Here is a 143,399-nt window from a genome sequence, read left to right as displayed (position 1 = left end):
ATAGAGAGTGAATGTTCTAGGTTTTATGGCTTGCTTTGGGGCAGAGAGGTTCTAGTGTCTATGACCCACCTTGGAAAAGAGGAATTGCTTCCGGGGAGAAAGACAGGCAGAGTAGGGAGACAGGAGAATTGGGGAAAGTCAGAAAGACCTTGCTTCTGGCTGGGCATGGTGGCTCACACCTGTAATCCCAGCACTTTGGGAGGCCAAGGCGGGCTGATCACCTGAGGTTGGGAGTTCAAGACCAGCCTGGCCAACATGGAGAAACCCTGTCTCTACTAAAAACACAAAAATTAGCCAGGTGTGGTGGCAGGTTCCTGTAATCCCAGCCACTCAGGAGACTGAGGCTGGAGAATCACCTGAACCCAGGAGGCAGAGGTTGCAGTGAGCTGAGATCGCACCACTGCACTCTAGCGTGGGCGACGAGAGCAAAACTCCACCTCAAAAAAAAAAAAAAAAAGAAAGAAAGTCCTTGCTTCTGAGGCCTTCCAATATCCTTTAGTTCAATGTACTCAAAATGCCAAAGCTGGGCACAGTGGCTCACACCTGTAATCCCAACACTTTGGGAGTCCAAGGTGGAAGGATTGCTTGAGGCCAGGAGTTCTAGACTATCCTGGGACTAGTGAGACCCCATCTCTACAAAAATTTAAAAATTAGCTGAGCATGGTGGCACATGCCTATAGTACCAGCTACTCAGATGTCTGGGATGGGAGGATCCCTTGGGCCCAAGAGTTCAAGGCTGCAGTCAGCCATTATTACACAAACACATTCCAGCCTGGACAACAGATCGAGACCCTATCTCTAAAAAGGAAAGAGGGCCAAGCGAGGTGGCTCACGTCTATAATCCCAGCACTTTGCAGCCCTTTGGGAGGCCAAGGCGGGTGGATCACTTGAGGTCAGGGTTCGAGACCAGCCTGGCCAACGTAGTGAAACCCCATCTCTACTAAAAATACAAAAATTAGCCGGGCGTGGTGGAGAGCGCCTGTAATCCCAGCTACTTGGGAGGCTGAGGCACGAGAATTGCTTGAACCTGGGAGACAGAGGTTGCAGTGAGCCAGGGGCATGCCACTGCACTCCAGCCTGGGCAATAGAGCGAGACTCAGTCAAAAAAAAAAAGAAAGAAAGAAAGAGAGAGAGAGAGAAAGAGAAAGAGAGAAAGAAAGAAGAAAGAAAGAGAGTGAGTTGTATGTGTGGGAGAGAAAAGAAAGAAAGAAAAAGAAAAGAAAGAAAGAAAGAAAGAAAGAAAGAAAGAAAGAGAAAGAAAGAAAGAAAGAAAGAAAGAAAGAAAGGAAAGAAAGAAAGAGAAAGAAAGGAAAGAAAGAAAGAAAGAAAGAAAGAAAGAAAGAAAGAAAGAAAGAAAGAAAGAAGAAAGGAAGGAAGGAAGGAAAGAAAGAAAGGAAAAGAAAAAAAGAAAAGAAAGAAAAGAAAAACAAAAGACAATACTCAGCATGCTGGCCAGGCACAGTGGCTCATGTCTGTAAGCCTAGCACTTTGGGAGGCTGAAGAGGGTAGATCACCTGAGGTCAGGAGTTTGAGACCAGCCTGGCCAACATGGTGAAACCCGGTCTCTACTAGAAATACAAAAATTATCCGGGCGTGGTGGTGGGCACCTGTAATCCCAGCTGTTTGGGAGGTTGAGGCAGAGAATCACTTGAACCCAGGAGGCGGAGGTGACAGTGAGCCGAGATTGTGCCATTGCACTTCAGCTGGGACAACAGAGCAAGACTCTGTCTCAAAACAACAACAACAAAAAAACATTACTCAGCATGCCTTTACTTTGGGGTATCATGTTCTGAGCCCCAATAGCCAATTCCCATGAAGAAGTAAGTTTTTCCTTTTCTTTCCTTCCTTCCTTTCTTTTCTTTTCTTCTTTCTTTCCTTCTTTCCTTCTTTCTTTTAAAGAAAGATTAGAGAAGGAATTTGAGGGCCAAGTACCCTGTGTTGCCAGGATAATACTAGGACCAAAAACTCCACCATAGACTTTGACACCTCTGGGAAGTGAAGAAAGGTGATGAAGGAGAATAAAATGGAAAGATGATAAAAATGTTGTTAAAAGTTTCCACTAAAAAAAAACACTCACTCAGGGAGGGGCTTCTTCCTCAGGAAGTTTTAGCTACATTATCCCCAATAATATCCACCCAGAATATTTCTCTGATTTTAGAATTATTGTTATTATTATAACCATGAAAACATTTAACAGGCTTTTTAAATTCGGCTTTATATTAGAATTTTCTGGATGATAGCAACATTTTATCTAGATGCTGATACAATATCTAGCCTTCTGACCCTACCTGAGTGGGTAAGGCCCTCACCTCTTTAGAGAGAGTATTGCAATCACATCCACACACACACGTGCACACATACACATAGGCATATACATAATGTCCTAATGATTTGGTGACATCGAGCATGATTTATAAATCTCTAATGGTATAATCACACACCACCAAGAGACTTTCGTGATTAGAAAAGTCATAGAGATTGACTTTTCTGTCTTCAGTCCTTAAAGTCTTAACAGTTCAGGGAAAATAAAAATCTTTAAATCTTTTACTTTTTTTTTTTTTTTAGACAAGGTCTCACCCCATCGCCCAGGCTGGAGTGCAGTGATGCAATCATGGCTCAGGGCAGCCTCAACTTCCCAGCCTCAAGCAATCCTCCCATATCAGCCTCCCAAGTAGCTGGGACTGCAGGCACATGCCACCATGCCTGGCTAATTTTTTAAAAATTTTTGTAAAGACGGAGTTTCACTATGTTGCCCACACTGATCTCAAACCCCTGAACTCAAGCAATACTCCCAAAGTGCTGGGATTACAGGCATGAGCCACCATGCCGGGCCTAAAAAACTTAAAAATTAGATTAAAAAAAACAAAATGCAGCTGTGAATTAATTATTTAGACAGGCGGCCCAAACTAGAAACTGATATTTTAAATGTTATTAAGAGGCATACCCTCCCTTTACTAAAGCAGGATAAAAATAAGTAGATTGATAAAGAGAACAAATTTTTCCCAGAATTAGTCTTGAACTCTTTTATTCTACAAGTTCATAAGCTAAAAATCTGTTCAAATCAAGAGAGTTGTCTTTAATTAATGGACTGCTGTCACCACCCTGTAATATAAAGTGCTAAAGTTTATTTCTGCACTTTGAGCAGACAGCAACTAGCTGATGGCAACAATTAAAAAGAAAACAATTTACTGACTAATTAGTAGCTTCAATGTACCCTGGCCTCTGTTAAAAATAAAATCTTTTCAACTACGGTGATGGCTGTTATAACACATTTCTATTATTCATAATGCCTCAACCATTACTCTTTTTTTTTTTTTTTTTTTTTTTTTTCTGAGACGGAGTTTTGCTCTGTCCCCCAGGCTGGAGTACAGTGGCTCGATCTCAGCTCACTGCAACCTCCGCCTCCCGAGTTCAAGCAATTCTGCCTCAGCCTCCCAAGTAGCTGGGATTATAGGCACATGCCACCATGCCCGGCTAATTTTTGTATTTTTAGTAGAGACAAGGTTTCACTATGTTGGCCAGGCTGGTCTCGAACTCCTGACCTCGTGATCCACCTCCCAAAGTGCTGGGATTACAGGTGTGAGCCACCATGCCCAGCCACCATTACTCTTATTTATCCCCTCCTGGTATCTTCTTCCTAGAGTTCTGAAGGAAAAACACTCCCCATCAAAACAGAGTTTGAAACAGGTAATGGTGTCAAGGACCCTAATTTCCTAGCATGATTCCTATGCTTCACTTATTTCCACTATTCTTATTGTTATTTTAACAAAAACTTTTTTGTTTTACTTATATTTAAATCTATCGGATATTGTTTTCACTAGAAGACTGACAAAATTTGGGGCAAGATCTCAATATAAATGCAATGCATGAGTAAATAATCCTGTGAAAAGAATTCTCATTGGTTCTCAAAATGGGGTCCCTGGAACTTATGAGAGGCACAGACACATTCAAAGGCCTGTAAGCCACCTGTGAAAAATTTTTGTTTGGGTTTTCATTAATAGGATGACCTACAATTAACACATGCCTCATGAGTAACCATTTAGAGTTGTATATTGCCAAATCTGCACTTACAACATGGCTGACACCTATTCTTTAAATCCAATATTTCTTTTTTAAAAAAAGATTTTTACAGCCTGGCCAACATGATAAAAACCCTGTCTCTAATAAAAATACAAAAATTAGCCAGGCGTGGTGGCACATGCCTGTAATCTCAGCTGCTCGGGAGGCTGAGGCAGGAGAATCGCCTGAACCTGGGAGGTAGAGGTTGCAATGAGCCGAGATTGCAGCATTGCACTCCATCCTGGGCAAAAGAGTGAAACTCTGTCTCAAAAAGAAAAAAAAAAGATTTTTAGAGATAGGGTCTCACTCTGTTGAGTGAGTGGTGTGATCATAACTCACTGCAGCATTGAACCCCTGGGTTTAAGTAATCCTCCCATCTCTGCCTCCCAAAGCACTGAGATTAATTACATGGATGAGCCACTGTGCCTAGCCTAATATTTATTAAGTTAGAGTATATAAACAACATCTCTGGGATCTGAGAATTCTCTTGTTTGAGCATCCTAGGAGAACGGTGATATGGTTCTGAATCTGATGAACTTGAAGCTAGAGGAAGTGTTTTTTGAAACCAGGAAAAGCCTAGCTTATGAGATTACTATAAAAGACCTTAAAAAAGCAGGTGATTCACTTACCTACATGTGTTGAATGAATCAAGGAAAATATTTCTTTTCTTACTACGGACTGAAGTCTCAGCCTCTTAAATTTTCCTGTTGATCTGCCTTTTTGTGATGATAGATGTCAACTTGACTGGATTAAAGAATACCTAGAGAACTGATAAAGCATTACATCTGAATGTATCTGTGAGGATGTTCCTAGATGTGAAATTGTATACCATTTCATGGACTATAGCCAGTGGTTTGGCTGGATGGTCAGGGACATGAAAGGAACATGATTAGAGAACTGGTGACAAAGCAATTTGGGAAGGAGTTACTGGCTAGACCTCTCTGAGTGGGCAAAAGACATGAAGATATTTGTGTCCCATGTGAATGCTCACCGAAGGGTCACTTCAGCACAGGAAAACTTTGGTAATCAAGTGGGTAGGATGACCTGTTCTGTGGATACCAATTGGCTTCTTACCCTAGTCACCCCTGTCAATGGCCAATGGGCTCACGAACAAAGTGGCCATGGTGGGAGGGATGAACAAGGCGGATTGGGTTCAGCATCATGGACTTTCACCCACCAAGATGGGCCTGGCTACAGCCACTGCTGAGTGTCCAATATGCCAGCAGCAGAGACCAGCACTGAGCCCTTGATATGGCATCATTCCCCAGAGTAGTCAACAAGTTACCTGGAACACTTCCATCACGGAAGGGGCAGCATTTTATCTTTACTGGAATAGACGCTCTGGATATGGCTGTGACTTCTTTGCACACGGTGCTTCTGCCAAAACTACCATCCATGTACTTACAGAATGCATTATCAGGCCGGGCGCAGTGGCTCACACCTATAATCCCAGCACTTTGGGAGGCTGAGGTGGGCAGATCACTTGAGGTTAAGGGTTTGAGACCAGCCTGGCCAACATGATGAAACCCCATCTCTACTAAAAATACAAAAATTAGCCAAGAGTGGCGGTGTGCACCTGTAATCCCAGCTACTCAGGAGGCTGAGGCAGGAGAATCGCTTGAACCCAGGTGGCAGAGGTTGCAGTGAGCCAAGATTGCACTACTGCACTCCAGTCTGGGTGACAAGAGTGAAACTCCATCTCAAAAACAAAAAAATACAGAATGCCTTATCCACCATCATAGTATTCCACACAGCAGTGCTTCTGACCAAGGAACTCACTCCACAGCCAAAGAAGTGCATCAGCGGGCTCATGTTCCTGGAATTCACTGGTCTTACCATCTTCCCTAACATCCTGAAGCATATGGCTTGACAGAATGATGAAATGGCCTTTTGAAGTCAGTTACGGTGCCAGCTAGGTGACAATACTTTGAAAGGCTGGGGCAAGGTTCTCCAGAAGGCTGTATGTGCTCTGAATCAGCATTCAATATATGGTACTATTAATCCCATTGCCAGGATTTATGAGTCCAGGAAATCAAGGGGGATATGGGAATGGCACCAGTCACCATCACCCCTAGTGACCAACTAGCAAAATCCTTGCTTCCTGTTTGTGCAATTTTGTGCTCTGCTGGCCTAGAAGTCTCAGTTCCAGAGGGAGGAATGTTGCTACCAAGATTCACAAGAATGACTTCATTGAACTGAAAGTTAAGACTGCCACCCAGCCACTTTGGTTTCCTCATGCTTCTGAGTCAATAGGCTAAGAAGGGAGTTACAGTGTTGACTGGGATGACTGATCCAGACTACTAAGGGGAAATTCGACTATTATTCCACAATGGTGGTAAGGAAGCGTGTGTCTGGAATATAGGAGATCCCTCAGGGCCTCTACTAATATTACCATGCCCTGTGATTAAGGTCAATGGGAAATTACAATAACCCAATCCAGGCAGGATTATGACTGGCCAAGACCCTTCAGAAATAAAAGTTTGGGTCACCCTAACAGGTAAAGAACCACAACCAAGTGAGGTGCTTGCTGAAGGCAAAAGGAATACAGAATGTGTACTGGAAGAAGGTGGTTATAAATACCAACTATAACCACACGACCAGTTACAGAACTGAGGACTGTAATTGTCATGATTATTTCCTCACTATTTTCTTAAAAATATTTTTGTAGGCATTGTGGTTTACACCTGTAATCTCAGCACTTTGGGATGCCAAGGCAAGAGGATGGCTTGAGCCCAGGAGTTCAAGACTAACGTGGGCAACGTAGTGAGACTTTATCTCTACAAATGATTTAAAAATTAGCTGGGTGTGGTGGTGCATGTGTGTAGTCCCAACTATTCAGGAGGCTGAGGTGGGAGGACTGATTGAGCCCAGGAGATCGAGGCTACAGTGAGCTGTGATTTTGCCACTGCACTCCAGCCTGGGCAACAAAGTGAGATCCTATCTCAAAATAAAAAATAAATAAACTTAAAAAAAATATATGTTTTTGTGTATATATACATATTAAGCAAATGACTTGTTTTTGTTCCTCTCTTATTCTTTTATCATATAACATAAAATATATTGACTTTGTGTCAGTATTTAAGTATTGCTAATTACGTCATAGTATTTAAGTTATAGGATATCAGGAAAAGAGTAAACATCACCCAGGGACTTTATTTCCTTTTCTAGGGAAGAGATTCACGCACTTTTGATTGTACACAAGACAGTTTTATCATGTTAATCAGAATTATTACCTTGTTATTGTCTTTATTGGAAATTAAGTATGTTTTAAGGAGATACATGTGGGTGCCAAGCTGACAAGGGGTGGACTTTTTTGTTTTTTATTTTTTGAGACGGAGTCTCGCTCTGTCGCCCAGCCTGGAGTACAATGGTGCAATCTCGGCTCACTGCAACCTCTGCCTCCAAGGTTCAAGCGATTCTCCTGCCTCAGCCTTCTGAGTAGCTGGGATTACACGCATGTGCCACCACACCATGCGAATTTTGTGTTTTTAGTAGAGATGAAGTTTCACCATTTTGGCCAGGCTGGTCTTGAACTCCTGACCTCAAGCAATCCACCCACCTCGACCTCCCAAAGTGCTGGGATTACAAGCGTGAGCCACCATGGCTGGCTGGGGATTGACTTCTGACGGTTAATTTTAGATGTCAACTTGACTGGATTAAGAAACAGCCAGATAACTGGTAAAGCATTACTTCCAGGCATGTCTGTGAGGGAATGGGTGTGTGAGTTGGTGGACTGAGTGGGAAAGATCCACCCTCAGTAGAAGCAGTTGGCTGGGGGCCCACATAGCACAAAAAAGAAGAGAAGCAGGGTTTTCTTTTTCCCCTCCTGAAGCGGGGACACTTTCCTCCTCCTGCCCTTAGAAATAAGAACTCCAGACTTGGACTTGCAGCTTCAGACTTACACCAGCAACCCTGCATATGCTCAGGTCTTTGGCCTCAAACTGAGAATTACACATCAGCTTTCCTGGTTCTGAGGCTGTCAGACTTGGACTGAGCCACACTACCAGCATCCCAGGATCTCCAGCTTACAACTGCCTGTTGTGGGACTTCTCAGCCTCCATAATCACATGAACCAAGTCCTCTAATAAATGCCCTCTATCTGTCTATATTCTGTTGGTTCTGCTCTCTGGAGAGTACTAACACACTTTATAAAAGTGCTCCTGAGGGGCAGTTCCTTTTTCTTTTCTTTTTTTTTTTTTTTTTTTTTTAGGCAGAGTCTTACTCTGTTGCCCAGGCTGGAGTGCAGAGTGCGGTGATGCAATCTTGGCTCATTGCAACTTCTGCCTCCTGGGTTCAAGTTATTCTCAGGCCTCAACCTCCTGAGTAGCTGGAACCACAGGTGCACACCACCACACCCAGCTAATTTTGTATTTTCAGTAGAGACAGGGTTTCATCATGTTGCCCAGGCTGTTCTCAAACTCCTGGCCTCAGGTGATCCTTCTGCCTCAGCCTCTCAAAGTGCTGGGATTATAGACATGAGCCACCAGCCTGGGACAGTTTCTTTTCTTTTCTTTTTTCTTTTTTTTTTTTTTTTTTTGAGACAGTCTCGCTCTGTCGCCAGTCTGGAGTGCAGTGGTGAGACCTCGGCTCACTGCAACCTCCACCTCCCGGGTTCAAGTGATTCTCCTGCCTCAGCCTCCCAAGTAGCTGGGATTACAGGCACACGCCACCACACCCAGCTAATTTTTGTATTTTTAGAAGAGACGGGGTTTCACCATGTTGGCCAGGATGGTCTCAATCTTTTGACCTCGTGATCCACCCGCCTCAGCCTCCCAAAGTGCTGGGATTACAGGCATGAGCCACCGTGCCCAGCTGGGGCAGTTTCTTACTAGCTCCTCTTCTACCTAGATAATACCAAGAGACCTGGAAAATACTGTGATCCAGTCTCCCCGCATTCCTACAGCCAAGGCCATGCAAATGTATAAATCTCTTGCAGAAATCCTGCAAGATTGCCTAGGAATGAGCTATCCTGATGAGACAGGTTCCTTCTGTAGGAGCCCTGTGTTGTTACAGTGAGACAGAACGTCAAAAACAGGGGCCCAGCACTACCTAAGTGTGATTATCTCCCTTTGATATACACGAAGTGCCTTTCTTTTTTTTCAGACGGAGTTTTGCTCTTGTTGCCCAGGCTCTAGTGCAATGGCACAATCTCGGCTCACTGCAACATCCACCTCCCGGATTCAAGCAATTCTCCTGCCTCAGCCTCCTAAGTAGCTGGGATTATAGGTACCTACCACCATGCCCGGCTAATTTTTGTATTTTTAGTGGAGATCAGGTTTCACCATGTTGGTCAGGCTGGTCTCAAACTCCTGACATGAGGTGATCTGCCTGCCTCAGCCTCCCAAAGTGCTGGGATTACAGGCATGAGCCACCATGCCCGGCCATGGCTCTTAATTTTAAGATCAAAACCATGATTTCATCAAAAATCTTGTGGCCAGTTCATAATAATCAAATTCACAGGAGACTGAGTTATAAGTCAGAATGCCATGTACAGTGCTGTATGTATTTTTCTAGTAACTAGAACATCTTTGAAATATAATGCCTCCTCCTTCACTGTGTCAGAGGGATGGAAGTCCAAACTCATCATCAGAAGAAATGAGAGTGAGACAGCAGTATACTGTTGAGGGCTCTTTTATCCAGGCCAGGAAAAGCCTGAAATGAGGCCGCTGTTGTGTGGCTAAAGGATGAGTGACCAACATGCAGTGCCTCTGTTGGCCAGGTGACCTGCACACAGTCCAGGTGGGGCTCTCTGGTGTCTCCCTTTGTTCCCAATTCACCTGGACTCCCTGTCTTCCTTCCTTAAACAGATTACAATAACCAGTGAGATTACAACTTACTTTCATATTAGTCATATTTTTAGTCATTTATCTGGGAAATCTACTCGTCAGCTTCATGGGTGTTCCTCACATCTCTTCAGGACCACATGTACCAGTTTTTTTGTGATGGGATTTATTGCTACAAATGACATTATGCATAGTTTCATTCATCCCCTTGGTTCAGAATAAGTAATTGAGGGGGAAAATGATAGGCAATAAATAAATATATATATTGTTCTCATTCTCAAAGAATATTCTTATTTTCAAATTCTGACAATCTGGGGATGTCTTACTCCATACTTTATATAATTACTTTATTAGTAATCTCCTAATGAAAAAGTCTATTTATTCCATAGGCAAATGTGGAAGGCATAATATATTATATATATCCCAGATATGATGATGAATATTAGGAGGTTAATGAATAAAATGATCCCGTGCCTGGTGAAGAAAGGCCTATAAATACAGAGTAACCTAGAACGAATCCACTTTTGCGCCTTTCAAACTATTTTCCACTCTGCTGTTAGAGCTGTCATTTCTAAAGCAAGCATCACTGTATTGTGATTTACTCAGTCTTATAGTCATGTGTAAGTTATCAACAATCCAGCATAGGTTGGGTTATGCCAAGCCCAGTCTCATCCCTCCTTACTGCTCTCCTGGTCGAGGATAAAGACTCTAGGACAAAATCTCTGATCTTCGGCAAGTAATTCTTTTTTTTCTTTTTTTTTTTCCAACTGGGTCTCGCTGTGTCACACAGGCTGGAGTGCAGTAGCAAGATCATGGCTCACCGCAGCCTCAACCTCCTGGCCTCAAGCAATCCTCCTGCCTCAGCCTCCTGAATAGCTGGGACTACAGGTGTGTGCCACTATGCCTGGCTATTTTTAAAATAATTTGTAGGCCGGGCATGGTGGCTCATGCCTGTAATCCCAACACTTTGGGAGGCTGAGGTGGGCAGATCACCTGAGATCAGGAGTTCGAGACCACCCTGGCCAATGATGGCCAACATGATGAAACTCAATCTCAACTAAACATACAAAAATAGGCTGGGTATGGTGGCTCATGCTTGTAATCCCAGCACTTTGGGAGGCCAAGGCAGTCAGATCACTTGAGGTCAGGAGTTTGTGACCAGCCTGGCCAACATGGTGAAACCTCATCTGTACTAAAAACTACAAAAATTAGCCAGGTGTGGTGGCGGGCACCTGTAATCTCAGCTACGTGGGAGGCTGAGGCAGGAGAGTCACTTGAACCCGGGAGGTGGAGGTTGCAGTGAGCCGAGATTGCAACACTGCACTCCAGCCTGGGCAACAGAGGGAAGCTCCGCCTCAAAAAAAAACAAAACGAAACAAAAATTAGCTGGGTACAGTGACAGGCACCTGTAATCCCAGCTACTTGGGGGGCTGAGGCAGGAGAATTGCTTGAACCTGGGAGGAGGAGGGTAGAGTGAACAGAGATGGCGCCACTGCACGGCAGCCTGGGCAACAGAGTGAGACTCTGTCTCAAAAAGGAAATAAAATAAAATAAATAAATGAATAAATAAATAATTTGCAGAGACAGGGTCTTACTATGTTGTCCAGACTAAAGCAATTCTTGAGTAAGCTCACACCATCTTCCCAAGGGAAGGTCTACTTTGCTGTACCACACTCACCAGGTGTAAATAAAGTCAAGAAACATCTTTCAACACAGAAGTAAATGAGTCCCAGGGCACAGTAATCATTTAACTATACACAATTATTTAAACTTTAAAAATGGCACTGCCCACGACTTATGTCTAAAACATCTACAATCTTTTCTTTCAGTTTCCTCCTAAAAATGAAGGATAAGTGCTTGCTTTACATTTGTGCAATTAAAGGGTCCATTCACATGATTTCCCACAACAAAGAAACGGTTCACAGTTGACTCAAAATGAGATTCCAAAATATATTTTAGTTTTCTCTTTCAGCTCAGGCAACCCTTTCCCCAAGTTTTGATCATCACTGCAGAAGTCTTATTTGTAGTAAGAGGTCATAAGGTAGAGAGCTGCAAATAGTGCTGCCCTAAATTGGAAAGTGGTCTATTTGTCAACAATGTGCTTAAGATTGGAACTGGCCTGCTAACGCCATTTTAGGCCTGAGCCTGCCTGTACCCAGGCGCTCATTAAAACAGCATGTTGCTCCACACCACCCCATATTGTCTGTCCACACGCTCTCAGGGTTCAAACCCATACAAGAATATTATATCTGGTGCCAAAACCCGGGAGGGGCTCAAGTCTGCATCCCCTGTGGACCTACCCCTCCACCCCAGAAAGCAGGCCACAGTAGCCAGACAAAGGAAGCTCCTCAGCCTCCAGTTGCCTCTCTGTGCACGCACATCCGTCACTGAACTTGCCTACTGGTAAATTTCCCAGGGAGCCTGGTTTGGTTTACAGGGGAAAACCTGCACGGCTTCTCTTGGTTTCTCCGGTATGAAAATCCAACATTGTTCCAAGAAGGCTCCCACGTGTGCCAGGCATTTGCTGATCATCTGGTCTTAGGGGGACACCTCTAAGCCATTTGATCCTGTTCCGGAATGAAAAAGGCAGCAGTGATGATTGCTCCTTTTATTGTCTCCCTCTGGCCGTCCGGGACGGTCTACTTTTCCCTGTTCTCCCGGGCCTACCCTCAGTTATGGGAAACTCCTGGTCCTACATTCCAAAAAACAGTCCTCTAGGCTGCCTCTCCAAATGGCCCACAATGGAACATTTGCGTTTACAGTTTTAACTGACTTAAGCAATTATTGCCAACGTCTGGAGAAATGGGGAGAAATTCCTATGTCCAGGCCTTTTGCATTCAGATCACAACCCGACCTCTGCAATTCTTGCTTACCTGTACAAATCCTTCTCCTCCATTCTCGCCGCCCTGATCGCCCTTCTCCTCCCGACCCTACCTCTTTTTCCCTCTTTCAATCCAGCTGACTGCTGTCCACCCCTCCCAGCCCCTACCCCTTCCTCTCAATCATCTTCTTTAACCCCCCAAGCCTCCTTGTTATCTTCTCAGCCGCCATCTTCCCAGCTGCCATTTTCCCAGCCAACCTCTTCCCAGTGGCCATCTTCCCAGCCACCATCTTCCCAGTCAGCTGTATCCACTTCTTTTCCTACACCATCCCCTCCTCAGGGCAATTCTAGTATTGTCTGTACCCATTCTCCTCCTCTACTGCCCTCTCCTGAGGCTTGTAAACCCATTCCACCACCTTATGCCCCTATCTATCCTCTACTGCCTGTTAACTCCCCTTCCCCCTCCAAACCCTCAGCAGGAACCACTTCCAGGTTCTTCCTTCTCTCCCGCCCATACTGGCTCAGGCGCCATCTTTGGCCCATGCCCCATTCTTACTTCAGCACCTGTGCTAGAGTGCTCCCTTCAGGAAGTAGCAGGAACTGAAGGTATTGTTAGAGTTCATGTTCCCTTCTCCCTCACTGATCTCTCTCAAATTAACAAAAGACCCGGTTCATTTTGAGAAGACCCGACCTCTTATATTCGGGAGTTTCAGTACCTTATGCAGTCTTATGAACTAACCTGGCATGACCTCTACATTATCCTCTCTTCCACCCTCAACCCAGAAGGCTGGGACCATATCTGGACCCTAGCTCAGGTATACGCTGATACAATTCATCACCAAGCTCCTGCCCAGCCTACTGGTGCAAAGGGGGTCCCCAACCAGGACCCCCACTGGGATTATCAAAACAGGGGCCTCTGGATGTCACCATCAAGACCACATGAATGTGTGTCTCCTTGCAGGACTCAAAAAGGATGCCCATAAAGCAGTAAACTATGAAAAACTTTCAGAAATCACCCAAGGTCCTGACGAAAACCCAGCCCTTTTTCTCTCTCATTTAACTGAAACCATGAGAAAATATACCAACCTAGACCCAGCCAGCCCAGAAGGAACCACTATTTTAAACCTTCAGTTCATCTCCCAATCGACCGCCAATATTTGGTGCAAGTTCAGAAGCTTGATGACAGCCCTCAAACCCCACAATGAGACCTTCTTAATTTAGCCTTCAAAGTCTTTAACAATCATGATGAGGAAAGTAAAAGGCAAAAACAGGCAGAGTTTCAAATGCTTGCCTCTGCCATTAGAGGCCCAGCAGGCCCACGGGGCCACAGCTCCACACAGAAGCCTTCTAGCAATCCACCTCCACTTGGCACCTATTTCAAGTGCGGCAATGAAGGCCACTTGTCCAAACAATGCCCAAACCCAAGTAAGACCACCAAGCCGTGCCCCCTCTGCAGAGGATCCCACTGGAAGTTGGACTGTGAGCAGCCCCCGCAGGGACCGCCCCCATCCTTTCCTGAGCTGGCCAGAACCTCCTACCCGGATCTCATCGGCCTAGCCACTGAAGACTTACAGTGCCCTGGAATGGATGCCCCAGCAACTACCATCGCTGCATCCAAGCCAAGGGTAACCCTGATGGTGGCAGGTAGGCCAGTATGTTTTTTAAATTAATACTGGGCAACCTACTATTCTGCTTTACCTAATTTTTCACGACCCATCCAGTCCTCCCAAGTCTCTGTTGTGGGAATTGATGGAGAAGTCTCCAAACCCCGAACCCCCCACTTCATTTTTCTGCTCCCTAAACATCTTTTCCTTCACTCACTCTTTCTTAGTCCTGCCCTCATGCCCATCTCCGCTCCTAGGCAGAGATATCCTTTCAAAACTTCACACTACTCTCCACTTCCACGTTCCCCACTGTACCCAACACAACAACCCAGACCCCTCTGGGGCTTCTAACTTTCTTCTACTCCTCCAACCTCCCACCTTAAAACATGCAACATTTTCTTATCCCCCATCCGTAGTTAACTCCACTTTTTGGGATACTTCCACACCCTCAGTCGCAGAACACCACACCCCCATCCACATTACCCTTAAACAGCCCACCCATTTCCTGTCACAGAAGCAGTATCCCATCCCCCAAGCAGCTCTCATAGGCCTAAAGCCTATCATTTCTCACCTCCTCACCAGTCATCTACTCTGCCCAACAAACTCCCCTTTTAACACACCAATTCTACCTGTTAAAAAGCCAGATGGAACTTAATCACTTAGTCCAGGACCTCAGGCTCATTAACCAAGCTGTACTCCCAGTATGTCCAGTAGTTCCTAACCCATGTACTTCACTTTCCGCAGTTCCCTCCAATACCACCCATTTTTCTGTCCTAAACTTAAAGGATGCTTTTTTCACAATTCCTTTACACCCTGATTCCCAAAAGCTCTTTGCCTTTACATGGGAAAACCCCGATACCCACATTTCATGTCCGCTCACCTGGTGCGTACTACCTCAAGGTTTCAGAGACAGCGCCCACCTTTTCAGACAGACCCTTGCTTGTGACCTCTGTACCTTATCCCTAAAACCATCCACTCTCCTTCAATGTGTTAATGATCTGCTCCTGTGTAGCCCCTCCCAAAGAGACTGCAACGCCCATACTATCTCTCTCTTTTAAACTTCTTGGCAGAACAGGGGTATCAGGTCTCCTCTAAGAAAGCACAAATATGCACCCCCTCATTCACTATCTAGGCCTAGCCCTTACCCCACTAACCCGAGGGCTCACAACCGACCGCATATCCCTCCTCCAGTCCCTCCCGCCTCCACAAACTAAGCAAGAAATTCTCTCTTTTCTAGGACTAGCAGGATATTTTAGGCTCTGGGTTCCCTCCTTTGCTCTACTTGCCAAACCACTATGCCAAGCTGCTAAAGGCCGTCTCCATGGGCCTTCAAACCCTGCACAGCCTATTATCCAACCTTTCCATCTACTCCAAAAGTCTCTCATCTCAGCCCCTCTCCTCACTCTCCCAGACCTCACCAAACCTTTCTCCCTCTATACCGACGAACGGCATGGAGTTGCATTAGGTGTTCTAACCCAGTCTAAGGGACCCACCCTCCAGGTTGTTGCCTACCTCTCTAAACAGCTTAAAGCCACAGTTCTCGGATGGCCTGCCTGTCTCTGAGCATTGGTGGCAGCTGCTCTCCTCAGCCTTGAAAGTCTAAAATTTTCTGTCCATGCCAACCTAACAGTTTATTCAACCCATAACATCAAAGACATGCTAGCTCACAACAGTGTACTAAGTCTCTTCTCTGCCCCACGGCTCCTCCAACTGTATGCTCTATTCATTGAAACTCCCCACATCACCATGCTAACCAGCTCCCATCTAAACCCAGCCACACTCTCTCCCTATCCTTGTTCTCTCCTCTTTACTCCTCAGAAGAAAAGGAGGACTTCCAGGCCCAAAACCTTCAAAAGCAAGGACCATGGTATGTCAAGGAATGGCGCTTCGTTCTTCCTCACTCTCAAACCCTTCCTCACCTCCAAAGCCTCCACAACTCTTTCCATGTTAGTTACAAACCTCTCCTGCAACTTCTCCGCCCTATTCTCACTTGTCCTCACCTTTCCAGCCGTGTTTGAGAAATTACCCAGTCCTGCTCTATCTGCCACTCAGTGTCACCCCAGGGCTCCCTCCTGCCTCGGCCTTTTCCTACCCACCAAGCCCAGGGCCAGGTACCTGGGCAAGACTGGCAAGTAGAATTCACTCACATGCCACCCGATAAACGGCTCTGCTATCTTCTAGTCTTTGTCTGTACTTTCTCCGGGTGGGTAGAAGCATTCCCAACAACTTCACAAACTTCAGAAAGTGCAACTATTGTCACACAAACTCTTATCATGCATATAATTCCCAGTTTCGGACTCCCAATATCCATCCAGTCCGATAACGGACCCGCCTTCATCAGCCAAATTACCCAAGGCGTCTCTACATCCCTAGGTATAAAATGGGTTCTCCACACACCCTACAGGCCTCAATCTTCAGGCAAAGTTTAAAAAGTTAACTCTGTCCTTAAAGCCCAACTCACCAAGCTGGCTGTAGACATCCACCAGTCATGAACAAAAAAATCTCCCTTTTGCCCTCATGAGACTCTTCACAACACCAAAGACACCCTCTTTTTATAGTCCCTTTGAAATCATGTATGACCAAACTTTTGTTTTGGGGCCTCCACCCTTACCAGACTCTGAGCCACTCAGGAATTACCTCCCTTCCTTAATCCAGACACGGTCTTCCATTTGTGAAGCAGCAAATGAGGCCATGCCTCTCCCTGTCAACACCACCTTGTCCTCTCCACATAACTGTCTTGCAGGCACAGACGTGTTTCCAGACAATCCAGACAATGCTCCTGCTACAACGACATGGTGGATACCAACCCATCTGTCAAGAATACCCAAAAAATTGAGGTTTTCTTTTTCCAAGGTGCCCGCGCCACCCCCTACGTCATGCCTGAAGTAGTTATTGAGAAAGTCATTCCTTTTACCTTTGCTATAACCAAATAGACAACAATGTAAGATTCTCCCCAGGGCCTGAAAGCTTAAGGGGATGAGTGACTCCTCCCTGTTCAGGCCCAGTCCCAAGGCGCAAGGCCACTTGCGTCAGCAGTGTGTGTCAGCAAGATAGCAGAAGCAAGAAGAGAGCCAGCCGGAAGACACGTACCCCTGAAGATCAAGAAAGAGGCCATCTGGGTACAACGTAGCAGTTACGTCAGACTAGGACACTTCCTGTTTATAAAATCTTTGCCTCATCTTCACTTGGGGCTGACACCATTTTAGGCCTCAGCCTGCCTGCACCCAAGTGCTCATTAAAACAGCATGTTGCTCCAAAAAACAAAAAGATTGAAACTGGCCCAATAGTCTCATAGACTATTCTTTTTGATAAACACAGAAATTGACCCTTCTGGTCTCAATTTGAAAGTTATATTTATTTTATCAGAGTTCCTTCCTCAGGAAAGGACCTTCAGACCTCTCAAAATATAAGTATCAAAGAACTGAAAGTCACCAGATCACAGCACCAGGTGACTGCTTCCTTGCCCCTCCCCAGTTCTTGTTTTCTTACACATTGTTACACTTCATCCCTGATACATAAACCCGGCATTTTAGTAGTCAGGGAGATGGACTTGAGACTGAGCTCACATCTCCTTGGCTGCAGCATCCGACTAAAGCTTTCTTCCTTGGTAATACAATACAGTGATTGGCTTTCCATGCAGCAAGCAGCAGGACCTAGACCAAACCCCTGGTGTTTCAGTAACAAGATCTCTGTCCCAAGGCTACAGGTTCACTCACAGTGAACTCAGGTGAAGATGCAGACCTTAGAGTCAGATAACAGTGAGTTTGAGTTGAAGGAAAGCATTAAGCCTCAGTTTCTTCCTAAATAGAAAAAGTACAGCATCTCTTAGGACCTTAGTGAGACAAAATTATGTAATACAATGAATGCAAAAGTGTCTGGTCTGAAGTGAGCATGGCCTTCAGCAAGTAACTTCTGTGAGCCTAAATTTTTTAATCTATGACTTTAATATAGTAGAATAGTAGTTTGTTATGAAATGAATAGTGTACAAACACACAATACTTCTCCACTTCCTGCCCCTGCACCTGCCCCCAGCCCCAGCCAGCCAATCACAACTTTTACATTACAAAAAAGTCTATTTCAATTTCCTGACACATTTCTGTGAAGAGTAACTCACCACAATAATGAGCAAAGATTAATTTAAAGCATAAATAGAGCTTAGGCAACATAGGAAGACTCTGTCTCTACAAAAAAAAAAAATTTTTATTAGCCAGGTGTGGTGGCACATGCCTGTGGTCTCAGCCACTTGGGAAGCTGAGATGGGAGGATCACTGGATCCTAGTAGGTTGAGGCTATGGAGAGTCATGATTGTGCCACTGCACTCCTGCCTGGGTGACAGAGCAAGACCCTGTCTCAAACGCACACACAAAAACACACACATGTAAATAGGCTGGGTGCAGTGGATCACACCTGTAATCCCAGCACAGCACTTTGGGAGGCCAAGGTGAGAGGACTGCTTGAGCCTAGGAGTTCAAAGTTGCAGTGAGCCATGATTGTGCCACTGCACTCCAGCCAAGGCGACAAAGCGAGACTCCATCTCAGAAATAAATAAAATGAAATAGGGATGAAAAATATATGAGTGAAGAAAACAATGACCATCTTAAGAAAAAAAACCTGAAAAGTCCAAATGCATGAGATAATATTGTAGCATATATGCAACCTTCAAAATATGCCCAGTGGTTTCTTTCTCTGATGAATAAAGAAAATAAGTTTGGGGAAAGAGTCCCATTTTTGGAAATTGGGCCACTTGTACCATAGTTTATTCTTCTTAAAAAATTATGACTTGGGAGGAGCCAAGATGGCCGAATAGGAATAGCTCCGGTCTACAGCTCCCAGCGTGAGTGACGCAGAAGACGGGTGATTTCTGCATTTCCATCTGAGGTACCGTGTTCATCTCACTAGGCAGTGCCAGACAGTGGGCGCAGGTCAGTGGGTGAGTGCACCGTGCGCCAGCCAAAGCAGGGGCGAGGCATTGCCTCACTCGGGAAGCGCAAGGGGTCAGGGAGTTCCCTTTGCAGGGGTGACAGATGGCACCTGGAAAATCGGGCCACTCCCACCCGAATACTGTGCTTTTCCGACGGGCTTAGGAAACGGTGCCCCGGGAGAATATAGCCCGCACCTGGCTCGGAGGGTCCTACGCCCACGGAGTCTCGCTGATTGCTAGCACAGCAGTCTGAGATCAAACAGCAAGTCGGCAGCGAGGCTGGGGGAGGGGCGCCCGCCATTGCCCAGGCTCGCTTAGGTAAACAAAGCAGCCTGGAAGCTGAAACTGGGTGGAGCCCACCACAGCTCAAGGAGGCCTGCCTGCCTCTGTAGGCTCCACCTCTGGGGGCAGGGCACAGACAAACAAAAAGACAGCAGTAACCTCTGCAGACTTAAATGTCCCTGTCTGACAGCTTTGAGGAGAGCAGTGGTTCTCCCAGCATGCAACTGGAGATCTGAGAACGGGCTGACTGCCTCCTCAAGTGGGTCCCTGACCCCTGACCCCCGAGCAGCCTAACTGGGAGGCACCCCCCAGCAGGGGCAGACTGACACCTCACACGGCCGGCCAGATACTCCAACAGACCTGCAGCTGAGGGTCCTGTCTGTTAGAAGGAAAACTAACAGAAAGGACATCCACACCAAAAACCCATCTGTACATCACCATCATCAAAGACCAAAAGTAGATAAAACCACAAAGATGGGGAAAAAACAGAGCAGAAAAACTGGAAACTCTAAAAAGCAGAGTACCTCTCCTCCTCCAAAGGAACGCAGTTCCTCACCAGCAACGGAACAAAGCTGGACGGAGAATGACTTTGACGAGCTGACAGAAGAAGGCTTCAGACGATCAAATTACTCCAAGCTACAGGAGGATATTCAAACCAAAGGCAAAGAAGTTGAAAACTTTGAAAAAAATTTAGAAGAATGTATAACTAGAATAACCAATACAGAGAAGTGCTTAAAGGAGCTGATGGAGCTGCAAACCAAGGCTTGAGAACTACATGAAGAATGCAGAAGCCTCAGGAGCTGATGCGATCAAATGGAAGAAAGGGTATCAGCCCTGGAAGATGAAATGAATGAAATGAAGTGAGAAGGGAAGTTTAGAGAAAAAAGAATAAAAAGAAATGAGCAAAGCCTCCAAGAAATGTGGGACTATGTGAAAAGACCAAATCTCCGTCTGATTGGTGTACCTGAAAGTGACGGGGAGAATGGAACCAAGTTGGAAAACACTCTGCAGGATATTATCCAGGAGAACTTCCCCAATCTAGCAAGGCAGGCCAACATTCAGATTCAGGAAATACAGAGAACGCCACAAAGATACTCCTCGAGAAGAGCAACTCCAAGACACATAATTGTAAGATTCACCAAAGTTGAAATGAAGGAAAAAATGTTAAGGGCAGCCAGAGAGAAAGGGCGGGTTACCATCAAAGGGAAGCCCATCAGACTAACAGCGGATCTCTCGGCAGAAACCCTACAAGCCAGAAGAGAGTGGGGGCCAATATTCAACATTCTTAAAGAAAAGAATTTTCAACCCAGAATTTCATATCCTGCCAAACTAAGCTTCATAAGTGAAGGAGAAATAAAATACTTTACAGACAAGCAAATGCTGAGAGATTTTGTCACCACCAGGCCTGCCCTAAAAGACCTCCTGAAGGAAGCGCTAAACATGGAAAGGCACAACCGGTACCAGCCACTGCAAAATCATACCGAAATGTAAAGACCATCGAGACTACGAAGAGACTGCATCAACTAACGAGCAAAATAACCAGCTAACATCATAATGACAGGATCAGATTCACACATAACAATATTAACTTTAAATGTAAATGGACTAAATGCTCCAATTAAAAGACACAGACTGGCAAATTGGATAAAGACTCAAGACCCATCAGTGTGCTGTATTCAGGAAACCCATCTCACGTGCAGAGACACACATAGGCTCAAAATAAAAGGATGGAGGAAGATCTACCAAGCAAATGGAAAACAAAAAAAGGCAGGGGTTGCAATCCTAGTCTCTGATAAAACAGACTTTAAACCAACAAAGATCAAAAGAGACAAAGAAGGCCATTACATAATGGTAAAGGGATTAATTCAACAAGAAGAGCTAACTATCCTAAATATATATGCACCCAATACAGGAGCACCCAGATTCATAAAGCAAGTCCTGAGTGACCTACAAAGAGACTTAGACTCCCACACATTAATAATGGGAGACTTTAACACTCCACTGTCAACATTAGACAGATCAACGAAACAGAAAGTCAACAAGGATACCCAGGAATTGAACTCAGCTCTGCACCAAGCGGACCTAATAGACATCTACAGAACTCTCCACCCCAAATCAACAGAATATACATTTTTTTCAGCACCACACCACACCTATTCCAAAATTGACCATATACTTGGAAGTAAAGCTCTCCTCAATAAATGTAAAAGAACAGAAATTATAACAAACTATCTCTCAGATCACAGTGCAATCAAGCTAGAACTCAGGATTAAGAATCTCACTCAAAACCGCTCAACTACATGGAAACTGAACAACCTGCTCCTGAATGACTACTGGGTACATAACGAAATGAAGGCAGAAATAAAGATGTTCTTTGAAACCAATGAGAACCAAGACACAACATACCAGAATCTCTGGGATGCATTCAAAGCAGTGTGTAGAGGGAAATTTATAGCACTAAATGCCCACAAGAGAAAGCAGGAAAGATCCAAAATTGACACCCTAACATCACGATTAAAAGAACTAGAAAAGCAAGAGCAAACACATTCAAAAGCTAGCAGACGGCAAGAAATAACTAAAATCAGAGCAGAACTGAAGGAAATAGAGACACAAAAAACCCTTCAAAAAATTAATGAATCCAGGAGCTGGTTTTTTGAAAGGATCAACAAAATTGATAGACTGCTAGCAAGATTCATAGAGAAAAAAAGAGAGAAGAATCAAATAGATGCAATAAAAAATGATAAAGGGGATATCACCACCGATCCCACAGAAATACAAACTACCATCGGAGAATATTACAAACACCTCTACGCAAATAAACTAGAAAATCTAGAAGAAATGGATAAATTCCTCAACACATACACCCTCCCAAGACTAAACCAGGAAGAAGTTGAATCTCTGAATAGACCAATAACAGGAGCTGAAATTGTGGCAATAATCAATAGCTTACCAACCAAAAAAAGTCCAGGACCAGATGGGTTCACAGCCGAATTCTACCAGAGGTACAAGGAGGAGCTGGTACCATTCCTTCTGAAACTATTCCAATCAATAGAAAAAGAGGGAATCCTCCCTAACTCATTTTATGAGGCCAGCATCATCCTGATACCAAAGCCTGGCAGAGACACAACAAAAAAAGAGAATTTTAGACCAATATCCTTGACGAACATTGATGCAAAAATCCTCAATAAAATACTGGCAAACAGAATCCAGCAGCACATCAAAAAGCTTATCCACCATGATCAAGTGGGCTTCATCCCTGGGATGCAAGGCTGGTTCAATATACACAAATCAATAAATGTAATCCAGCATATAAACAGAACCAAAGACAAAAACCACATGATTATCTCAATAGATGCAGAAAAGGCCTTTGACAAAATTCAACAACTCTTCATGCTAAAAACTCTCAATAAATTAGGTATTGATGGGACGTATCTCAAAATAATAAGAGCTATTTATGACAAACCCACAGCCAATATCATACTGAATGGGCAAAAACTGGAAGCATTCCCTTTGAAAACTGGCACAAGACAGGGATGCCCTCTCTCGCCACTTCTATTCAACATAGTGTTGGAAGTTCTGGCCAGGGCAATTAGGCAAGAGAAGGAAATCAAGGGTATTCAATTAGGAAAAAGAGGAAGTCAAATTGTCCCTGTTTGCAGATGACATGATAGTATATCTAGAAAACCCCATTGTCTCAGCCCAAAATCTCCTTAAGCTGATAAGCAACTTCAGCAAAGTCTCAGGATACAAAATCAATGTACAAAAATCACAAGCATTCTTATACATCAATAACAGACAAACAGAGAGCCAAATCATGAGTGAACTCCCATTTACAATTGCTTCAAAGAGAATAAAATACCTAGGAATCCAACTTACAAGGGATGTGAAGGACCTCTTCAAGGAGAACTACAAACCACTGCTCAAGGAAATAAAAGAGGATACAAACAAATGGAAGAACATTCCATGCTCATGGGTAGGAAGAATCAATATCATGAAAATGGCCATCCTTCCCAAGGTAATTTACAGATTCAATGCCATCCCCATCAAGTTACCAATGACTTTCTTCACAGAATTGGAAAAAACTACTTTAAAGTTCATATGCAACCAAAAAAGAGCCCGCATCGCCAAGTCAATCCTAAGCCAAATGAACAACGCTGGAGGCATCACGCTACCTGACTTCAAACTATACTACAAGGCTACAGTAACCAACACAGCATGGTACTGGTACCAAAACAGAGATATAGATCAATGGAACAGAACAGAGCCGTCAGAAATAATGCCACGTATCTACAACTATCTGATCTTTGACAAACCTGACAAAAACAAGAAATGGGGAAAGGATTCCCTATTTAATAAATGGTGCTGGGAAAACTGGCTAGCCATATGTAGAAAGCTGAAACTGGATCCCTTCCTTACACCTTATACAAAAATCAATTCAAGATGGATTAAAGACTTAAATGTTAGACCTAAAACCATAAAAACCCTAGAAGAAAACCTAGGCAATACCATTCAGGACATAGGCATGGACAAGGACTTCATGTCTAAAACACCAAAAGCAATGGCAACAAAAGCCAAAATTGAGAAATGGGATCTAATTAAACTAAAGAGCTTCTGCACAGCAAAGGAAACTACCATCAGAGTGGACAGGCAACCTACAAAATGGGAGAAAATTTTCGCAACCTACTCATATGACAAAGGGCTAATATCCAGAATCCACAATGAACTCCAACAAATTTACAAGGAAAAAACAAACAACCCCATCAAAAAGTGGGCGAAGGACATGAACAGACACTTCTCAAAAGAAGACATTTATGCAGCCAAAAAACACATGAAAAAATGCTCACCATCACTGGCCATCAGAGAAATGCAAATCAAAACCACAATGAGATACCATCTCACACCAGTTAGAATGGCAATCATTAAAAAGTCAGGAAACAACAGGTGCTGGAGAGGATGTGGAGAAATAGGAACACTTTTACACTGTTGGTGGGACTGTAAACTAGTTCAACCCTTGTGGAAGTCAGTGTGGCGATTCTTCAGGGATCTAGAACTAGAAATTCCATTTGACCCAGCCATCCCATTACTGGGTATATACCCAAAGGACTATAAATCATGCTGCTATAAAGACACATGCACACGTATGTTTATTGCGGCATTATTCACAATAGCAAAGACTTGGAACCGACCCAAATGTCCAACAATGATAGACTGGATTAAGAAAATGTGGCACATATACACCATGGAATACTATGCAGCCATAAAAAATGATGAGTTCATGTCCTTTGTAGGGACATGGATGAAATTGGAAATCATCATTCTCAGTAAACTATCGCAAGAACAAAAAACCAAACACTGCATATTCTCACTCATAGGTGGGAATTGAACAATGAGAACACATGGACACAGGAAGGGGAACATCACACTTCGGGGACTGTTGTGGGGTGGGGGTAGGGGGAGGGATAGCATTGGGAGATATACCTAATGCTAGATGACGAGTTGGTGGGTGCAGCGCACCAGCATGGCACATGTATACATATGTAACTTACCTGCATGTTGCGCACATGTACCATAGAGCCTAAAGTATTATAATAATAATAATAATAATAAAAAGAAAAAAAAATTATGACTTAACTTTTATGTTAAATATTTGTTTGAAGAAAGCTGAGGCAAGTTTTATTAAAGAAAAATTTTGTTTGATGGCTGGGCGCGGTGGCTCATGCCTGTAATCCCAGCACTTTGGGAGCCGAGGAGGGCAGATCACTTGAGGTCAGGAGTTCAAAACTAGCCTGGCCAACATGGTGAAACCCCATCTCTATTAAAAATACAAAACTTAGCTGGGCATGGTGGCAGGCGCCTATAATCCTAGCTACTTGGGAGGCTGAGGCAGGAGAGAGAATCGCTTGAACCCAGGAGGCAGAGGTTGCAGTGATCCAAGATCACATGCCACTGCACTCCAGCCTGGATGACAGAGAGACACTCTGTCTCAAAAAAAAAAAAAAGAAAAAGAAAAATTGTGCTTGTTTTACTTTTCACCAGTCTGCTCTGGCATGCTACTAATGATATCAGAATGGGGTCAATGATAGCCAGTGTGTGCAGTATTTTCCCCACCCTGTTCCCAATTCCAAATTATTGCCACTGTGGTGATGGACACCAGTTTTGGCCAGTGTGGCATTGTACTTTATTTTATATTTCCTCAAAGCTGGGCAGTTGTTGGTGAGGTCAACCGATTTTGCTTTGCCTTGTCTGATCATATTCAGAGTCTGCTTGCATCCCAGCATGTACTATCCACCTTTCACAATGAGTTGGAACCTGGAGTTTATCAACTCCAGTGACTTTTTCATCTTCACTGTAGCCAGCATCTTCCTGCCTTAGATATGCGATGCCCCCCAGTCAAGAGCAGCCACCAAGATAGCCAGGGAGCAAGAAAGGAAGGAGTTCTCACATTGCAAAGTTCTTCACAGCCTACATTAAATATTTTTTAAAATCATAGTCTCCAGTTCTGCCTTTTGTGTACATTCCCCATTTTTGCAGGCTTTAATGACTTCCCACTAAAATTTAACAGGTTTATAATGGGGTTCTATAGACATATATATTACTGGTATACTAAAACCTAATTTTCCAAGTACTATTTATACTACTTCCCAATCCCACTATTCAGCTACTTATACAAAATCCTCATTCATATATTCTAGTACTTTCTTTTAGTTGGGATGTAAATGTGTTAATTAATTTATTTAAAATGGCATCAAATGCCATTACCTTGTTAAAGAGTGCCAAAGATTTAAGCAAAATATTCAATGGAGCTGGGTACAGTGGCTCACACCTGTAATCCCAGCATGTTGGGAGTCTGAGGCAGGTGGATCATTTGAGACCAGGAGTTCGAGACCAGCCTGGCCAACATGGAAATACCCCATCTCTACTAAAAACACAAAAATTAGCCGGGCATAGTGGCACATGCCTGTAATCCCAGCTACTCTGGAGGTTGAGGCACGAGAATCATTTGAGCTTGGGAGGCAGAGGTTGCAGTGAGCCAAGATAGTGCCACTGCACTCCAGCCTGGGTGAAAGAGCAAGACTCTGTCAAAAAAAAAAAAGAGACAGAAAGGGAGAGAGAGAGACAGAGAAAGAAGAAAGAAAAAGAAAGAAAAGAAAAAAAGAAAGAAAGAGAGAAAGAAAGAAAGAAAGAAAGAAAGAAAGAAAGAAAGAAAGAAAGAAAGAAAGAAAGAGAAAGAAAGAAAGAAAGAAAGAAAGAAAGAAAAAGAAAGAAAGAAAGAAAGAAAGAAAGAAAGAAAGAAAGAAAGAAAGAAAGAAAGAAAGAAAGAAAGAAAGAGAAAGAAAGAAAGAAAGAAAAATGTTCAATGGGTTCTGAGGCAATTGGTCTAAGAGAGTTGTGGAGGGCAAGACCACACCCTCTGTAATGGTGCAGTTCTTCCCTTGGAGGTGTGGCAGTCATCCTGAGGGGAGATGGATTCTAGAACAGAAAATAATGTGGGGCAGTGCACCTTTCATTAGAAGGAGGAAGGAAAACCTTTCCTTTATCTTGTCTTCTGCCATTCGGCTTAGACTCTGAGAGTAGAGAATCTTAACGCTACACACAGTAGTAGTGGGACTGAGACTTGGGCTATGGTAGTGTTGGTTTGGGGCCAGTCAGAGAAAGTTCCATAAAAGACCCTGAGTAAGGGCCTGGCCCTTATAGTTTTTTGTTTTGTTGTGTTTTTAACTTTAATTTTAGGCCGGGCGCAGTGGCTCATGCCTGTAATCTCAGCACTTTGGGAGGCCAAGGTGGGTGGATCACCAGGTCAGGAGTTCAAGACCAGCCTGGCCAACATAGTGAAACCCGTCTCTACTAAAAATACAAAAAAAAAAATAGCCAGGCATGGTGGCAGGTGCCTGTAGTCCTAGCAACTTGGGAGGCTGCGGCAGGAGAATCGCTTGAACCAGGGAGGTGAAGGTTCGCAGTGTGCCAAGATTGCACCACTGCACTCCAGCCTGGGCAACACAGCAAGACTCTATCTAAAAAATAAATAAATAAATAAAATAAAAATATTTAATTTTAAGTTCAGGGATACGTATGCAGGTTTGTTACATAGGTAAGTTTGTGTCATGGGGGTTTGGTGTACAGATTATTTCATCACCCAGGTATTAAGCCTAGTACCCATTAGTTATTTCTCCTGATCCTCTCCCTCCTCCCACCCTCCACCCTCCTGTAGACCCCAGTGTCTGTTGTTCCCCTCTTTGTGTTCATGTGTTCTCATCATTTAACTACTACTTGTAAGTGAAAACATGCATATTCAGTTTTCTGTTCCTGGATTAGTTTGCTAAGGATAATTGTTACAGGTAGTTAGGCATGAGCAGGGGCAGGAGAAGACTCCCCAACCCACATCGGTTCCAGGGAGAGGCCATTTCCTGATGGTCCACACCTTTTGCACTAAAGTGTTAATTGAATGCAGACACCAGGGAAAAGCAACTTCCCAGGCATGCACTTTAAGAGACAAAATGGTGGAGTATGACCCTCCAAGAAAACACCACCGAAAAAGGGGAGAAAGCCTCAGATGGGCATGTGTACAACTTCCTAAACACGTGCACCCAAAGATAAGGAGGGCGCTGTGCATGTGGGCAGCCCATCCTAAGGGAAGAGTCATGGGAAAGCCAGCCTATAAAGTTCCAGGATCAAGGTTAAACACCACACTTGATCTCAGTGCCTGCTTGGGTCTTTTACAAGCCTACTCTCCTTTTCTTTCTTTCCTGTTCTAAAGCCTTTTAAATAAACTTCCACTTCTGCTCTGAAATTTATTTCAGTCTCCTTGTCTGCTTTATGCCTCTCAGTTGAATTCTTTCTTCTGAGGAGGCAAGAATTGAGGTTGCTGCAGACCCATACAGATTTGCCACCAGTAACTCAGATACCTTCCACCAGTAACATAATGGCCTCCAGCTCCATCCATATTCTTGCAAAGGACATGCTCTCATCAATGGAAGACTAGATAAAGAAAATGTGGTACATATACTCAATGGAATACTATGCAGCCCTTGTAGTTTTGCATTACTCTTAGCTTTCCGTATCTGTAAAGCATTCAGTAAAGCTACATCAATTGTCAGGCCATGAGCCATCCAGCTTCTTTCTCTTTGGAGACCATATGTCCCAAATTATCATCACAGTCTCATGGATTAAGAACAGCAGATGGCTGGGCACAGTGGCCCATGCCTGTAAACCCAGAACTTTGGGAGGCCAAGGTAGGAGGATCACTTGAAGCCAGGAGTTCCAGACCAGCCTGGGCAACACACCAAGACCTCATGTCTACAAAAAAAAAATTTTTTAATTAGCTGACTGGTGGTGGATGTCTATAGTCCTAGCCACTCAGGAGACTGAAAAATACATAAATGGCCAGGTACGGTGGCTCACGCCTGTAACCCTAGCAGTTTGGGAGGCTGAGGCAGGTGGGTCATCTGAGCTCAGGAGTTCGCGGCCAGCCTGGGCAACACAGTGAAACCTCGTCTCTGCTGAAAAATACAAAAAATTAGCTGGGTGTGGCAGCATGTGCCTGTAATCCTGGCTACTGGGGAGGCTGAGAGAGGAGAATCCCTTGAACCCGGGAGGCAGGGGTTGCAGTGAGCCAAGGTCGCACCATTGCACTCCAGCCTGGGCGGCAGAGCACGTCTCCATCTCAAAAACAAACAAACAAAAAACAAACAAACAAACCAAAAAAACCATAAACATTTAGGCTGGGTGCGGTGGCTCACGCCTGTAATTCCAGCACTTTGGGAGGCCCAGGCTGGCAGATTACTTGATGTCAAGAGTTAAGACCAGCCTGGCCAACATGGCAAAACCCTGACTCTCCTAAAAATACAAAAATGAGCTGGGTGTGGGGGTGCATGCCTTTAATCCTGGCTACTCGGGAGGCTGAGGTACGATAATTGCTTGGACCTGGAAGGTATAGGTTGCAGTGAGCCGAGATTGTGCCAGTGCATTTCAGCCTGGGTGACAGAGCAAGACTCTATCTCAAAAAAATAAAAATAAACATTTAAACAAGATATTTTAGTTTTCTCTTGCTTCATTAAAAAAAAAAAAACACACACTCTAAAATTTAGTAGCTTAAAATAACAATGATCTGTTATTTCTCATGATTCTGCAGGTTGACTGAATTTAACTGGGTGGTTCTTCCACTCCACTTGTTGTATTTGAAGTCACTCATGAGGCTATGTTCAGCCCGAAGCACACCTGGGGCCAAACCATTCCAGAGAAGCTCATCCTCTAGAGTGTCTCTCCACATGGCTCTCATCATTCAGTGGTCTGGCCTGAGCTTTTGTACAGCACAGTGGCTGACTTCAAAGATGTTGAAGGTGGAAGCTTCCAGAACACTTAAAGCCTAAGTGTGGAAGTGGCAGAGTCACACAGGATGCATTGTATTGATTAAAGGAAGTCACAAGGCCACCTCAGTTAAAAGGAAGGGAAAATAGACTACTTGATAGGAGAAGCAGCATGAGTGCATAGGGTAGGAGAAATTGTTGATGGCCATGTTTGCAGACAAACTACCACACACAGTAATATGTAAGATCATTATATGTATTTCCTCTCTGTCTCTTTAAACAGCTATCAAAGAGTTTGTCCTTATTTTATTTTGTTTTTTAACTTTTTAGCATGAACCCACAGGACATAGAGAGTCCATTTTCCTTCTTTTTTCCTTCTTTCTCTCTCTCTCTCTTTTTCTTTCTTTCTTTTCTTTTTCTTTCTTTCTTTCCCTCTCTTCTTTCTTTCTCTGTCTCCTCTCCTCTTTTCTTTTCCTTCTTTTTCTCCAAGAGACAAGTTTTTGCTCCATTGCCCAGGCTGTAGTACAGTGGCATAGTCATAGCTCACTGTAGCCTCTTAACTCCTATGCTCAAGCAGTCCTCCTGCTCCGGCCTCCCGAAGTGGTAGGATTAAGGTGTAAGCCACTGCACCTAGCCTAATTGTCATATCTAAATGCGGTAACTTTTCCACAACTTTGTGAAGGTAGCAGTTTATTTTGAAATAAAATTTACATAGCCAAGATCCTCTCTCAGTTGTGTTTGCAGCTGCTCAGCCATCTCTTTCTGGTATCAGTGCCCCTCTAGCTTGCTGAGCTCCAGGCAAAAGGCAGGGGGCTGGTAAGGAACAAGTTTTCTATACCATAGTTCTTTCTAAGCTGATTGCCTGCAAATCAACCAGGGAGTGAAGAAATCTTATCACTACAGGCCTGGCACTCTGGCATTCCTTGAAACCAGACATTGTTAGAAGTTCACTAAACTTTTATTTTTCAAATGTCTCATCCAGCATCTGGTGTGAGAAATTGTGTAGGACTTTAACATTGATCTTAGAGTTTCCAGAGTATAGCTTTTGGTGCTTGAAGGAGGCAAGTGAAGCCTATCTGACTGCCCTATTTGAAGTTACTAACTAGTATGTGATCCTAGTGTAATAATTATGAAAAAAGACATCCAGCCATTCCCCATTATATCTACAAAAACAGCTTAAAATCCACTATGATCAGGTACATCTCATTCTCAAACAAAACAAAACATGTTTGTCTTCCCTGTTATTATTTATTCTGACCATTAGATATTTGTTGGGGGCAGGGAGAGAAGTCAAAAGGTATCTAAATATATTATTGTTACATTAGACTGGGTGGCTTAAAAAACAGAAATGTACTTTCTCACAGTTCTGGAAGCTCTAAGTTCAAAATCAAGATGTCAGCAGGCTTGGTTCTACGAATAAGACCTCAAAAGCACAGACAACAGAAGCAAAAATAAATGAATGGGATTATATCAAACTAAAAATCTTCTGCACAGCAGAGGAAACAATCAACAGAGTGAAAAGACAACCTACAGGATCAGAGAAAATATTTGCAGACTACTCATCCCACAGGGGATTAATATCCAGAAGATACAAAGAACTCAAACATCTCAATAGCAAAAAACAAAACAAGAAAACGTCTGATTATGAAGTAGGCAAATGATCTTAACAGAAAGTTAAATACCGCATATTCTCCCTCACATGTGGAAGCTAAAAAAAGTTGATCTAATAGAAGTAAATTGTGGAACCAGAGGATATTAGAGACTGGGAAGGGGAGGATAGGGAGAGATTTGTTAAAGGATACAAAATTACAGCTAGATAGGAGGAGTAAGTTCTAGTGCTCTGCAGCATTGCAGGTTGCTTATAATTAACAATAATGCATTGTATAGTTTCAAATAGCTAGAAAAGAGGATATTGAATGTTGCTCTGTGTGTGTGTGTGTTTGTGTGTGTGTGTGTGTTTTAAGATGGAGTTTTGCTCTGTCACTTAGGCTGGAGTGCAGTGGTGCAATCTTGGCTCACTGCAACCTTCACCTCCCCAGTTCAAGCAATTTTAGTGCCTCAGCCTCCCAAGTAGCTGGGATTACAGGTGTGCACCACCATGCCCAGCTAATTTTTGTATTTTCTTTTTTTTTTTTTTTTTGGGATGGAGTCTCGCTCTGTCACCAGTCTGGAGTGTCGTGGTGCAATCTTGGCTCACTGCAACCTCCGCCTCCTGGGTTCAAGCTATTCTCCTGCCTCAGCCTCCCGAGTAGCCGGGACTACAGGCGTGCACCACCACACCCAGCTAATTTTTTGTATTTTTAGTAGAGATGGGGTTTCGCCATGTTGGCCAGGCTGGTCTCGAACTCCTGGCCGCAAGTGATCTGCCCACCTCGGCCTCCCAAAATACTGGGACTACAGACGTGAACCACCACGCCCAGCAATTTTTGTATTTTCAGTAGAGATAGGGTTTCACCATGTTGGCCAGGCTGGTCTCAAACTCCTGACCTCAGGTGATCCCCCGGCCTCCACCTCCCAAAGTACTGGGATTACAGGCGTGAGCCACTACGCCTGGCAGGATATTTGATAGAGCAGGAGCACCGTCATCTCGGACAACCATCACCACTTTAAGTTCCAGCTCCCTTTCTAGCCTCATGCATTTCAAGGAAATCACTTCTCTTCTAACTACAATCAGCCAGAAAGAGCAGACAGTAAAACACAGATAAGACTGCTTGGGCACAGAGGGAGGTGAGGAGAAAGTCTCTTGGGTAACTGCCAAACTTCACCCTCATACAATGGGCCCCAGTAAAACAGTGGGCCTTAATAAGCACTTTTCTTTCCCTTCAGGTACACTAAGAGAGAGAAGCTAAAAGCAGACTTGGTGGATATGCCTGCAGCTGCAAAAAGATGTATGGGAACAGACACGCAACTGTCCCTCCCAGATAAGCACAATAAAGAGACACAGAAGCAGTCCAAGCCTCTCATAAACTCTCCTATCCTGAATCTTTAAAAACTCTTAGTCTGTAAGAGAGTATGGCTCTGACCTAACTCAGCCAACCGCCCTTCTCAGGTTTATTTAAAATAAATCTGTGCCTGTTGACTGAAAAGCCATCCTTTGTGTTTCTCTCATCTTTCTTTAATTCTTACAATATTAAATGTTGTCAACACAAAGAAATGATAAATCTTTGAAATTACCAATATGCTAATTACCCTGATCTGATCACTATGCATTGTTTGTATTAAAATATCATGTAAGGCCGGGTGCGATGGCAGGCCCCTGTAGTCCCTGCTACTCGGGAGGCTGAGGCAGGAGAATGGCGTGAACCCGGGGGGTGGAGCTTGCAGTGAGCCGAGATTGCGCCACTGCCCTCCGGCCTGGGCGAAAGTGCTAGACTCCATCTCAAAAAGAAAAAAAAAAAAAATTATGTAGCCCATGAATGTATACAATTATTATTTTTTTAAATGAAAAAAACATGTAAATGTAATATTGACAGCAAGTAATTGGATTAGTTTTGTAGCATTTTTAGCTTCTATCCATTCAGTATTCTTTTTTTTAGACAGAGTCTGACTCTGTCACCCAGTCTGGAGTGCAGTGGAGCGATCTTGGCTCACAGCAACCTCTGCCTCCTGGGCTCAAGCAATTCTCCTGCCTCATCCTCCCTAGTAGCTGGGATTACAGGAGTGTGCCACCATACCCGGCTAATTTTTGTATTTTTAGTAGAGATGGGGTTTCACTGTGTTGGCCAGGCTGGTCTCGAACTCCTGACCTCAACTATCTTCCCACCTCAGCCTCCCAAAGTGCTGGGATTACAGGCGTGAGCCACCACATCCAGCCCATTCAGTATCTTTTTATAATTAAATTTAATTTTTTAAAGTATGTTTATATATATATTTATATATGTATGTTTATACATATTTTATATATATGTTTATATATAAAACATAAATATATACTAACATATATAAAAATATATAAACATGTTTTTATATTTTTTTAAATATACATAATTTTTATATATATTTGTATATATAAATATATATATAAATTATAATTTTTAAATATTTATATATAAAAATATATATAAACACATATAAAAATATATATATAAACATATGTTTTATATATATATATATAAACATATGTTTTATATATATATATATATATATATTTTTTTTTTTTTAGACAGAGTCTCACCCTGTTGCCCAGGCTGGAATGCAGTGGTGCAATCTCAGCTCACTGCAACCTCTGCCTCCCAGGCTTAAGCGATTCTCGTGCCTCAGCCTCTGGAGTAGCTGGGATTACAGGCGCCTGACACCATGCCTGGCTAATTTTTGTATTTTTAATAGAGATGGGGTTTCACCATGTTAGCAAGGCTGGTCTCCAACTCCTGGCCTCAGCCTCCCAAAGTGCTAGGATTACAGGCCTGGGCCACCGGCCATTTCCACAATGTTTTGTTTTTTTTTTTTTTTTGAGATTGAGTCTTGCTCTGTCGCCCAGGCTGAGTGCAGTGGCGCGATCTCAGCTCACTGCGACCTCCACCTGCCCGGTTCAAGTGATTCTCTTGCCTCAGCCTCCCGAGTAGCTGGGACTACAGGCGCCCGCCACCACACCCAGCTAATTTTTTGTATTTTTAGTAGAGACAGGGTTTCACCATGTTAGCCAGGATGGTCTCAATCTCCTGACCTTGTGATCCGCCCACCTTGGCCTCTCAAAATGCTGGGATTACAGGCGTAAGCCACCATGGCGGGCATTTTTTTTCTTTCTTTCTTTCTTTTTTTTTTTTTTTTTTTGAGACATAGTCTTGCTCTGTCGCCCAGGCTAGAGGGCAGTGGCATGATCTCGGCTCACTGCAACCTCTGCTTCCTGGGTTCAAGTGGCTCTCCTGCCTCAGCCTCCCAAGTAGCTGGGATTACAGATGCCTGCCACCACTCTCAGCTAATTTTTTGTATTTTTAGTAGAGACGGGGTTTCGCCACGTTGGCCAGGCTGGTATCGAACTCCGGACCTCAGGTGATCCACTCGCCTTGGCCTCCCAAAGGGCTGAGATTACAGGCGTGAGCCACCGCACCTGGCTGTTTCCACTCTTCTAAGATAAATTCTGGGCCGGGTGTGCTGGCTTACACCTGTAATCCCAACATTTTGGGAGGCTAAAGTGGGAGGATTGCTGGAGCCCAGGAGTTGGAGATCAGCCTGGGAAACATGGCGAAATCCTATTGCTACAAAAATTAGCCTGGTGTGGTGTTGCATGCTTGTAGTCCCAACTACTCAGGAGGCTGAAGGGGCAGAAACACCTGAACCCAGGGAGGTTGAGGCTGCAGCGAGCCATAGTGGTGCCACTGCACCACAGCCTGGACAATAGAGAGAAACCTTGTTTCAAAACCAAAAAGACAAATTCTAAAATCCTATGCTGCAACAGCCAGCATGGTCTGACCCTTCTCACTAGCCAGCTTTTACCTCCTGCCTCTCTCCCTCCCTCCCACAGTCCAGGTTTTAGAATCTTCTAATTGCCTCAGGGTGTTCACACATGTTTGTTCCTTTAACTGGGAACACTCTTCCCCACTTCTTTTCCTTTTCCCAAGTATCCAGATCATTGAGAAGACTTTCTCTGATCCCAGCAATAGGGGAGTGGGTATCTCAGTTACCCTTGCTTCTAGTTTTCTATTTTTCCTACTACGTATTTATTGGAATCGTAATTATGTCATCATATGAGAGATGATGTATGTAATTTTCCTTTCCCCCACTGGATTATAAATTCCATTAGGGCAGGCACTATCTCTATTTTGTTATTCAATGTACCTCCAGCAACTAGCAGTGCCTGATGTAAAGCAGGCAGTCAATAGCTGTGAATTCATGAACATAAAGAAAGCGGAAAGCAAGATTTTTGCCCTTTAAGAGAGTAGAATCTTCCTGGGGAAAGAAAAAAAAATCCAGGAAACACTTAGCTGTGCCCAACTATGCCCAGCAGTTCAATAATTAAGAACCAAAATGCCAGGTACAGTGGCTCACAACTGTAATACCTAATCCCAACACTTTGGCAGGCCAAGGCGGGAGGATCACTTGAACCCAGGAGACTGAGGCTGTAGTGAGAAGCTGGGCAACAGAGCACAACCTAGTCTCAAAAAAAAAAAGACATGGCCAGGAAAGAAATCATAAATCCAGGGTAAGTTTTTTTAATACAGATTAAGGTGATGCCTTTTCCAATGATTAAGTCTCTAAAGATTTAGTCGTCCTTCTCTTCCTGATTCAGAGAGGGAGATACACTTACAAATAGAGATTTCCTTTATAGCTTTAAATTTCTCTTACAAAAGGGTAACTTTCAGAACTTCTCCTATGTCTGTCGTTTCTCAAAATAACCAGCTCAAAATAATCCTTATGACAAAGAGGCATATTTGGGATAGCACATTCTGGATTCTACAGTCCTATTTTGGGGTGGTGTGTCCTGAACCCCATTAATAAGTTTAAATTATAAAAATTAATAATAAAGGATAATATGTATTTTTAAAAGTGAAAATAGATTTTTACTTTTAAATGATTTTCACTCACTCCTGTAATCCCTGCACTTTGGGAGGCCAAGGCAGGAGGATTACCTGAGCTCAGGAGTTTGAGACCAGCCTGGCCAATATGGCGAAACCCCGTCTCTACTAAAAATACAAAAATTAGCTGGGAATGGTGGTCACCTGTAGTCTCTGCTACTTGGGGGCTGAGGCAGGAGAATCACTTGAACCCGGGAAGTAGAGGCTGGAGTGAGCCGAGATAGTGCCACTGCACTCCAGCCTGGGCAACAGAGTGAGAATCTCTCAAAAAAATAAATAAATATAATGTAATATAATATAATAATCAAAATATACACAAACACCTATATACATTAATACACATATGAATAGATAAAAACCTGAAAGAATATAAGCCAAACCATTCACTGTAATATCTTTGGATGGAAGGATTATGGGAACTTTCTCTTATTTCATTATATAAATATATAACATACCTTTTGTCTGTTTGTGACAGCACGTTGCCCTGTTGCCCAGGCTGAAGTGCAGTAGTGCCATCATAACTCACTGTAACATTGAATTCCTGGGCTCAAATAATCCTCCCGCCTCAGCCTCTCTAGTAGTTGGGATTACAGGTGTGAGCCACCTCACCCGGAGGCAGGTGCATTTTTTGTTTAACCCAAGCCAGTCACTTATTCATTATTTAAACTAGCGTAAATTATTCACTGAAGCTATAGAAATTAATTTTCTACCAGAAACAACCTTATACCTAGAGTTGTCCATACAAGCTCAGATCAAACTAATGCCTCTTGGAATTCTCTGTCAGAATGCCGTCTCAGGATCAGCTGAAATAACACTGCTGAAACTTTTACTTTGCTCTTGGAATTTATCTTAAGGAGGACTCTGTTGGAATTCAAATTAGCTTCTTAACCCTGTCTGCAATAATTCTTAAAGCATAAGTTAGCACTACTATTTCTGCAGTTACTTTATCTCCTTTGCCAGAGTTCTATTGTTTTTATATTTGTGGATGTGCAAGGGTATTTTTTTTAAAAAACCAATGATTCTTATCCAAGATACATCATTTAAGTCATTTTTACTAAATCACCATGGATTTTCAAAGTAGCCTATTTTAACACATTATAACAGATTAGGCCCTATTAACTATTTTTACATAATAATAATCTCTGAATCCCAATCGAAGGCCTTTTCCTTCAGAACTACTATCACAGTGTCCCCTGCAGGTCACCAGGTAGAGGTGCATCCGGAGGGGGCAAACTTCTTAACGGTGTTTGCGTAATTTTCCTTACACCTCTTTAACAGATGGAATGAAATAATAACAAGTTGGAATGTTATCACATCAATACATCTTCAAATTTCCCTGGAACCTCAGATAAATTTATTTCTGTGTCTATAATCTTAGAGTTACATCAAGTTTTATCAGAGATTTTTAAAACTCATTACTTTTTTAATACACAAAAATATTACAAAGAAAACAAAATGTGTTTATAATAGTATTTCCCAGATAACATAGCCTTAACAAATAATACTTATCTAGGTGCAGTGGCTCACTCCTGTAATCCCAGCCTTTTGGGAGACCGAGGCGGGAGGATTGCTTGAGCTCAAGAGTTCGAGACCAGCCTGGGCTACAGAGTGAGACCTCCCCATCTCAACAAACCATCAAAAAATTAGCCAGGGATGGTGGCGTGCACCTGTAATCCCAGCTACTCACGGGCTGAGGTGGGAGAATCGCTTGACCCTGGGAGGTGGAGGCTGCAGTAAGCCATGATACACAGCTGTACACCAGCCTGGGCAACAGGATTGAGACCCTGTCTCAAAAAAAAAAAAAATTAAAATAATACTTGTTCACCATTAGAAATAAATCATGTCTATAATTAAAAAATGAAATTCATCATATTATATTTTGAGTATGTTTGTATTTGAAGTTTTTTTAAATTGGCAGATATTTGAAAATGTAATCTTTATGGCTCTGAAAGCCCTTCATAGGTGATATGAAAAAGCAAGCACTCTGTTTCACTTTGGATGCTCTGAAAAGCAGACACAAAGACAGGAGTCCATGTGCAAGAGAGAGACCTATTGGGGAAATGTCTGTGAAAGATGAAGGGAAGACAGCAGGAGTAAGCAAGGAGAGGCTGCAGAAAACCATGTTAATCTGACACCTGGGAAAGGAGGAAGGGAAGGATAGGAGTCTCAGACTTCAGTGCAAGCTAACATAATCTTAGCCAGGCTGATGAAGAGTCCTTGAGCCAAAGTCCCATTACAGGAATCCTGCATCTTGTAAGAATGGGCCTGTGTTAATACCCCACCATGGTCACTGATACTGTGGCAGGGAAGATTAGAGGGCAGCAATGTTCACAGGAGCTGAAGGGGGAGGCTTTCAGCCAACCATGGCTCCCCCAGCAGGTTCAACCAGAGGGGAGCATGTCCATGGCCATCACATTCTCCATTCATTTTGAATAAATTGTATAATTAATAATATGCTATGAAGATAAGATATATTTCCCCTTATGATACTCATTTATTTGTAAGCATATTTGTTTAAAAGTTGATCTGTTGTGGGTGAAATGATTACTTAAAAATCATATTCTTATCCTTTTCATGCGAAAAAAATCAATATCTAAAAATTCAAATAGAAAAGTAAAAGATACAGTTTTTTCCTGAAATTATTTGAGGTTCCATTAACCCTCCTATTTAAAATAGAATACCAAAAATTTAACAGAGATGATTATCGGATCCCAATTTAAGCAAGCAAGCACATCCTTCTGAAGCAATCAATCCTATCACTAAAATGATTCTAATACAGCAGCTAAAATGTTTCTCTTATTTTCATAGTTATTCTTCTAATTTTTTTTTTAAGAGACAAGGTCTCATTCTGTGTCCCAGGCTGAGGTGGCACAATCAAAGCTCACTGCAGCGTCAAGCTCCTGGACTCAAGCAATCCTCCCGCCTCAGCCTCCCCAGTAGCTGGGACTACAGGTGTGCACTACCACACTTGACTGATTTTTTTTTTTTTTTTTTTTTTGAAACTGGGTCTGGCCCAGGCTGGAGTACAGTGGCATGATCTCAGCTCACTGCAACCTCTGCCTCCTGGGCTCAAGCGATCCTCCCACCTCAGCCTCCTAAGTTGCTGGGATTACAGGTGTGAGCCACCGTGCCTGGCCAACTAACTTTTTTAATTTTTTTTTTTTTTTTTTGAGACAGAGTCTCACTCTGTTGCCCAGGCTGGAGGGCAGTGGCACAATCTTGCCTCACTGCAACTTTGGCCTCCTGGGTTCAAGCAGCTCTGCCGCAGCTTCCCAAGTAGCTGGGATTACAGGCACATGCCACCATACCTCGCTAACTTTGTATTTTTAGTAGAGACAGGGTTTTACCATGTTGGCCAGGCTGGTCTCGAACTCCCGACCTCAGGTGATCCACCTGCCTTGGCCTCTCAAAGTGCTGGGATTACTGGCGTGAGTTGGGATTACAGGCACGAGCCACCGCACCTGGACTAATTTTTTGTTTGTTTGTTTATTTCTTTTTGTTTTAAGATGAAGTCTTGCTCTGTCACCCAGGCTAGAGTGCAGTGGCGTGATCTCAGCTCACTGCAACCTCCGCCTCCTGGGTTCAAGTGATTCTCCTGCCTCAGCCTCCCAAGTAGCTGGGATTACAGGTGCCCACCACCATGGTAGGCTAATTTTTGTATTTTTAGTAGAGACAGGGTTTCATCTTATCAGCAGGCTGGTCTCCAACTCCTGACCTCGTGATCCACCCGTCTTGGCCTCCCAAAGTGCTGGGATTACAGGCATGAGCCACCGCACCTGGCCTAATTTTTTAAAGTTTTTGAAGAGATAGAGTCTTGCTATGTTGCCCAGGCTGGTCTCAAACTCCTGACCTCAAGCCATACTCTCTGTTCAGACTCCCAAAACACTGGAATTACAAGCATGAGTGACTGTGCCCAATCTTTTGTTTGTTTGTTTTTGAGATAGATTCTCACTCTGTTGCCCAGGCTGGAGTGCAGTGGAAGGATCTCGGCTCACTGCAACCTCCACCTCCCGGGTTCAAGTGATTCTCCTGCCTCAGCCTTCCAAATAGCTGGGATTACAGGCGCATGCCACCAGGCCTGGCTAATTTTTGTATTTTTAGTAGAGATCGGGTTTTGTCATGTTGGTCAGGCTGGTCTCAAACTCCTATTTCAGGTGATCTGCCCACCTCAGCCTCCGAAAGTGCTGGGATTATAGGTATGAGCCACTGTTCCCAGCCAGGTATTTCTTTATAGCAGTGCAAGAAGGGATGAATATACTCTCCCATGAGTCATTCTTTAGCATACAAAAACCAGTAAATTCCTCAGGTTTTAGAAGCTCCCACAGCCAGGAACTCAAGACAAAGACTAAATATTTATTTTCTTTTTTACTATACTACAGACAAATCCTTGATCTTTGACCACTGATTCCTTATAGCAAAGAATCATAAGAGTTAAAAGATAGTTGCACATTTCTAAAACCCCATTCAATCACTAATAACCTGTCCAGTCCATCAGCCTATCATATGAAAATGCCAGACCAGGTGTGGTGGCTCACGCCTGTAATCCCAGCACTTTGGGAGGCTGAGGTGGGTGGATCACGAAGTCAGGAGATCAAGACCATCCTGGCTAACACGGTGAAACCCTGTCTCTACTAAAAATACAAAAAATTAGCCGGGCGTGGTGGTGGATGCCTGTAGTCCCAGCTACTCAGGAGGCTGCGGCAGGAGAATGGCGTGAACCCAGGATGTGGAGCTTGCAGTGAGCCAAGATCATGCCACTGCACTCCAGCCTGGGAGACAAAGCAAGACTCCGTCTCAAAAAAAAAAAAAAAAAAAAAAAGAAAAGAAAAAGAAAATGCCTCCCAGGGTGTGGCCACTCAGGCTTCCATTTGATCTTTTCAGGTTTCAAAAGCAGAGTTCTTAGCAATATATATCTTCATTATTTCAGGCGTCTGATATAATTAAGATAAGAGACAATATCATCCCTTGCTTTGAGTTTCTTTGGAGGTCTTAATGAATATTGGATTTCCCTCATTATATAACCCATTTATTTATTCCTTTACTCTCATCTACTATTTCTCCTTATCTCCACTCATACCCAAGCTTTTTTGGCTTCGGAAGGAGTATTTGGTTCAGCTACTGTGCTGCTCTGGGTTGCAGGCAGTAAAACTAGTGATGTGGTTCAGGACACACTACTCCAAAATATAGCAACTGAGCATTTGAGAAAATAGCAGAGCAAAGAGGTCATTTTCACCTTCCCCTCACTCCTTTTGCCCTGAAGCAGGCCATAAACCATAGAAAGAATACTCTGGCCATCTCCCCTTAAGGCAGGCCATAAAACCTAGTGTCCTTCCCTGAAGTAGGTCATAAGACTGTCATTTGAGAGGTACCCTCCCCTTAGATAGAGAAAAGGAACATCCTTACCTCTGAAGACACCAGGACACAGAGAAGAACCTGAACAAACAGCCCATTCTAAGTTCCCCCGGTTTGTTACCATTACATCATACTCCCTTTGTGTAATTATACTCCTGCACGACCGTCCACTCTTTATCAACCCTACGACAATTGTCTTCCACCCCTTCATCGAAATTTCATTATCTACTGACTGTGGGAAGAAGACTGAAAGTCAAACACAAATCTAGAGCCCAGAGGAACTTTGTACGAAGTTATTGACTTCTGTTTGGGCTCATCCAACTTCCACAAAGAATTCTGTGCAAACAATCCCTCAAGCTCATCCAAAGAATCAATTGTGATCCTCAAAATTACTTACATTCCTCCATCTCCCTCTCCCTTATGAAAAAGTGTACATAAGCATCTGAACCTCACTGGATTATTGGGTAATCACTCTACTGTGATTTTCTCCAGGGCACATTAATAAATTTCTATGCCAGCCGGGAGCGCCTGTAATCCCAGCATTTTGGGAGGCCGAAGGGGGCAGATCACCCGAGGTCAGGAGTTCAAGACCAGCCTGGCCAACATGGTGAAACCTTGTCTCTAATAAAAATACAAAAAAAATAATAATAATACGCCGGGCTTGGTGGCACGTGCCTGTAATCCCAGCTACTCAGGAGGCTGAGGCAGAAGAATCGCTTGAACCCAGGAGATGGAGGCTGCAGTGAACTGAGATGGTGCCACTGCACTCCGGCCTGGGTGACCGAGCTAGACTCAGTCTCAAAAAAATAAAAAATAAAATACATTCGTATGCCTTTTTCTTCTGTTCATCTTTTCTTTTGTTAGTTCACTCCAGTGAACCTTCAGAGGGCAGAGCTTTCCCTTCACCTCTACAAAATGAAGGCAAGAAACTTAATTCTAGGGAATAAATATATAATCATTAATTATATACATATGTATTGTGTGTTACGCAGCCACAGACAACTGCTTAACAACAAAACCCACAAATGTGCCACACTAATTCAGTAGTCTGCTATTATGCTTACTTTCAGCCATTTAAGAAACATAGCTTTACGGGTGTGTGTGTGTGTGTGTGTGTCTGTGTAAAATATATTTGCCAAGCCCTGGTCCACTCACCTTACCATTTACATTAAATGAACCAGCACACTATGATTATGCCCATCATTAAACTGTCAGAACATTAAATATCCGCGTATTGTTTAAATTAGGCTGAAGTTTTCTAAAAGCAAGGGAACACACACACGCACACACCAAACACACACACACAGAACATGGCTAGAGAGTTCTAGCAGAGACAATCCCCAAATGCTTATTAGTATTCTGTAAGTTTCAGTGAGTGAAGGGCGCTAAAATGCAGTTTGGAAACCAAAACCGTGGCATATCCATTGTGGCATCGTAATGTTGCTACTCAACTCTTTTGTTCTTGTAATCATTGCTTGTCTTAAAATGACCCTGTCAACCGTGTTCATTTTGATAGCTTTGCATCTTTGTGACAGGTCGCTCAGCAGCCGCAGGCCACCAAAAGGCAATTCGCGGCCCTCTGCAGTGGTACCGACACGCAGCTGCCTTCCGGGAGAGGACGGCAGCAGAAGTGAAGGAGGAGCCGAGGGCGCGGCTGGGGACCCGCCCGCGCCCGCCCCCGCCCTCAGCCCCCTCGCCCCGCCCTTCCGCGGAGCGCGCAGCAGCCCGTGCGCCGGCGCAAGCCCCGCCTCCTCGCTGGGCCCCGCCTCGCTGCCACCACAGGATCCTGGCTCCGCGCGCCCCGCCCTCGTCTTCTTGTGTAGCCTGAGGCGGCGGTAGCATGGAGGGGGAGAGTACGTCGGCGGTGCTCTCGGGCTTTGTGCTCGGCGCACTCGCCTTCCAGCACCTCAACACGGACTCGGACACGGTGAGCCGAGGGACGGGGCGGGGTCCGGCATCGTCTGGGAAGAGCCCTGCGCGCGGCCTGCCTCCCCGCTGTTGCCCCGGTCCCCGCCCGCTCCCCCGACGCCGCCGCGCCTCCTCCCTGCGGTCGCGGCTCTGCTTTCTCTCCCCCTCAGCGGTCCCTGAGGTGCCTCGTGCCCACGAAGTCTTCTCCAGCATTAGCCCTCCCTCTGCTATCCTCCGTTATTTCCCTTTTCCGACCCAAGTGTCCCCCACGCTCCCATCTTTCCTCGGCGCCCCTTTCGCTGTGGAAACTTGGGCGTGAAAAGATGGAAAGTTCATGGAGCGTCTTTCCGTTGCTCTGCGGAGCCTGCGGTAAACTTTCCGTTTCTCGCGACGCCCGACAGGCGTTTGCAAAGCCAGCCGGACTTTTTCATGCAGAGCAGCGCCTGTGCGTGTTTGTTGAGATGGTAGGATGGTAAGGGAATAAAAATAGATGTTGCGTCCAGTGGGAAATCTTAGTGGATGGAACAGCTTAATCTGGTATATCAGATATCTTTTTATTTGCGTTATTAAATTTGTTTAAACAGTTTTTAAAAGTACGTTGCCTGTTTTCTAAAAGTTCTATGAAATTAAAGAAACGCTGTAAAACGTTGAGCTCGGAAGTAGTTAATGTCCTATAGTACTTTCAGTAACTTGCAGAAAGAAAGTCTAAGCATCTAAAATACACCTCCCTGCTGTGTGATATAGTTCGGAGAATACCCTGCTGAACAATGCCTAGTAATTTCTGCTAAGTTCATTTTAAGATATAACGTCTGTTTTACTCAAAATTGCCTTAATATAGGTAGGGCGCAGTGGCTCACGCCTGTAATTCCAGCACTTTGGGAAGCCGAGGTGGGTGAATCACCTGAGCCCATGAGTTCGAGACCATCGGGGACAACCTAGTGAGACCCGGTCTCTACAAAATCTAAACATTACAAAATTGCTCTTTAGCACAATCCTAATAAAGTTTGGAATTGGTATGTTTTATGTATACAATTTCAGATAACCTTACAAAGTAATACCTAATAAAGAACAAATATATGACCATTTAAAATATATGTGTAGCTGTGGAAATTATTTTGGAATGCCTGTAGTGTAGATAGAGTGAGACCGTAAGTCCTCGGTAGCTTAAACGATTAGCCCTTGTGAAGTACCTGAGTGCTAGGGAGGCACCTGTTTCTCAGATCTTTTTCCTGGAGTCTTTAAAGGGTGGGTTTTTCTGGCTAGTTGCACTTGCATTGCCCCTGCTTCCCTTCCCTGAGTTCGTCTTTTGAGTATCAAAATCAAGAACACTAGATTCTGGATATATCCCCCCGCGTGATTCCAGTAAAGACTCACATTATGGAACTAATCCTTTTTTACTTTTAGGGGAAAAAAGCATTATTAATTATAAAGAATATAAAATATTTCTGTAATCCCAGCACTTTGGGAGGCGGAGGCAGGAGGATCATTTGAGCCCAGGAGTTGAAGACCAGCCTGGGTAACATAAGGAGACCTCATGTCTACAAAAAAATTTTAAACATTAGCCCGGCGTGGTGGCACGTGCCTGTAGACCCAGCTACTTGGAAGGCTGAGGCAGGAGGATTGCTTGAGCCCAGGAAGTCAAAGCTGCAGTGAGTAGTGATTGCACCACTGCACTCCAGCCTGAGTGATGACAGAGCTAGACCTCTTCTCAAAAAAAAAAGAAAGATATAAAATCTTCATTGTCAAGCACATTGGGTCTTTAAGTGTGCCTAGAGAAATTGAATTCTCCAAAACTCAGATAAATTACCACTGGGGTGGCAGAATACAAGTAGTTTTAAAAGAATCGGGCTCACAGCACTCCTTTTAGAAAGCAGACTCTGAAATTGAATTTTAATCTTTCATATTGTGCATGAGTTTTAATCAGAAAACACTAATCATGTCATTTCGTACCTTAGAAGCTTTCTGTAACTCCCAGAAGCACATGTGGTTAAATCCAGAGTAGTCATTCGGGGTGTCCCATTATTGGCTCGTTCTAATTTATCTTTGATTTCCTTCTGCTCCAAGGCAAAGTGCTCTGCTCATTCCTCAGTGTGTGCTCATTTCTGGCTTTAAGTCTTATATACTTCTAAGTGTGCCAAGTGCTCCATGCTGTGCCTACACAAATATTGCCCATCGCTTTAGTCTAATCTGTACTTGCCTCCCCAGGGCCTACTCTAATTATTTCAGGCTAGGCTAATCTCTTTCCCTTCCTCTCCTCTTTATTTCTACTTTTTTCTTTTGAGGCAGAGTCTCACTCCGTCGCCTGGGCTGGAGTGCAGTGGCGTGATCATAGCTCACTGCAGCCTCAACCTCCTGGGTTCAGGTCATCCCAAGTAGCTGGGACTACAGGCATGTGCCACCATGCCTAACTAATTTTTCTTGTATTTTTTTGTACAGACGGAGTTTTACCCTGTTGCTCAGGCTAGTCTTGAACTCCTGGGCTCAAACTATCTGCCCACCTTGGCCTCCCAGTGCTAGGATTACAGGCGTGAGCCACCTTGCCTAGCCTCTTCTCATTTTTATTTAACTCTTCATCTTTCCCAAGTAAACTAGAAGCATCTCAGATCTTTCATATGTGCCCCCGACTGGTAGCACATACTTGTATACATAGTAAAATACTCAGAAAATACTGTTAGTTAAGTGAACAGTAATTCTATCAGTGTATTCTATATATTGCCTCTTTATCTTCATAGGAAGGTTTTCTTCTTGGGGAAGTAAAAGGTGAAGCCAAGAACAGCATTACTGATTCTCAAATGGATGATGTTGAAGTTGTTTATACAATTGGTGAGTTATTTATTTCTCCTATATGTGAATCATCTGTGTCTCCTATATTTGATAGTTTATGCTGAAAGGGGTCAGCATAAGTTATTGTTTTTTAAATTAGGAAATACAGAGGCTGGGCAAGGTGGCTCACACCTGTAATCCCAGCACTTTGGGAGGCCGAGGTGGATTACCTGAGGTCGGGAGTTCGAGACCAGCCTGGCCAACATGGTGAAACCCGTCTCTACTAAAAATACAAAAATTAGCCAGGTGTAGTGGTGCATGCCTGTAATGTAATCCCAGTTACTTGGGAGGCTGAGGCACAAGAATTTCTTGAACCTGAGAGGTGGAAGTTGCAGTGAGCCGAGACTGTGCCACTGCACTATAGCCTGGGCAACAAAGCGAGACTCTGTCTCAAAAAAAGAAAATAAATATATATTAATTTTAAAATAATTTAAAAGGATATGTTGCACTCATTTTGCAGTTAAAATTATGGCCATGGACTGGTCTAAAGTAAGAAATAGTATGAGAGTTAGGAAGCAGGTAAGTTTACTGCCAGGGAAACAAGGATGAAACACTTGCTGTTTAGTAGGAAGATGGCCCAGCAATAGGAAGACCAAGGAAAAAGATAAAATGTTAAATGCTGCAGAAAAGTTGGAAGATGAGAACTGAGAAAATGCAGTAATTGGATTATTAGATGACTGAAAATCCTCAGTAATTTCTGGAGCATAATGGGGAAGAGACCAGGCTGTAAACGGTTTGAGGAGTGGGTGCTAAAGCAGTTATAACTGGTGGCAGCTTCTCTTTTAGGGAAAAGCAGGAGAGAACCTTTAAAATGTATAGGGAAAAAAATGTTTAAAAGAAATAAAATGCATAGGGAGTTTTCTGATTGTCTAATATAGTTTTTCTATATATATGTGTATATATTTTTAAACAAAATTGGTAGTGTACTTTATAAAAGGTTTGGCATCACATTGTGTCATGATCACTTTCCAATGTTGCATAATCCTCTACAATATCATTTTTCTTTTCTTTTCTTTTCTTTTTTTTTTTTTTTTTTTTTTTTTTTGAGGCAGAGTCTCACTCTGTTGCCCCGGCTGGAGTGCAGTGGCGTGATCTTGGCTCACTGCAACCTCCGCCTCCTGGGTTCAAGCGATTCTCCTGCCTCAGCCTCCCAAGTAGCTGGGATTACAGACGTGCGCCACCACGCCCGGCTAATTTTTTGTATTTTTATTAGAGATGGGGTTTCATTATGTTGGCGAGGCTAGTCTTGAACTCATGACTTCGAGTGATCCACTCACCTCAGTCTCCCAAAGTGCTGGGATTACAGGCGTAAGCCACCATGCCTGGCCTACAATACCATTTTTCATAACTGCATTGTGTTCTACCCTGTGGCCTTATTGTGATTTAAACAGTCCTTTAAATATGTTATAATCAGCTGTTTCTAGTTTTTCATTATCATAAAGTATACTACAGTGAATATCCTTGTATATCAATATTTGGCGTTATCTATTATAGATTCCTAGATATGGTATTACTGTGTCACAGGGTATGAACACTTGTAAGGTTTTTGATCTGCATTAGCAGATTGCTTTCCAGAAAGATTATATCAGTTTGTACTCATACTGTATGTTATTTTTGTTTGCTACTTTAGAAGTTTAAAAATAGAAATATATAAAGTAGGAAATAAAAAATTTAAACTCTTATTAGTTTCCTTAGTGGCAACTACTGTTTCATGGATTTTTACTAGCTTGCAATATTCATAAAACACACAAATGTAAATGTGTGTGTATATATATACACATACATATGTATATATATATATTTTGTTTTTGTTTTGAGATGGAGTCTCATTCTGTTGCCCAGACTGGAGTGAAGTGGCATGATCTCGGCTCACTGCAACCTCTGCTTCTCGAGGTCAAGCGATTCTCCTGCCTCGGCCTCCGGAGTAGCTGGGATTACAGGCACACGCAACCATGCCCAAGTAATTTTTTTGTATTTTTAGTAGAGATGGAGTTTCACCATGTGGGCCAGGCTGGTCTCGAACTCCTGACCTCAAGTGATCCTCTCACCTCAGCCTCCCAAAGTGCTGGGATTGCAGGCGTGAGCCACCATGCCCGGCCAAATGTGTATACTTTTTATTTACACAAATGGGATCTTACTATATGTGCCTAATATCTCCCAAGATATCACAAGTACAGAATAGTATCTGTGTGTATAATGTATAATTCATCACTCTGTTTTTATTTTTGAGATGAGGTCTTGCTCTGTCAGCCAGGCTGGAGTGTAGTGGCACAAATACTGGTCACTGCAGCCTCGACCTCCTGGGCTTAAGCAATCCTCCTGCCTCAGCCTCCTGTATTGCTGGGACCATAGGAATGCACCACCATGCCTAGATAATTTTTTATTGTTTGTAGAGACAGGTTCTCACTTTGTTGCCCAGGCTGGTCTCAAACTCCTAGGCTCAAGCAATCCTCCTGTCATTACAAAGTGTTGGGATTACAGGGGTGAGCCACCATACTCGGCCCATCATTCTTTCTGCTGGCTGCATATATCCTGTTGTATAGACGTACCATAATTTTTTTAACCATCTAAGAATGATTTTTCTGTTTTTTTGTTAACATAAACAGTATTACCATGAACATTTAGTATTGTACATTTGTTTGTGCCTTTGAGTGTATATTTGAAAGTCACATTCCTGGAGGTAGACTAGCTGATTGCCTTTTGGAAAACTTATGCTTATGCCATTTTAGACTTCTCCACAGTATATAAAAGTGCCTAGGTCCCCATACTCTTTTTCTTTTTTTTTTTTTTTTTTTTGAAACAGAGTCTCACTCTGTCGCCCAGGCTCTAGTGCAGTGGTGGGATTCCGGCTCACTGCAACCTCTGCTTCCCGGGTTCAAGTGATTATCCCTGTCTCAGCCTCCCGAGTAGCAGGGATTACAGGCGACTGCCACCACACCCAGCTAATATTTGTATTTTTAGTAGAGGCGGGGCTTCACCATGTTGGCCAAGCTGGTCTCGAACACCTGACCTCAGGTGATCTGCCCGCCCCGGCCTCCCAAAGTGCTGGGATTACAGGCGTGAGCCACCATGCCCAGCCCCCATGCTCTTGCCAACACTAGGTATTATCAAATATTTTAATCTTTGCCAATTTGATAAGTGAAAAAAATAGCATTTTAATTTGCATTTCTTAATTACAAAAGAGGTTTTTTTTTTTGATACTTCTTACTTTTTTTCTTGGCCATTTTCTTTGAAAAGGATAGGCCTGTCCTATTCTTTGGCTGCATTTGTACTATTTTGCTTTTAGTGATTTGTAATCACGTTACTTAAGGAAACTGGGCTTTTGTCATGTTTTATACATATGCTAATACAGTTTATAATTTTTTTCTGTCAATAAATACTTTAATGAGAACCGAGGTCTATAACATATATAGCAGTAACCACCCTGGCCTATGCCTTCTGCTCTAGCCCAAGTCTGGGGCCTAACCAATTACATTTAACCCACATTTGGAAAGCAGGCCATTTTCAGTGTCATCCATCAGTATCCATCTTTGTAGAAGATAACCAATCTGGGGCTAGAGTCTCAATGTTAACACTTTCTCTCAGGGAAAAGTTAACATGGTAACACAAACATATAAATAACTTTGAACCATCCTACTGTTCTTCCATCAGGAGGCCCTTAGAAGACCAACGGTTTGGTAAACACTTACAACTTTGCCGAAATACATTAGAACACGGGAAAAGGGAAAAGGAGTAGAAAGGCTGGCAGGGCTGGGCTCACGTATAATTCAGTCCTTAGATTTAAAGCCTCTTGAGCTACTCATACGTAATTTAAAGAATGATGTTCCAGGGTCCAAGCCAAAGCCAGTTTGGCCAAAATCCTTTAGAGTACAAAAAAGCCCTCGTGTTTCCACATCTTTAAAATACCATCCAAAGTGTCCTTATAGAGATCCACATATCCCACGATTGCCCTCTGGTTCATCATGCGAGTGCCTGCCACATCACCTGGATTAGAGGCAAGAGCCCCAGCCAAACCACACGTAAAGCTGGAAACAAAGTGAGTTAAAGTTGTGTCTTCCATCATTCCTGACAATATTAAGTGCTTCTTAGTAAAATCATAGACTGGTAGCTCTACTCCCACAACGATGGCAGCATGCTGAGCAGTTGGAACCACACCCCTCCACAGACACCTGGTGCCTTCCTGTTGGTATATATCGATGAAGCTGCCAGTCATGCTCCCTTGGAACAAACTTCCTTGAGCCTGCATTCAAATCTTTAGAACATCGGTGGGATTGGCTATAGTGGAAAATATCACTCCTGACACTACCCCACAGGTCATGTTAATTAAAAGAGTTTCATCTTCTAAACGTTATACAAATAATTGCTTCAAGCTTTGGTAAATCCCAATTTTAATGGTGCCATATGATGCTTGTCTTCACAAAACAGGAGCAATTCCTGAATACAGAGCCAATACACCTTCCTCTTTATAGATCCAAAACAAAGCATGAAACATCCATCTATATTTTGTTTCTTTGAAACGGACATCAATGCTTTGGCCTTGAACCTACCTGAAGTAGTGTTTTGGCAAGGTCCCTGGGGAAAGTTCCAAACTCAGCAATGATAGAGGCAAGGCGTCATATACAAAGGGTTTCCAGTTCAGACGAGACATCTCATGGCTTACAGTGGTACTTCTCTGCTGCTGCTCAGGCTCATCAGACGACTGGGAAACTGAGGCTCCTACAGTCAGAAATGACACTGCAGTGCCAACCTGGAAGCATTGAAACCCTGTAGTTTATAATTTTAATGTAGTTTTTTTTTTTTTGGTTCGGACACTTGGGTTTTAAAAGCAAGCCCTTTATAGCGATACAAGATTATTTTTTAAAAATTAAAAAATTAGGAGGAGCCAAGATGGCTGAATAGGAACAGCTCCGGTCTGCAGCTCCCAGCGTGAGCGACGCAGAAGACAGGTGATTTCTGCATTTCCATCTGAGGTACCGTGTTCATCTCACTAAGGAGTGCCAGTCAGTGGGCGCAGGTCAGTGGGTGAGTGCACCGTGCACCAGCCGAAGCAGGGGCGAGGCATTGCCTCACTCGGGAACTCAGGAAGCTCAAGGGGTCAGGGAGTTCCCTTTCCAGGGGTGACAGACGGCACCTGGAAAATCAGGCCACTCCCACCCGAATACTGTGCTTTTCCAACGGGCTTAGGAAATGGTGCCCCAGGAAATTATAGCCCGCACCTGGCTCAGAGGGTCCTACGCCTACGGAGTCTCGCTGATTGCTAGCACAGCAGTCTGAAATCAAACAGCAAGTCGGCAGCGAGGCTGGGGGAGGGGCGCCCGCCATTGCCCAGGCTCGCTTAGGTAAACAAAGCAGCCTGGAAGCTGGAACTGGGTGGAGCCCACCACAGCTCAAGGAGGCCTGCCTGCCTCTGTAGGCTCCACCTCTGGGGGCAGGGCACAGACAAACAAAAAGACAGCAGTAACCTCTGCAGACTTAAATGTCCCTGTCTGACAGCTTTGAGGAGAGCAGTGGTTCTCCCAGCACGCAGCTGGAGATCTGAGAACGGACAGACTGCCTCCTCAAGTGGGTCCCTGACCCCTGACCCCTGAGCAGCCTAACTGGGAGGCACCCCCCAGCAGGGGCAGACTGACACCTCACACGGCCGGCCAGGTACTCCAACAGACCTGCAGCTGAGGGTCCTGTCTGTTAGAAGGAAAACTAACAGAAAGGACATCTACACCAAAAACCCATCTGTACATCACCATCATCAAAGACCAAAAGTAGATAAAACCACAAAGATGGGGAAAAAACAGAGCAGAAAAACTGGAAACTCTAAAAAGCAGAGTACCTCTCCTCCTCCAAAGGAATGCAGTTCTTTACCAGCAACGGAACAAAGCTGGACGGAGAATGACTTTGACGAGCTGACAGAAGAAGGCTTCAGACGATCAAATTACTCCGAGCTACGGGAGGATATTTAAACCAAAGGCAAAGAAGTTGAAAACTTTGAAAAAAATTTAGAAGAATGTATAACTAGAATAACCAATACAGAGAAGTGCTTAAAGGAGCTGATGGAGCTGAAAACCAAGGCTCGAGAACTACGTGAAGAATGCAGAAGCCTCAGGAGCTGATGCGATCAAATGGAAGAAAGGGTATCAGCCCTGGAAGATGAAATGAATGAAATGAAGCGAGAAGGGAAGTTTAGAGAAAAAAGAATAAAAAGAAACGAGCAAAGCCTCCAAGAAATGTGGGACTATGTGAAAAGACCAAATCTACGTCTGATTGGTGTACCTGAAAGTGACGGGGAGAATGGAAACAAGTTGGAAAACACTCTGCAGGATATTATCCAGGAGAACTTCCCCAATCTAGCAAGGCAGGCCAACATTCAGATTCAGGAAATACAGAGAACGCCACAAAGATACTCCTCGAGAAGAGCAACTCCAAGACACATAATTGTCAGATTCACCAAAGTTGAAATGAAAAAATGTTAAGGGCAGCCAGAGAGAAAGGTCGGGTTACCATCAAAGGGAAGCCCATCAGACTAACAGCGGATCTCTCGGCAGAAACCCTATAAGCCAGAAGAGAGTGGGGGCCAATATTCAACATTCTTAAAGAAAAGAATTTTCAACCCAGAATTTCATATCCAGCCAAACTAAGCTTCATAAGTGAAGGAGAAATAAAATACTTTACAGACAAGCAAATGCTGAGAGATTGTCACCACCAGGCCTACCCTAAAAGAGCTCCTGAAGGAAGCGCTAAACATGGAAAGGCACAACCGGTACCAGCCACTGCAAAATCATGCCATAATGTAAAGACCATCAAGACTAGGAAGAGACTGTATCAACTAACGAGCAAAATAACCAGCTAACATCATAATGACAGGATCAAATTCACACATAACAATATTAACTTTAAATGTAAATGGACTAAATGCTCCAATTAAAAGACACAGACTGGCAAATTGGATAAAGACTCAAGACCCATCAGTGTGCTGTATTCAGGAAACCCATCTCACGTGCAGAGACACACATAGGCTCAAAATAAAAGGATGGAGGAAGATCTACCAAGCAAATGGAAAACAAAAAAAGGCAGGGGTTGCAATCCTAGTCTCTGATAAAACAGACTTTAAACCAACGAAGATCAAAAGAGACAAAGAAGGCCATTACATAATGGTAAAGGGTTTAATTCAACAAGAAGAGCTAACTATCCTAAATATATATGCACCCAATACAGGAGCACCCAGATTCATAAAGCAAGTCCTGAGTGACCTACAAAGAGACTTAGACTCCCACACAATAATAATGGGAGACTTTAACCCTCCACTGTCAACATTAGACAGATCAACGAAACAGAAAGTCAACAAGGATACCCAGGAATTGAACTCAGCTCTGCACCAAGCAGACCTAATAGACATCTACAGAACTGTCCACCCCAAATCAACAGAATATACATTTTTTTCAGCACCACACCACACCTATTCCAAAATTGACCATATACTTGGAAGTAAAGCTCTCCTCAATAAATGTAAAAGAACAGAAATTATAACAAACTATCTCTCAGATCACAGTGCAATCAAGCTAGAACTCAGGATTAAGAATCTCACTCAAAACCGCTCAACTACATGGAAACTGAACAACCTGCTCCTGAATGACTACTGGGTACATAACGAAATGAAGGCAGAAATAAAGATGTTCTTTGAAACCAGCGAGAACCAAGACACAACATACCAGAATCTCTGGGAGGCATTCAAAGCAATATGTAGAGGGAAATTTATAGCACTAAATGCCCACAAGAGAAAGCAGGAAAGATCCAAAATTGACACCCTAACATCACAATTAAAAGAACTAGAAAAGCAAGAGCAAACACATTCAAAAGCTAGCAGAAGGCAAGAAATAACTAAAATCAGAGCAGAACTGAAGGAAATAGAGACACAAAAAACCCTTCAAAAAAATTAATGAATCCAGGAGCTGGTTTTTCGAAAGGATCAACAAAATTGATAGACCGCTAGCAGGATTAATAAAGAAAAAAAGAGAGAAGAATCAAATAGATGCAATAAAAAATGATAAAGGGGATATCACCACCGATCCCACAGAAGTACAAACTACCATCAGAGAATACTACGAACACCTCTACGCAAATAAACTAGAAAATCTAGAAGAAATAGATAAATTCCTCAACACATACACCCTCCCAAGACTAAACCAGGAAGAAGTTGAATCTCTGAATAGACCAATAACAGGAGCTGAAATTGTGACAATAATCAATAGCTTACCAACCAAAAAAAGTCCAGGACCAGATGGGTTCACAGCCGAATTCTACCAGAGGTACAAGGAGGAACTGGTACCATTCCTTCTGAAACTATTCCAATCAATAGAAAAAGAGGGAATCCTCCCTAACTCATTTTATGAGGCCAGCATCATCCTGATACCAAAGCCTGGCAGAGACACAACAAAAAAAGAGAATTTTAGACCAATATCCTTGATGAACATTGATGCAAAAATCCTCAATAAAATACTGGCAAACAGAATCCAGCAGCACATCAAAAAGCTTATCCACCATGATCAAGTGGGCTTCATCCCTGGGATGCAAGGCTGGTTCAATATACGCAAATCAATAAATGTAATCCAGCATATAAACAGAACCAAAGACAAAAACCACATGATTATCTCAATAGATGCAGAAAAGGCCTTTGACAAAATTCAACAACCCTTCATGCTAAAAACTCTCAATAAATTAGGTATTGATGGGACGTATCTCAAAATACTAAGAGCTATCTATGACAAACCCACAGCCAATATCATACTGAATGGGCAAAAACTGGAAGCATTTCCTTTGAAAACTGGCACAAGACAGGGATGCCCTCTCTCACCACACCTATTCAACATAGTGTTGGAAGTTCTGGCCAGGGCAATTAGGCAAGAGAAGGAAATAAAGGGTATTCAATTAGGAAAAGAGGAAGTCAAATTGTCCCTGTTTGCAGATGACATGATTGTATATCTAGAAAACCCCATTGTCTCAGCCCAAAATCTCCTTAAGCTGATACACAACTTCAGCAAAGTCTCAGGATACAAAATCAATGTACAAAAATCACAAGCATTCTTATACATCAATAACAGACAAACGGAGAGCCAAATCATGAGTGAACTCCCATTCACAATTGCTTCAAAGAGAATAAAATACCTAGGAATCCAACTTACAAGGGATGTGAAGGACCTCTTCAAGGAGAACTACAAACCACTGCTCAAGGAAATAAAAGAGGATACAAACAAATGGAAGAACATTCCATGCTCATGGGTAGGAAGAATCAATATCGTGAAAATGGCCATCCTTCCCAAGGTAATTTACAGATTCAATGCCATCCCCATCAAGCTACCAATGACTTTCTTCACAGAATTGGAAAAAACTACTTTAAAGTTCACATGGAACCAAAAAAGAGCCCGCATCGCCAAGTCAATCCTAAGCCAAAAGAACAAAGCTGGAGGCATCACACTACCTGACTTCAAACTATACTACAAGGCTACAGTAACCAACACAGCATGGTACTGGTACCAAAACAGAGATATAGATCAATGGAACAGAACAGAGCCGTCAGAAATAATGCCACATATCTACAACTATCTGATCTTTGACAAACCTGACAAAAACAAGAAATGGGGAAAGGATTCCCTATTTAATAAATGGTGCTGGGAAAACTGGCTAGCCATATGTAGAAAGCTGAAACTGGATCCCTTCCTTACACCTTATACAAAAATCAATTCAAGATGGATTAAAGACTTAAATGTTAGACCTAAAACCATAAAAACCCTAGAAGAAAACCTAGGCATTACCATTCAGGACATAGGCATGGGCAAGGACTTCATGTCTAAAACACCAAAAGCAATGGCAACAAAAGCCAAAATTGAGAAATGGGATCTAATTAAAGAGCTTCTGCACAGCAAAAGAAACTACCATCAGAGTGAACAGGCAACCTACAAAATGGGAGAAAATTTTCGCAACCTACTCATCTGACAAAGGGCTAATATCCAGAATCTACAATGAACTCCAACAAATTTACGAGAAAAAAACAAACAACCCCATCAAAAAGTGGGCGAAGGACATGAACAGACACTTCTCAAAAGAAGACATTTATGCAGCCAAAAAACACATGAAAAAATGCTCACCATCACTGGCCATCAGAGAAATGCAAATCAAAACCACAATGAGATACCATCTCACACCAGTTACAATGGCAATCATTAAAAAGTCAGGAAACAGGTGCTGGAGAGGATGTGGAGAAATAGGAACACTTTTACACTGTTGGTGGGACTGTAAACTAGTTCAACCATTGTGGAAGTCAGTGTGGCGATTCCTCAGGGATCTAGAACTAGAAATTCCATTCGATCCAGCCATCCCATTACTGGGTATATACCCAAAGGACTATAAATCATGCTGCTATAAAGACACATGCACACGTATGTTTATTGCGGCATTATTCACAATAGCAAAGACTTGGAACCAACCCAAATGTCCAACAATGATAGACTGGATTAAGAAAATGTGGCACATATACACCATGGAATACTATGCAGCCATAAAAAATGATGAGTTCATGTCCTTTGTAGGGACATGGATGAAATTGGAAATCATCATTCTCAGTAAACTATCACAAGAACAAAAAACCAAACACCGCATATTCTCACTCATAGGTGGGAATTAAACAATGAGACCACATGGACACAGGAAGGGGAACATCACACTTTGGGGACTGTTGTGGGGTGGGGGGAGGGAGGAGGGATAGCATTGGGAGATATACCTAATGCTAGATGACGAGTTAGTGGGTGCAGTGCACCAGCATGGCACATGTATACATATGTAACTTACCTGCTCATTGCGCACATGTACCATAAAACCTAAAGTATAATAATAATAATAATAAAATAAAATAAATAAAAAAAATTAAAAGATTAAAGCAAGCCCTTAGAGCATTTTTTTCCCTAATTGAAATTAGCGTGCCACCGAAAGTATCTAACATAGTTCTAGGCATTTAATCAAGCAAATGTTTACTGAGCAACTGCATTGTGGTATTAGGTACAGTGCTAAGCTCTAAGGTATTTGCTCCAATTATTTTAAATGTTGGATTATCACAGATGTTTAAACACGTAAAATCCAAGATCAACATATTATTCCATTGCTTTGGTTAAGGAGATTTTCATCATTTTAAATTCCTTTAATAGGTGATTTTATTAATTGGGCAAATTTAGAGCACAGCCTTTTTAGAACTCGGTGAAAATGTGACAACTTTGAATTTATCTTTTGTGTTGGACTTATTAGACCGTTATTTAGAGGAAATAGCATTGTGGTTCCAGGCGAGGCGCTGGGTTTTGAACTCTGGCCCTACCACTGGATTGGGCAAGCCACTTATCTCTCTTTACCTGTTATATCATCTTTGAAAGGGGAATAATGATAGTATATGTCGCAGATTTGTTGTGAGGATAAAAATAAGATAATCAGTGGTAAAGTACTTCCTGGCATGAGGTAAAGCTCAAATGCAGTATTCAGATGATTGTGAATTGAATTAATGTAATCATAACTAAAAATCCTTTTCTTCCAGACATTCAGAAATATATTCCATGCTATCAGCTTTTTAGGTAAGTAGTAGTGCTAGTAAGTAAATGATCCATTGTGAAAATTACTCTCTGCAAGTGAAATACTTTTTAAAACTAACAGATTATCTTAGTTATCACCTATACATGGTGGTACTGAGTAGAATGGAAAGTTTTTTTTAAATAGCTGAAAAAATCACTTGTGTATTGTCAACCCTAGTAGTTCTTTTTCTGTGTTTATATTACTTTAAGCTGATCTTCATTACCTTTCCCAGGCACCAGTTTACCTTGAGAATTGCTTTTTCTTCTCACACCCAGTCACCTCATTGCATATTATAAACTCAGCAAATGAAATGTTCTTATACATCATCAATAGCAGCCCTTTTTTCTACCCTTTTATTTCAGCATATTTTAGCAACTGGTTCCTCACTTACATTTTTTAGTGTTATCTTTTGTGTTAGCTGGTTATGTTCTTTTTCTTTTTGAGACAGGGTCTCACTCTGTCACTCAGGCTGGAGTGCAGTGGCGTGAACACAGCTCACTGCAGCCTTCACCTTCTGGGCTCAGGTGACCCTCTCTACCTCAGCCCCCCAGGTAGCTGGGACGACAGGCACCAGCCACCACACCCAGCTAATTTTTGTATTTTGGGAGAGACAGGGTTTTGCCATGTTGCCCAGGCTGGTCTCAAACTCCTGGGCTCAAGCCATCCTCCTTCCTCTTTTTCCCAAAGTACTGGGATTACAGGCATGAGCCATTGCACTCAGCTGGTTATGTTCTTTAACCTGTTTCTTATTGCTTTTCTAGGATGAACACTTGTACTTAGTCCTACAGATAGTCATAGTACTGTTAACTCTAATACATTGTGTATTTTTTAGCTTTTATTGAGTATAACATACACATAGAAAAATACACAAATAAATGAATTTTCACAAAGCAAACACATGTAATCATGTAACCATAGCATGGTGTGATTTTAATGAAATCGTTTTATGATTTATATAAACCACGCAAGAAAAATCAGCACAAACAGCCTGGGCAACATGGTGAAACACTGTCTCCACTAAAAATACAAAAATTAGCCAGGAGTGATGGCATGCTTCTGTAGTCCCAGTTACTGGGGAGGCTGAGGTAGGAGGATCACTTGAGCTCAGGAGAAAGAGGCTGAAGTGAGCTGAGGTCATGCCACTGCACTCCAGCCTGGGTGACAGAGCAAGACCCTGTCTCCAAAAAAAGGAAAAGAAAAATCAGCGTAACTATCTTACAGACTATGTACTATACACATCTTTAAAGTTATGTAAGAATTACAGTGGAGCATATGGTTAAGGTGAGAAATAACTGTAGGAGGAAAGCAGAAAAAAGGAGCTTAGTGTGGTCTTTTAAACTGCTATACCAAGAAAAGGTACAGCTCCTATACTGCCTTATGTGTAATGGACATACAAAAATATTTGTTGGATGACTGAGGAATTCTTAGTGGAGACTCATAAAAAGGACTTTATTGAAGGATCTTCTGGACCAACAAAGGATTTAAAGGAACAGCAAAAAGTGATTCAGTACCTTTTTCAACCACATTAATAATTAGACTAACTTAATAGAAGCTGAGACCTGAAGAAACCATCTATTTCAGTGATGAGAAACCAATGCCTGAGCCTTTTAGCTCTTACAGGATTAAAGCGGGGTGGAAAGGCATTAGGAGAGACATGTGAAATACCTCTCATTCAGAGGGTAACTACATACTTCATTAAACAACACAATAATAGGCCTGAAAAGTTCATGATTTAACCAAGGCCACAGATCTAGTTAATGGTAGGGCAAAAATGAGAAGAATAAGGATTTCTTGAGCTCTAATCCAGCATTATGCTACGCAGTTTCTTCCTCTTCCTGCTCTAATTACAGGGGTTGCTAAAATAGAGTCCCACGATGTAGTTTTATGTGGCCCTCGATCTGAGACTGTTCACTACTTTTTTTTTTTTTTTTTTTTTTTTGAGACAGAGTCTTGCTGTGTCGCCAGGCTGGAGTGCAGTGGCGCAATCTCGGCTCAGTGCAGCCTCTGCCTCCCAGGTCCAAGCGATTCTTCTGCCTCAGCCTCCAAGTAGCTGGGACTCCAGGCGGGTGCCACCACGCCCGGCTAATTTTTTTTGTATTTTTAGTAGAGACGAAGTTTCACCATGTTGACCAGGATGGTCTTGATTTCTTGACCTTGTGATCCGCCCGCCACGGCCTCCCAAAGTGCTAGGATTACAGGCGTGAGACACCCATGCCTGGCCTTGTTTACTACATTTTTTAAGGGTTGTAAAAAAAGGAGGAAAAATATGCAATAGAGACTGGATGTGGCCGTCAAAGCCTGAAATATTTTCTATACAATCCTTTACAGAAAGTTTGTTAACCCTGCACTAAATACATTAGGATGCAGACTTTTCCACTGAAATACACTGATTTGGTTACCTCAGAAATCTGGAGGAAGTACCTGGGAAATAGCCTACTGAAACTTAGAGTGTGGATGGATAGATAGAGATTTTATTTATTTATTTATTTATTTATTTATTTATTTATTAGACAAGGTCTCACTCTATTGCCCAGGCTGGAGTGCAGTGGTGTGATCTCAGTTCACTGCAACCTCCCAACTCCCAGGTTCAAGCGACTCTCCCACCTCAGCCTCATGAGTAGGTGGGACCACAGGCCTGCACCACCACGCCTGGCTAATTTTTTTTTTTTTTTTTGTATTTTTAGTAAAGATGGGGTTTTGCCATGTTGGTCAGGCTGGTTTCAAACTCCTGACCTCAAGTGATCCACCCACCTCAGCCTCCCAAAGTGCTGGGATTAAGGCGTGAGCCTTAAAGTCACTTTTTAAAAAATTACGCAGGTGGGTCGTGGTGGCTTACGCCTATAATTCCAGCACTTTGGGAGGTGAGGTGGGTGGATCACTTGAGCTCAGGGAGTTGGAGACCAGCCTGGTAACATGGCGAAACTCCCTCTTTACAAAAAATACAAAACAATTAGCTGGGTGTGTTGGTGTGCCTATAGTCCCAGTTTCTAGGGAGGGTGAGGTGAAAGGATTGCTTGAGGGCAGAGGTCAAGGCTACAGTGAGCCGAGATCCAGCCCAGGTGACAGAGCGAGACCGTGTCTCAAAAAAAATTATGCAGTTCGACATGAATTCTGCATGATATATCAGTTTCTACATAAAATGCCACCCCCTTCATCTTCTCCCCAGAAACTTCACATAAACCTAGTGCTTCCACAGATGATGTGCACTGTTATCCTGTTGCTAATCTTACCCTAATATACTGCTTTATGCTCCAATTTGAGCTCAGAAGTGGACTATTCTAGGGAAATATAGGAATAAATTCTTGTATTTAGAGAAGAATTTCTTGTATTTTCATATTGGAACTGTAAGTAGACAAATATTGGAAATATAAATAGATGACAGAGTCTGCTCTGTTGCCCAGGCTGGAGTGCAGTAGTGCCATCTCATCTCATTGCAAATTCTGCCTCCCAGGCTCAAGTGATCCTCCCACCTCGCTCTCTCTGGAAACTGGGACTACAGGCACACACCACCACGCCCCAGCTAATTTTTGTATTTTTTATGTAGACAGGGTTTTGCCACATTGCGCAGGTTAGTCTCAAACTTCTGGGCTCGAGCCATCCGCCCCCCTCAGCCTCCCAAAATGCTGGGATTACAAGTGTGAGCCACCATGCCCTGGCAAAAATTATTTATAAAGGATTTTGTATAACATATTTAACCATCATAGAAAATATTGTTGATCTTAATGAATGGTAAAAGGAAGAAAATATTATTTATAGTCTCTGTTATTGGAAGGGAAAGCTGGAAGTAGAATCATTTGGAATTATCTTTTAATTCTTCCTACATTTTGGATATTCCAACTCCTGAACAAAGACTACTATTCTAAACCAAACAAAACCTATTCCCTTCCCCAACCCCAAAAAACCCAGCCACCTCCTAAAATACATAGCTTTTGTAACTAGCAGTGAATAATAAATTGTCTTTTTGTTATTGTGCTTCATTACTGGTTATACATTCTTTTGTATGTATCAATGTTATAAAAAATATAAATGAGTAAACTGAATGAATTGTAAACCGGCTGTGTGAACTTACATTTTAATACCTGTATTTCATGGATAGTTTACTGTTTTAGGTTCCAAAAAAACGATTCCCAGAACTTGTCTCTTAAGTTACTCCTTTATCCTTTTCATTGCTTTATGGACTTTATGTTCCTACTACTTTAAGTCAGTTAATTTGAGAACTTTCTCTACTATTTATTTTAGGACTTCATCTGACAGGCAAATAGGTATATGGGGTTTGGTAGTTGGGTTAGGAATAACTAAAATTTAAAATACTAATAAAATTACTTATATTTTTAGCATATTTGAAATACCTTTAATTTTGGCTTTTACAGCTTTTATAATTCTTCAGGTGAAGTAAATGAGCAAGCACTGAAGAAAATATTATCAAATGTCAAAAAGGTATTCTCTAATTTATCTTCCCTTTTTTTGGTATTATTTGCATTGTTTTTGGTTCTTAAAAACACACAGTACTTTGACAGAATTTTTAAGCAGTGTTTGACATCATGGTATCCTGTAAAGTAAGTAAGAAAAGGTTTGTTCTTCCCAGAAATTGAAAGTGATTGCTCTGAAAATAAAACTAGTAATTAAAAATATTAATGTTGTTCTCATCCTTTGACTACTATAATTAACATTTATCTCTTTCTCTTATATTTCCACCACACCCCTTCCCGCTACCATTTATTCTGTGACCTAATCAGTTCTGTTACTTTACTTGGCTGTAGTGTTTTGGGTTTTTTTGTTTTGTTTTTTTTGAGACGGAGTCTTGCTCTGTCACCCAGGCTGGAGTGCAGTGGTGTGATTTCGGCTGACTACATCCTGCATCTTCCGGGTTCAAGCGATTCTCCTGCCTCAGCCTCCTGAATAGCTGGGATTATAGGCACCCGCCACCACACACCGTGCCTGGCCTCAGTTATTATTTCTGATAGATACTGCAGGGATGTTTCCTATATAGCACTGAATTTGGATCCTCTATAACATACTTCGTGTTTGGTTAAAAGTTGTTGAATGATCAAAATGGATTTTTTCCCCAAACACAAAATTTTTTCAAGGCACTACTTTTTCTCTTAAAACTTTGATTTGAAAATAAAAATAGATTAATTGAAAGATGTTTCTTGGCTGGGCACAGTGGCTCATGCCTTTAATCCCAGCACTTTGGTTGGCTGAGGAGGGCGGATCACGAGGTCAAGAGTTTGAGACCAGCCTGACCACACGGTGAAACCCTGTCTTTACTAAAAATAGAAGAAAAAAAAAAGCCGGATGTGGTGGCGCATGCCTGTAATCCCAGCTACTCAGGAGACAGAGGCAGGAGAATCACTTGAACCCGGGAGGCAGAGGTTGCAATGAGCTGAGATCATGCCATTGCACTCCAGCCTGGGCAACAGAGCCAGACTGTCTCAAAAAAGAAAAAAAAAAAAGATGTTTCTCTCAAAAAATATGTTTGGCTGAAAATGCTTGTGTTTTCCCCCCCATTATAATTTGAGTATTTAAAAAAGTACCTGTAAAAATGCCTTATTTTTAAAAACTAATTTTAATTTCCTCAATTTAAATGTGCAAATATATAATTTAGTTGCTGAAACTCACAGATCTCTAAGCAAAATGGTTGGTTTTCTCTTTGTCTTAAGTAAAGGAGAATTATTTTCCGAGTTAAAAAAAGGTCTAGTAATATTAACACATTTGCTTAGTATGTTATAGTTTATAAAACCGTTTAATGTGATCTTAATCTTGAAACCAACTTTGTTGGGTAGGTGATACCATTCCCATAAAAATTTTAGGTAAAAGCTGTAGGGTTCAGCTTAACTTATTTAACAAACCAAGTGTCCATACAGGCAATTAATTTATTTTCAGGGAGGGATTGCCTTTTAAGTGAATCAATGGCATTGATATTTTTTTCATTTAAATTTTGACTAAAGATTAAGATTGCAAGATAGCAAATGCCATAAAAGAAACTACAGAAAGTCAAGAATTTACTTCTCCCTTTTAATCTATATTGATCAAAACTGTACCCTTTTAAATGAATGGAAAGTAAGTCAGTTTGTGTGTTTTACAAAAGTAAAGCATACGATTAAGTGTATTCTTTGTTTATATATGCCCAAAATCTTTCTAAATATTAAGAAAGCCATTTAAAGTTTGTTTATTTTATTTAATTATAATAGTAAGACATATCATTGTAACTATTAAGATGTATATCCTTTTTTTTCTGTATTTCAGAATGTGGTAGGTTGGTACAAATTCCGTCGTCATTCAGATCAGATCATGACGTTTAGAGAGAGGCTGCTTCACAAAAACTTGCAGGAGCATTTTTCAAACCAAGACCTTGTTTTTCTGCTATTAACACCAAGTATAATAACAGAAAGCTGCTCTACTCATCGACTGGAACATTCCTTATATAAACCTCAAAAAGGGTAAATGTTGGCCAGTCACTGGCTGTATTAAACTAATAGAAAAATATATCTAATATTTAGTACTTTTTGCAGCTTACAAAGTGTTCTCATATATTGTCACATCAGATTGTCACGATAACCCTCAGAAGTAGATCTTACCATCTGTTAATTTATAGGTGGAAAAATAATGGTCAGATAAGGAAATTAGAAGCCCAGTGTGGAATGATGACGTATTCTGGCACTGAAGATTTGCTCTTATTTACTATTTAAGGTGGAAAAAAACTTTTTTTTAATTGATTGATAAAGGGTGTAATTTAGAATTTAGAATTTAAGCCTAGATACTTGAGCAGTTTTTCTATAACTGAGCAAAAAAACAAAGTAGCTCTTGATGGTCCACTAAAATGAGTCTAACCAGGGACTCCCTACAGGTTGTATATAGTAAACTACATTTTCGTGGAATATGAGAATTACGTTAAAAGAGTACCAACTAAGAATAATTTTATTGTTCATGGAAGATAGGGTAAATCTCAATGTTAATACTGCCTTATTTATACATGTACTAATCAAAGGAGCCATTAAACTGTTTTTCCACACTATTATACTAAGCACATTTCACAGCTTTACATGTCATCTGGGCCCAGTGTGGTGACTCATACCTGTAATCCCAGCACTTTGGGAGGCCAAGGCAGGAGGATCACTGAGCAACATTAGGAGACCTCATCTCTACAAAAAACTTAAAAATTAGTCGGGTGTGGTGATGGGTGCCTGTAGTCCCAGCTACTTGGGAGGCTGAGGCAAGAGGATTGCTTGAGCCCGGGAGGTTGAAGCTGCATTATTGAGCCATGATCGCACCACTGCACTGCAGCCTGGGAGACAGAGTGAGACGCTGTCTCAAAAAAAAAAAAAAAAACAGTTGTCTCAAGTCAGTAAATTCTATTTTGGATAAGTAGTAAAGAATGGGTTTTGGAGGTGTATTTTTTTAAATCTTGTAGGGGACAAGTAGTCTATTCCAGCAGGTAGATACTAATCTTTCTTTTCTTTCTAAGTTTATACTCTAAAGTTTTATTTTGTCAGACTTTTTCACAGGGTACCTTTGGTGGTTGCCAATCTGGGCATGTCTGAACAACTGGGTTATAAAACTGTATCAGGTTCCTGTATGTCCACTGGTTTTAGCCGAGCAGTACAAACACACAGGTAAGATTCAACTGCTTTCTCACAAAACTTCTATTCATCTTTGAAATTAATTTTCTTATTTCTCAAACAACAGCAGAATAAAAATTCAGGGGAAAACTAATCCATTACTCAAGTAAACTAGGCTGTTTTTACCTTCCTTATACTCCTGTTAGTGCTTGTCTATTTACAAGATACAAAAAAGGTGGTGGTTAGTCCAGGCATGGTGGCTCACACCTGCAATCCCAGCATTTTGGGAGGCTGAGGCAGGAGGATCACTTGAGCTCAGGAGTTGGAGACTAGCCTGGGCAACACAGCAAAACCCCATCTCTACAAAAGAAATTAAAAAAAAAAAAAAGTACTGGGAGGAGCTTGTTGCATATCCTGTAAAGTTTAGCATATCTATTCTAGGTTAGAATAAGTATATAGCCTAAAAATTATAATTTTCTAAGGCAGTGGTTCAGATTAAAGGCGTGAAATTAGATATTTGTAAAAATCAGACTTTAGCCAAGACTCACTCATACTATAGGCTGCTTAGATATAACTTTCTTTGTGGCCATTAAGTAAGGAAGTAATGTCAAAAACAGCAACACTGGTACTATAGGATACCTACTAGAGTGTAAACTTTGAGAATAAGGGGTTAGGTTTTACTTACTTTTGTGTCCCCACAGTGCTAGCAGTTTAAAAACTGAATACTGTATTTCATTGATTCTGAGGTGAACATTTTCCTTTTTTTTTTTTTTTAAAGACAGTTTTGCTCTTGTTGTCCAGGCCGGGGTGTAATGGCATGATTTCAGCTCACTGCAACCTGTCCCTCCCGGGTTCAAGCGATTCTCCTGCCTCAGCCTCCTGAGTAGCTGGGATTACAGGCATGCACCACCATGCCCCGCTAATTTTGTATTTTTTTTAGTAGAGACGGGGTTTCTCCATGTTGGTCAGGCTGGTCTCGAACTCCCGACCTCAGGTGATCCACCTGCCTCAGCCTCCCAAAGTGTTGGGATTACAGGCGTGAGCCACCGTGCCCGGCGAGATGCACATTTTTCATATTTATCTCTGACATTGGGATGTCCTACAAGTCATTCCTTCTTAGAATTACTTTCTTCCTTATTTTATGGATCATAAAATGATGTCTCTTTCAAGTAAAGGTAACTTGAATTCAGTAAAATATTTTAAAAATTGACTCCGGTTCCCATTGCCAATAGAGACTTTTTTTCCTTCCTTCAATTTTTATCTATTTTATGCAATCTATTTTTATCTATTTTTATGCAATCCCTCACCCATCCTCGCCTTTTTGGGAGACCTGGCAATAGTACTTAGGAGGCTAAAAAGTTTGCTAATGTGAAGATCAATGAAGTAGGTTTTGTGGTTGGTTTTTCTCTATACACATAGATTGACAAAATTATGGTTCCTACAAAGCCAGTAAAAAGACTCTTCTATTGCTCCTTGACAGTAAGTTTTTCACCTTATCATTAAAATGAGTTTTGTGTATTTGCCTGAGGAAATGGTAATTTTTTACAGCTCTAAATTTTTTGAAGAAGATGGATCCTTAAAGGAGGTACATAAGATAAATGAAATGTATGCTTCATTACAAGAGGAATTAAAGGTAAGTTAACATATCAAACACTTCAACCACTTCTAGATAGAGTTCATATCAAGTTAATGACTGACATTTTTTAGGGATAACCTGACATCTTGATTAGATTTATACAGTTATGAGTTGCTTAATGAAGGCTATACCTTCTGAGAAATGTGTCATTAGGCAGTTTCATCATTGTGCAAACATATACTTACACAAACCTATATGTATTTTTACTTTTTAGTTTTCATAGGGAAAACCAAATGTCCCCAAATTATTATTGAATATCAGTCATTTCCCCATTTGATCTGTAATGCCAATATCAAGTGCTATATATCAGCTTTTCTGTATGTGCTCCATTATAATCTTGTGAGACCCCATCATAGATGCTGTCCCTTGTTGAACGAGATGTCGTTATTCCTTTAGCTTCATTGACTGAGATGTATTTCTTTAGCTGTAGTAACAAAGATTGCAATCTCAGTGGCTTACAACAACCATGGTTTAGTCTTGCTCACATTTTATCTTGGCTGTAGCTCTACTCCTTTTCTGAATGTCACCTTCATCCAGGATCCAGGCTGAAGGAGCAGCCCTTATTTGGGACATGTTCTCATGGCATAAGGCAAAGAGCAAGAAAGCTAGTGGAGCCGGGCGCGGTGGCTCATGCCTGTAATCCCAGCACTTTGGGAGGCCGAGGCAGGCGGATCATGAGGTCAGGAGATCGAGACCATCCTGGCTAACACGGTGAAACCCTGTCTCTACTAAAAATACAAAAAAATTAGCCGGGCATGGTGGTGGGCACCTGTAGTCCCAGCTACTCGGGTGGCTGAGGCAGGAGAATGGCGTGAACTCAGGAGGTGGAGCTTGCAGTGAGCCGAGATCGTGCACTCCAGCCTGGGCAACAGAATGAGACTCTGTCTCAAAAAAAAAAAAAACTAGTGGGAATTCACAACAGCTTTTAAAACTTTGCTTAAAACAGCCATGTCACTTCTACTCACATTTCATTGGCCTGAACACATCACATGGTAATAGGCAAGGATATATAATCCTTACAGAAACAGGGAAGTATATTTGGGAACAGTATACTTCCCTCTACTAAGATGTGTCAGTTCTACTTCATGTGTCAGTTCAGGTCCTTTTAGAACTAGATGTCAAGATGGGATTACAAGTGCAGGAGATTTACTGGGCCTGAGAAGGATAAAGAAAAGGAAGCAAGAACAGGCAGGAAGAGCCTTCAGACAACACTGCAAGTCTGACCCCTGAGAAAGGAGAGGAGGATAAGAGGACAAGTGGTTAGGAAGAGCCTCAGACTGCAGTGCCATTTTAAGAAAGTTCCACTAGGCTGATGGGGAGTCTTTGAGCAAAGTTGCCCGAAAATTGTTCTATAGGCATGGACTTGCACTAATACCTGCACTGTACTTAGTCATTGGCTAGGAACAGCCCAGGGGAAGTGTGGCTTAAGAGTAAACACAGTGGTAGATCCAAAGCTGGGGCTGTTAAGTCAACTATGCTTCCCCCAGTTGGAGATCTTACTAAGGAGTATATTTCCATGGCCACCATACTCATCAGTAGAGCACACTAACAGAAAAGCAGTTAAAATATTTTGATTCATATTACACTACTTTTTTCATATGAAACAGGAATTTTAGATGGTAAAAACATCCAGAATCTCACCATCTTATTTATTTTTTAGAGACAGTGTCTTGCTCTATTACCCAGGCTGGAGAGCAGTGGCACAATCTCAGCTCACTGCAACCGCCACCTCTTGGGCTCAAGTGATCCTCCTCTCTCAGCCTCCAGAGTAGCTGAGACCACAGGTGTGCACCACTATGCCCAGCTGATTTTTTGTATTTTGTGTAGAGACAGGGTTTCACCATGTTCTCAGGCTGGTCTCCATCCCGAGCTCAAGCAATCCACCCTCTTTGGCCTCCCAAAGTACTGGGATTACAGGTGTGAGCCACCACATCCAGCTTGGAATCTCACCATTTTAACATAACTATTTTCACTCTGCCATTTGCTTCAGTTTTTCCTTAATATATGTATACTTTGATATAGTTGATAGTCATGGTGACATAAATTTGTCATGATTTTTAAAAAATTTGATACATAAAACATTGTTTCTGTTGCTACATATTCTTTAGTTTTTTGTTTTTGTATTTGGTTTGTTTTTTTTGAGACAGTCTCACTGTATCGCCTGGACTGGAGTGCGATGGCGCGATCTTGGCTCACTGTAACCTCCGCCTCCCTGGTTCAAGAGATTCTCCTGTCTCAGCCTCCCACGTAGCTGAGATAACACGCACCCACCACGCCAGGCTGATTTTTGTATTTTAAGTAGAGACGGGGTTTCGCCATGTTGGCTAGGGGTTTCGCCATGTTGGCTAGGTTGGTCTGGAACCCCAGACCTCAGGTGATCTACCTGCCTCAGCCTCCCAAAATGCTGGGATCACAGGTGTGAGCCACCTTGCCCGGCCTCTTTATTTTTAATGGCAGTATATTTCATAGAGCAGCGTTATGGAAAAATACCAACTTGGGCTAAAATCGGGAATGTAGAGGTGTATCATAAGAACTATAGGCAGAAAGCAGCTGAACTTTAGGAAGGAATTGGAACCAGGAGCTAGAATGCCAATAGAACTTTCTGTGTCTGCACATTGCTATCCTTCCAGACCTTTTTGTTTCTTCATCCACTGGCAGGCCATAAAACAGCCAACCCACAGCTCCTGCATTTAGATCTCTTCTAGAGCACAAGATTTGCCAGTTAGCTATGTAATACCTCCAGAGTGCCAGGCAAGAATCTCATTGGTTCTGTTTGGGTCAGCTCGGGTACAGGGGTAACTGGCAAATTCTGTCAGGGCAAAAAAGGTTTGTAAAAAGTAGGCTTGGCAGACATCCTAAGAAGTGTCCACTAAAACTGGCAAAACAACTATTACCCTACAGTTGGAAATTAGTTGTTTTTTTAGTAATTAGTTGTTCTCCCCTCCCCTAGTTGTTTTATGTTATACTAAGAAACATCATCTTATATTTTTGTTGTTATTCAGATATATTCCCAAATGGAATTATGGCGTCAAAAGTTATTGGTATTCATACTTTTAAAACTAAAGACACACAGAAGTGATCTGCTTTTCAAAAGTAGCTTCTCTTACAGGAAAAAATCTTCAATAGTATCCTTTCGTAATAGTAAAATAGAGTCACTTTGTTTTCACTTACTGTGAGTTTCTTAGTGTTAAATGTACGCAGTAACTCTGCATCTGTATTTTTTTGTTTCAAAGTTTTTTTGTTTTTTTGTTTCTGTTTTTTTTTTTTTTTTTTTGAGACAGGGTCTCACTGTATCGCCCAGGCTGGAGTGCAGTGGTGCAGTTTTGGCTTACTGCAACCTCTGCTTCCTGGGCTCAAGCGATTCATGTGCCTCAGTCTCCCGAGTAGCTGGGACTACAGGCATGCATCACCACACCTGGATAATTTTTTATATTTTTAGTAGAGACGGGGTTTCACCATGTTGCCCAGGCTGGTCTCGAACTCCTGAGCTCAGGTAGTCTACCCGCCTCAGCCTCCCAAAGTGCTGGGATTACAGGCGTGAGCCACTGCAGCTGGCCCAGGAGTTAATATTTCAGTTTATTTCTGTATATTTTCAGCGAAATAACTGGCATGATAAAAACTGTATAAATGAGAAGTTACATCTGAAAAAGCATTTTATAACCTATAAGGCTTATTTATAACCTACAAGTGCTTGTTACTGAGACCTTCCAGAAAATAAATAAAATTTATATAAAAGGCAAATAGTTCTGGGTATTATATACCACCAATGATTTTATATTATTTGTGAATCTAGACTATATTAGTACAGAGCTTGAAATCTTACCTATGCCCTTAAATTACTTTATTTTGCAGAGTATATGCAAAAAAGTGGAAGACAGTGAACAAGCAGTAGATAAACTAGTAAAGGATGTAAACAGATTAAAACGAGAAATTGAGAAAAGGAGAGGAGCACAGATTCAGGCAGCAAGTAAGTAAACAACACATCTCTACTTTCTGTGCTAAATTTTTTTTTTTTTTTTTTTTTTTGAGACGGAGTCTCACTCTGTCGCCCAGGTTGGAGTGCAATGGTGTGATCTCAGCTCACTGCAACCTCTGCCTCCTGGGTTCAAGCTATTCTCCTGCCTCAGCCTCCCGAAACACTGGGATTCCAGGTGCCTGCCACCATGCCTGGCTAGTTTTTTTTGTATTTTTAATAGAGACAGGGTTTCACCATGTTGGCCAGGCTGGTCTTGAACTTCTGACCTCAAGTGATCCACCCGCCTCAGCCTCCCAAAGTGCTGGGATTATAGGCGTGAGCCACTGCACTCGCCCCTTTCTGTGCTTTTAAAAAACATAATACTACGGTAGCTATATTGCTGACATGAAAGAACACAACTTTAATTTTGTCTTAGAATACTGTGGCATATAAATTAGAATTCAGAATTATGTATGTTATTCTCACTTTAGATAATACAACTGTTAAAATCTTTTTGACTTAATTTTACTCACAAATAGTTAATTATAAAAGCTTTGTAGACGAAATGTTCTATGTTGAACTGTTCTTCTCTTTTGTTTAGGAGAGAAGAACATCCAAAAAGACCCTCAGGAGAACATTTTTCTTTGTCAAGCATTACGGACCTTTTTTCCAAATTCTGAATTTCTTCATTCGTGTGTTATGTCTTTAAAAAATAGACATGTTTCTAAAAGTAGCTGTAACTACAACCACCATCTCGATGTAGTAGACAATCTGACCTTAATGGTAGAACACACTGACATTCCTGAAGCTAGTCCAGCTAGTACACCACAAATCATTAAGCATAAAGCCTTAGACTTAGATGACAGATGGCAATTCAAGAGATCACGGTTGTTAGATACACAAGACAAACGATCTAAAACAGATACTGATAGTAGTAACCAAGATAAAGCGTCCAAAATGAGCAGCCCAGAAACAGATGAAGAAATTGAAAAGATGAAGGGTTTTGGTGAATATTCACGGTCTCCTACATTTTGATCCTTTTAACCTTACAAGGAGATTTTTTTATTTGGCTGATGGGTAAAGCCAAACATTTCTATTGTTTTTACTATGTTGAGCTACTTGCAGTAAGTTCATTTGTTTTTACTATGTTCACCTGTTTGCAGTAATACACAGATAAGTCTTAGTGCATTTACTTCACAAAGTACTTTTTCAAACATCAGATGCTTTTATTTCCAAACCTTTTTTTCACCTTTCACTAAGTTGTTGAGGGGAAGGCTTACACAGACACATTCTTTAGAACTGGAAAAGTGAGACCAGGCACAGTGGCTCACACCTGTAATCCCAGCACTTAGGGAAGACAAGTCAGGAGGATTGATTGAGGCCAGAAGTTAGAGACCAGCCTGGGCAACGTATTGAGACCCATCTCTCTTAAAAAATAAAATGGAAAAGCAAGAATAGGCTTATTTCAAAAATATGGAAAGAAATTTATATGAAAATTTATCTGAGTCATTAAAATTCTCCTTAAGTGATACTTTTTTAGAAGTACGTTATGGCTAGAGTTGCCAGATAAAATGCTGGATACCATGCAATAAATTTGCAAAACATCTAAAATTTAAATTTGTCCTACATTTGTACTTGCTAAATCTGGCAGCCTTAATTATTACACAACTATAACACGACACAAACAGTAATCTCTCCCCTAGTTTAGAGTCCTTTGCATGAAATTTAGCAAATCCATCATTTTGAATACAGTACAAGCCTGGTAGTCCACTGTATTTGGGATAGGCCAGTGGGACTCAGAACTGATACATATATACATTTATGTCTATCATATTCAGTGTCTATTAGGCGTAAATCATCTCTTTATGTAAAAGACACTACTGATTTGAGGATAGACTTGTCTAGGAATGTTCTGTCCTTCTGTGACAGCACCACTATCCATCCCAATGTAACATTTCTACAAAGGGAAGATATCTTAACCAGGCATACTTACATTTGCTAGTTGGAAAATCATTCTGAACAGTTTTAATTCCATTCTATTGAATGGATTATTGTATGAGCTATTTGGGGATCAGATATAAATGACAATCACACAGAACCACTTTTATTCAACATATATAAAATGTGATGAGTGTTAACATTTTAAATAAGCAATCTGCTTAATGGACATTGGTATGAAGGGGAAGTGTCATTCTTTACCTCACTCCTGAAACACTTCTATCCAAAGGTTGGTTTGAGTCAGTATTGGCATCATACAACCACTTACTGTAAAATAAGTTTATTAGTGGTAACGTGATAGAATTTATTCCCGATATCTGATGTTACAAACTTTAGGGTCCTTGAGATATGCAGGATCCTTGTATGTAACTGGCATAAACCCTGTAAAGAGATAATTAAAGTTCTTGACAAAACATAATGAGCAAAATTTCAGCTAGCTCAATTCAGTTGTCGAGGTATTCTTTCTTACCCATTATTTGAGCTCTCTTAATTGCTTTTGTGATTTCTTTCTGTTTCTTCCCACAAAGACCTGTAAAATAAAAAGCTTTCTTATTCATAAAAAATGTCAATAAAGTTTGCAATTTTTTTTTTGAGACAGAGTCTCACTCTGTCACCCAGGCTAGAGTACAGAGGCGCTCTCTCGCCTCCCTCACTGCAACCTCTGCCACCCAGGCTCAATCGATTATCTTGCCTCAGCCTCCTCACTAACTGGAGGCATGCACCACCACCCCTGGATAATTTTTTGTATTTGTAGTAGAGACAGGGTTTCACCATATTGGCTAGGCTGGTCCTGAACTCCTGGCCTCAGGTGATCCGCCCACCTCAGCCTCCCAAAGTGCTGGGATTACAGGTGTGAGCCACCATGCCCAGCCTCAACAAGTTTTTAAGTCAAGGATTGGTAAATCATTTTTGTCAAGGGCCAGAATAATAATATTCTAGGTTTTGTGGGCCATACAGTCTCCATCACCGCCACTCAACTCTGCTGTTGTAGCTCGAAAACAACCATATGACACTATGTAAACAAAACTACAAAAACAAGTGGGGTTAGGTGCAGTGGCTCACACCTGTAATCCCAGCGCTTTGGGAGGCCTAGGCAGGTGGATCACCTGAGGTCAGGAGTTCAAGACCAGCCTGGCCAACATAGAGAAACCCCATCTCTACTAAAAATACAAAAATTAGCCAGGCATGGTGGTGCATGCCTGTAATCCCAGCTACTCGGAAGGCTGAGGCATGAGAATCACTTGAACCCAGGAGGCAGAGGTTGCAGTGAGCCGAGATTGTGCCACAGCACTCCAGCCTGGGTGACAGTGAGATTCCATCTCAAAAAAAAAAGTGGCATTTGTATATGATGAACCTAATCAAGATAAAAAGGGGGCAGGTCGGATTTGGCCTATGGGCCATAGTTTGCTGACACCAAGTTTAAGTATCAATCTAGGAATGATTATAGTATATTCCAAAACATCAACAACAGTTTTTTAAAGCCCAATTTTTCTATATAGTTAACTCTGCATAAGACAGCAAAATAATAATCCTCTTGGCCTAAGAGGCTTTTTCATAGTAACTAGCTCTAGTCCCTGTAGTATCTGATCTAGTAGTAATTTACAGCACAATTTGAAAATTTGAGTTTTCTTAAATGATAGATTGATATAATTTGTATCTACATTTATATTCCCATGATAAAAAACAAAATACCTGTAATGTGCCTTCCATAAATGCATCCAGTAAATGGAGAAACAAACTGGGACAAAAGCTGTTTTGGAGTTTTATTTGGAGGGGAAAAAAAAGTATTTGTTATTTATTTCTGAATGTGTAAATTTCAAAAAACAACCTTCAAGTTATATAAAGCTTTACTAAATTTCAGACACATTTCATAAAATATAAGAAAAAAATTGTTATTCTCCTGTTTTTAAATATTTTCTATCCAGTGTGTCGTCTATATATAATTAAACAGCAGATTAGTCAGCATATTCATTCAATGGTAAATCTGTTTTCTTGACTTCCACAGATACCTTTCTAAAATATTGCTTGAAACTAGCTACTAAAAAATTTCATCTATCATGACAAGCTATCACATTACCCTCTGATAATAATCATTAAGATAAATTATCAGAGGGTAATGAGATTTTCAAGAGGTACAAGTACACCAGGCATTTGCTATAATTTATGTTTCATTTAAATATTTCTTTAGAACTTTCTAGGTGCTAGTCATTATTCTTGGCACTTTGCATAATCTTCCTAGTATGTGTGTTTTTGTAATTTCTTGGTTCTCCCTCAAAGGCAGCTATCACCTTATACTATTGTCAATATACGGAATTTTTTTTTTTGACAGAGTTTCGCTCTTGTCGCCCAGGCTGCAGTGCAATAGCACAATCTCAGCTCACTGCAACTTCGCCTCCTGGGTTCAAGCGATTCCTCCTGCCTCAGCCTCCCAAGTAGCTGGGATTGCAGGCATACACCACCACACTCAGCTAATTTTTGTATTTTTAATAGAGACAGGGTTTTACCACGTTGGCCAGGCTGGTCTCAAACTCCTGACTTCAGGTGATCCGCCCGCCTTGGCCTACCAAAGTGCTGGGATTACAGGCGTGAGCCACCGCTCCTGGCCAACATACAGAATTCTAGCGCTATTCACTTGCCCCAAATTTGCAACTTCTAACTTGCTGAGAGTTAGACAAGAGATAAGTAATATGTGAATCAGTGATATGGGTGGTGAGGTAAAGAGATCAGCTTCACCAGATGAGCTTTTTCCAAAGTTTTGACCCTCACCAATTGAGAATTACCGCCACAGTGAGCTATTAAGATGTTTGGGGTAGTGAAAAAAACAGACTGGAAATAATAGTAAGTGGGGGAGAGCCAAGGTGCTTTTACTTGAATAAAGCAGAGATAAGCTTATACGTAGAATTATAACCAAATTTGAAATTATGAAGTTGCTAAAACAGTTACCTCTACAAAAGCCTGCTATAAACTGACTTGATTCTCTTTAAGCAGATCTATCAGAAGCAAAACCCTAAAATATAGTGAAGTAAAACCAGATCTCACCTGTACATTCTTATAATCTACATGCTTTCCACACAAGATACATTTCTTAAGAGGTTCTTTATAAGGATTTTCCATTGGAATGGGCTAGGGAAAGAAACGAAAAGTCTGATAATAGGATGTGTTAATTCTGAATTTTAAAAGGTTACTATTCTACATTCAAATCCATTCAAAGGATTAGTTATACCTTTCTTAACTGTGTACATATTTTGTATAAGCACTTTATTTTGTTTCAGTTTAGCCTACAAATTAACACATGGGAAGATTCTGGAATAAAGGACAATCTTTGTAGAATAAAATTTTATGGCAGAACAAAAATGATGTCTGATAAGAAAGTGATTGCTCCAGTGCTTTGCTCAGATTGTAGATAATGAAAAAATTTTTAGATTTAAGAAAACTTACAACACAATAGATAACATATGCCATTCTTAAATGAGTACAATCCCTAATTTATCCATCCCCATGTCTCTATCAAGTATTTTATCATTATTTTTATACATAGATAATGGCCCATGACTTACTGTAATAAAAGGTTCTTTGACTTTATCACCCCAGGCTACTATATAAGTTTGTATCAGCCTTTTTGGTTTTTCTGTTACCACCACTGCCTCTAATGCTTCTGTCACAGTGCCTCCTTCCTACCGTCAGTATGGCTGTCTCCAGGATAGAGGTTCTTAATCTAGAAATGGCTTTGAAGCCCATGACTCCCTGTAATCGTATGCAAAACTTCAAATGAATGGGACTGTGTGCCGCCTTCTGTGGAGAGGGTCCATAACTTTGATTAGAGACAAAGTGGGATTTATGAACTAAAAAAGAAATAATGTCCCTTTACTTTCTTAAAGTATGGTGCATGGATTAGATTACCAAGACAGATGCTCAGAGAAACTAGACAAGTTCTTTTGTTTTTTCCAATTCCTCAAACTTTCCAATTTACATTCAGCTCACATGACTACTCTTCAGCTCTGTGCCAAGTGCTTTGTATGGTCTGATTAGTGTCAAAATACCTTTGCATGAGGTAAGAACCTGTGCTTTCAAATCCATGTTAATACTATAGCCAACCTATAGCTAAGCTTTGTACAATCTCTTTTCAGTTATCTAAAATTCTACTCACCCAAACTACCTTTTAAAATTCCCAAATCATTTGCTTACAAAGGGCTATGTAAAAAAAAAAACAATTCCCAAATCACATATCCTTAAATTTAAGATCTAGGAAGAAAAATATGGTATTATAGCAGCTTTGCTTCTAATCTAGGAATTCCCCTACTTCAAAACTCAGCTGACTACAATCAATTCATCATCATTTCTGAACTCAGAGTAATTATCTAATTGTTTTGTCCTACAGCAGAACTCTATTCAAGCAGCTAAAATAAAAGATGTTAGAGTCTAATACCAGTTCTCGTTTTAAAAAGAAAAACAATTTGGTCATATTTGCAAAGGCCTTACTAATAGGAAAAAAAATTCTTACCAGGTCCTCGTTGCTGGATACCTGTTTATACTGTGAACAACCTCTTCTCCAAAGCACTGCGATTAAACAGAAACAGCAATTAACCATTTCTTTTTCTTAGCTGAATAGCTAAAGATTTTTGTTTTTATGGAGACAGGATGAATTAAGGGACACGATATTAAAGAAAGGTTTTGTATTCATTATATTCAGAATGACTGGTTAAAAACTTTTATATTTGGGACAGAGTAAGACTCAACATGGGTGTGCTTTCCAGGGCTTTGGGGAAAAAGCACCTATTTTCCCGCCCATACTTGCTCTCTTTCTGACATTTATTTTCCCTTCATTCCATGGTTAGAGAAAATTCTTAATGCAAATTCTTACAGGAGAAGCAACAGAAAGGCACTGTCATACCAAAAAGAAAGTAACAGACCCGTCCCGGAGAGAATTTATAGAGAAGCACAGAGAAGATAAAATTGCAAAAATTATACAATTTTGTTCTGTTTGGGGACCTTACACATCTGGAATTTGCTGCTGGGCGACTCTGGAAATGCCCCTTCCTAAGATTATCCAGAGATCTTAGGAAAGTCTCTGCTTTTTAAGAACCACTCCAACTTCCTCATACGTTTAAATACTTTAAAGGAGTGGATTAGACGACACTAAAACAGTCAAAGGCAATTACAGATTCCCACCCATCTTGGAGAAACTTAATCGCCTAGAAACCAGAGTTGTTTTGCTAACAGGGATGACTCCAACCATTAGGACTAAGGTTAATGCCTGCAACGCTACAATGGAGCATAGGATATGGAGACTTTACCCGTGTGAGTCCCGGGATGTGTAAGGCTGACAGCAGCCGTTACCAGGTGTGTCAACTTCTTCCTCCCTAGACCACCGCAAGCAGCAACCATAGCGGCCATGGTTCCGCGTTTCTTCCACTTCCTTTCACTCCAAATCGTTCCGAAAGGCCCCTTCCGGGACTCTTCCCCTGTGGGTTCGAGTGCCTCTGTTCAAAGGTTCCGCAGGAGAACGCTGAGGACCCGCGAGAGTAGGTGAGGTTTTTCAATACGCATGCGCAGCACCTTTCTGTCCGTGCCCTCGCTACGCGACAGGTCACGTGAGGCTTATGATTGGACAAGGTAGAAGTTTATGCTTGCTTCCGGTCCGCAAGCTCCAAGAGCTAACTAACTTGGGGTCTTTTCCCTAGGTGGATGTAAAAGCGGGTGCCGGCCTCCCACTCTCCCTTCCATATGGGCTTAGCGTTTGGGTCACTGAGAACGACGTCTGAATAGGGCCCTGGGTCCTTGCCATGGATGAAGGTGGTTCCCGCATCCGCCGGCGGGTGTCTCTCCCGAAAAGGAACCGTCCAAGCCTGGGGTGTATTTTTAGCGCTCCCACCGCGGCCGAGCTCGAGCCTGGAGATGAGGGGAAAGAGGAGGAGGAAATGGTGGCTGAGAACAGGAGGCGGAAAACCGCGGGCGTACTACCGGTCGAGGTACAGCCCCTTCTACTCTCAGATTCCCCCGAATGTCTCGTCCTTGGAGGTGGTGATACAAACCCGGACCTCCTACGTCGCATGCCCACTGACAGAGAGGTGGGAGACCAGGTACGGAGGACTTGGAACTTGAAACTGCCAACTTTTGGCATCCTTCCCAGATGCAAAGAGTTGACCAGTTTTATCGCCTTCGTTTACTTCTCTCATCTTCGTTACCACTGTTAATCGGCACTTAGGAGGTATTGATTGACTTATTTACATTTCTGTATAAATATGAAATGTAAACCCCGAGACATAAAAGTTGTACACGCAGCAGATAAGTGGCATGACTGAGACACAAATCTAGGCTTCCAGATAACTGCAGCTCCTACTGTACAAATAAAATCTGCTGTTTATTGAAGACCCGTTATGTTAAGCTAGTTACATTATCTAGATTTTACGACAGTAATCAGGCCCTGAAAAGTTGAGATACTACAGTTCTTGCTCCAAATCCTGTTGTCTTAATCACTTTACTATATTGCTGCCTCCAGGTTTGTGTCTCTTCTGTGTAGCAGACCACTCCAAGTCAGTATTCAGTTTCTCAGTCTCAATTCCAAATTCCCAGGAACTCCTTGGAGCGTCTAGTGGTACAACCATGTTTCTGTTACAGGCCAGTCTCTGTAGATTGTAGTCTGGGAGGGAAGCGCTGCGGTTACAGAAACTTCGAATGCGCTGACATTTCAGTAGACGTCTACCAGTCTTCCTGCTGTTTTAGTACAGCTTTAAGAATTACAATCTGGCCGAGTGCGGTGGCTCATGCCTGTAATCCCAGTGCTTTAGGAGGCAGATGGGAGAATCACTTAAGCCCAGAAGTTCGCGTTCAAAACCAGCCTAGGCAACAGAGACCCAGTCTCTACCAAAAAAAAAAAAAAAAAAAAAATTTTTTTTTTTAATTAGCCGGATGTGGTGGCCTGCACCTGTAGTCCTAGCTACTTGGGAGGCTGAGGCAGGAGGATCGCTTGAGCCCAGGATGTCAAGGCTGCAGTGAGCTGTGATCGTGCAGTGGCTGGAGCCACTGTGCTCCAGCCTGGGTGACAGAGCCAGACCCAGTCTCAAAAATTAGAATCTCGGTATCATCATAACACACCTAAACCTGCTGTTTAGGCAAGTAATTTAACCTCTTTGGGCCTCCATTTCTTCAGCTGTAAGATATCTGTTTACATATAGGTCTGTGATCCATATGTGACCATATAATTATATACGTGGTACAGCCCTAGGCTGAAGTGTTTTTTTGGGTTTTTTTTTTGTTTTTTTTTTGAGACAGAGTCCCACTCTGTTGTCCAGGCTGGAGTGCAATGGCACGATCTCGGCTCGCCGCAACCTCCGCTTTCCAGGTTCAAACAATTCTCCTGCCTCAGCCTCCGAGTAGCTGGGATTACAGGAGCGTGCCACTATGCTCGGCTAATTTTTGTATTTTCTGTAGACACGGGGTTTGACCATGTTGGCCAGGCTGGTGAAGCTTTTATTCTTAATGAAACTGGAATTGACCATAAGCGTTTTTGTTCTCTTTGCAGCATAATGACAGTGAAGTGGACATGTTTGGTGACTGTGATAGCTTTACTGAAAACTTTATAGCTCAAGTTGACGACCTGGAACAAAAATATATGCAACTCCCTGAACATAAGAAACATGCTACAGACTTTGCCACTGAAAATCTTTGCTCAGAAAGTATCAAAAACAAACTCAGCATTACTACCACAGGCAATCTTACTGAATTACAAACTGATAAGCACACAGAGAACCAGAGTGGACATGAAGGTGTCACTAGTGAACCTGGAGCTGATCTTTTGTATGATGTACCTTCCTCACAGGCTATATACTTTGAAAATTTGCAGAACTCTTCAAATGATTTGGGTGATCATTCTATGAAAGAAAGGGATTGGAAGTCATCCTCTCACAACACTGTGAATGAGGAACTGCCCCATAATTGCATAGAGCAACCCCAGCAAAATGATGAGTCCTCTTCCAAAGTCAGAACTAGTTCAGATATGAATAGGAGAAAAAGTATTAAAGATCATCTAAAAAGTGCCATGACTGGAAATGCCAAGGCCCAGACACCAATATTTTCTAGAAGTAAACAGCTCAAAGACACTCTCCTATCTGAGGAAATTAATATTGCTAAGAAAACAATTGAGTCATCATCAAATGACCTTGGTCCTTTTTATTCATTACCCAGCAAAGTGAGAGACCTTTATGCCCAATTCAAGGGAATTGAAAAATTATATGGTAATGCTTTTTGCTGGAATAAAAAATTTTTTTTCCTATCATTACCATAATATTAGTGCAAGTAAATAGAAACAAATGCTTTCATGGTCCATACTATTTCTCATTTTGAAAACAAAATATCAGTGGTCTCTCAACCCCTTCCATTCCTACGTATCCTGCTGCTGCTGAACCTCTTTCCTTCCCTCACAGTCACACTTATCAAACCAGTTATCCTTTCTGTTTCCTTACTTCACATAATTCCTCTAATTCCTCATCTATAAGAAAGGGATAATAAGTTGTTAGCAAGTTAGAGTCTGGTTCAAAGACATGCCAAATTAGATGTTGGTAATGATTTTCAATAATTATATTGGTAGCTTCTAAGTAAGAACTTTAGTAAATTACCCCACTCTAATTCTGGATTCTGTGCTCTCACTTAAGATCTGATGACTAAGACGTCTAAACACAGTGTTACTTTTAATGTTTACCTTATCTGACTTCTCAATAACTTACCTGATACTATTGACTACACCATTCTTGAAATTCGTGTTTCTGGATGTCCTTACAACCACTCCTGTTTTTTGACCCCGATTGTTTAGTAGATCCTCAGCTTTCTTAGCTTGTATTTCCTTGGGTGGCTCTGTCTTCTCTACCAAAACCTAGCTGTTGTGGTATGTCTTTGACACTCACATGTCTTGAGTGAAAGAAGTCAGTATTAGTAATACTGTTGATTAAACCAAACATCTTTCCCCCTACACCAGCAGCCGCAGCAACCTCTCCCCACGGGCGCATCCCTGCCACCACCCAGATGCTCTGCCTTGTGCTGCCGCTCCCAAAACTAGACATCTTTAAAGACAGCTGCAATTAAATTTAAGTCAGGGATGTCCAATCTTTTGGCTTCCTTGGGCCACATTGGAAAAAGTATTGTCTTGAGCCACAATAAAATACAGTAACACGATAGCTGATGAGCCAAGAAAAAAAATTGCAAAAAAAATTATCATAATGTTTTAAGAAAGTTTACAGATTTGTGTTGGGCTGCATTCAAAGCCATTCTGGGCCTCATGAGGGCCGTGGGTTGGACAAGCTTGTTTTAAGTGCAAAGAAGCAATAATATTAAGAAGGTATCTTGTGATGTTTTTCAAAAATCCAGGGTCCTTGCATATATTTCAGATATGTGTCATTTTATACAAAGAAGGGACAGTTGCTGCCATACTGGAGGGTCAGCCCCATCAACCTTCCACTTCGTAAGTTTTCTGGAACTCCTGTTAGGATCTTATGAATGATATGAAAACTTGGGTTCTTACAGAGAAGACAATCAGGTTGGAGAAGCAGAACTACAGGAAACAAAGTCTAATAAAAGACTCTACAAGAATCTAAATTGTGAGGTTCATGGTTTAAGAGCTAATGGTGTGTATTACCCTGGAAGTAGACGTTAACTTTCTTCCCTCTGTTTTTCTCCTAGCACCTCGCTTTTTGTTTAGTCTGCCAGAATGAATATCCTGAGGACAAGCCTCTATCTAACTCATCTTTTTTTCTTTTTTTTTTTTTTTTGAGACAGAGTCTCGCTCTGTTGCCCAGGCTGGAGTGCAGTGGCGCATCTCGGCTCACTGCAAGCTCCGCCTCCCGGGTTCGCGCCATTCTCCTGCCTCAGACTCCCCAGTAGCTGGGACTACAGGCGCCCGCCACCACGCCCGGCTAATTTTTTTTTTTGTATTTTTAGTAGAGACAGGGTTTCAGCGTGTTAGCCAGGATGGTCTCCATCTCCTGACCTTGTGATCCGCCTGCCTCGGCCTCCCAAAGTGCTGGGATTACAGGCGTGAGCCACCACACCCGGCCTAACTCATCTTTTTCTTAACTAGCACTGTGCCTGGTACACTCTGGTAGGTTCTCAACTGCTGGGGGTTGTCACTTAAAAATGCAACTTTAGCACTTTGTGCCTAGTTCCTCATCTATAAAAAGGGATAATTTTTTTTGCGAGTTAGAGTCTTGTGTTAAGGACATGCCAAATTAGATGTTGGTAATGATCGTCAGTAATTACATTGGTAGCTTCTAAGTAAGAACTTCAGTAAATAGCAACTTTTTAAATCTTTTTACCTCTAAATCTGGCTTAATAACATGACGAGATTAAAGCATAAATACATGCGCTACTTTTTGTTAAGCTAAAGCAGTGGTTCTCAAGTGTGGTTCCTGGACTGCAGCATCAACATCACCTGGAAAGTTGTTGAAGGGCATGTTCTCAGACACTTCCCCAGACCTACTGCATCAGAACCTCTAGGAGTATGACCTGGCAATCTATGATCATGGCTCACTACAGCGTCAACCTCCCAGGCTCAAGCAATTCTCCCACTTTAGCCTCCCAAGTCATGGGGACTATAGGCATGCGCTACCATACCCAGCTAATTTTTTTATATTTTGTAGAGATAGGGTCTCATTTTGTTGCCTAGGTTGGTCCTGAACTCCTGGGCTTAAGCAGTCCTGCTATCTCAGCCTCCCAAAGGGTTGGAATTACAGATATGAGCCATTGTACCTGGCTAGTTTTTTTTTTTTTTTTTTTCATGTGAAGATTATATTCATAAATATTGTTATTTTGTCATGTTATACTTAAAAATCTGAATTGGATAAAATGTGGCTATGGTTAAGTTATACTTTGGCATAAACGTCTAATTTGATAACTCAGGTGATACTAACCTGAAGTATTTTTCAATATTTATTCAATATTAAATTTAAGTATTTTTGAAATATTTTTAAAGAAAAAACATTCACAGTCACTTGTAGTATTTGGGAATCACCCAAAAGCACAATAAGTTACAGTTACTTGTAACTGTCATTCAGATATAACTTTTTTTTTTTTTTTTAACAGAGTTGGGCTCATCTTGAAATCCTGGTCTCAAGTGATCCTCCTGCCTTAGGCTCCCAAAGTGCTGGGATTATAGACATGATCCACCACTCCAGGGCAATGATCTGCGGTTTTTTTTTGTTTGTTTGTTTTTTTACTTAGCTGTATATTGAACATACATAGATCCATCTACTCTTCATTTTAAACTGCAAAGAATCTCATTGGTTGATTGTACAATAATTCATTCGGCCTTTACCCCCACCACCGTGGCACTTTGTTACCTACAAACAATGCTGTGTTTTATATGCTTTGGCTTCCGTTCTATAGATGTGGAATCCCAAAAGTAATACTACCAGATCAAAGGCAATGTGCAGTTCTATTTTTTTATACTAGGTTACTTTCCACAAGGATTCTAGCAGTTTATGTTCTCACAACCATACATGAGAATGGCTGTTTTCCCCACATTAGTCAGCTCTGGATTTTGCATGTATGGGGCTTTTTTTTTTATTATTATTATTTGTTTTTTATTTTAAAAATTTATTTTGCCAACCCAGTAAAGAACAGCTGAGCATCTTCTCATGTATTTATTGGCCATATGCATTTCTGCTGCTTATTGGCCATGTATTTATTGGCCATTTGCCATCTGCTGTGAAATGTGTTAAATTTTTTGCCCATTTTTCTAGTGATAAAACACTGAAGCACATTTTTAAAGACTTTTGATGATTTTTATTGTCAAATTATCCTACAGAGTAATTAATACTAGTTTTCACACAGTATCTTGGATCTGATCTATTTTCATGAATCCCGCCTTGCCAAATTGTGGGAATCCTAGACGTGCCATTAATAATCCTAGTCTTTTGTGGTTTAAAGAGTTTTAACAGTTTAAAATGGTTTTGGACCCATTCGAAGTTCAGGTCTCCGTGAGAGCTAGTTAAAGTTTTTATTGGTTTGTGTAAAACCTAATAGATTTGTTTCCCTCCTCCCCCTGCTTCTCTCTGAGATGGCTTTTGGCTGAATGAGGAAGGGAAGCTTATATAATCTCCTTGCAGAACATAAGAGGAAGACATTAGAATTCACATACGTCCTTGTACTGTCCCTTTGTTCCTCTGATATCTTAGATGGCACTCCTTGTCCACGAGGCTGCTACCTGCCCTGCTGTAATATTGGACCCAAGTCTGCAGCTGGTGAATAAATGGGCTGGTTGCCCACCTTGCTGCTTAGGCCTGAACTAGGCTCTCACTGGCTGTACTACTTGCACATTTGGGATTTTTGACATGTAACATTGGTTATAATTAAATTTATCCTTATGAGAAGATTGCTCCACAGGAAGGGATTTGATTTTTTTTCTTAGAAAACTTTTGAGTTTCAAAGTTTGGAAGGGGAAAATAATGCCTTTTTTTTTTTTAATTCCACAGAATGGCAACATACTTGTTTAACATTGAATTCTGTGCAAGAAAGAAAAAATTTAATATATTCCTTGCCAACAAGTGGTGGAAAAACCCTCGTGGCTGAGATTTTAATGCTGCAAGAACTGCTTTGCTGTCAGAAAGATGTTTTAATGATTCTTCCATATGTGGCAATTGTCCAAGAAAAGGTGTGTGTGTGTGTGTGTATGTTTTAAAACAAATGTTATTTGCTAATACTTTGACGTTAAGATCTATAAATCTAATAACTTTGTATTGTTGAGAAGTACCTGTTTTTTTTTTTTTTTGAGATGGAGTCTTGCTCTGTCACCCAGGCTGGAGTGTGGTAGCACCATCTTGGCTCACTACAACCTCCGCTTCCCAGGTTCAAGCGATTCTCCTGCCTCAGCCTCCCAAGTAGCTGGGATTACAGGCCCATACCACCATACCCAGCTAATTTTTGTGTTTTTAGTAGAGACAGGGTTTCACTATATTGGCCAGGCTAGTCTCAAACTCCTGATCTCCGGTGATCCACCCGCCTCAGCCTCCCAAAGTGCTGGGATTACAGGCATGAGCCACTGCGCCTGGTGAGAAGTACCTCTTAATAATGGAGAATTAATATTTTTAGAATGTATAAAAGCAGTATATACTACCTAAAATCTCTTCAAATACTAATTACCAGTTGTTGAAAGTTTTACTTTTTCTAAACTGGTGGATTAAACATCATCTTAAATGTTCTATTACTATTTACCTTGCTTTTTCTTTTTTGAGATGTAATCTCCCTCTGTCGCCCAGGCTGGAGTGCGGTGGCACAATCTCTGCTCACTGCAACCTCCGCGTCTTGGGTTCAAGTGATTCTCCTGCCTCAGCCTCCCAAGTAGCTAGGATTGCAGGTGTGTGCCACCATGCCTGACTAATTTTTGTATTTTTAGTAGAGATGGGTTTTCATCATGTTGGACAGGCTGGTCTGGAACTTCTGACCTGAAGTGATCCTCCACCTCGGCCTCCCAAAGTGCTGGGATTACAGGTGTGAGCCACTGTGCCCGGCCTTACCTTGCTTTTTCAAGCAGAAACTATTTCTAAAATGTGTTATTCTGATACTTTTTTTTTTTTTTGGAGACAGAGTCTTGCTCTGTCGCCCAGGCTGGAGTGCAGTGGCATGATCTCAGCTCGCTGCAACCCCCACCTCCCAGACTCAAGTAATTCTCATGCCCCATGACCCCACCCAGCAGCCAGAATCGCAAGCACACACCACCATGCCCGGCTAATTTATTTATTTTTAGTAGAGATGGTGTCTCGCCATGTTGGCCAGGCTGATCTCAAACACCTGTCCTCAAGTGATCCACCTGCCTCAGCCTCCTAAAATGCTGAGATTACAGGCATGAGCCACCACACCCCTGATGCTTTTTGTCATCAAAGGAGACAGTTGAAATTTATTTTCACATGTATTTTAGAAGTTGCATTTATTTTGCAAAGATCGAGACATTACAGCATTTCTTATGTATGTCTTGCCTGTGACCTTGTTCCTGTTGATGGGTATTAAACACTACTTTAGCTTTTTTGAACACCATGAGCACCTAGTAGAGGGGTTTTTTATCTGTGTTTTTTGGTTTTGTTTATTTTATTTATTTATTTTTGAGTCAAGGTTTTGCTCTGTCGCCCAGGCTGGAGTGCAGTGGCGTGACCAAGACTTACTGCAGCCTCAATTCCCTGGGCTCAAGCAGTCCTCCCACCTCAGCTTCCCGAGTAGCTGAGACTACAGGCCTGTGCCACCACAGCCAGCTAATTTTTTATTTTTTATAGAGATGAGGTCTCACCGTGTTGCCCAGGCTGGTCTCACCCTCCTGGGCTCAAGTGATCTTCCCGCTTCAGCCTCCCAAGGTGCTGGGATTACAGGCATTGGCCACAATGCCTGGCCAATTTTTCTTCATTATAACTAATATTCTAGATTTCAGGTTTGTCAAGTTTTGGTATAGAACTCGGTTTCTTTGTTGAAGAATATGCTGGAAGCAAAGGAAGATTTCCTCCAACTAAAAGAAGGGAAAAGAAATCACTATATATTGCCACTATTGAAAAAGGACATAGCTTGGTGAACTCCTTGATTGAAACTGGAAGAATTGGCAGTCTGGGTCTGGTTGTTGTAGACGAGGTTGGTTAATACTTTTGTAATTTGTATTTTTATTATACTAAACATTTATTATTCTGGTTATTGTGTGGATCTACTTAGTACCTTAATACCTCTATAAAAATAAATTTATTTGAACATATAGACAATATAGGTGAAGACATTCTATGCTTGATAATCTTAAATTTGGTTTTGTGTCAAGTGTTTCTTAAAGCGTGAACACGTATGTGTGTAGTATACAATTTTATAGGCCGGGCATGGTGGCTTATGCCTGTAATCCTAGCACTTTGGGAGGCCAAGGCAGGTGAATCACTTGGTGTTAGGAGTTCAAGACCAGTCTGGCCAACAGGTGAAACCCTGTCTCTACTAAAAATACAAAAATTAGCCGGGCGTGGTGGTGGGCGCCTGTAATCCCAGCCACTCGGGAGGCTGAGGCAGGAGAATCACTTTAACCCGGGAGGTGGAGGTTGCAGTGAGCCAGGATCACGCCACTGCACTCCAGCCAGGGGATCAAGAGCCAAACTCCGTTTCAAAAAAAAAAAATTTTTTTAATAGTACTTATGAATCCCAGATTTATAAGGATTTTGTACCAAAAGCTCATTAACCTAAATACCAGTGAAATAATATACATGTATTATAGTTGTTATGTTCAAAATACTTAAAAGTTATAAGCAACTCTTTACAAACAAATTTCATATGAATATATGCATGTTTTATATGAGCATTATATGAAGATTTCCTTCTCTGCCCTTTTTAAAAAAAATCTCGAAGTTGCACATGATTGGTGAAGGAAGCCGTGGAGCTACACTGGAAATGACCCTAGCAAAAATCCTCTACACTAGCAGTAAGTATTTTTTAAATGAGGTCATGAATTGATTTATAATCAAGAGACTTATAAAATACTAAATTCTATCACTAGCTACAGTATGTAACCTAAAGCAAGATACTTAAGCTTTTTGCCTTTGTTTTAAAATTTCTAATGAATAGAATTTTGAAGGTAAATGAAATTGGTATTTGAAGAAGTCCTCTATTATTATCCGCCACTTACTAGCTATGTGTGCCCAAGCACATCTCTCAACTTCTATGTTTCTTTATCTGTAAAACAAGGATAATGATGGTACCAGCCTGATGGGATTGTTGTAAGGATTGTGTGAGTTAACACATATATTGCATTCAGCAGTGCTTAGCATACTGCATTCAGTAAGGGTTTGCTGCTGCTACTGCGGCCATTATTATCATCACCATAATAATACATATAACATAAATATTATAATAATAATATTGTAAAGCAATACATTTAAATAGGTCACTTTAAGGAGCTATTTTGCAGCATCAGGTAGTCTTTAAAGTTTATGAAAAATTTATTCTAAATGTCATAACCTACTATTGATATGCTATTGCAATATTTACCTTATATATGGAAAAATTAACTATAAAGGTCAAATCTTAAAAAGTATTTTAAAAATTTCAACAGCAACAATATTTAAGCAGGTTATAGCATTTTATAATTGTTCATTCAAAAAATATTGATCACCTACTGTGTGCTGGGCACTATTTTAAGTGCTAGGGATACAGCAGTGAATAAAACAGTCCCTGCTTTCATCAAGCCTGTATTTTAGGGCATTCCTATTTGAATATTCTATGAACAGCTAAGCCTAACTAAGGCTTAGTCTGAGCCCAGCTCATTTCCTTCAAAGCCGTTCTTGAGCCTGAATTCTCAGCCACCACTCTCCAGCCAGCCAAGCCAGGATCCTACATATTCTATCAGCAACCAAATCCTGTCTGCTTTACCTCATAAATCTATTTTTACTACTGTCTCTCCTATCCCTCATTACCACTAGGTCTTTAGTTCAGTACCTCATCCTTTCTACCTGGCTTGCCACAGAAATCACCAAGTTCTTCTGTGTACCCACTGCCCTTCATCCACCAAATCCATCTTTCTTTAGCACAAGTAGAATGATCTTTCCCAAATGCAAATCCTATTAGTTTATTTTACTGTTTACCATTCTTTAATAGCTCCCCTTTGCTTTCTGCATAAATCCCTAATTTCTTAGTACAGCCTTTCTTGATTTGACCCCATGCCCACCTCTTCAGCTTTGTAGTCTATCTTTATGGAATGAGGATACTCCCACTTATTCCTCTTTCAGCCAGTTTCTTGAATGATCATTTCAAGACATAGGAGCAATGAAGAAACATTTGCAAAGAAGGCCTATTTGGGTTTTCATTCTATAGCTAAGTCTGTAGAAAGCAGCCATTTTGTATTGCCCAGGATGTCGTATGGCTTCATAAGCTTCACTCCACCTTTATTTAAAACAACATCAACAAAAACTATAGTCCCAGCTACTCGGGAGGCTGGGGCAGGAGAATCGCTTGAACCCAGGAGGTGGAGGTTGCAGTGAGCCGAGATCATGCCACTGCACTCCAGCCTGGGCAACAGAGCAAGACTCTGTCTCAAAAAATAAATAAATAAATAAAATTAAAAGTTAGCTTGATAGCAAGATCTCATAGAGGACTTTTCATGGGCCAAGAGTTCGAGACACATTTAGCCCTCTATCCTACCAACTCTACATCTGTCTATAGCCATACCTGTGGAATATATCATAGCTCTTCATAAAGGGGATCCTGATAGACAGTTATAAGCAAATTTATACTCATTTATTATTGTTTAGAAGCCTTAATATCCTACTTCTTGCCAAGTTCGAAACTCTATAAACTTCTAAGTAGTACCTTTCAGGATACCTGAAAAATTTCATTCTTCAAATGCCAGTTTAATACTCTGGTAATATATTTGTAGTTTTCTTTTTTTAAGAGGTCAGGTCTCACTGTTGCCCAAGCTGCAGTGCAGTGACACAATCATGGCTCACTGCAGCCTTGACCTCCTGGGCTCAAGTGATCCTCCCACCTCAGCCTCCTAAGTAGCTGGGACTACAGGCGTGCACTACCATGCCCAGGTAATTTTTAATTTTTTTGTAGAGATGAGGTCTTACTATGTTGCCCAGGCTAGTGTTGAAGTCCTGGCCTCAAGTGATCTTCCCACCTCAGCCTCCCAAAGTGTTGAGATTACACATGTGAGCCAGGCACCCAGCTATTTGTATTTTTCTTACTTACCTCTCCCACCCCTTTCCCAAATCACTCAGGAAGAATTCAGAGCACAAAAGATTTGCTAAAATTACTTTATGATATATTAAATAACATATTTTCCTTAACACTTTGGCTTTTGTTTGTTTGTGTTTCAGAAACAACTCAGATTATTGGTATGAGTGCAACGTTAAACAATGTTGAAGACCTACAAAAGTTTCTTCAAGCAGAATATTATACCAGTCAATTTAGACCAGTATGTACCTAAGGTTTGCACTGTATTGATTTGTTTTGTATTCATCTAACTTAGAAATGAAAGCAGTAAACATAGGTTTTAAATAATTCTGTAGAGTAGTGAAGGGGCGTATTTTACTCACCATGACTATATGCTAATAAGAGGTTGTGTGTAGAGAATTTAAGAATTTGTGTATAGGTCAGGGATCTTGGGTTGGGTCACTAATGTGTCTATAGCCTGGCCCACAGGCTCTCAATGAACGTTCATTGAATGAATTTTCCCAGACCCCCATTTTATTTTTTCAGTTCTTATTCTCTAAACTAAATTTTTTTATTTGGCAAAATTTTAGTGAGACATGTTTTGAGTTATTGGCACGTTAAAAAATATATCTTAAAATTTAAAATATTTTTAAATATTTATATGTTAGTAGTTATAATACTTTTTTAATAAGTTAAGGCTTCTCGTGGATTTACATGTAAACTCCTCAACAGCAGCATTCCCAAAATGCTTGAAGAAAGTAAACAAATATAATTTGTGGTTATTTGAAAATAGCTTGTAATGTATATATATTTTTGTGTGCAGTACTACTGTGTATGTTTTGGGTCTAAATAGCTTTTCAGTGTCTAAATAGGTTTTCAGAAAATATTTTTTTTAATTGCCAAATTTTAATTTGAAATTTGATGTTTTAGCCGGGTGCAGTGGCTCACACTTGCAATGCCAACACTTTAAGAGGCCGGGGCAGGAGGATTGCTTGAGTCCAGGAGTTCAAGACCAGCCTGGGCAACATGGCAAGAACCCGGTCTCTACAAAAAATTAAAAAATTAGGGCTGCCGGGCGCGGTGGCTCACACCTGTAATCCCAGCACTTTGGGAGGCCGAGGTGGGCGGATCGCGAGGTCAAGAGATCGAGACCATCCTGGCCAACATGGTGAAACCCGACTCTACTAAAAAATGCAAAAATTAGCAGGGCATGGTGACGCACGCCTGTAGTCCCAGCTACTCTGGAGGCTGAGGCAGGAGAATCACTTGAACCCAGTGGGGTGGAGGTTGCAGTGAGCCAAGATTGCGCCACTGCACTCCAGCCTTGCGACAGAGCAAAAAAAAAAAAAAAAAAAAAATAGAGCATAGTAGCACTCACATATAGTCCCAGCTACTTGAGAGGGTGAGAAGGGAGGATCACTTGAGCCCAGAAGGTCAAGGATACAGTAAGCTGTCTTTGTGCCACTACACTCCAGCCTGGACTACAGAGTGAGACCCTGTCTCAAAAAAAAAAAAAAAAATTGATGTTTTTACATTTGTACCAGATATGAACATTTTCAAGAGATATTTTTTAACTTAATTGCCACAGTAGATATTGTTATTATAAAATGCAATGAGCTGTGTTTACAAACTGTTTGTGTCTACAAATAAAAATAGTGTGGTGGTATTTAGAATTAAAACTGATGAGTAATAAGACAAAGTTTTGGCTGGACACGGTGGCTCATGCATGTAATCCTAGCACTTTGAGAGGCTGTGGCAAGAGGATCGCTTGAGCCCAGGAGTTCAAGACCAGCCTCAGCAACATAGAGGAACCCCATCTCTATAAAAATTAGCCTGGCATGGTAGCACGTGCCTGTCATCCCAGCTACTCAGGAGGCTAAGGTAGGAGGATAGCGTGAGCCCTGGAGGTTGAGGCTGCAGTGGGCTGTGATCATGCTACTGCACTCCAGCCTGGGTGATAGAGTGAGACCCTGTCTCAAAAGAAAAAAAAAAAGACAAAGTTTTAGATCTTGAGACATAAAACAGATGATACCTTAGTAAAAGTTAAGAACACCAAGACTCACACTTTTTGTGACAAATACAGAAGTGTGTGGTTTCTTTTTTGGATATGATGTTTACTGAATTCAAATATATTTCTTCAAGGATATTGATCCCTATTTTGATTTAAAGGGAAAAAGAGACCAAAGAAGAAGAAGAAGAAATGGTAAAGCAAGAACTTTTAAATTGAAGCATGTTTTATATATCTTAGAAAAGCTAAACTCTTTTATAGCTGTCCTTTCTTAACCTATTTTACAACATTTAAAATGCTGGAAAAACGAATTTATATGTGGTAGTAATTGCAAATGTCCTTTTAATTCAAGGTTGAGTTAAAAGAATATCTGAAAATAAATGATACAATATATGAAGTTGACAGCAAAGCTGAGAATGGCATGACTTTTTCACGTCTCCTTAATTATAAGGTAACGTTGATAACCTTTAAATTCCAGGTTACCAGACTTTGTGTCTGGGGCACCACAAGAGTTTCCAATGGGTTCCGTAGAATAGTCTAGATTTTTTAGAGAAACAGCTGATGCTTGACATTTGTTGGACACCATGCAGACTGCCAGTTCAAGATAGCTCGTTTCCAATTTCAGCATTAGATCACACCATATTCTTTTCTATGACATCATATCTTTGTGAAGTCGGGGTTTTTGCAGTTGCTGTAAGCAAGTACCATGTGAAAATCAACCTGGAACAGAAGAGAATAGCTGTGTCCAGTCTTATTTCAGAGTTTGAAAGACAGTACCAAGTTGTACACACATCCCATTAGTGAGCTGTTGTGGTTATTTAAGAATGAAATAAAAATATTTTTTCACTCAACTGATGTGTATTATTTATTCTAACAGCTACTAAGTTGTGAGGAAGTACATATTTATTAAGTTGTTTGGACCTCACTATTTAATTAACAAAACTGTAAAGTATTTCTTTGGGCACTGGGGCTGTGAACAAAGAAAATTTGGAAACCTCTCCTGTAAATGTTTATTCATTTAACAACAACAACAAAAGAATAATTTATGGACCATGTAGTTCAGATACTGGTGTATAAAATGTTAATGTCTACTATGTAAATTTTAGTGTTTTATGACTTGTATGAAGGATATTAAAAAGGGGAAGAAGGGATTATACAGTAGTTTTAGAATTCTATGAAGATGTGTTATTCTAAAGCTATGTCTTTAGTAAAGTTGAAGAAATAGATTTTAAATAACTTCACATTTTTTCTTCATGTTCTTTGTGTTCCTCGTGTCACTACAAAAATTGTCATAATTCAGTAGTATGATAGAATCTGTGTTTTTGAAAACTTAACGGTTGTAAAGGGCGTGTCTTATTTACACAGTCCGTTAACTATTATTAGGATCAATCTGTGTTTCTCTCTGTGGACTTTTTTATTCTTCTGTGGTGGAGATGGGCATGTAGTGAGGCTATTAATAACGTTAACTATTTTCACTTCTTTAATTTTCTTTAATTCACTTCTTTAATTCTAGTTTTTTTTTAGACTAACTAGACCTAAGAAAATCATAATAACCTAAAAGAAAAGTGAGATTGAACATTTTGATGTTTAATATAGATTTCATCTTTTCTTTTAAATGATCAGATTTATTAAATTAGAAGTTTAGAATTATAGATGGTTTATTTACCTTTCAAATCACACTGGTAAAAAATTGACAGGGTTTCATGTTTACTAACCACCTTGTTCCTACATCTTGTTGTTTCGCAGTATTCTGATACCCTAAAAAAGATGGATCCTGATCACTTGGTAGCATTGGTGACAGAAGTTATTCCCAATTATTCCTGCTTAGTTTTTTGTCCTAGTAAGAAGAACTGTGAAAATGTAGCAGAAATGATATGCAAATTTTTAAGCAAGTATGTTAATATTTTTTAAATATCCTGTTTTATTTTTATTAGGAATTACAGACTATGTATTATGTTTATTGGGCAAACACTAATTATGCCTTGCAAAACATAATATTAAGTTGTTTTGGTATACTGAAGGCCTTGACCTTGAAGAAAGAAATTTTAACTGTGAAAATCACATGTGAAATAGCCAGAGAAACATTCTAAAGTGGCTGGGCACCATGGCTCATGCCTGTAATCCCAGCACTCTGGGAGGCCGTGGTGGGTGGATCACTTGAGGTCAGGAGTTTGAGACGAGCCTGGCCAACACGGTGAAACCCCATCTCTACTAAAAATACAAAAAATTAGCTGGGTGTGTTGCCTTGCACCTGTAATCCCAGCTACTGGGGAGGCTGAGGCATGAGAATCTTTTGGACCTGGGAGGTGGAGGTTGCAGTTAGCTGAGATCGCACTACTGCACTCCAGCCTGCGTGACACAGCGAGACTCCATCAAAAAAAAAAAGAAGGCCAGGCACGGTGGCTCACGCCTGTAATCCCAGCACTTTGGGAAGCCGAGGCGTGTGGATCATGAGGTCAGGAGTTCAAGACCAGCCTGGCCAACATAGTGAAATCCTGTCTCTACTAAAAATACAAAATTAGCTGGGTGTGGTGGCGTGCACCTGTAGTCCTAGCTACTTAGGAGGTTAAGGCGGGAGAATCACTTGAACCTGGGAGGCAGAGGTTGCAGTGAGCCGAGACCACACCATTGCACCCCAGCCTGGGTAACAGAGGGAGACTCTGTCTCAAAAAGAAAAGGAAAAAAAAAAAGACAAAACCCTAAGACTATATGTACGAGAATGTTAAGTAATATTAGGTCAGTGATTCAAAACCTTGGCTGCATAGTGAATCATCTTGGAGGCTTTTAAAAATTCCAAAGTCCAGGCTACATCTTAGATAAATTAGAATCTCTGGGAGTGACACCCAGATATCATTTTGTAAAGCTCCCCAGGCAAGTCCAACATATAACCAAGGACAGGAACCACGGGCTTAGTCAGTCAAAGGACTAATCACTCTTACCACTGTGGAAATGAATTGTATCTTCCATTGCCTTTTTTTCTCTTTTCCTTTTTTTTTTTTTTTTTTTCCTGAAATAGGGTCTCACTCTGTCACCTATGCTGGAATGCAGTGGCACAAATTCAGCTCACTGCAGCCTCCGTCTCCTGGGCTCAAGTGATCCGCCTACCTCAGCCTCCCAAGTAGCTGGGACTGCAGGCACACACCGCCACTGCCAACTAATTTTTTGTAATTTTCATGGAGACAGCATTTCACCATGTTGCCCAGGCTGGTTTTGAACTCCTGAGCTCAAGCAATCCGCCCCCCATAGCCTCCCAAAGTGCTGGAATTACAGGCATAAGCCACTGCGCCTGGCCTGCCTTTGTTTTCTTAGTAAACTTCACACTTAGTTGTGTGGACATTTGGATATAATTTCCTGAGTAAGAAATGTGTTGTCTTGTAATTTTGTAGTATCTTAATATTGGCTCTGTCATATTCATAGAGATAAGTATGAAGTTACTTTAACTACTAACAGTTCAGTTTTTTATGCACCTGTTTGTCCCATGTGTGGTTTTGTCATTTTCTGAGATTTCTTTCAGCCCCTTAGCTAATGCTGTATCACTATTCATAGTCTATTAACCTGAATGCTAATCTAGTCAACCTCTACCTCCTCTTTCAATCCTGCTATCATGGATTGGTCTAAGATAGACTTAAATTTATTGAATAGCAAAAGATAAAAATGTTTGGAATAAGATGAAGGAGTTGCTCATTTCGGTAACAGTCTGCTTTTACAATGATTTTGATTATAAAAGCTTAAGGAAATTAAATTATCATTAAAAAAATTCTCAGTAAATCATTCATTTTCTTAGAATAATTCAAGGTAATAAGATGGAGACACTGGCTAAGTGATGGAAACATTGTAGGATATGAAGTTTCTAAAGTGCTAGTGTTTAGGCAGTGTTTTACCATAGAAGTATGATTTAATAATATGTATGTTTCCATCTTCAGAAAAGAAAATTTATGTCTTAAAAAAAACTATCCCCTATAAAGATATGTGTTATAAAGAAAAAACGGTTATAACATCCAGAGCAAAGGTCTAAACCTGGTGTCCATGGATTCAAAGGAAGTACAGGAATGAATTTTAGGAAATCCACGAACCCTCTGAAATTATATGTAAAGTGTTGTATTTATGTAAATAGTTATATTTTTCCTTTTTTTCTTTTTTTTTTAGACAAGGCTTTGCTCTTTCACCCAGACTGGTAGGTTCATAGCTCATTGCAACCTCAAACTCCCGGGTTCAAGCAATCATCCCACCTCATCCTCCCCCGTAGCCTGGGACTACAGGTGCATGCACCACCATTCCCGGCTAATTTTTGTTATTTTTTGTAGAGAGGTGGTCTCGCATCGCTGCCCAAGCTGATCTTGAACTCTTGGGCTCAAGCGATCCTTCTGCCTCTACCTCCCAAAGTGCGTGAGCCATCGCATTCCACCTTTCCTTAGTTTTGATAAGATTTTCACAGGGTTCTGTAATCCACAAAAAGATTGAGAGACTGCCTAATAGTTAATGAAGTCAGAATCAAAATTCTAAGAACATTTAATGTACTTAACTCAATGGAAATAGTACATTAAAGAATGTTTACGTTAGCATCTACTAAAATGAAAATGGTAGAAATTTTGTCACTAAAAGATCAAGGGCTCATATTTCTAACAGATCTTTTTCATAGGGAATATCTGAAACACAAGGAGAAAGAAAAATGTGAGGTGATTAAGAACTTAAAGAATATTGGCAATGGCAACCTGTGTCCTGTTTTAAAGCGCACTATCCCATTTGGAGTTGCCTATCACCATAGTGGCTTAACAAGTGATGAAAGGAAACTCTTGGAGGAGGCCTACTCCACAGGAGTGCTCTGTCTTTTTACCTGTACATCTACCCTAGCGGCAGGTGTCAACCTACCAGCTCGAAGGTAAGAGATAAGTAAGTGTTGACCAGGCTCAGAACTTTTCCATTTCTAGCTTGCGAGGAGTTTTGTTGTTTTATGCTTTCTCAGTAGTGGAATGTTCTTTTAGCATATGCTGAGTTGATTGGTTGGTTTATTTTCTTTAATATTTTAATGAATATGTAATGAAATATGTAATGAAAAATAACGTTAATAGATTTCTTGATATTAGAATTCCATCCTTTTTGTTCTTTATATCTAGTTTTGATGTTAGGGTCTATTAATCTGGTTTTGTAGAAATAGTTGGCAAGTGTTTCACCTTTTTTATGACATGAAAGAGTTTATTTAACATAGAGATTTCCTTGAAATCTTGGAGAGCTGATCCATGGGCAATTTGTGTCTAATATATGTATTTTAAAGCAGATCCTTGATTACGTTTTCAGTTATTACCAAAGGTGTGGGCCTGTGTAATTGACTTCTACCCTTTATAATTTATGATCATGGAGTATTTTGCTAATAAATGATCAATTTTTATAAACTTTCCATGAGTGTTTAAAAAAATATGTATTTTTAGTTGAATATGCAGTTTTGTACATCTCAGTGAGATCACAGAGGTTCATTGTGTTATCAGCTTCTCTATTTTCTTACTATATTTGATTCCTTGGTCTATCAATTTCAGAGAAGTGTGTTAGTCTCCCACTTTATGTAGTTTCAGTTTCTCCTTTTTGCATTTCTAGAAGTTATTACTTTTTATATTTCAAAACTATTTAGATATACAAAGGTTTACTTCAAATATCTTATTGCCGAATTATACCTTTTATCAATACAATAAATACTTGTTTTGCTCATTTAATAATTTTGCTTTGAATGCCACGACTCATTTTTTTTGCCACGTATGTACCTTTGTCCATTCTTTTATTTTCAATTTCTGTCTCTGATTAAGTTTTCCATTTTTCAGACAATTGAAGAAAAAAATGAAAGTTATATATCCTGTTTCTATTATTCCAGTGGTTACTCTTAAAATTTTAAGTTGTAACCAAACATTTTTTATTACTTTAGAATTAATCAATAACTCTCCTCTCCTGAACATAAAAAGAGGCTTAGCATGTCCTTAGTATATTCTACTCTGCCCCATGAATGTTGCAATTACTTAGAATTTTAGTGCCAGATTTAAACATTTTCTTTCATCTTATGTAGTATTTAAACTTACCTGTAAATCATACTTGTTTTTTGCTTACCACTGCCTCTTACATCCCACATCTTTCTTCACTGATTTTTTTTTTTTTTAATTTTGGCTTCCTTGAGTAATCCTTTTTAGAATGCCGCTTTAGGGGGGTAAAACATTTTGACTCTTTGCATAGTTAAAGATAGCTGTATTTTGGCCTCACATTTTTACACTTCACTAGCAAAAGAATTCTAGATTCAATTTTTTTCCTTTAGGGACTTTGTAAATATTGTTCCATATTTTCTAGAGGCCAATGTTGCTCATTTTTGTCTCTGCATGGATTTTCTGTTTTTCTTTTCCAGAAACGTTTAGACTTTTCTCTTTAACCTCCCAATTTCATCGTGGTGTATAATAATAGTTGTAGTTACTACATTCCCCTCCCCTTCATGTAGTAACAACTTTACATGCATTGACTTGATACAGCTTCACAACAACTCTGTGAGGAAGGTCATATTTTATTACACACCTGTTATAGAAGGGGAAACTGAGGCACTGAATAATTAAATAATTTTCCCAACTTTAAAAAGTTAATAACTTTTTCCCAACTCATTTTCCAACAAATGAGTTTTAAAGCCAGTGTTTGAACCCAGGAAGTTTGATTTTACAATCCCAACATTACTACTTTTCATTCATAGGGTTTAGCACTTGGGTGGATGCTTTTAATCCAAGCTTTATGCCTTTCTTCTTTGAGTAATTTTTTTCTGTTATTTCTTTTTCTTCCCATTATCTCTGTTCCTTGCTTTTATAATTTCACTTAGACAGGGTTGAGGCCTCTTAGATTCAGCTTTCGTATCTCTTTTCTTACACATTTTTCAGAATGTGTAAGAATGTAAGCACACGTTTGTGCCATGTAATTTTTTTCAACTTTACCTTCCATATCAAAAAATCAGTGTTTTGTAATCCCAGCACTTCGGGAGGCAAAGGTAGGAGGACTGCTTGAGCCCAGGAGTTTGAGACCAGTCTGGACAACATAGCAAGACCTCATCTCTATTAAAAAATTAAAAAATTAGCTGGGCATGGTGGCATACACTTGTGATCCCAGCTGCTCGAGAGGCTGAGGTGGGAAGATTGCTTGAGCCCAGGACATTGAGGCTGCAGTTAGCTATGATTGTACCACTGCACTCCAGCTTAGGCAACGGTGAAACCCTGTCTCAAAAAAAAAAATGAGTTTTTAACTGATATCCATTAACTACAGTAACTGTATCCATTAACTGTTTTCATTCATTATTCAGTTCTTCAATTGAATTTTCTTTTTTTTGAGGCAAAGTCTCACTCTGTTGCCCAGCGGCCAGGCTGGAGTGCAGTGGTGCGGTCTTGGCTCACTGCAACCTCCGTCTCCTGGGTTCAAGTGATTTTCCTGCCTCAGCCTCCCAAGTAGCTGGGATTACAGGCGCCTACCACCACACCTGGCTAATTTTTATATTTTTAGTAGAGTTGGGGTTTCACCATGTTGGCCAGGCTGGTCTGAAACTCCTGACCTCAGGTGATCTGCCCACTGTGGCCTCCCGAAGTGCTAGATTTACAGGTGTGAGCCACCACACCTGGCCCTTCAAATTTTTTTATGAATTTTTAAATAAATTTAATTTTTTTTATTTCTAAGAACTCTCTTTTGTTGTTCTTTCCTTGTAATAGTCTACTCTTTTTTTTTTTTTTTTTTTTTGTGAAACAGAGTCTTGCTCTGTCACCAGGCTGGAGTGCAGTGGCGTGATGTCTGCTCACTGCAACCTCCACCTCCCGGGTTCAAGTGATTCTCCTGCCTCAGCCTCCCAAGTATCTGGGATTACAGGCATGCACCACAATGCCCAGCTAATTTTTGTGTTTTTAGTAGAGACGGGGTTTCACCATGTTGGCCAGGATGGTCTCGATCTCTTGACCTTGTGATCCTCCCGCCTTGGCTTTCGAAAGTGCTGGGATTTATAGGCATGAACCACCACATGCGGCCAATAGTCTACTCCTTTATTTTTTTTTTTTTGAGATGGAGTCTCGCTCTGTCACCCAGTCTGGAGTGCAGTGGCGCGATCTCCACTCACTGCAAGCTCCGCCTGCTGGATTCATGCCAGTCTCCTGCCTCAGCCTCCTGAGTAGCTGGGACTACAGGCGCCTGCCACCACAACCGGCTAATTTTTTTATTTTTAGTAGAGACGAGGTTTAACCATGTTAGCCAGGATGGTCTCTATCTCTTGACCTCGTGATCCACCCACCTCAGCCTCTCAAAGTGCTGGGATTACAGGCGTGAGCCACCACGCCCGGCCAATAGTCTGCTCTCATATTGTGGATATAATACTCTTTGGAATTTTCTGTTAATGCTAATTAGGATTTTTAAAAGTTCTCTTCTGATCCCTATATTATCTGGTTTTTGTAGTCATTTATTCTGTATATTCATGTTATGTTTCTTTTATGTTATTAGTTTTCTTCAAGTATTTGGTAATCTTTTCTGGATATTGAGATTTATAAATAAAGAGGAAGTTGACTAGTATAGGTAAACAATAGGTTTTTTCTTCCCTTTGGATAGGAAAGCTGACTGACTATAGACTTCTGTATATATGAACATAATTGAAATTGCTTTTTTTTTTAAGAGATGGGGTTTCACTCTGTTGCCCAGGCTGGAGTGCAGTGATGTAATCACGACTTACTGCAGCCTCAACCTCCTAGGCTCAAGTGATCCTCCCACCTTAGCCTCCCAAGTATCTGGGACTACAGGGGCACACCACCATGCCCAGCCATTTTTTTGTTGTTGTTGTTGTTGTTGTTGTAGAGACTGCATCTCACTATATTGCCCAAGCTGGTCTCAAACTCCTGGACTCAAGCAAACCTCCCACATCAGCTCTCCAAAGTGCTGTGATTACAGGCATAAGCCACTGAGCCTGGCTGAAATCACCATTTTTGTAGGTCAAAAACAGTTGACATCTGCAATTTTATACAGTTCAAAATAATAAAAATTCATAAATAGATATGTATATGTTAGTGGTGTATGGTCATATTTTTTATTTATGGAGTATAAAGTCCAAACGCTTTGGAGACTGCTGCTACAGATTGATCATAGGCATTGCAGCTAGGCAGACTTGAGTTCAAATGATAGCTCTGGTAATTACTAATTTTTTAGTTTAGGGTAAGTCACTTAACTGAGTTGCAATTAATTCCTTTATAAAAATGAAATTAAAAAGTGTATTATTACTAAGAGTTTTGTAAGAATTACAGATAATATGTGTAAAAACCTAAGAAATCATAGATTCTTGGTAAACACTACTTACCTATTATTTTGTGTTAGTATGTCATTAAATTTAATATCACAAATATATAATGAAATTAAGAATTTTTTAAATTGGTGCTGTTTGCTGTAGAGTATCACTTTTCATTAATTCCACAGAGTTATTTTAAGAGCTCCCTATGTTGCTAAGGAATTTTTAAAGAGGAATCAATATAAACAGATGATTGGCAGAGCTGGTCGTGCTGGAATAGATACTATTGGGGAGAGTATCCTCATATTGCAAGAAAAAGACAAACAACAGGTAATACTTAATTTGGTTGGTTGGTTGTTTTTATCTTTTTCTTGGTTGTTGGTCTAGCCCTTTTATGAAATCATCTCTTAAAAATTAATTATTAATTTTCTTTAAATGATGCTTTCTTTCCTATATGATTAAGAATTAGAGTGGTTTGAAAATGTATGTATTTCAGACAATGAAAAAATATTTTTCCTATTTGTTTTTCTTCCATTTTTAATGAAGATAAATGTTAAATTCTTTTGCCTTTACTTTTTTGGTCTCCTTCGGCTCCACAAGATTTATGTAAAGTATAAAATATTTATATTAAATGCCATTTATTTTTAATAATAACACAAGGCATGGTGTTGCTTTAACCTTTATAGGTATTGGAGTTAATAACTAAACCATTGGAAAACTGTTACAGCCATCTTGTTCAGGAATTCACCAAGGGAATCCAAACATTATTTCTCTCTCTGATTGGTTTGAAGGTATTTTTTTAAAATTTTTTATCTTATTATTGTTCTCTGACATAATAGTGGTTAAAAAGTTATGCAATAACTTTATATATGCAACTGTGTAGATTTTATACTAATTTTTTATTTAATAATTTTTTTCTTTTAATTTTTTTTCTTTTTTATTTTGTTTATTTTCTCATCCACTTCAGTGATTAAGGTAAATAATTTTTAAAAGATCATGGATTGGTTAGGTGCAGTAGCTCACACCTGCAATCCCACCACTTAGGGTGGCTGAGACAGGAGGATCGTTTGAGCCCAGGAGTTCAAGACCAGCCTGGGCAACATAGCAAGACCCCATCTCAAAAAAAAAAAAAAGATCACTGAATCCTAATGCTTGGCATGTGGTTGGCACTTAATAAATACTTGAATTAATGAAATTGGCTTTTTTTTTCTTAGAGATGGGGTCTTGCTATGTTGTTTAGATTGGTCTTGAACTCTTGTCCTCAAGCAGTCCTCCCACCTTAGCCTCCCAAAGTGCTAGGATTATAGGCATGAGCCACTGTGCCTGGCCTGTTTTGTTTGTTTGTTTGTTTGTTTGTTTGTTTTTTCTTTAATCTGGGGCATGGTGATGAAATTAACTTTGGAACTGAGCGTGGGTGAACTTGCAAGTTGGGGCATCAGTGGAGAATCTGGATTTCAGAAGCCAGAAGCCGAGGCTGGCCCAGTGGGTTTCAATTACTATGTCAAAAACTTTTTCAGGGAGGAATAGAAAGATAGCATGATGGTAGATAGAGGGATCAAGTAAAGGTTCCCCTGCCTCCCTGCACTCTTCCACCCCCAGTGTTAACTCTAATCATTTAGGTAGGAAACAGTACAAAAGCTGAGTATATTAATAATCCAAAAACCAAGTATCAGTTCTTAAATATCTTAAAAGTATAATTTTAGCTTAATTGAATACTATATTAATAATGATTTTTATTAAAGTGGGAAGAAGCAATAGAAAATGTCTGTGCCCCATAATATTTTTCTTATCCCTTATATTGGTTTAATATGAAATTATGACTTAAATTTTCCAGTTGAAATAGCATCAGAATTGTGAGAGAGAAATATACTTATTGATTGACTATATTTTAATATAACATGCTGATTTCATTGAAATTGGCTAATAAAAATTATTCTAATTCAGAGTCAGCTCTACATCTGAACACTAAATGGAGGGTTAAGTATTCCTTATGATTGCCATTGTAAGTTATAAATAGTGAATAACAGTGAAAGAACAAGAAATGGAGATAGGAATGAGAGAGACAAAAATAGGTAGAGATCAACTATTTTTAGGTAACATTTTAGGCAAAATACTGTCTGACGCTGTTTTAGTGGAAACTTGTATTTTTTTTTCAGTTCTTTATTTTTTTTTTGTTTTTTTTATATTTTTTTATTATACTTTAAGTTCTAGGGTACATGTGCACAACGCGCAGGTTTGTTACATATGTATACATGTGCCATGTTGGTGTGCTGCATCCAGAAACTATTGTATTTTCCTTTTTTTTTTTTTAATGCAACTTTTAGAGCTAAAGGATGTTTTCACAGGTGGGTGGAATGCAGTGCAGGGAAGATCCCTAAAGGAGGCTGAGTGAGAATTAGTGAAAATTGGTTGGGGAGTAAATAGCACAGTTCTGGAGATATTGTGAAAAATTATTTAAAGATCTATTCAAAGGAGTTTTGGAATGAAAAATGGGTACATGTTTTCGTAAAAAGCATGAATATAATAACTATCATCCCCCTAAATTTTTTGTTAATTTTTAATTGCCATTATAAATTTATATATGCAACTGTGTAGATTTAATACTAATTTTTTATTTAAATAGCTTTGAAGTATGGAAATGAGTTATCTTGATTAATATGCATTCAAGGCGATGCCTTGAATTAAGGAAAATGCTCCAATGATGTCCTGAATTGTTTCAGATTGCAACGAATCTTGATGACATCTATCACTTCATGAATGGTACATTTTTTGGTGTTCAGCAAAAGATTTTATTGAAAGAAAAAAGTCTCTGGGAAATAACTGTTGAATCACTTAGATACCTGACAGAAAAAGGACTCCTACAAAAAGACACTATTTATAAGTCTGAAGAAGAGGTCCAATATAATTTTCATATTACAAAGTTGGGACGTGCTTCATTTAAGGGTAAGAGTTTACCTAAATCTTATTGATCATAGGAAACACATTGGAAAAAATGAAAATTAAATTATACTTTCTTTAAGCTGGGCACAGTGGCTCACGCCTGTAATCCCGACACTCTGGGAGGCCAAGCGGGGTGGATCACCTGAGGTTGGGAGTTTGAGACCAGCCTGGCCAATATAGTAAAACCCTATCTCTACTAAAATACAAAAAAAATTAGCCAGGCATGGTTATACATGCCTGTAGTCCCAGCTACTAGGGAGGCTGAGGCACAGGAATTGTTTGAACCTGGGAGGCAGAGGTTGCAGTGAGTCGAGATCACACCACTGCACTACAGGCTGGGCAACAGAGCCGAGACTCCGTCTCAAAAATAAAAAAATAAAAAATTATACTTTCTTTCAGTTGTATTTATAATTTTATATTAATTGCATTAATCTTATTTTATAAGCTGATAACTCCTTCAACTTTCAAAAGTTGAAAAATGTTTTGAATTATAAGTAAAGTACTGCAGAAGTATATAGAGAATAAGATAGGCATCCCTCCTTCATGCTTCCCTCCCAGCAACGATACAAATCTTAATATTCTACCAAGAATAACAATTTGGTGTATATCTTTCCAGACCTTTCCTGTACATTTCATTTCAGTGCATAATATGTACATATGTACAGTTTTAAGTTTTTGTCTTTAAACGAGTAATCATTTATATTATTCTGAAACTTTTTATGAATTAAAAATTTTTTTTTCTTTTTTTAAATATAGAGGCAAAATCTCACGATGTTTGCCAGGGTGGTCTCAAACTTCTCACCTAAAGTAATCCTCCTGCCTCCCAAAGTGCTGAGATTACAGGCATGAGACAACACATTTGGCCTGCAACTTGCTTTTTTTTCTGAATATAATGTCTTAGAGATTGTTTCATGACAGTGAATAAAGTGTTGTGGGGGTTGTTTTGGTTGGTTGGTTTGTTTGCTTGTTTTTGACAGGGTCTTGCTCTGCTGCCGAGGCCAAAGTGCAGTGGCGCAATCTCAGCTCGCTGCAACCTCCGTCTCCTGGGCTCAAATGATTCTCCCACCTCAGCCCCCCAAGTAGCTGGGACTACAGGTGCATGCCACCATGCCTGGCTAATTTTTGTATTTTTAGTAAAGATGGGGTTTCACGATGGTGCCCAGGCTGAGGCTCTTTTTTAATGAAAAATAATACATGTCTGTTGTTAAAAAAAAAAAACAAAAACCTGAGAACTCAGAATTATGTTAAGGAAAGTGCCATATTCCTGTCCCATTTCAGGAGCTACTACTACCAGTTTGATATGTATTCTTCCAAATATTTTTATGTGTGTATTTATTTTTCAAATGGAATGATCATTTAAATATTTTTTTCCAAATTGCTTTTCTCATAAGATATCATGAACATCTTAACAGATGAGTCTCTTTAAATCTATCTCATTTTTCTTTTAATACTACAGTCATCTATAGTATGGATGTACCATAATTTATTTAACCATTGGATGTTGATGGACACTTGCATTATTTCTGATTTTTCTCTGTTGTAAACAAGGCTGCATGGACATCTCTGTGTATTTTGGGGTACATATGGAAATGTTTCTCTGGATTAGATTCCCCAAAATAGTTGGTTCGGAAGATATGTACTTATTAAGTGTTGATGAGTACCATCAAAGTGACCTCCAAAATAGTTATATAGTAAGATGTTATAAGAGATTTTGAAGACTTTTTGCTATATTTAAGCAATTTCTACATAATATTTAAAACCATCTCTTTGCCCCTCTGGTAATTGTGATAGATTGAATATTTGTATTTTTCTTTTAGGAACTATAGATTTAGCTTATTGTGACATTCTGTACAGAGACTTGAAGAAAGGTCTTGAAGGACTTGTGCTTGAAAGCCTTCTTCATCTAATCTACCTAACAACCCCGTATGATCTGGTTTCACAGTGTAACCCTGATTGGATGATATACTTCAGGCAGGTGAGAATATAACATTTTTCAGTTTAGGCTACTTCGTTTATGAATTATTACATGCTGTTTTGTTTTGTTTTGTTTTTTAGAGATGAGGCTTTGCCATGTTGCCCAGGCTGGTCTCAAGCTCCTAGGTTCAAGCAATCCTCCCATGTTGGCCTCCCAAGGTGCTAGGATTACAAGTGTAAGCCACTGTACCCAGCCTATTATATGCCTTTTATGAAGTGATTATTCACTTTTTTTCTCTATTAAAATATATTTGGAATTGGATATTTTTTTCTTTCAGTTTTTAAAAATTGTAATCTGGCAACAGCATTTATGGTTTGTTTAATGTTACTTTTCTCTTAAATATAAACATATTTGTTATTGAAAAAAGTAAAGGTTAAAAAAAAGAAAAAAAGATTATCTGTGGTCCTATTTCCCCACAGAAAGTTACTGTTATGATCACTGCATTTTATAATGCCTAGAATGCAAAGAAAACAGTGAAAACCATCTCTGATGACTGAGAGTTTAATTACATGAAAGCTCGGTCAGATCCAAGATGATAATACATTAAACCCAATGACATTAATAACTGAAAAGGAATATTTATTTTACAACCCATCACAAAGTAGAGCTGTCCATACTTATTATGAAGCCAAGTGGTAACATACAGTGTATTATTATTTTACTGTGAACAGGCTAGCTGTACAAATGTATATTAGGGCTGCGTGTGGTGGCTCATGCCTGTAATCCCAGCACTTTGGGAGGCCAAGGTGGGAGGATCACTTGAGGTCTGGAGTTTGAGACCAGCCTGGCCAACACGGTGAAACCTCGTCTCTTCTAAAAGAATACAGAAATTAGCCGGGCACGGTGGTGCACACCAGTATTCCCAGCTGCTCAAGAGGCTGAGGCAGTAGAATCGCTTGAACCCAGGAGGCGGAGGTTGCAGTAAGCTGAGATCACACCACTGCACTCCAGCCTGGGTGACAGAATGAGACTGTCTCAAAAAAAAACAAAAACGTGTATTAGACAGAGGTAGTATACATCTTTTAATCACAGGAAATTAACTTTCTTTTTAATGTCATATTTTTAAATCATTATTGTTTTTTTTTTTCTTTTCTCCATCTCTTCTCAACTTCCTGAGTTTACGTTACTCAGGAAGTAAGTTTTTTTAATGTGGCACTATATAATGCAATTACTCTCAAAACCTTTCCTTCTCCTTCCCCTCAGCCATCTGGTATTAAACATAATCATATGGTCCATGGAAACCAGTATTTGTGGCTGTGCCTTTAAGTAATTCTGAAGTATGTTATATCCTAATGATATAACTTTAAAACCTGCAATATTTACAAATATATTTATCTTGTTTTTTGTATCCTGAATCATGAGAATGTGATATCAAAAGAAATACTGGATTTGGTTCACATGACAGATATTTTGATGTTTCCATCTATTTGCTCTTTTTCCATGTAGTTCAGCCAACTCAGTCCAGCAGAACAAAATGTAGCTGCCATTCTTGGAGTCTCTGAAAGCTTTATTGGGAAGAAAGCATCAGGCCAAGCCATCAGAAAGGTACCACATTCTTTTTTTCTTCCTAAATAATAAGTTCACTCAACACTTAGTTCACTCACTAAGTTCACTCAACAAAATTAATACCATTATATTGATCTTTTTTGGTTTACATTTTTTCCTTTAAATTAGCATAATGCTCATTTTACTACTTAAAACATACCTGAGCACCCAAAATGTATGAATATTTTTAAACAACATTTATTTCTGGGTGGTGTGATGGCCTTTTTTTGGGTAGCATGAAATGTTTTCATAATATTACACAATCCTGATATAAGTTCAATTCAAAGGAGGAAATACATTTTCTAGAAACTATATTAGGCTTTCTATTTGGTATCAAGGATTCTAAGATAAGACAGGTCTGGGTTTTTTGTTACTGCTTTTGTCATCCTCAAAGAACTCCTAGTCTAGTACTTGTATTACATAAAGCATTTTAGAAGGTTAAAGGGGATAAGCTAATACTCGTTTGTGTGATATCTTATATTTTGGTGTTTTAAAATTCAGTCAGCAGGCATGAAGCAAGTTATCAAATGCATACATTAACTTTAAGAGAAATTGAAGTAATTCTTTCATAACCATACCTTCGATTTCCTTAAGAGAATGTTATTTTCCCGCTTGTAATACACTTTTTTTTCATTTTAAATTTTATTTGGCAATCCAATTTACATTGAAACCTAGTTACCTTCCATTTTCCCCCACACCTTTTTTTTTTTTTTGAGGTGCAGTCTCACTCTGTCGCCCAGGCTGGAATGCAGTGGCATGATCTTGGGTCACTGACGCCTCCACCTTCCGGGTTCAAGCAATTCTCCTGCCTCAGCCTCCTGAGTCACTGGGATTACAGGCGCCCACCACCATGCCTGGCTAATTTTTGTATTTTTAGGAGAGACAGGGTTTCACCATGTTGGCCAGGCTGGTCTCAAACTCCTGACCTCAGGTGATCCACCCGCCTTGTTCTCCCAAAGCACTGGGATTACAGGTGGCTCCCAGGTTGGGAGCCACCACACCCAACCTCCCCTATACCTTTTAAATTTGCATAGACAGTACAGATTTCATTTTGTAAAATGGAAGATGATGTTTACATACACTTAAATTGATGGTGCAGTGTCCCATGCATCACTGTGTCATAAAATCAAAAATATTGGGCCTGGCACAGTGGCTCACGCCTGTAATCCCAGCACTTTGGGAGGCCGAGGTGGGCGATCATGAGGTCAGGAGTTCAAGACCAGCCTGACCAACATGGTGAAACCCCATCTCCACTAAAAATACAAAAATTAGCTGTGTGTGGTGGTGGGCACCTGTAATCCCAGCTACTCGGGAGGCTGAGGCAGGAGACTCACATGACCTGGGAGGCGGAGGTTGCAGTAAGCCGAGATCACACCACTGCACTCCAGCTTGGGTGACAGAGCAAGACTCCATCTCAAAAAAAAAATAATAATAATAATTCCATGAGCCCAACATAGTGGCACATGCCTGTACTCCTAGCTTCTCAGGAAGCTGAGGCAAAAGATTTGCTTGTACTCAGGAGTTTCAGGATAGCCTGGGCAACATAGTGAGACCCTGTCTGAAAAATAAAAATAAAAGTATCTGTAGTACTTAAGCATTCATGTTATCACAATTTTTAGATTGAGTCTTTTACTTTGGAAATGGCTATGTTGTTTAGACCTTCAAAATGCTGAATAAAAATATTTCTTAAAACAAATCTTTTATGTCAAACTCTAAAATGTAAAATAACAATATCATTAATTTGGAACTAATTATCAAATAATAATAAACATGCAAAAATCTTATTAGAATAATATATATTTTTAAGCTTGAATCCAGAATTTATTTTTGTTACATTTAATGTAATATAGTCAACAAATATTTGCCAAATTAGTACATATTTAAAATAGTATGGACATGAACTTATCTTAATTACAAATGGATCAATTACTAGTTTAATGTTTTGGAGGTATAATTTTTTAAAACTCTAGAGAACATATTTAAGTACTTAAAATCTAATTGATTTCTCCATGTTGAAAAAGAGGCCCCCACCCGACCTTTTTTGAACATTCTTGATTTCTTGCAAAAGATTTTTTTTTTTGAGACAGAGTCTCGCTCTTGTCACCCAGGCTGGAGTGCAATGGCATGATCTCAGCTCACTGCAACCTCCGCCCCCCAAGTTCAAGCGATTTTCCTGCCTTAGCCTCCCAAGTAGCTGGGATTACAGCTGCTCACCACCACACACAGCTAATTTTTGTATTTTTAGTAGAGACGGGGTTCCACCATGTTGGCCAGGCTCATCTTAAACTCCTGACCTCAGGTGATAGGCCTACCTCAGCCTCCCAAAGTGCTCGGATTACAGGCGTGAGCCACCATGCCCTGCCGCAAAAGATCTTGAAATTGGCATAAAGCATTGTATTTTGCCATATAATAATTATATCGTTTTTCTTGGCTTAGGAAATACATTCTAAGAAAAAACCTACATTGACTCAATTTGTAGTTAGTACTGAAGATGCACTAAAATTGGGAAATTAAATAGCTTTCTTTTCCTACTTGATGTTCAGCTGTCATACTTTTTCAGCTTAATGCTCTTAAAAAAGTGATCCAGTATCAACATGCAGAATATGTAACTCATACATCCTTCAATTTGTCACCGTAAGTTCTCATTTCATTCTTTTACTATGGTGGAGGATATAATTTTATATTTTATTTTATTTTTTATTTTACAGTTTTTTTGTAAATAGAGACAGGGTTTCACCATGTTGCCCAAGCTGGTCTTGAACTCCTGAACTTAAGAGATCCTCCTACCTCAGCCTCCCAAAGTGCTGGGATTACAGGTGTGAGCTACCACTCCCAACCTCTAATTTTATTTTTTATACCTACTTTTTCTTTTTTAAGTTCATCTTTTTGCCCTCAATTTTAAGAATTAATTAGTTTCTAAGCTAGCTATGAAATCCTTTATGCACAAATATGGCCATCAGGCACCACAGGCAAAAGCAGGTACACAGAATCGAAATCATCAACTACAGGAAGCATTTTTCTATCTCTTTCAGGTGTTTTAGCTTGGACCATGTGGAAACCATAGGATCTAATATTTACTCTTAGTTTATAATATAGACAAGCTTATTAACATATTTATCTAAAGTACATTTGTCTAATTTATAATAATAATCACATACGTACACAATTTACAAATACCAAGTAACTGTAAAAGTCTCTCTCCCCAATTCCTTCCTTTCCTGTATTCATTTTCTACAACCGCCATAACAAATTACCACAAATGGGTGGCTTAAAACAACAGAAATTTATTCTCCCACAGTTCAGGAGACCAAAAGTCCAAAATCAAGGTATTAGCAATGTTGATTCCTTCAGGAGCCTCTGAGGAAAAAGCCATCCGTGCCTCTTTCCTAGCTTCTGTTGGTTACTGGCAGTCCTTGGTGTTCCTTGGCTTATAGATGCATCCCTCCAATCTCAGCCTCCATCTTCACATTGCTGCCTTCTCTGTGTCTCTCTGTGTCTTCTCCTCTTATAAGGACACTAATCATTGAATTTAGAGCCCACTGTAAATCCAGGATGATTTCACCTAGAGACCCTTAACTAATTGTATCTGCAAATATCTTGTTTCCAAGTAAGATCACATTTACAGGTACCAGGGGTTAGGATTTGTACATTTCTTTTTGTGGAGTGATGGAGAGGGGGTACAATTCCTTCCCTGTAGAAGGAAGTTTAATTTATATTGGAAATAATTTGGTTTATCTTTTAACTTTTATTTATTTTTATTTTTTTTTTTTTGAGACAGGGTCTCACTCCGTCTCCCAGGCTGAGTGCAGTGGTGCTATCTCGGCTCCCTGCAATCTCTGTCTCCTGGACTCAAGTGATCCCTCAGCCTCCCAAGTAGCCAGGACTACAGGTGCGCACCACCACACCCAGCCACGTTTTTTGTTAGTTTGTTTTTTTGTGGAGACGGAGTTTTGCCATGTTGTCCAGGCTGATCTCAAACTCTTGGGCTCTTGCAATCCATCTGCCACAGCCTCCCAAAGTACTGGGATTACAGGCATGAGCCACTCCTCCTGGCCTTATCTTTTTTTTATAGTTGGAAAAATGATAATAAATTTGAATTAATCTGAAGTACATCTGTTAGAAATTAGTTTTGTTTCTATGGAATTATTCTATCCTTGCTATTCTGTAATACAACTTCAGTTTTCCTTTTGTCCAATTTTAATAACATACATTTTTAGCAGGTCTAGTAAATGAATTTATTTGATTGTATCTTTCTAGAAGGTGGACAAGGACATTGTCAACAGGCTATATCTGTCTTTTGTTCTTTATACCTTGCTCAAAGAGACCAACATTTGGACTGTATCTGAAAAATTTAATATGCCTCGAGGATATATACAAAATCTTCTCACTGGAGCTGCCTCATTCTCATCTTGTGTATTACATTTCTGTGAGGTAATTTCATTGAATATATGATATGTACTTTGTGCATCTTCTGGTTTTAACTGTTACTAAACTAATAAGCCAGTTAGTCAGTATGTCAGCATTTTCTTGTTGACATATTCTGTTATTACGGAGCACTAAAAAACTATTTAAAATATACGTTTGTTTTTATCTGTTTATGAAACTACTATTATGTACTTACGGTAACAATACAAAAATTACTGAGTCAACTAAAAGACATAATGAAAAGTGTCTTTTTAACCCAACTCTTAAAGCCACCATTAATAGTTTCAGGTATTCAGAATTAACTGTTAAAAACAACCTATTGAAGTAGATTCCATGTGAATGTCTTTCACCTGAGTAATAAAAATGTCAGGTGTTTGATTAGTAAGTTACCTATATCCAACAGCTACCATGCGACTATTTAGTACCATATTCTCTTTTTAAAAAAATTTAATTTTGACTGGATGCCATGGCTCCCGCCTGTAATCCTAGCACTTTGGGAGGCTGAGGCAGGTGGATCACTTGAGCCCAGGAGTTTGAGACCAGCTGCTTGAGCAATGTGACAAAACCCCTCTCTACAAAAAATAACAATAATTAGCCAGCTGTGGTCCCAGCTACTTGGGTCTCACTCTGATGCCCAGGCTGGAGTGTAGTGGTGCAATCCAGGCTCACTGCAGCTTTGACCTCCGGGGCTCAGGCGATCCTTCTGCCTCAGCCTCCTGAGTAGCTGGGATCACAGACATGTGCCACGACACCTGGCTAATTTTTTTTGTTTTTTTGAGATGGAGTCTCAGGCTGGAGTGCAGTGGTGCAATCTTAGCTAACTGCAACCCCCGCCTCCCGGGTTCATGCAGTTCTCCTGCCTCAGCCTCTAGAGTAGCTGGGATTACAGTCACTCAACACCACTCCCAGTTAACTTATGTATTTTTAGTAGAGATAGGGTTTCACCATATTGGCCAGGCTGATCTCGAACTCCAGACCTCAAGTGATCCACCTGCCTGGGCTTCCCAAAGTGTTGGGATTACAGGCATAAGCCACAGTGCCCAGTCAATTTTTTAAATTTTTTTGTACAAATGAGGGGGGATCTCACCATGATGCCCAGGCTGGTCTTGAACTTCAGGCTGAAGTGATCCTCTAGGTTGGCCTTCCAAAGTGCTAGGATTACAGGCATGAGCCGCCACTCCTGGCCCCATATTCTCTTGATTGCCACTGTAATGTAGTATATTTGCTTCCAGTGTCAGGCAGCTATTTAAAGTTTTTATATCAAATGTGTGTTTTATAGAACAATTTAAGAAGGAAACCTTATATTGGCCATATGCATTTGTGATGGATTTAAGACTTTATTAAAATAAGCTTTCAGAATTCCTTTAAATAGCACAATAAAGCTTACCAGGCTTTTACATCCAGATAGTTTTTTTATGTGTTTATAATGTAAGCCATTTTTGCTGCATTTAAATTTCTTCTTATTGGGTGGCATAATAATCCTTTCTGTATTTGGTTCCAAGTCAATTTTTTAAAACTTTTTTCCCATGAATTGTTTTCTAAACTTAAAATTTACTTCATTTTCCCTTTCTTAAACCTTCATATTCTGTATATGTATACGGCAATTAATTCTATCATATGTGCTAATGAAGGTAGTAAATAATTCAAAAATACTTGGCTTTCAATTGAATGATAATTATTTTAACAAATTTAGCTTTCTAAATATCTTTTACTTGTGCTGATTTTTAAATGTTGGTTTTTACCCCCGAGCACATGCTAGTTAAACAGAAGACAAAAATTATGGGTAATAAGAAGAAGCTAGCCTTTAAAATCTATTTTCTTAAGTTTTCTATATTTGTTGTTTTGTATATTTAAAGACGTTCTCCCTAATATTTTTTCCCTTTGTTTTCATTGCGACTATGAGGACTTGAGCCTTATAGAATTGTTCAAGTAAAAAACTCTATAAAGCATCAAGAAAAACAGCAATAATTTGATGGCTAATCCTAAGAAAAATCTAGCTGACAATTTGTACTCTAATTTACTTCATTTATATATATCATAATTATATAATTACATATAATATAATATAAATATTATATAATTATATGATATATATTACATGTGTATAATTTTTCAAATTATTATCAATAGAGACAGGGATCTTGCTGTGTTGCCCAGGCTGGCCTCAGACTCCTGGACTCAAGCAGTTCTCCCACCTTGGCCTCCCAGAGTGCTGGGATTACAGGCATGAGCCACCACACCTGGTCTGCTTTCAATATTTCAAGGCAGGGGTGTTCAATCTTTTGGCTTCCCTGGGCCACATTGGAAGAAGAATCGTCTTGAGCCACACGTAAAATACACTAACGATAGCTTATGAGCTAAAAAAAAAAAAAAAAAACCTCATGATATTGTAAGAAAGTTAACAAATTTGTTTTGGGTGACATTCAAAGCCATCCTGGGCCGCATGTGGCCTGTGGGCCACAGGTTGGACAAGCTTGTTTTAAGGTATGTTTTATTTTAAAAAGTTATAAATGGTATGAAATGGTACATTAATTGTCTTAGTTAAGATGCTTTTAACTACAAGTTACAGAAAAACTCATCAAGGTTTAAACAGTAAGAAAAAATAATTATTTTATGTAACAGGCATGCCAGAACTAAGGCAGCTTCAGGGTTGATTGATTCAATAGTTAGTTCAAGGTTTTCTTCTTTTTACTCTGCCATCTTCATTACGTTGATTTCTTTCTTAGTAGTCACAAAATGGCTAGCTAATGCTGTTCCATTCATCATGTACTCTCACAGTGATATCCAAAGGCTAGAAAGGGACCTTTAAAATAAAATAAACTACTATAATAGAATATTGCAAATATCTATGACAAAATATTATCTTGAATTACCATTTACCCATCTAGCTTTAACAGTTATTGACTCATGGCTTCCAGTATTTTTATTGTTGTATTGTTGCATTGAACATCATGTTATGTTTGAATATTTCCATATTTAATATTCATCTTCCGGATAAATTCCAGGCATAGGAATTGTTTTTAGTCACTTGGGAAAGAAAAACTGTGCATTTGCTTCCAGGTATTTTGATTCAAATGACCAGAACTCTTTTTATTGACTTATTTTTCAATTTTCAATCTTTTCCTCATCCTAAAACCAGTTCCTCAGATTCCTCAGAGTCCTCCCCATGTTTCTTCACATCTGTTTTGCTTAGAATCATCTTTCATCTCTGGCTTAACTCAAGTTCCAGAACTTGTATAAGGAACATTCTCTCTGAGCCCCCTGTCACACAAACCAAACTTTGAAATAACTTACAAAATTTAAATTTTATACATTTCTTTGTGTTCTACAGGAGCTTGAGGAGTTTTGGGTTTACAGAGCCCTTTTGGTAGAACTTACCAAGAAGCTGACTTACTGTGTAAAGGCAGAATTAATCCCTCTCATGGAAGTTACTGGAGTTTTAGAGGTCAGTAGCTTGCTGGTTTCCCAACTGAAATTATGTTGAATTAATACAGAAGCCAGGTTTTATTATTTTGTGAAGTCTTAATACAGAGGAAGTGATAGCAAGAGCCTTATTGCTCATTTGTCATGGGAATCTTTTATTAAAACAAATAGCTGCTATGGCCTTCCAGAAATCCACTGTTACTAGATGGCATACCTGATGAAAAAATCTCAGTTGTGAAAAAAAAAACATAACAGGAAGGGTGGGGGTGACTGTCTCCAAGTATGTTGTGCTACCAATTGTCCTTAACACTTCTTCCTTCCTCCACTCCTTTGAAGAATTACCTTCTGTCAGTTTGGACTCAGTGCTTGTTTAAGGTAATGGTGATTCAGTGGCAGCAAGGGTCATTTGTATTTTTTCTAAGAGAGTAAGAAGAAAGGGTTCGCAACTGGTTTTCCAGCTTTCTATTTTCAGCCAACCCTCAACTTCAGTTTATTCTCTGTCATTCAGTTCTTGAGTCAGAGGAGTTCTACGTAGGACACACACACACACACACACACACACACACACACACACACAGAGACACCGTTGGTCCACACACACACACACACACACACACACACACAGACACCGTTGGTCCCCTGAGTAGATGGTGAGAACACTGAAAGATATTGGACTTGGCCGGATGAGGTGGCTCATGCTGTAATCCCAGCACTTTGGGAGGCCAAGGTGGGTGGATCACTTGAGGTCAGGAGTTCAAAACCAGCCTGGCCATCATGGTGAAACCCCATCTTTACTAAAAATACAAAAATTATCCAGGTGTGTTGTCGTGCGCCTGTAATCCCAGCTACCTGGGAGGCTGAGGCAAGAAAATTTTGTGAACGTGGGAGGAGGAGGTTGCCATGAGCCAAGATCGCACCATTGCACTCCAGCCTGGGCAACAGAGCAAGACTCTGTCTCAAAAAAAAAAAAAAAAAGAAAAGAAAAGAAAAAGAAGAAAGAAAGAAAGATACTGGACTGGAACATTTTACTTGAGGATATGAGATGATGCCACCAACCTAAGTGCCTTAATGGGTTTCTATTCTTGATTGCAGCACACATCAGTTGACTCAAGCTGCATAGAACTATAGTTACCTTGTAGTCAGTTTGGAACCACCCAAATGCATTTTTAAAAATTCCTCAGGATTCTCATGTCTTATCTCTTCATATTTACTTTATTTTATCCCAGTCTCTTACATGCAGTTTTTGTTCTTTTCAGTGAAGTGCTTAATTTTCTTTTTTCTAATCCCAAACTATTATCCTACTGATTTTTGTAACACTTTTCAGGGTCGAGCAAAACAGTTATACAGTGCAGGTTACAAAAGTCTAATGCACTTAGCTAATGCAAATCCTGAAGTGCTCGTAAGGACAATTGATCATTTATCAAGACGCCAAGCCAAGCGAATTGTTTCATCAGCAAAGGTAAGCAAACAAACCATTTTTTAACCTTAATAATCTTGCGTAGTGTTATTTCCTTGTATTGTAGACATCAGAACAAAAACATTTCACATTGCATAACTGTTTATTTCTATAGATACAAAAGTACATACTCATATTTGTGAGTAAAAATAGTGCATCTGTTGTGACACAAGCCTTGCTAAACAGAAAAAGGACCTGCTAAAAAATAAAATTTCAGTAGTGGCTCATACCTGTAATCCCAGCTCTTTGGGAGGTCAAGATGGGAGGATGGCTTGAAATCAAGAGTTTGAGACCAGCCTGGGCAACATAATGAGACTGTTTCTGCAAAAAAATTTAAAAACTAACGGTGTGGTGGTTTGTGCTGTAGTTGTAGCTACTCAGGAGACTGAGGCAAGAGGATCGCTTGAGCCCAGGAGTTCAAGGCTGCAGTGAGCTAGGATGACAGAGTGAGACCCTGTCCCCCCAAAAAAAAATGCCAGGCATGGTGCCTCATGCCTGTAATCCCAGCACTTTGGGAGATCGAGGCAGGTGGATTGCCTGAGGTCAGGAGTTCGAGACCAGCCTGGCCAACATGGTGAAACCCCATCTCTACTAAAAATACAAAAATTAGCCGGGCTTGGTGGCACACACTTGTAATCCCAGCTACTTGGGAGGCTGAGGCAGGAGAATTGCTTGATCCCAGGAGATGGAGATGGCAGTCAGCCGAGATCATACCACTGCACTCCAGCCTGGCCGACAGAGCAAGATTCTGTCTCAAAAAAAAAAATGGCTGGGTTCAGTGGCTCACACCTGTAATCCCAGCACTTTGGGAGGCCAAGGCAGGTGGATCACTTGAAGCCAGGAATTTGAGACCAGACTGGCCAACATGGTAAAAACCCTGTCTCTACTAAAAATATAAAAATTAGCCAGGCATGGTGGCCCACACCTGTAGGCCCACACCTGCAACCCAGCTACTCAGGAAGCTGAGGCATGAGAATCACTTGAACCCAGGAGGTGGAGGTTGTAGTGAGCCAAGATTACGCCACTGCACTCCAGCCTGGGTGGCAGAGTGAAAGTCTGTCTAAAAAAAAAAAAAAAGACAATTTCAAGTGTTCATTGAAGTACAAAGAACCCTGGAAGTCACTGAGCTCTGCCTCCCAAAGTTCTCTTCACAGGAATCCTTTCCTCAGCATCCCGACATCTGGTCTCTCCACCTTTGAGCACCATCACTGACAAGGAGCTTGCATCATCAAAAATTAGGTTGTTCTATTTTTGTACGCTCTTAGTGTTACAAAAATTATCCTGATATACTGAGGCTAAATTTTGCCTTCTTAAAATTTCTACCATTGCATCAGAGTACTGCCTCTGGAACTGGACTCTTTTTTTGTTTGTATGCTGTTTTTCACATATTCAAAAACAGCTCTTATTGTCCCCAAGGGTTTCTCTTTTCTGTTGTTTTTATCTGTATTAAATAATCAAGTTTTAGGCCATTCACTGTCCTAGTTACCCTTTGCTAGATGCAACCCAGTTTGTCATTGCCTTCTGCTCCCTGTGGGTAAAGCCAATCCACAGCAATTTGAATTATTTCCTTCTTGATCTCAACTATAGTTCTAAGTCTGAAATTGCTTGGCTTCTTTGAAGCTTCACTGTTTTACAATTTTCATATATAAATCAGAATCAACTTTCCATCGTTTTTTAATGGTGCTCACATTGCTTACATTACCTTAATTGTTCTTTACAACAAACCTATGAGGTGGACAAAGTCAGTGTTAACCCCAATTTATAGATGAAACCACTAAGATTGACCTTGTCCCGTTAAATTAGGAGTTCTTGGGGTTGGTAGGGATGAAGTTATAGTCATTTTCTTTGCCATAGCACCTAAAAAAAAAAAAGGTTCATTAAACTTTCACACACTTGTTTCAGCATTTACTAGTGATGTTTGCCTAACTCCATTATTTCCATGATGCTTATCATGAGGTGATTTTCTAACTTCATTATTCCTTCTGGATTTATTTACTGATGTTTTACTGTGAGGAAAAGCTTTTCCTTTGTTTATTCATTTATCAGTATGTGCTCATAGGTTCAAACATATTCAATGGGTTATAACCCATTAATAACATTACTTATTTTGGTGCTCAAATGGCCTCAGATTTGGCCAGTGGAAGCCCCTGAAAACTGGTTTGTGTGGCTTTTTGACCTGTCATCATCATTCTTGAAGTATTTTCTTACTTTCTGGCTGTGTCTGTCAGCATCTAATCATTAGGAGGCAGAAACCACACAGTAATTTGAACAGGCCTCTAAGGGGTCAATAGAACTTTAAAGAATTCAGGAAGGAATACATTTGAGAGACAGTCCACCCCCACCCCACAGCACCCCTGTAGATGGGATCCGGACTTCATTGCCACTGGATGCTGGGAAGTTTGTTGTGGTGCTACAGCCAAGGCTAATAAGCAGAAACTGCCCATGGAGTGCTGACAAAACTGCCAGGAAGCTGCCTACAATGTACTGTTGAACTTGCCCAGAAGCCAGCTCTAGGGCCCATGGAACTAGGGCACTAGCTAGGAACACCCTAGCTGATGTATGTCTATGTATTTTTCTATGCTTATGTGTAAATTACTGAAGGCCATGAGCTCATACTGATAACCCTAATTCTGATTTTTCCACGTACATACGTTACATAACAGAGTCTAACTCCAAAATTTAGTGGCTTAAAACAGCCATCTTATTTTGCTCATGTTTTTATAGATTAGGAATTCTGGAGGGGTGCAGCTGGGTGCTTCTCACTTGGATCTCAGGCAACTGTAGTCAGAAGTTGACTGGAGCTATAGTCATAAGGCCCAACCGAGCTAGATGACCCAGGTGACACTCACATGACCAACAGCTGATAATTGGAGGCAACTGGGGCTTTTCAGCTTTCAACTGGAGCAACTGCATATGGCCTTTCCATGTGGCTTCAGTCTTTATGGCATAGAAACTAGGTTTTGAGAGGGAATGTCCAGAAAATGAGCATTCTAAGATATCCAGGCAGAAAATGCAAGAAGTCTTCTGAGCCAACCTCAGAAGTTATACAGTGTCATTTCTACTGCATACTGTTGGTTACTAGAAAACCATTAAGACCTAGATTGAAAGGAAAGGGGATCAGACCACCTCTTCATGAGAAGAGTGTCAAATAATTCGCAGTCATCTTTAAAATCTGCCCTCTGGTCACAAATTGTTTCTGTTCCTCCCACATGCAAAATATATTAACCCCCAAAAGGCTTTTCCATTATAGCTTCTATTAGGAAAAACTCAAAGTCTTTTTATTGTTGTTGTTCTCCCACTCAACACTCAACAAACACAACACAGACAGAAGATTTCTGTGACCAAATGTGAGGGATTTCTCCCCAAAAAACAAGCAATCATTTCTGTAGCAGACATCAGCTGGGTGTCCTGACACTGTCTAGCTGGAGTCTGGGCTTCTAAAACTTCTTACCAATTCAAGTTGGGGTTCCCTCAACCTCTTCTCTGGGTTCCATCAGCTCACGAAACTCAGGAAAACATGCGTATAATAAAGGATATCACAAAGATACAGATGAAGAGATTCATAGGGCAAGGTATGGGGGAAGTGGCACAGAGCTTTCATGCCCTCCCTGGGCACAGCACCCTCCATGTGTTCAGCTGTCTGGAAGCTCTGTGAACCCTGTACTCTTAGACCTCTTATAGAAACTTTATTGGGTTGGCATGATTGATAATCATGTAGAAATGTGACTGGACAGAAAGGGTATGATTTATTAATAATACTAACAGACTGAGTGGGGAAACCCAGCAAGACCCATCTGTTCAGATTCTTCTGGCCTCTCTGTGCAGCATTCCTTTCTTCAGAGTATGGGGCAGGACACTCTGGGATGAGGGTCTTTTTACTTGTTTTTGGAGACAGGGTCTTGCTCTGTTGCCCAGGCTGGAGTGCAATGGCACAATCATAGATCACTGCAGCCTTCCCCTCCCAGGCTCAAGCAGTTCTCCCATCTCAGCCTCATGAGTAGCTAGGAATAGAGACAGGTGCCACGCCTGGCTAATGTTTTTAATTTTTAATAGAGACAAGGTTTTGCTATGTTGCCCAGGCTGGTCTTGAACTCCTGGCCTCAAGCAATCCTTCCATCTTGGCTTCCCAAAGTGTTGGGATTACAGCATGAGCCACTGCACCCAGCCTGGAATGAGGGTTTTAAGACCCAATGATCAGATTAGAGTTCTGCCTTAGGCAGGCGAAAGGAGGGCAGAAGAAGGTCAGAGAGAGAAATTCTGTTTTCTGAGGTCTAAAGTGCCCCATCATTGTAACAAGAGCTGTGGGAGTTATAAGCCAGGAACCGTGGATGAAGACCAATATATGTCTATCATAATATCACAGCATCAGACTCAGATCCAGTATTCTAAATCAAGTCCGGGTGTGAGTGATACACCTTCAGTACAGTTTCACAAGTTACAGTTCTTAATCTGAAGACCAGTGAACTAAAGAGACACTACATAAAACAGTGAAACCAGAAATAGGATAACCATAGTACACTCTTATTCATAAAGAAGGAAAATGGGTAGTGCATAGCAGCAGTTCTGAAATCTAGCCAGCCATATGTGGCCAGTTTGTTAATTATGTCCCAGTTCTTCTCCTGGGAATGGTTTTTCTTGGCTTTGGGTTATCTCATTTGAGCCATTCTCCCTTTTCCATAGGCAATAAACCCATGTTTGCTGCTAGGTAGCTTTCTCAGTGTGCTTCCTATATGTAGTTCAAGAATATTGAAGTTCAAGAGTTCAGGGTCAGGTGTAGTGGCTCACACCTGTAATCCCAGCACTTTGGGAGACCAGAGTGGGAGAATCACTTAAGGCCAGGAGTTTGAGGTCAGCCTGGGCAACATAGCAAGACCCTGTTCCTACAAAAGAAAATTTTTTTTTAAATTAGCCAAGCATGGTGATGTGTGCCTGTGGTCCCAGCTACTCATGAGGCTGCAATGGGAGGATCATTTGAGCCTGGGGAGATGAAGGCTGCAATCAGCTATGATCATGCTACTGCACTCCAACCTGGGCAACAAAGTGAGACCTTATCTCTATTTTATTTTTAATTTAATTAAATTAATTAATTTTATTTATTTATTTATTTATTTTGAGACAGGGTCTCACTCTGTCACCCAGGCTGGAGTGCAGTAGCATGATCTTGGCTTGCTGCAGCCTTAACCTCCCAGGCTCAAGCAATCCTCCTACTTCAGCCTCCCAAGTAACTGCAACCACAGGCAGGCACCACTATGCCTAACTAAGTAACCTTTTTAAATTTCTTTTTCACCATGCTGCCCAGGCTGGTCTCCAACTCCTGAGCTCAAGCGATCCACCCTCCTCAGCCTCCCAAAATGCTGGGATTACGAGTGAGCCACCATGCCTGGGGGAGACCTTATCTCTAAATTAAAAAAAACGAAAAGTTCAAAGGCACTTGATGTTTTGTATTGTCTGTCTCTTTTTATTCAATCTGGTATAATATCTTTTAAAACATTGCAGTTTCTTATTTGTCTATTTATAATCTCTATGTTGCTTGACTTTCTTTTTTTTTTTTTTTTTTTTTTTGAGGCAAGGTCTTCCTCTCACTCTAACTGGAATGCAGTGGCACAATCATGCCTCACTGCAACCTTAGCCTCCCAAGCTCAGGTGATCCTCCCACTTCAGCCTCCCAAGTAGCTGGGACCACAGGCATGCAGCATCCACCACACCGAGCTAATTTATGTAATTTTTTTTTTTTTTTTTTTAGAGATGGGGTTTTTCCATGTTGCCTGGTTTGGTCTCGAACTCCTGGGCTCAAGCAATCTGCCCACCTTGGCCTCCCAAAGTGCTGGGGTTACAAGTGTGAGCCACCTTGCCTATCCTAGCATGGCTTTCTTACAGTGTGGATGCTAGGGTCTGAGAGGGAGGATTCACATGACCTTGGAATGATCTCATTTCAAGACCCCAAGGCCCTTTTTAAACTGAGCCCTGTCATGTGGCATCATTTCTTCTGCATTCTATTAGTTATAAGTGAATCACAAAGGCTAGCACAGATTCAAGAGGAGAATTAGATCCCATCTCAATGAAGGTGTCAAAGAATTTCCAATCATCTTTAATTTGCCACACTAATCCCGTATAGGACTTGCTATATAGTCTTCCTCTTTTTCATATTTGTACTTCCTTTCTCCAATAATGAGAAACCTCATCCCTGTGTTTATTAATATATTTGTTTTCCTCAATCTTAGAATGCACTGAAAGTAACTGCAGAATTGTTAAATTGTACCACTCCAAAAAAAAAACAAATTCAGTATTTATTTACAGCACTTTTTGTCTTCAATCTGAGAGTATATAATTAAAATAATGTGTTAAAATGTTACTTGGTTTGGGGTTTAAAAAAAATCTACTTCAGTGTGGTTGTTATACATTCGAAACACAAATTCTACTGGTATTCCATTTTAGTTCTTCTCCTTCCCTCACAGATATTTTTTTAGGGGAAGTGGGGAGGAACTAGGTCTCTGTCACCCAGGCCAGAATGCGGTGGCACCATCATAGCTCGCTGCAGCCTTGAACTCCCAGGCTCAAGTGATCCCACCTTAGCCTCCTGAGTAGCTGGGACTATAGGTATGGGCCACCATTCCTGGCTAATTTTTTTGTTGTTGTTGTAGAGGCTTGGTCTCACTACATTGCCCAGGCTGGTCTCTAACTTCTGGCCTCAAGCAATCCTCCTGCCTCAACCTCCCAAAGTGCTGGGATTATAGGTCTGAGCCACCATGCCCAGCCTATCTCATTTTTATTCTCTTTATTGTTTTCCTGCTTTTTAAATTTTTTCAGTGGCCCTAATTAGGTTTTTTATTTAAATCTGTTTTTCTATGGACACCCAGTTATTTAGTTATAGTTATTAGTTTTTATTTCTAATATGATTTTGCCTTTTTCTTTTATTTCATTCCTGAGCTCAGTCAACTTTTGTATCATTTCTTCCAGTTTTTGTCCATGTCGGTTCTTAGTTTTTTAACTTCTTATTTAGAGAGCATTTCTACTCCTCCTCATATCTCCAGATTTTTATTTGAGAATATTTAATTTTGTTTGGAGTGTTGTATTACAGTTTTTCTGCTTCATGGTTTGCTTTCAGGGAGGGAAATTTTTATGAGCTGAAGAGTTTGGGTTCTTATTTGTTTTTCTCTTTTTTTTTTTTTTTTTTTTTTTTTGAGACAGAGTATCGCTCTCTTGCCCAGGCTGGAGGCTGGAGTGCAGTGGTGCAATCTCGGCTCACTGCAACCTCCGCCTCCCAGGTTCACGCCATTCTCTTGCCTCAGCCTCCTGAGTAGCTGGGACTACAGGCGCGCGCCACCTCGCCTGGCTAATTTTTTTTTTGTATTTTTAGTAGAGATGGGGTTTCACTGTGTTAGCCAGGATGGTCTCGATCTCCTGACCTCATGATCCACCCACCTTGGCCTCTCAAAGTGCTGGGATTACAGGCGTGAGCTACCACGCCCAGCCTTGTTTTCTTTTTATATAGTAGTTTTGTATAGATAAGAACCACTTGTGCTTCTGCATATCTTGGACAATGCAGTCATTTGGAATGGTTTATGAGATCCCAGTTCAAGAGTGTTCTCTTCTGTCAGAGTAGCAAAGTATTTTTCTTTAATGGATGACTTGGGGTGGGAGAGGAATGCAAGGAGGGTTTGTGTCCTTTGTTTTTTTGTTTGTTTGTTTGTTTGTTTGATTTCCTTTTGCCCTACAAGATTGTAAATTTTGTCCTTTTTTCCTCTTCTCCTCATGGCTGAGCTTCCAAAAGGCACCTCCCTTTTCACCCATTCTCTCCCCTAAAAGCATTGCCTTTCCAAGACTGCCTCCTAGAGTCCCACATGCATTTTAAATATCTTCCTATAAACAATGCTTTAATCAACCAACATTCTTTTTTCAGTATTTTTATATTTGGGTAGGATTTTTCTCTCTGGAGGTGATCTTATTTCATTTTAGACCCTCTATTTCCCTCTTATCTTGTTCATGTGTTTTTTTTTTTCTCAACCCCATCTGGATCTCTGCAAACACTTGGGTGGGAGCTCAAGAAACTGGTTTTGGCTGAGTGTAGTGGCTCACACTATAATCCCAGCACTTTGGGAGGCCAAGGCAGGAGGATCATTTGAGCCCAAGAGTTTGAGAACAGCCTGGACAACATAGGGAGATCCAGTCTCTACAAAAAAAGCTTTTTAAATTTTTTTTAATTAAAAAAAAAAAAAAGAGGCTGGGCGTGGTGGCTCACACCTATAATCCCAGCACTTTGGGAGGCCGAGGCAGGCAGACCATGAGGTCAAGCAGTGGAGACCATCCTGGCCAACATGGTGAAACCCCATCTCTACTAAAAATACAAAAATTAGCTGGGTGTGGTGGTGCATGCCTGTAGTCCCAGCTACTCAGAAGGCTGAGGCAGGAGAATCACTTGAACCCAGGAGGCGGAGGTTGCAGTGAGCTGAGATCACGCTCCAGCCTGGCGACAGAACAAGACTCCGTCTTAAAAAAAAAAAAAAAAAAAGGGTTGGGGGTGGGGAGTGGAATTTATTCTTCCAGAAATTGGTGGGCTTTTTTAAACAAGTAATTTGAGGTTGTTGATATTCTGTGTATTATAGTAATACTAACACAAGGGTTTTGTGTAGTTTAGTTATTATTCTTATTGATCTATGTAGCTTATTATTCGGCAAAAATTCATTGACATCTTTTTTATGCCATGTTTGGAAATACTTTTTTTGTTCATTATGTTGCTTTTGAAATTAACAGTTTTAAGTTTAAGAACTTGAATAAAACTTTTATTTGAAATACTGGTAGCTTTTTAAAAGCATACTAAATTTTGAGGAATAATAAAATGCATATATATATAAAGGATAACATTTTTCAGGAGCTAATTAAATTTTTGCAAAATTGTCTTAGATTTTATAGATTAGAAGTTAATTTTTAAGTGGCTGAGTCTTCAATAAAACAAATCTTTGGGAGAATTAAAGCTCCTTTATTTTTGGCGTACTAAAAGGCAGTGATCAGCTAAAATGGTTTTAACTGAATGCCTCATCTTCATTGACTATAATCGTTTATTCTTAAGTGGCAATTTTTCAATCTCATTATAGTTTTAATGTCTAGATTTCTGATGTGTAAGGATTCAGGTGTTCAATGGACAGTGGTAAAACTGTTGGCAATTCTCTAGCAATGCATATTTTGGCCTCACGTCTTAATTTTTTAATGTAGATGCTGTTGCATGAAAAAGCAGAGGCCCTGCAAGAAGAGGTAGAAGAGCTACTAAGATTGCCTTCTGATTTCCCTGGTGCTGTGGCTTCTTCCACTGACAAAGCATGAAGCCATCTGATGAGCATTTTCACATATGAATTATTTATTGTACATGTGTTTTATTAAAGATAACTTAAACTTTATAAATGAAAAAATACATTTCAATTATACATTAAGAACTATGAATAATGTTTGAATATACCTCTTCCCACTAACAATTCATTCTTTGGAATACTTACACATTATTTCTCTGCTAAACAGACTATAGTGTCCACCACAAAATGAAATTCAACTTCATCAACGTTGTGCTCAACCTTTGTATCCAGATCTTTCATTATTCTCTTACCCATTTCTTTCATCACATTGGACTATTTGAAATCCCCAGAATTTTCCTTAGGATTTCCAAACCCTCCATTTCCTAACTGCTTTATGTTATTTCTAATGCATGAAAATTATCTTTAAAATGCACTAATACTTCAAGGATTAACTAAAAAATGCTAAAATGCTGTCTCTTCTATGAAATTATTCCAGGTTCATCCTCACCCCTACCCCATATCTGGGTGCTCTTTCCCTCCTATAAGCATCATAGACCCCGCATTTATGCCCAGGTCTTTTTGCTGCCGCTACTTTATAATCTGGATGTCCAAGTCCTCCATGTGTGTATGCGACCAGCACCCACACACTTCACTGCACGAAGTAGGAATCTCAGTGAAGAATGAATACTACCCACAATTAACAATTGGAAGCTTTTCTTTAAGCACAATTTAAATATTGCCTCTCCCTTTTCACAATCATAGCTCAAATGTAGATGACACTAGTGCAAGAAAAAAGTGTTAACTAGCAATATTTATGAGTACTGAACTTGTTTGATTAACAATTAACCCACCTGTCTAAGAAACATCCTTTGGAAACTTTGCAAATAGATCCATAGTCTAAGTTATTTGTGCCTTAACATTTTAGGCCATTATAATCTGGTAGTCACTTACCTAGAGTACTAGGTAAATACACAGAAAATATCTATGTGCCAGGAACTCTTATAAGTGCTTTATATGAATTAACTAATTTAATTCTTATAAAATAGTACCTGTGAGACAGGTACTATTATTATCCTCATTTTACAGATGAATAAACTGACACACAGAGAAACTAAAGTAACTTTCCCAAGGTCATAAACTAGTTAGTCACAGAGCAAGGATTCAGACCCATGCAGCCCCAGTGTAACATCCACACACTTAATCATTATACAATAGTGTCTTGGTAAATTTGTCCATTTTATTCCTTCCTAAGTGTTCCTTACACCTGTCCTTGATTTTATCTTTAGCATTACATTCCATCATCCTTGCCCCACTCCCATCGCTGCATTTCCTTACATATGTCAAAGTACGGCATCCTAATGTCCTAGTAGAATTCTGGGCTTCGCCGCACATGTTCCATTTGTTGCAGCTAAAAAGATTGTGAAACAGCAGCTGGCTAGCCTGCTGGCTGTTTGGACCAGCCTCTGAGTTGCATTCACAATGGGCCGTAGTCCAGTCTTGAGGATTTTTTTTAAGTCTAGAAACCCCAGGTTTACTAGTTTGCGCAATTAAGTAAAGCTCTGATTCTTTTTTTTTTTTTTTTTTTTTTTGAGATGATAGGGTCTTGCTCTGTCACCTAGTTCGAGGCTCACTCCCGGGCTCAAGTGATTCTCCCACCTCAGCCTCCCAAGTAGCTGGAACTACAGGTGCGCGTCACTGCCCAGCTAATTTTTGTAGAGAAGGAATTTTGCCATGTTGCCCATGCTGGTCTCGAACTCCTGGGCTCAAGTGATCTGCCCGTCTTGGTCTCCCGAAGTGCTGGGATTACAGACGTGAGCCACTGTGCCAGGTCAAAGGACTGATTCTTGCTAACCAATTTGTAAAAAACTGATTTATAATCCAAGATTAATGTATTAATTTAAGATTAGAGGTGAGGGGGCAGGGAGAAGGGTACCTTTACAGTAACTTGAATACCTGTATCTGCAGTTCAGGACAATCTACACACACACACACACACACACACACCCTTCTATCAGTGTTTCTCCAGGTCAATCTCAATAAAAGATTGTATCAAGTGTAATGGTGGGTGATTAGCCCTAAAAGATATTAAAATGTAAAGAAACTGAAACAGTTTAGTTCTAGAGAAGTAGATAAGTGGGAAGGAACAAAGTGGGGAATAGAAATAGACCTAAATACGTTTAAGAATTTAATGTAATAGACTGGGCACGGTGGCTCATGCCTGTAATCCAGCAATTTGGGAGGCCGAGGTGGGAAGATTGCCTGAGTTCAGTAGTTTGAGACCAGCCTGGGCAACATGGCAAAACCCCATCTCTACTAAAAATACAAAAAATTAGCCTGGCGTGATGGCACATGCCTGTAGTCCCAGCTACTCGGGAGACTGAGGCACGAGAATCATTTGAACCCGGGAGGCAGAGGAGGCAGTGAGCCAAGATCGCACCACTGCACTCCAGCCTGGGTGACAGAACAAGACTGCATCTCAAAAAATAATAATAATAATAATAATAAACATGGTTTTTCAGTTTTTAGTAATAGAAATGCAAGCATATGTAGCTTAAGCAAAAGGGGACATTTAGTGGCCATGCTCTCAAATAGTAGGCAGCAATAGAATTGGCCTTAGGGCAGCTAGAACCAGAGAATCTTATCACCATCCATACTCACCATCTCTTCTTTGTGGGGCAGCACCAGACCTGCTTCCTTATGGCTTCAAGATGAAAGCAAAAAGAGCTCTCTGCTGCCAACTCTAGTTAGAAAAATCCCCAGGAAGGGTTCTCATTAGTCCCTTGTGGGTCCATTTCCCACCCCTATGAGCAGGATATAGGGTTTAGGTTTGGGTTTTCGTTCTTCAGAAGACAGAGAAGTGGGGATAAGCAGAGAAAACAGCTAATACAGATGACACTTCAAGTCACAGTGGAAAAGATGGATAACTCGGTGAATGGAATTGAGACAAATGGCTACCACGCCATTTAGAAAAATATTAAGCTTAGCATGGACAACATGGCAAGACCCCGTCCCTACAAAAAATTAAAAAATTAGCTAGGCTTGGTGGCGCATACTTGTGGTCCCAGCTCCTTAGGAGACTGAGGTGTGAGGATCACTTGAGCCTGGGAGTATGAGGCTACAGTGAGCTGAGATCACATGCTACTGCACTCCAGCCTGGGCAACAGAACAAGACCCTCTCTCTCTCTTTTCTCTCTCTCTCTCTCTCTCTACATATATATATATTTAGCACTCTATCTATAATATATGTTTTATATTATAAATATAAATAGAGAGCTGATTTCTAGCTATTGCTTTAAACCAAATTAAACTTTAGGCAAATCAAAGATTCAAATGTGGAATTTTTGAAGGTGTCATCTGACTACGCTGAAGCATCAAAGAATGTATCTGCAGTTCCTTCTTGTAAGGCTTCAAAACAGTAAAATGTCAGTAATTCCAGTGTGGTGTCAGGTTTTTTTTTTTCTTTTTTTTTTTTTACTATACTTTAAGTTTTAGGGTACATGTGCACAACGTGCAGGTTAGTTACATATGTATACATGTGCCATACTGGTGTGCTGCACCCATCAGCTCGTCATTTAACATTAGGTATATCTCCTAATGCTATCCCTCCCCACTCCCCCGACCCAACAACAGGCCCCAGTGTGTGATGTTCCCCTTCCTGTGTCCATGTGTTCTCATTGTTCAGTTCCCACCTATGAGTGAGAACATGCGGTGTTTGGTTTTTTGTCCTTGTGATAGTTTGCTGAGAATGATGGTTTCCAGCTTCATCCATGTCCCTACAAAGGACATGAACTCATCATTTTTTATGGCTGCGTAGTATTCCATGGTGTATATGTGCCACATTTTCTTAATCCAGTCTATCATTGTTGGACATTTGGCTTGGCTCCAAGTCTTTGCTATTGTGAATAGTGCCACAATAAACATATGTGTGCATGTGTCTTTATAGTAGCATGATTTATAATCCTTTGGGTATATACCCAGTAATGGGATTGCTGGGTCAAATGGTATTTGTAGTTCAAGATCCCTGAGGAATCGCCACACTGTCTTCCACAATGGTTGAACTAGTTTACAGTCCCACCAACGGTATAAAAGTGTTCTTATTTCTCCACATCCTCTCCAGCACCTGTTGTTTCCTGACTTTTAATGATTACCATTCTAACTGGTGTGAGATGGTATCTCATTGTGGTTTTGATTTGCATTTCTCTGATGGCCAGTGATGATGAGCATTTTTTCATGTGTCTTTTGGCTGCATAAATGTCTTCTTTTGAGAATTGTCTATTCATATCCTTCTCCCACTTTTTGATGGGGTTGTTTGTTTTTTTCTTGTAGATTTGTTTGAGTTCACTGTAGATTCTGGATATTAGCCCTTTGTCAAATGAGTAGATTGCAAAAATTTTCTCCCATTGTGTAGGTTGCCTGTTCACTCTGATGGTAGTTTCTTTTGCTGTGCAGAAGCTCTTTAGTTTAATTAGATCCCATTTGTCAATTTTGGCTTTTGTTGCCATTGCTTTTGGTGTTTTAGACATGAAGTCCTTGCCCATGCCTATGTCCTGAATGGTATTGCCTAGGTTTTCTTCTAGGGTTTTTATGGTTTTAGGTCTAACATTGAAGTCTTTAATCCATCTTGAATTAATTTTTGTATAAGGTATAAGGAAGGGATCCAGTTTCAGCTTTCTACATATAGCTAGCCAGTTTTCCCAGCACCATTTATTAAATAGGGAATTGTTTCCCCATTTCTTGTTTTTGTCAGGTTTATCAAAGATCAGATGGTTGTAGATATGCGGCATTATTTCTGAGGGCTCTGTTCTGTTCCATTGGTCTATATCTCTGTTTTGGTACCAGTACCATGCTGTTTTGGTTACTGTAGCCTTATATAGTATAGTTTGAAGTCAGGTAGCATGATGCCTCCAGCTTTGTTCTTTTGGCTTAGGATTGACTTGGCAATGTGGGCTCTTTTTTGGTTCCATATGAACTTTAAAGTAGTTTTTTCCAATTCTGTGAAGAAAGTCATTGGTAGCTTGATGGGGATGGCATTGAATCTATAAATTACCTTGGGCAGTATGGCCATTTTCACAATATTGGTTCTTCCTACCCATAAGCATGGAATGTTCTTCCATTTGTTTATATCCTCTTTTATTTCATTGAGCAGTGGTTTGTAGTTCTCCTTGAAGAGGTCCTTCACATCCCTTGTAAGTTGGATTCCTAGGTATTTTATTCTCTTTGAAGCAATTGTGAATGGGAGTTCACTTATGATTTGGCTCTCTGTTTGTCTGTTATTGGTGTATAGGAATGCTTGTGATTTTTGCACATTGATTTTGTATCCTGAGACTTTGCTGAAGTTGCCTATCAGCTTAAGGAGATTCTGGGCTGAGACGATGGGGTTTTCTAGATATACAATCATGTCATCTGCAAACAGGGACAATTTGACTTCCTCTTTTCCTAGTTGAATACCCTTTATTTCCTTCTCCTGCCTGATTGCCCTTGCCAGAACTTCTAACACTATGTTGAATAGGAGTGGTGAGAGAGGGCATCCCTGTCTTGTGCCAGTTTTCAAAGGGAATGCTTCCAGTTTTTGCCCATTCAGTATGATATTGGCTGTGGGTTTGTCATAGATAGCTCTTATTATCTTGAGATACATCCCATCAATACCTAATTTATTGAGAGTTTTTAGCATGAAGCGTTGTTGAATTTTGTCAAAGGCTTTTTCTGCATCTATTGAGATAATCATGTGGTTTTTGTCTTTGGTTCTGTTTATATGCTGGATTACGTTTATTGATTTGCATATGTTGAACCAGCCTTGCATCCCAGGGATGAAGCCCACTTGATCATGGTGGATAAGCTTCTTGATATGCTACTGGATTCGGTTTGCCAGTATTTTATTGAGGATTTTTGCATTGATGTTCATCAGGGATATTGGTCTAAAATTCTCTTTTTTTGTTGTGTCTCTGCCAGGCTTTGGTATCAGGGTGATGCTGGCCTCATAAAATGAGTTAGGGAGGATTCCCTCTTTTTCTGTTGATTGGAATAGTTTCAGAAGTAATGATACCAGCTCCTCCTTGTACCTCTGGTAGAATTTGGCTGTGAATCCATCTGGTCCTGGACCTTTTTTTTTGGTTGGTAAGCTATTAATTATTGCCTCAATTTCAGAGCCTGTTATTGGTCTATTCAGAGATTGAACTTCTTCCTAGTTTAGTCTTGGTAGGATGTATGTATTGAGTAACTTATCCATTTCTTCTAGATTTTCTAGTTTATTTCCATAGAGGTGTTTGTAGTATTCTCTGATGGTAGTTTGTGTTTCTGTGGGATCAGTGGTGATATCCCCTTTATCATTTTTTATTGCGTCTATTTGATTCTTCTCTCCTTTCTTCTTTATTAGTCTTGCTAGCGGTCTATGAATTTTTTTGATCTTTTCAAAAAACCAGCTCCTGGATTCATTGATTTTTTGAAGGGTTTTTTGTGTCTATTTCCTTCAGTTCTGCTCTGATCTTAGTTATTTCTTGCCCTCTGCTAGCTTTTGAATGTGTTTGCTCTTGCTTCTCTAGTTCTTTTAATTGTGATGTTAGGGTGTTGATTTTAGATCTTTCCTGCTCTCTCTTGTGGGCATTTAGTGCTATAAATTTCCCTCTACACACTGCTTTGAATGTGTCCCAGAGATTCTGGTATGTTGTGTCTTTGTTCTCATTGGTTTCAAAGAACATCTTTATTCCTGCCTTCATTTCATTATATACCCAGTAGTCATTCAGGAGCGGGTTGTTCAGTTTCCATGTAGTTGAGCACTTTTGAGTGAGTTTCTTAATCCTGAGTTCTAGTTTGATTGCAGTGTGGTCTGAGAGACAGTTTGTTATAAATTCTGTTCTTTTACATTTGCTGAGGAGTGCTTTACTTCCAACTAAGTGGTCAATTTTGGAATAAGTGCAGTGTGGTGCTGAGAAGAATGTATATTCTGTTGATTTGGGGTGGAGAGTTCTGTAGATGTCTATTAGGTCTGCTTGGTGCAGAGCTGAGTTCAATTCCTGGAAATCCTTGTTAACTTTCTGTCTCGTTAATCTGTCTGATGTTGACAGTGGGGTGTTAAAGTCTCCCATTATTATTGTGTGGGAGTCTAAGTCTCTTTGTAGGTCACTGAGGACTTGCTTTATGAATCTGGGTGCTCCTGTATTGGGTGCATATATATTTAGGATAGTTAGCTCTTCTTGTTGAATTGATCCCTTTACCATTACGTAATGGCCTTCTTTGTCTCTTTTGATCTTTGTTGATTTAAAGTCTGTTTTATCAGTGCCTAGGATTGCAACCCCTGCCTTTTTTTGTTTTCCATTTGCTTGGTAGATCTTCCTCCATCCCTTTATTTTGAGCCTATGTGTGTCTCTGCATGTGAGATGGGTTTCCTGAATACAGCACACTGATGGGTCTTGACTCTTTATCCAATTTGCAGGTCTGTGTCTTTTAATTGGGGCATTTAGCCCATTTACATTTAAGGTTAGTATTGTTATGTGTGAATTTGATCCTGTCATCATGATGTTAGCTGGTTATTTTGCTCGTTAGTTGATGCAGTTTCTTCCTAGCCTCGATGGTCTTTACAATTTGGCATGTTTTTGCAGTGGCTGGTACTGGTTGTTCCTTTCCATGTTTAGTGCTTCCTTCAGGAGCTCTTTTAGGGCAGGTCTAGTGGTGACAAAATCTCTCAGCATTTGCTTGTCTGTAAAGGATTTTATTTCTCCTTCACTTATGAAGCTTAGTTTGGCTGGATACGAAATTCTGGGTTGAAAATTCTTTTCTTTAGGAATGTTGAATATTGGCCCCCGCTCTCTTCTGGCTTGTAGAGTTTCTGCCAAGAGATCAGCTGTTAGTCTGATGGGCTTCCCTTTGTGGGTAACCCGACCTTTCTCTCTGACTGCCCTTAACATTTTTTCCTTCATTTCAACTTTGGTGAATCTGACAATTATGTGTCTTGGAGTTGTGTCTTGGAGCTGCTCTTCTCGAGGAGTGTCTTTGTGGTGTTGTCTGTATTACCTGAATTTGAATGTTGGCCTGCCTTGCTGGATTGGGGAAGTTCTCCTGGATAATATCCTGCAGAGTGTTTTCCAACTTGGTTCCTTTCTCCCCATCACTTTCAGGTACACCAATCAGATGTAGATTTGGTCTTTTCACATAGTCCCATATTTCTTCGAGGTTTTGTTGATTTCTTTTTGTTCTTTTTTCTCTAAACTTCTCACTTCATTTCATTCATTTCGTCTTCCATCACTGATACCCTTTCTTCCAGTTGATCAAATCGGCTACTGAGGCTTGTGCATTCGTCACATAGTTCTCGTGCCTTGGTTTTCAGCTCCCTCAAGTCCTTTAAGGAGTTCTCTGCATTGGTTATTCTAGTTAGCCATTTGTCTAATTTGTTTTCAAAGTTTTTAACTTCTTTGCCATGGGTTCAAACTTCCTCCTTTAGCTCGGAGTAGTTTGATCATCTGAAGCCTTCTTCTCTCAACTCATCAAAGTCATTCTCCGTCCAGCTTTGTTCCATTGCTGATGAGGAGCTGCGTTCCTTTGGAGGAGGAGAGGCGCTCTGATTTTTGGAGTTTCCAGTTTTTCTGCTCTGTTTTTTCCCCATCTTTGTGGTTTTATCTACCTTTGGTCTTTGATGATGGTGACGTACAGATGGGGTTTTGGTGTGGGTGTCCTTTCTGTTTGTTAGTTTTCCTTCTAAGTCAGGGCCCTCAGCTGCAGGTCTGTTGGAGTTTGCTGGAGGTCCACTCCAGACCCTGTTTGCCTGGGTATCAGCAGCGGAGGCTGCAGAACAGCAGATATTGGTGAACAGCAGATGTTGCTGCCTGATCATTCCTCTGGAAGTTTTGTCTCAGAGGAATCCGGCCATGTGAGGTGTCAGTCTGCCCCTACTGGGGGGTGCCTCCCAGTTAGGCTACTTGGGGGTCAGGGACCCACTTGAGGAGGCAGTCTGTCCATTCTCAGATATCTAGCTGCGTGCTAGGAGAACCACTACTCTCTTCAAGGCTGTCAGACAGGGGCGTTTAAGTCTGCAGCGGATTCTGCTGCCTGTTGTTTGGCTGTGCCCTGCCCCCAGAAGTGGAGTCTACAGAGGCAGGCAGGCCTCCTTGAGCTGCAGTGGGCTCCACCCAGTTCGAGCTTCCTGGTGGCTTTGTTTACCTACTTCAGCCTTGGCAATGGTGGGCACCCCTCCCCCAGCCTCGCTGCCACCTTGCAGTTTGATCTCAGACTGCTGTGCTAGCAATGAGGGACGCTTCGTTGGGGTAGGACCCTCCAAGCCAGGCACGGGATATAATCTCCTGGTGTGCTGTTTGCTAACACCATTGGAAAAGTGCAGTATTAGGGTGGGAGTGACCCAATTTTCCAGGTGCCGTCTGTCACCTCTTTCTTTGACTAAGAAAGGGAATTCCCTGACCCGTTGCGCTTCCTGGGTGAGACGATGCCTCGCCCTGCTTCAGCTCACACTTGGTGCACTGCACCCACTGTCCTGCACCCACTTTCTGACACTTCCCAGTGAGATGAGCCCGGTACCTCAGTTGGAAATGCAGAAATCACCCGTCTTCTGCATCACTCACGCTGGGAGCTGTAGACTGGAGTTGTTCCTATTCGGCCATCTTGGCTCCACCCCTATTGTTTTTCTTTTTAGATTCTTTTCAAGCTACAAGCCAGCTGGCCCATTTCTAAGATGCTTAGCTTCAAGATCTTTCTAATGTCCAAGCCTCTTCTGCTTTGCATTATAAATTTAAACAACCACCCAAAAGAGGCTTTTCTGTTGGAGCACACCCATGTTTAAGGTCAAGTATGAGCCTTTTCAAACCTAGCCACCCACTCCTCCAATCTCCATACTGGCATTTTTTCAGGAAGGACTAAGGTAAGGCCCTCCCTGACTTTATGCTTTCATTTATGAGAGTCTTTCCACACAAGCATCACTGCAGCTTTTGAACTCCATCTCATTATGACAAGAAGTAACACCAAAAATATATAACCATTGTTATACTTGGTTTTATCTAACAATTTCTAGTAATTTATAATCATGTTGACAAGTGTGCTTTTTTTTTTTTTTTTTTTTTTTTTTTTTTTTTTTTTTTTATTTGAGACAGGAGCACAGAGTTTCCCTCTTGTTGCCCAGGCTGGAGTGCAATGGCACGATCTCAGCTCACCACAAACCTCCGCCTCCCAGGTTCAAGACATTCTCCTGCCTCAGCCTCCCGAGTAGCTGGGATTAAAGGCATGCGCCACCACGCCCGGCTAATTTTGTATTTTTAGTAGAGTTGGGGTTTCTCCATGTTGGTCAGGCTGGTCTTGAACTCCCGACCTCAGGTGATCCGTCTGCCTTGGCCTTCCAAAGTGCTGGGATTACAGGCGTGAGCCACCGTGCCTGGCCTTATTTTCTTTTTTTTTGAGATGGAGTCTTGCTCTGTTGCCCAGGCTGGAGTGCAGTGGTGCAATCTTGGCTCACTGCAACCTCCATCTCCCAGGTTCAAGCAATTCTTCTGCCTCAGCCTCCCTAGTCACTGGGACTACAGGCATGTGCCACCACACCTGGCTAATTTTTGTATTTTTAGTAGAGACAGGGTTTCACCATGTTGTCTAGGCTGGTCTCTAACTCCTCACCTCAGGTGATCCACCCACTTCAGCCTCCCAAAGTGCTGGGATTACAGGCATGAGCCACTGCACCCAGCCAGAAGTGTATATTTTCTTTTGTTACACTCAATGACAATAAGGGTGACAATAAACTACCATTTATTGAAGGTTTGCCAAGTGCTGGCACTATGCTGAACACTTTCATGCTTTGTCTAGATGATTCCTTGCAGCCATCCGAGGTGCTGTTTTTTGCCTTACATTGCCAATGTGGAAAGTGTGGCTTGCCAGGATCACCACATTATCAAGTGACAGAGCCTAGACTCATCCCTGATCACACTGATAATTCTGTTTTTGATTGTGTTCATTTGCAGCGCAAGCTACTCTACATGTGTTTGGAAAGGAGTGGATCAAGATGGCAGACTGAGCGTATGTGTTTGCCCTTCCTCTTGCCTAAAATCCCATGAAATGATTTAAAATAGAGATTTGGGCAAGGCACAGTGGCTCACGCCTGTAATCCCAGTACTTTGGGAGGCTGAAGTGGGTGGATCACTTGAGGTCAGGAGTTTGAGACCAGCCTGGCCAACATGGTGAAACCCCTTCTCTAATAAAAATACAAAAATTAGGTGGGCGTGGTAGTGGATGCCTGTAATCCCAGCCACTTGGGTGTCTGAGGCAGGAGAATTGCTTGAACCCTGGAAGCAGAGGTTGCAGTGAGCCAAGATCGTGCCATTGTACTCCAGCCTGGGCACAGAGCAAAACTCCATCTCAAAATAAAAAATAAATAAATAAAATAGAGATTTGAAAATAGCCCAAGTGTATAATAGTGCAGAAAAACAGTGAAGACTGGCACTAACACATAGGGTCATGAAGATTAAAAAGCCAAATGGAGCATCCTAGGCCAGCAGGCTTTTCCTACTCCCTCACTGATGCAGAATAGTACACACTAGTGGCATTTCCTACAAAGCTAAAACGGTATCCTACAGGATCCGGCAAGGAGTGAAAGATAGAAGATAACCTCCACACACCCACAAGAAAAGCTACTGGCTCAAACCCTCAGCGTGTTACCACAATCTGGTAACAGAAAAAGCAGAAAACAAGGATTCTCAGGTACTAAGTTGCTCAGAGAACCAAGAATGCCGAATGTTTATGAGTAAAGTCAACACCATAAAATAGAGACAGCAATTCAGCAAACAGAAGAATTACAATCTAAGGAGGCAATTAATAAGCAACAGATCAAGATTTTAGAAAACCATAATTAATATTTTAGGGTGGATGCTAGATAGAAGGCAAAGATCAAATTATCATAACAAGTTAATATTTTGATCAAAATGAAAAACGCAATAGCTGGCTGGGCACAGTGGCTCACGCCTGTAATCCTAGCACTTTGGGAGGCAAAGGCAGGCAGACTGTTTGAGTCCAGGAGTTTGAGACCAGCCTGGCCAACATGGCGAAACCCCATCTCTACTAAAAACACACACACAGACAAAAATTAGCCAGGCATGATGGTGTGTGCCTGTAATCCTAGCTACTCAGGTGGCTGAGGCAGGAGAATTGCTTAAACCCAGGAGGTGGAGGTTGCAGTGAGCCTTGACTGCACCACTGTACTCCAGCCTGGGCAACAGAGTGAGACTCTGTGTCAAAAAAAAAAAAAAAAAAAAAAAAAAAAAAAAAAAAAAGCTGGATTAAATAGCGAGAATAGTCAGACCTGGAGAGCCAATTAGTGATTTCCAAGTTTGAGTTGGAGAATCTTTCTGAGCTGCATAACTATAGAACAAAAAAATTGCTAACTATGAAAGAAAGCAATGGAAGTCATGGAGGAGAGATTCAGACATCTGTATGTCTAAAAAGCGTACCAGAGGGAGAGAACAAATAAATACAAGATAAATTTCCCTAGAGCTGATGAAAAACAGATTGAAAGGGCCCCACCAGGTCCTGACCAATACCTAGACACATGGCAATGAAAAACCAGAATGCTCAGGATAAAGCCTCGAAAGAGAAAAAAGTAAGAACAGATTACAGTCCAAAGGAATGAGAATTCTATTAATACCTATTTATTGCTGTGCTGAAAGACAATAAAGCCATATCTTCAGAGGTATAGAGAAAAGACCCTAGTAATCTATGCCCATCCTAGCATAGAGATAAAATAAACACCTTGAGACATGCAGGAAATAACAGAATCAGACATTCTGTCGAAGACTTCAGGCTTTTTGTGAGAGAGAATTAAACTAATATATTTAAGCCATTTAAATTTTGGGGGGGGCACAACAGTTTTATCCTTTTTTCAAAGGATGTAGCCTATTAGAACGCTGTGGCTTATTCTTCATTGACTGTAGATGTCAACACAGCGAGAGCTATTTTAGCACAATTCAGAAAGATCAGATTCAAAGGAAAATATCTAATTTGTGACTTCACCTTTCATACCTAACCTGGAATAGGAATATGTCAGTCTCTTAGAAAGGTTCTGATGTTAGCTTTGTATCTCTGAAGCAGTCTTCACTCTCTAAATACAATAGAAAATGTCCAGGTTGAAGCAAGGTCAAGAGATAAATTATTATTTCTCTTCTACTTTTAAAACATGCAGGTAGGTGTGAAGATCACAAGAAATGCAATATTGACAAGCAACAATGATTTTTAATGTTCCTCTTGTGAAAATGTAGGATCTATCAGGATATTATATGATGGATTCACTCAAATGTTCCTGAAGGACATTAATACATATGAAAAAGGACAGTGAGTTGAAGCTGTATTGCACCAGACTAAATAAAATGAGTGGATAGTTTTCTGAGGGCCATACCCTCCAGACAGCTGGAATAATCCCACCAAAATATTGGGCAATTGTTTTCTGCCACTGACTGCGCACCAACAAGGGACTCTGCACTGCATAGTAGGGAGGTATGATCTGCCTTCCCCACTGAGTTGGTGGCTTTGAGCTCTCTGTTGTCCCTTATGATTATGTTTAGAATGTTCTAAAGCAAACTTGGAGGAGAAAACTAGGTATGATGAATTAGTGGGCTTCATTTCCTTCATTTTTCATTGTTAAAATCGCCCTTTGATCCTTGTCTTCAGAAGCTATGAAAGTGATATGTGGCCACTTGAAGTACTTCTTGAAGATGTGATAAATGTCTTTCAAGATAACTACAGGTATGCAATATATAAAAATTTTGCTATTCAGAATAGGTATTACTCTGGAGGAAATAACTGGATTTTGCTCTAACTGAACCACATGTATTAGATTATTAAACTCCCCGCCAAAACAAGGCATCTGCACATCGATGGCAGCAGAAGTTTTCGTCTAAGGTCTGTGCTCAAACAAATGAGTGACCTAGCAGCACAAGTTAATACACTGGTAGACTCTGGTGTTTAAAATTCAGTACATTGCCTGGGCACAGTGGCTCACGCCTGTAATCCCAACACTTTAGAAGGCCAAGGCTGGAGGATCTCTTGAGGCCAGGAGTTCAAGATCAGCCTGGGCAACATAGTGAGACCCCCTTCTCTACAAAATATAAGAAAATTAGCCGGGTGTGCTGTTGCACACCTGTAGTCCCTGCTACTCATGAGGCTGAGGCAGGAGGATTGCTTGAGCCCAGGAGCTTGATGTTGCAGTGGGCTGTGATTGCACCACTGAACTCCAGCCTGGACAACAAAGTGAGACCCTGTATCCAGAAATAAAATAAAATAGAAAGCTGTGCATTTTGCATTTGAGTGTGTGTTTTGTTTCTTCTAAATATTTTAAATAACCTGTTTTTGCTGTTTTAGAATTTGAACTCAAATCTGTGAGATACCTGATGTAGTAGGCAGTAGAATGGCCAACCATAGAAGTTCAACTCCTAATTCCTGGAACGTATAAACATGTTTTGTTACAGGGCAAGAGGAAATTAGAATTGTGGATGGAATTCAGTTTGCTAGTCAGCTGACCTTGAGATGAAGAGATTGACCTGAATCATCTGGGTGGGCCCAACGTAATCACAAAGGTTCTTATAAGTGAAAGCAGGAGACAGGCGAGTTAGTCCGAGTGATCTGATCTGAGGAAGACGCCACCAGCCAGATGGAAAGGGCCTCAAGCCAAGGAACGCAGGCGGCCTCCAGCAGCTGGAAAAGGCAAGGAAGCAGCTTCTCCTCTAGGGTTTCCAAGAAGGAACACAGCCCTCCTGACCCCTGTTGTTAGCCTAGAAATACCTTTTTCAGACTTCTGACCTCCAGAACTGTAAGATAAATAAAGCCTTGTTGTTTTAAGCCACTACATTTGTGGTAATTTGTTACAGCAGTAACAGAAAACCAATATACCTGAAAATAACTCTTCAGCATCCTGGGGTTCTGTGGAACACAAATGGAAAACCACCATTCTGGAAGGTTCCTTCTGGATCTTAGCACATGAGTAATCTAAGTTAAATACCCATGACAGGATTATTTTATACTCCTGAAAACTATATAGAAGTTAACTGTGGCTGGGCGTGGTGGCTCACGCCTGTAATCCCAACACTTTGGGAGCCCAAGGTGGGCAGATCACAAGGTCAGGAGTTCGAGACCAGCCTGGGCAACATAGTGAAACCCCATCTCTACTAAAAAATACAAAAAATTAGCCGGGCGTGGTGGCAGGTGCCTGTAATCTCAGCGACTAGGGAGGCTGAGGCAGGAGAATGGCTTGAACCTGGGAGGCAGAGGTTGCAGTGACCCGAGATCATGCCACTGCACTCCAGCCTGGGCGACAGAGTGAGACTCCATCTCAAAAAAAAAAGTTTACTGTGATGGATACCTAACATTTTTATTGATTGCTCTTTTCTCCAGTGAAAAGATTTTATTTATAGTATTAGTATTATTTATTTATAGTATTATAACAGTTTAAGTAAAATGTAAAAGTCCTATCCTTAGTTGATTAAAACAGAACAACAAAGATCCAATTAATACAGATAACCGAAAGTTTGAATTGCTAACTGCAGAGGAGTTTTTATGAGCCATCTAGTTAGTCTCTAACACTTCCCCAAACCTTTCTTCTCTTTTTAAAATGGGCAGAAAGGATACTATCATAAGAAAGAGATATGCATAAAGTTATGAAAATATAGGCTAACAGCAATGAGAGTGTAAAGAACTAGCTATTATAATGCCAAATGCTAAACGTTTTTCCTTTGTGGTAAAACATAATATTACTGTATGATCACGCATAAAATTGGAAAAAAATCCGTAGGCAATGGACTACTTACTCCATACAAAGTGCAGCAACACTAGTTTGATTTTGCATAAATTTGTAAGCATTTTGAGAGTTGTAATAAAAGTTTATTGTTCATCCTAGAAACGCTGAAGGAATTCAACATCATTTTACTGAAATTTGTCAAAGCCATTGAAAGCTCATTTAAAATATTTAAGTGCATTTTACTGAATAGTTTCAATATACTAGCCTGATACTAGTAGAAGGCAGGAGGTGGAATACTTGGTTCTTATTTCTTTTAGGAGTAGCGAAATGTTGTTACCCATGGTAACAAAACGAGATGTAGAGTATGCAAGATAAATGTTCTAGACACCAGAGTGAGCAAAGTGGGAGGTAGAGTCTGGGAAGGAACTGTGGTAGAAGGGGACCATGAACTAGATGCTAAAAGGATGGGAGAATTGGGGATGTCAGAGAGAAGGCATTTGGGGGAGCAAGAGCACAGGTACTCTTCCAGCTGAGGTGTACAAAGAAGAGGCTATGAGCTGCACCATCTGTATACTGGAGCTCTTAAGGCAGTAATGAGAAACCAAATGAGCAGCAGCACA

General features: G+C 40.7%; 3 protein-coding genes, 1 long non-coding RNA gene and 2 pseudogenes across 14 annotated transcripts; 3 read left to right on the top strand and 3 right to left on the bottom strand.

Annotated features, from left to right (window-relative positions):
- Nucleotides 1–25,492: 25,492 nt before the first annotated feature.
- LOC112133148 (large ribosomal subunit protein eL30-like) lies at nucleotides 25,493–26,167 on the bottom strand (annotated as a pseudogene).
- A 17,181-nt stretch (nucleotides 26,168–43,348) lies between these two features.
- ABRAXAS1 (abraxas 1, BRCA1 A complex subunit) lies at nucleotides 43,349–73,681 on the top strand. Of its 2 annotated transcripts, XM_002814937.5 has the most exons (9): nucleotides 43,349–43,565; nucleotides 46,279–46,369; nucleotides 57,936–57,972; nucleotides 62,341–62,407; nucleotides 64,217–64,410; nucleotides 65,464–65,583; nucleotides 67,078–67,162; nucleotides 71,018–71,132; nucleotides 71,722–73,681. In XM_002814937.5, the coding sequence occupies exons 1-9, from the start codon at nucleotides 43,479–43,481 to the stop codon at nucleotides 72,153–72,155; spliced, it is 1,230 nt and encodes a 409-aa protein (XP_002814983.1). In that variant the 5' UTR covers nucleotides 43,349–43,478; the 3' UTR covers nucleotides 72,156–73,681. The 2 variants fall into 2 exon arrangements, with proteins under 2 accessions (XP_002814983.1, XP_054409472.1); XM_054553497.2 differs by lacking the exon at nucleotides 65,464–65,583 and having other exon boundaries at nucleotides 43,368–43,565.
- On the bottom strand, nucleotides 50,135–50,863 carry LOC103890456 (brain mitochondrial carrier protein 1-like; annotated as a pseudogene).
- Nucleotides 73,199–78,615, bottom strand: MRPS18C (mitochondrial ribosomal protein S18C). Of its 3 annotated transcripts, XM_002814938.5 has the most exons (6): nucleotides 78,413–78,585; nucleotides 77,620–77,675; nucleotides 76,158–76,241; nucleotides 74,811–74,868; nucleotides 73,588–73,647; nucleotides 73,199–73,499 (listed from the first exon to the last, which is right to left on the bottom strand). In XM_002814938.5, exons 1-6 carry the CDS (start codon nucleotides 78,510–78,512, stop codon nucleotides 73,423–73,425), a joined length of 435 nt encoding a protein of 144 aa, XP_002814984.1. In that variant the 5' UTR covers nucleotides 78,513–78,585; the 3' UTR covers nucleotides 73,199–73,422. The 3 variants fall into 3 exon arrangements, with proteins under 3 accessions (XP_002814984.1, XP_009238435.1, XP_009238436.1); XM_009240160.4 differs by lacking the exon at nucleotides 74,811–74,868 and having other exon boundaries at nucleotides 78,413–78,615; XM_009240161.4 differs by lacking the exons at nucleotides 74,811–74,868; nucleotides 76,158–76,241 and having other exon boundaries at nucleotides 78,413–78,610.
- Nucleotides 78,616–78,901: 286 nt separating this feature from the next.
- Nucleotides 78,902–127,196, top strand: HELQ (helicase, POLQ like). Of its 8 annotated transcripts, none has more exons than XR_008524217.2 (18): nucleotides 78,902–79,198; nucleotides 80,641–81,352; nucleotides 85,580–85,758; nucleotides 87,516–87,716; nucleotides 88,464–88,536; nucleotides 90,929–91,026; nucleotides 93,125–93,223; nucleotides 94,519–94,664; nucleotides 97,412–97,651; nucleotides 102,217–102,358; nucleotides 102,715–102,819; nucleotides 104,749–104,971; nucleotides 106,786–106,943; nucleotides 108,390–108,488; nucleotides 111,049–111,122; nucleotides 112,746–112,919; nucleotides 116,245–116,358; nucleotides 117,661–117,679. XR_008524217.2 is itself a non-coding variant. In XM_054553491.2 (18 exons), exons 1-18 carry the CDS (start codon nucleotides 78,902–78,904, stop codon nucleotides 127,108–127,110), a joined length of 3,192 nt encoding a protein of 1,063 aa, XP_054409466.1. In that variant the 3' UTR covers nucleotides 127,111–127,196. The 8 variants fall into 8 exon arrangements, 7 of the variants coding, with proteins under 7 accessions (XP_054409466.1, XP_002814981.2, XP_024101857.2 ...); XM_054553491.2 differs by lacking the exon at nucleotides 111,049–111,122 and adding an exon at nucleotides 127,003–127,196 and having other exon boundaries at nucleotides 78,902–79,087; nucleotides 117,661–117,795; XM_002814935.4 differs by lacking the exon at nucleotides 111,049–111,122 and adding an exon at nucleotides 127,003–127,196 and having other exon boundaries at nucleotides 117,661–117,795.
- A 10,628-nt stretch (nucleotides 127,197–137,824) lies between these two features.
- LOC129058810 (uncharacterized) lies at nucleotides 137,825–141,887 on the top strand. The gene is made up of 3 exons (XR_008524216.2): nucleotides 137,825–138,077; nucleotides 140,718–140,792; nucleotides 141,515–141,887. It is a non-coding gene; the product is annotated as an uncharacterized LOC129058810 (long non-coding RNA).
- The last annotated feature ends 1,512 nt before the right edge of the window (nucleotides 141,888–143,399 follow it).

Source organism: Pongo abelii, chromosome 3 (genome assembly GCF_028885655.2).
Source record: "Pongo abelii isolate AG06213 chromosome 3, NHGRI_mPonAbe1-v2.0_pri, whole genome shotgun sequence".
NCBI lineage: Eukaryota > Metazoa > Chordata > Mammalia > Primates > Hominidae > Pongo > Pongo abelii.
The sequence above is the reverse complement of the archived record's forward strand: the minus strand, read 5'-3'. Positions and strand labels throughout refer to the sequence as shown.

What these genes read in the sequence shown, in the direction of transcription:
- ABRAXAS1 (XM_002814937.5), top strand. Translation starts at nt 43,479, where the DNA reads ATGGAGGGGGAGAGTACGTCGGCGGTGCTCTCGGGCTTTGTGCTCGGC. An exon ending in TATTATCAAATGTCAAAAAG is followed by an intron (nt 62,408 to 64,216) that starts GTATTCTCTAAT and finishes TCTGTATTTCAG; the next exon opens with AATGTGGTAGGTTGGTACAA. An exon ending in AGCACAGATTCAGGCAGCAA is followed by an intron (nt 71,133 to 71,721) that starts GTAAGTAAACAA and finishes TCTTTTGTTTAG; the next exon opens with GAGAGAAGAACATCCAAAAA.
- MRPS18C (XM_002814938.5), bottom strand. Translation starts at nt 78,512, where the DNA reads ATGGCCGCTATGGTTGCTGCTTGCGGTGGTCTAGGGAGGAAGAAGTTG. An exon ending in TTATGGAAGGCACATTACAG is followed by an intron (nt 73,648 to 74,810) that starts GTATTTTGTTTT and finishes TTTATTTTACAG; the next exon opens with GTCTTTGTGGGAAGAAACAG. An exon ending in TAAGAGAGCTCAAATAATGG is followed by an intron (nt 73,500 to 73,587) that starts GTAAGAAAGAAT and finishes ATCTCTTTACAG; the next exon opens with GGTTTATGCCAGTTACATAC.
- HELQ (XM_002814935.4), top strand. Translation starts at nt 78,902, where the DNA reads ATGGATGAAGGTGGTTCCCGCATCCGCCGGCGGGTGTCTCTCCCGAAA. An exon ending in TCTCTCTGATTGGTTTGAAG is followed by an intron (nt 102,820 to 104,748) that starts GTATTTTTTTAA and finishes GAATTGTTTCAG; the next exon opens with ATTGCAACGAATCTTGATGA. An exon ending in CAGGCCAAGCCATCAGAAAG is followed by an intron (nt 108,489 to 112,745) that starts GTACCACATTCT and finishes GTATCTTTCTAG; the next exon opens with AAGGTGGACAAGGACATTGT.